Source organism: Vulpes lagopus, chromosome 12 (assembly GCF_018345385.1).
Source record: "Vulpes lagopus strain Blue_001 chromosome 12, ASM1834538v1, whole genome shotgun sequence".
Lineage (NCBI taxonomy): Eukaryota > Metazoa > Chordata > Mammalia > Carnivora > Canidae > Vulpes > Vulpes lagopus.
In genome coordinates this window covers 81,804-225,982 of record NC_054835.1, presented here as the reverse complement: position 1 = coordinate 225,982, position 144,179 = coordinate 81,804, and the positions used below count along the sequence as shown (strand labels likewise).

Genomic DNA, 144,179 nt, shown 5'->3' with positions numbered 1-144,179 from the left:
TTATAACGGGCAGGAAGCATACCTTCCTTTTGACCCAGAGAAAGGTCCTTATTCCAAGGCCATCCATTATACAAACATCCTTGGAAAAATAGTTTAGAACAAGGGGCAGTCAGGGGCTCTGCTTACAAGACTTGAAAGCCCCATGGAGAACAATCCTGTTTACCAGGATATTACCAGCAAAATCCTGGCAAACAGGTGTGGGGAAGAGGAGATGGCTATGATCTCTGTCCCCTGGAGTTAGAATCTAGATATCACTGCTGATCAGTGGAGATGAGTTCCATCCATGTCCCTCCCCTAGCCTCCCTCTCGCCACCCAGCCATGACAGTGCACCTGCTTGGTGGGGGGAGAGGGGATTGTATGACCACCTAGGTGCAGTTCTGCCAAATAAGATGGATGAGGATACATGCCCTCCCCCTTCCAGTTCATTCAGGAGGTGTTCGTCTGGTGCCTGCCATGGTGGGTCCAGACACCCAGAGGGGAGGCTACTTATCTAGTCCTTGCCCTCATGAAGCTTGCAGTCCAATGGTTTTGTAGAGGGGTCCCTGAGAAAAATGGCTGCTCCTTTCTCTAAGGAGAAGGCTCCAGTTGTGACGTCCCCACCAGATCTACCCGTTCTCCCCTATCTGCTCCATGTCTCTACACCCCTGCCTTCACTCCAACTATAGCAGCTTGGCAGTGCCTCCCTTCCACCTCTTTCCTCCTGCTCAGATTCCACTTGTCCTTGGAAAATTTCAGCTCAAACCCTGCCCCCTCCAAAAACTTTTCCCGGGACAGTGCTTCCTTTCTTCCTGCTCCCACTGTAGATTTCAGCCTCACTCTGAGCACCAACACCCACTGGCTTTATATCCCAAATCTGGGAATAGACCCGTCGGAGCCTGCACACCGGGGTCAGGTTTTCTGTGCTTCAGGTCAGGCGTGGACACTTTAAAGCTGAGCAATTGGGGATCCCTGGGTGGCTCAGCGGTTTGGCGCCTGCCTTTGGCCCAGGGCGCGATCCTGGAGTCCCGGGATCGAGTCCCACGTCAGGCTCCTGGCATGGAGCCTGCTTTTTCCTCCTCCTGTGTCTCTGCCTCTCTCTCTCTCTATGTCTATCATGAATGAATGAATGAATGAATGAATGAATGAATGAATGAATAAATAAATAAAGCTGAGCAATCTAGGAAAATTACTCTGACTCTCTGGGCTCTGGCTGTCTCATCTGTCAAGCAGGGTCTTAGAGAGAATTCAATGAGATAATCCAAGGGGAGGGCCTGGCACAGAGCAAATGCTCATTCTTTAAGTTACAGTGAGAATGATTATGACAGATCCCTTTCATATTCTCTTTCTGCTGATTCCCCACAATGGCCCTACTGGGCAAGTATCACAATCCCCAATTTACAGATACAGAACTGAGACTCAGAGATGCGAAGTGATTTGCACAAGCCCTGCTGGTATGCAAAAAAGCTCGGCCTCCAGCCCTGGCTGGCCTGACTGCAGAGCCTGTGTTCTTCCAATGACAGAAAATCTTATGGGGCATGGGAGCCAAGTGCCCTGGGAATGCTGGCTGTGCCTTCTGGAAGGCCAGGAACCATGAACCCCAAGAGGTACCGATTTTCCATCCCCAGCTTCTGTGTACAGAACTTGAGTTGTCTCCCTCAACATCTTTTCATGCTGCTCCTCATCTCTATCGTGGAGAGAAATGGGCTTATCCAAAGGCAGAGTGGGCTTGGTGGACATTTGAGCCTTGGTCATCTTGGTGATGGCTATTCACACACACCCCTCCCTCCCAACTCGAGACATTTGCTTAAAAAGTCATTTGAGCCTTCATGGAACTGGGTTCATTTCCTTCCCCTGTGGCTCTGCTGCCGGCTCTGTGGTCTTGCTCCAGAGCCCAGAACACTTGTTTGGGCTGCCCTGAGCTCCTGCTTGCTCAGGGACAGTCAGGTCTCTAAGGTTCCTGAGATGCCAGGAGATGCTGAGAGATTCAGTGTGCGGCAGGACTGGGCCAGGGAAAGTGGGCTTGGCTTGAGCCAGTGGACCCAACCTGCCCTTGATCCCCCAGAAGTCACCAGGGACCAGTGGCCCCCTCTTCTGCTAAGTTTTGGTAAGAAATAGGGACTCTGCCACTTCTAGCAGCAAATCCGATTCCATTTCTGTTCTTCAAGTTCAGTTAAAACTAGCTGCACCCCCTCTTACCCCAAACTGACAGGAAGTCTGATCACCCTCTTGGATATGCAGCCAGGAGTCTTGCCTGTGCTGCCAGTGTGTGGTAGAGGTCACTGCTACGTGGTGCTGCTTGGGTGATGGTCCTCCGCATCTGTAGGCCATGGCTGACTCACAGCAGGCCACCATGACCCTTCCAAAGAGAGGGTGCAGCTTCATCCCCCCATGCCAAGCTCAGCCACCAGTGCGCCTCTAAGCCTTGGTATCCACACCACACAAGGCCTGAGCGACAGTGAAAGGACCCTCAGGAGCCTTCCTCGAGGCAGGGTGCTAGCCATTTCACCCTCTAGACACATGAAGGGCATGTTCTGTCCCTTTCTCTTTTGTGGGGCCAAGGGACTTTTCAGGGACGCCAGGATCTTAGAAATGCTCCAAACCTGTCTACTCTCCTTAGTGGGAGGGTGATCAGACCTCCCAGGGGTAAGAACATCTTTCATTCCTTCCTGAGCCAAACAATCTGTGCTCCCCGTATCAGGCATCAGCTCATATCTGCTCAGTGAAGGAGACTTTCCCCATAGCATCGAGAAAACAAAACTCAGGTTAATAAGTTCTCTCTGTACTGGCTCCTCATGCTAATGATAAAATCCATAGCCCAAACCCCCAAAACAATCCCAAGAAGTGAACCCCAAGAATTATGGATCCATTTTAGGTATAGACACACTCGTTTAATGAACATTATCATAATCAGAATTGCTCTCACTTGTGGAATGCATACAAAACCTAAGATTAACTTAGGTAATCTACCTATCAGGTGGCATTACCCATCCTGGAGATCCATAGTTGGAATGTGTCCAACACCATCCACCCTGACTCTCCATACCTATTTCAGAGTCCACACCTATTTCAGAGTCCCGGAAAGTCTAAAGCCTTCTGCAAGTTTCTTGTTTTGTGTAGGTTAAATGTCTTTAACAATTAGACCCAGAATGTAATGACCTAACACAATAGAAGTTTATTTTTCCTTTGCTGATAAGATCTAGGAGGTTCCATGCTGCCATTGTCAACACAGGACTCCCAAGGCCCTCCCACAGGCAGGAAGGAGAGGCAGGGAGGGACTGGTGTGGGAGGTTTTCTGGGCCAGGCCTAGAAGTGGCACTCATCACTTGCACACACATTCCACTGGCTCCAGCTCCATAGTTTGGCCACTCCCAACTTTGGGGGAGGCTAGGGGAATACAGGGAGCTGTCAGCCCAAGAAGTGGCAGATGGATCCCCATGTAGAGCCAGTGGTCTCTGACAAACCCAGCTTTCTCAAATCCTTAGCTCTGTCTTCCTTATGTGTGGTCTCTGTTTCTCATTGCCTTCACTCAGGAAACTTAGCACTCTTTGATTTACACACACACACACACACTGTATAGGCACTTGTGGGACTGGCAGATGTTCCTGATGATTGGGGATGCAGAAGGGATGGGCTGGTGTTAGAATATCTGGGGAAGGGGTGCAGGGCTCTCCTTCAGTCCCCCAGCCTTGTGGGCTCTTCCACCTACCCTTTCCTTTCCCCTTCTTTTAAAAAAATTTTAGGGAGATCTGGGTGGTTCAGTGGTTGAGCATCTGCCTTTGGCTCAGGGCATGATCCTGGAGTCCCGGGATCGAGTCCCACATCAGGTTTCCTGCATGGAGCCTGCTTCTCCCACTGCCTCTGTCTCTGCCTCTCTCTCTGTGTTTCTCGTGAATAAATAAAATATTTTTAAAATTTATTTTTAAGTCTAGTATAATTTACATGTTATATTAGGTTATATAAGATTCAGGCATACAATACAGTGCTTTAACACTTTCACACATCATGCCATGCTGATCACAGTAAGTACCCTCTTTAATCCCCATCACCGATGTCACCCATCCACACACACACCCCACCGCCTCCCCTTTGTCAATAACCAGTTTGGTATCTATAGCTAATTGTTTTTTGGTTTGTCTCCTTTTCCCTTTGTGTCGCTTGTTTTGTTTCTTAAATTCCACATCTGAATGACATCATTTGGTCTTTGTCTTTCCCTGACTTATTTCACTCAGCATCATACTCTTTAAATCCACCCATGTTGTTGCAAATGGCAAGATTTCATTATTTTTTTATGGCTGAGTAGTGTGCCATTTTATATCTATATCTCCCTCATCTTCATCCATTTGTCTGTTGATGGACACTTGGGCTGCTTCCATATCTTGGCTACTATTGTAAATAGTGCTACAATAAACATAGGGGCATATGTGTCTTTTCGAATTAGTGTTTTTGTTTTCTTTGGGTAAATACCCAGTAGTAGAATGACTGGATCCTATGGTACTTCTGTTTTTAATTTTTGAAGAACCTCCATAGTGTTTTCTCCAGCTCCCACTCTATTTCTTCTTCTCCCTTTCAAGGCTTCCCTGCCCCAAATAGAGCCTTCCCATGTGTCATGCTGAAGAGGTGCCCACCTTACCACACCCAGCCTGGCAAGTCTCGCCAAGAAGCTAATCAAGTTGTTTTCCCTGAACAAAGATAGTTCCCAGCTGTTATAAGGTGCCAGCTGTTGGGACAACTTTCTTTGTTCATGTCCTTAATAACTCCAGGGGTAGGCATTGCTACTTCACTTTACAAAGAAGAAAATACTAAAGAGAAGGAAAAACCTGCTTAATTGAACAGCTGGTAATTCATAGAGTCTTGGCTCTAGAACACTAAGCTGTGGCCTGGGTGTGGCTGGAGAAGGGCACTGCTGTTTCTCAGGTGGTCTGCATAGTTCTAGGCTGTGCATTTCTTATTTGACCTAGAAGCTCTTCCCGTGGTGCAGATAAAGAAAATGAGCATCAGAGATGGAGAAGCAACTTGCCTGAAGTTAGCAGCGTGCCAGGCCACTGTCCCCTGCCCAGGTAGTCTCCACACTTTGGGGGCAGAAGCCTGGAAGTCTGAGTCTTAGCTCCAGCTCTGCTCCTGATAACTCTCTGACCTGGGATAAATCCCTTCCTGGGACTGAACTAACAGAGTTGGATTGAGCAGTTCCTTCCACGCTGAGGACTAGGAGGCTGAAATTCCATCTTCATTGAGCCTGCTGATGCTTCTTTAGCCCTATCTGGAAGGGCAGGAGGCTGGGAAGCACCCCCAACCCCTGCCCAGCTCCATGAATCTGTTTTGACTCCCTGTCCACAGACTCCCCCTTTTGCAGGAAAGGAGTTGTAGTTCCTGCTCCCCCTTACCCACATCTCCCCCAACCAAAGTCCCTGTGCAGACAGCAACCAGTGGAGCTACAATGGAACTGCAAAGCAATTCAAAATTGCTTTCCAAACAACCTGGAGGGCTGAGTTTCTGAAAGAGGAAGAATTGGATAACAAAGCTAATTCAAAAGCTCCCTCCTTATTCTGGTCTTGGGGGGTGGCTCAAATACAAGGCTTCAGAATGGCCCATCCCTGGGCTCCCAGTGCCTCTCCCACCTTTGAACAGCCAGAGTAGTCTCTCATAGGGTGACCAGCTCATCCTTGTTTGCCCAGTTTTCAATGGAAAACCGAGGATTGCAGGAACCTGCCTTGGTTCCAGGCAAACTGAAACCATTGGTAACCCTGCACTCACTGCACTTTTAATATTTTCTATCTCAATGTTGTTTGGTAATTAAGAATTTTGCCTCTAGGTCAGCCCCGGTGGTTAGCAATTTACCGCTCGCTGTCTTAACCCAGGGTGTGATCCTGGAGGCCCAGGATCGAGTCCCAAGTCAGGTTCCCTGCATGGAGCCTGCTTCTCCCTCTGCCTGTGTCTCTGCCTCTCTGTCTCTTTCTCTGTGTCTCTCATGAATAAATAAAATTAAAAAAAAAAAGAATTTTGCCTCTGGAGTCAGTTGAATCCTGCCTCTGCGCCTTAAATGTCTGTGTGACACCGAGCAGGTGATCTCTCCTCCTGGTCTCTGCTGTGACTGAGATATGCTTAGTATTATCTAGTCCCTTGGGTCACAGAGATGACCTAGATCCAGCCTCATGGGTGAGGGCAGCTCTCTGAAAGGGTTGTGTTAAGGTTCTAAAGGAGGTTGGTACTGACAGGCCAGGGGGCATAGGGAGGGCTGATTGAGGCTGCCCAGGGTTGTTGAGAGACACCTGTGGGATGAAGAGCCATTTGTTTGGAGCCTTGATAGGTGAGTAGGAGTTATGCAGGAGGAGAGTGGGGAAGAATATTCTACGTAAAGGAAACAGACTGGGGAAGTATGTGTCTGGTCAAATTTAGCTGAGCTGGAACTCAGCTGTTCGAGCTGAATGTCTTTTGGAATTTCCTCTGGGTTAGAGTTGGCCACAAGAGAAAATGTGCATGAGGTTTGGAAAGTGGAAGTGAACACAGTGTTTATGCTCAGGCCATTAGCAGAGGCACTTGCAGCTCATCCATATTGGCGTAGATGGGCTGACTCTTCGTGTATAGGGGTGTGTGTGTGTGTGTGTGTGTGTGGTGAAGGGGGAGGGAGAGAGGGAAGGATGTGGCAGCAGCTTTTACCTGCTCCAGCTCCTGCTGGATCTTCTGGTCTCTTCATCTTCTGGGCTAATTTTGTCAACAAAGTCTCCAGCTTCTCCTGTAGGTCAATTCCATATTGGAAACTAGAGCCTTGGATACAATGAGAGACCAGTGAGGGCTCTAGTTTGTTTTCCTGGGCTCCAGCTTGTCCTTACTCTCCCTGCCCTGCTGGCCTCAGACCTGGCACTGGATGCAGAGGCCACAGCTGTGTATGAACTGCTCATGTGGCTCTTATGCTCCTATGATTGCATTAAGTCCACTCCTTATAATACATTCCCATTCTCTATCACTCCTAGTGGTCTTGCTTCTCCAAATGAACTCCAGCTGATGCCCTGAGTCCTGTGTGAGTAGGGGTGTGTGATGGGAAATGAAGATAGAGAGGTGGGCTGGCCCTCCTCTGCCCAGACCTTAAAGCCATGAATGTCTGGCCAAGGGTTTACAATTTATCTTGCTATTAATGAGGAGCCATTGAAGAGTTTTGAGCAGGGAAGTGACATGGTCAGACCCCAGATGTTTTTTCCCTCTCCAACATTCTTGATTCCTATGGTTGTGTATTTATTATGAGCCAAGCCCCTGCCTGGATTCTGGGAGAGATAGCAGAGGGTCAAACATGGATCCCACCCTCCAGGGGCTCATAGGTACATATGAGTGAAGTGTCTCACATCAAGGAAGGACTCTGAGGCAGAGGAAATAAAATGGTCAGAACCACAAAAAGAGAGCTGGCAAAACACTGCATTTCCTCAGCTGGAATATGACTTTCTAAAACATTTCTTCTGTACTTCCCCTACCCAGGGCTGAGTAAGTATATAGCCCTAACTTCTCGAATTGACTACTTTTCAATCTCTCTTTATCAGGAGGAGATGGAAAACTCTTAGGGGCTTATACTAAACAAGCAGAAGTTTCAAGCACTGTCTTTTCTCCTCCTGTCTTCACATGCTCAAAAGTGTGGGCGCATCTGGTGATTAGCAGGAGCTAGGACAGGGGGACCACTGTCTCTGTGTCCCAGGAGTCCCAGCTGGTCAGAGCTGAGATTCTGACACCTTTGTACATGTGCTCTGTTAGGTGACGCTCTCCATCCTGCCTTGGGCTCTTTGTACCTACTGATTTACAAGAGGGCGAGGGAGCCTCCGTGGAAAGAGACCAGTGGCCACAATCAAGGCTCGGATGTAAACATGTGTGTGTGGAAGAGCAGGGGGCAGCAGGCAAGGCACTCAAGCCTTTCTTCCAGAAGGCAGGGGATTTAGTGCGGCATAGCTGACTCAGCCACAGGGTCAGAAAGGGGGATACAGGGATTAGTGGCTGTGGTTGGAACCTGCCCTCACCCTGGTAGTCCTCATGGGAACCACAGAAGCTGCCCCCCCGCCCCCCCACCCCGAATGCTAATACAGCCTTGCTGTGGGGTCTCTAGACTGTGTGCAGCCCAGAGAGGAGCGAGCCTTCTCTTCTGCAGTCACATGACAAGCAGTGGCAGTGCTCCAAGCGAGTGTGAGTGGTCATGCTACAGGCTGAACCTTGATGGCAGTGGAGCCTCAGAGAGGCAGAGAGATGACTGTGCCAGACGATGACTTCTGCTCAGTCAGCAGCAATGATGCCATCAGTATCTCTCACTTTCTAACTGTGAAAGCACTGACCATGGATGGCTGTGACAGGAAGTGGCAGCCAGGACTAACTCATGAGTAATTGTATCACACTCCTTGGGATTGGGACTGCTGCATAAGCAGGTCTCCAACTCAACAGCATTGAAGATTAACTGTTTAGCAGGACATGATCCATTTCCATAGTTGGCAAGGCCTGAGAACACTGGATTACACTAAAATAAGATTGGAGCTGGTGCCAGGTAGCAACTGGATGCATGGGGAACTGGGAATCCGGCCTTGTGTGAGTGAAGGGCATGAGATTTGGTAGATCCTGGGGAGAGAGCGGGGGTGTGGGTGGTGGGCAGTGCTGGAGGTAAGAGAAAACTAGTGCTGTCTTCTGCATGGTTGTCCTGGTGCAGAAAGTGCAGACAATCTACAGCGTCAGGGCAGCAGGAGAGAAGCAGGACCAATGGGAGAAAGCCATAGGGAGGCATGTTCTCCTTCAACCCGAGAAAGAATTTTCTAGAGCCAGCGGCCTTCAGGAGAGAGTGAGCACCTAGCTTCACAGGATTCTAGCAGAGGTGGGATGGCTGAAGGATCAGGATGCTGAGGACCATTGGACTCCAGGTTCTCAGTCTCATGAACCAATAAAATTACACTTTAATTACACTGTTCTAAAAAATTCTGGGTACCAACATAAGTTTCACACCAAACAAGGGAGAACATAGTTACAGCCTTCCCAAGAGAGAATTTATCAATCACATTCCAAGAATAAGAAATAAAAAACCCAGAAGAATAGACCACAATGTACATCTCCAATTTCTGTTCCCACAACAGGCTATGATGAAGCAGTGACTAGGAAGAATCACATCTGGAAGCAACACTGTGGATGAACCTTAGGAACAAAATATCAAGGGAAAGAAACAAATCACAGAGGGCTATACCACCACACTGTGTGTATTAAAGGTTCAAAATCAAGCACAACCAAAAATATATTGCTTAGGGACAAGCAAAATTGTGGCAAAACTATTTTTGAAAAATGAAGGGATTGGAAATACAGCTCTAGGTGGTGGTTACAGCTGCGGGGAGGCCAGGGGCAGGCTGTGGGAGCACCCAGGTGCCTCTGATAGCATCAGACACTTCTGGGGTCTGGTGCAGGTGGCTGAAGTGCAGGTGTTTGCCTTATGACTTCATAACATGACATATATTTTTGTCTGTATAAAATATGCAATACAAATTAAAAAACCACCAAAGGACATATACAGAATTATACCAAAAAATGCATCTATTTAAAAAAAAATTGGGCAGGGGGGATTTCACGGTTATATCATTGTTTTCTATCCAGAATCCTTTCTGTTTGGGGACCTCCATCGACGGTAAACACAGAAATGAAGCTCATATGGCCAATGTGTTCCAGAACTTCCACTTTTGTCTGTCCTTTGCACCATTCCCGTGTCACATGGGTGTTTGAATGCCATTCTGTCACTTACGCAAACACAGGAAGTTGAGGACCAGTAGCTGGGGGGTGGGGGCAGGCTTGGGGGAGGGGCCATCCGGGCTGGCTGGAAAAGCTGTGGAAAATGTGGAAAAATGTGGAGGCAATCTGGAATTTGGAAACCCTGGCAGTGGTAGGAGGGAAGCAGGCAGTGCGGCCCGTGGCCAGGGGAGGGCCGCTGTAAGAGGCCTTCTGGAAGATGGGAGGCCCCTGTGGTGCACCTATCAGACCAGAGTTATACTTTGGTTCCTCCAGCCGTGCCCTTCCTGCACAGTGAGGAGTCCTGGGTCTGGAGATTGCCTTGTTCTGTTCTTGGACCATACCCTGGAACCCGGGAGTTCCCTGCCTGGTGGTCCTGGGCCTGCCCCATGACAAGGGAGCCACACTGTCCTGTGGGGCCCCGGATGGTGGAGCACTCAGTTTCAGAGCGAGTGTGCCCTCCATGTGAGGGGCTATCTCTCACTCCCTTGCTTCTGACTCTGCAGGAAACCAATTGCCTTGTATGGCCTGCTCTGTGGAGAGGCCCATGAGGCAGAGGGACTCAGGAAGGCCTCAAGGAACAAGGGCGGGGGACGCTAAGACCCTTAGTCCACAGCTCCTGAGAAATGGAGTCTTGCCAACCCCTGCCTAAGTGACCTGGGAGATGGGTCCTCCCCCAGGGGAGGCTTCGGTGGAAAGCACCGGTTGCTGCCAACATTAGGAGACACCAGAGCCAGAGGCACCCCACCTAAGCCACGCCCAGCTTTCTGACCCCAGAAACTATGAGATAATTAGTGTTTGTTGTTTCAAGCCACTAAGCATTGGTATAATTCGTTAAGCGACAATAGATAAGGACTCACGTGGCTTTCTCTCTTACCTCACCAGCCCTGGCAGTCCATGATTCCTCTGTCTTCTGCTTTGCTTGCTCTCCAACCACCTCTCCCTCAATTTTCTAGGCTCTTCTGGGGCGGGGGCAGCATGTGTCCATCCCATGGGGTCTCTCAGGGCTTCTCTTTGTGCCACCCTCTGACTCTGGGGCTTCTCCCTTGGACGGAGGGGAACAGCCAAGCCCAGAGCTGGGTCCTGGAGGATGCCAGTTCTCAAACTTCTGCAGGTTTGCCCTTTAACTCTGGGGGCCCTTTGAGACCCCTCCTGTTCCTTCCCTCTGGGTGGCAGGATTGCCAGGAGGCACTGCGCACTCTCTGCAAACCACAGAAGAGTGTCTACAGCTTCTCCTCCCTAGAAAGGCGCCTCTGGTTCCCTGGTCTCCTGGGCCAGCTGCTTTCACCGTTGCCATGGAAAGAGAGGATTGTCAAGGGAAGCTCAGAGAAGCAGTCAAATCGTGGGAGAGGGAGTGAGACGGTGGCCAGGCCCCAGGCTCTGCTTTTGGCTGGCACACAACCTCATGTTCCTCATTTCCTTGTAAATGCTCCTCTGAGGCTGCCTCAGCCTTATTTTTCTGTCTTTCCTGTGCAGAAATTGTGGGGTCTCCCCCAGAGCAGATTTTCCCAAAGGACACTTGGAAAGAATGGAATGAAGCTATTGGGAGAACATGACCCTCACTGGAGAGTCAGACCTGGGTTCAGATCCCAAGTCTGCTTTTCTCTAGCCACCGCTATGTGGGGCAAGCCAATTAATCTGTATGAGCCTCACTTTTCTCATCTGTAAAATGGGTCAAAGCATCTACACTTTAGAATATTTTTTTAAAATGTTTACTGTGGTTAAAAGTTTTTAAAAAATGTTTACTGTGGTTAGAAAATTATATATATATATATATATATATAATATATATATATATAACAGAAAATTTACCACTACAACTATTCTTGTGTACCACTCAGTGATATTAGTATATTTACACTGTTGTGCAACCATCACAGCCATCCATCTCCAGAACACTTTTATCATCCCAAACCAAAACTCTGTACCCATTAAATAACTCCCCATTTCCCACTTCCATCATCCCCGATTACCACTCTGCTCCTTCCCGTCTCTTTGAATGTGACTACTCAGAGTTCCTTCTGCAAGTGGAATCAGATGGTATTTGTGCAATATGTCTAGCTTAGCTCATGAAACTGCTTCAGGGTGTTTGAGGAATAATTGGAAATATGCGTGTGACAGCTCCAGCTGGAGGTGAGCATGTACTGGGTGCCTAGACATGTTCATGGATAAGCAACTATCAGGACAGCACCATTTGTCTCCCGCGTTTCAAGGCAGAAGGAATAGGACAGAAGGGGAGGAGTCCACCTTCCATGTGGGGAATCTAAGCCCCGGGAAGGGAAGCAGCTTGCCCAGGTCATGTAAGGCCAGGATTCTAGATTGTCCTGTTTCAAGGCAGGCCGTGTGGTTTATGACGGAACCAGGAAGGTTCCCTTGTGCCTTCAGCGCTACTGCCAGATGTTCTGCCATTGGGACTTCATTATTCTGGGTCTTAATGGTTTTTGATTCTCAACTTGTTCACACATCTGTCTCTCCTCCTGCCCGTCAGCTCCTCAAAACCTGTGTCCCTCACTTCTTCATCACTATGTCTCTTGAACTTTCAGGGCAATGCTGTGATCCATACCTCCCGGCGTTAACTGGTGTACACGGTGCCATAATAAAAAGTGAGTGTTCGTGGGAAGTGCCTGTGTCCATCAGAGCCCCTAGAGCAGTACCTCCCCCAAACCAGAGGCCTCTTTCCCCAGCCTGCCTCTGCCAGAGCTGGAGAGTCACATTCCTACAGCCAAGGCTGGGTTGGACTGGGGAGGCTGACACGTCCTGCTATGTGTGCCACCATTGCCAGGCCCCCCGGGATGTGTTTATTTCCTACTGAGACTGTGACAATCACCAAACACTTGGTGGCTTATAAAAACAAGTGTGTTAATTATCTCCTCGTTCTGAGCTCAGAGGTCTGATACAGTCTCCTTGGCCTAAAATCAAGGTGTCACCAGGGCTGTGTTCCTTTCTGGAGGCTCTAGGGGAGCATCTGTTTCCTGGCTTTTTCTGGTTCCAGAGGCTGCTTGAATTGCCTTCGTCCTCAAAGCCACTGGGGAGTGACAGTCCTGGCATCACACCACTCCAACCTCTGCTCCTTCCTGGATTCTTCTGCCTCCATCTTTCACTGTTAAAGACTCTTGTCTTGGGCTCACCCAGATAATCCAGAATTTCACATTTTATTTTTCAGGTCAGCTGACCAACGACCTTAATTCCTCCCATGGCCTCAGCTCCCTTTGCCACTTAACATGACATACTCAGGTTTGGGGGGTTCAGTTGTGGATGTGTTAGGTGGCCAGTATTCTGCTGCCTTGTTGCAACAGGCCCCCTTGCAGATGTGGGTGGAATCACTTTCTGTGGCTCAAGCATCTGCATTTTACACCTGGGCAGAGGGGAGGCAGAAAGTGGGGAGTATGAGAAACTCATGGTAGGTGGAGCTGAGGTTGGGGGAATCTCTGGTCAGCGCTCCATAGAGCCTTCCAAAGGGCCTCGTTCCCCCATGGCCTCAGCAGCCCTGTCCCCTTCCTCCTGCTCAGAGAAACCAGAAACCTCAGACAAGGGTCAGGGTGGGCGGCCTCATTCATGGCCGGTGAATAAAAACCCAGGTCTGAAGTATAAGTGTGTGTTTGTATCAGGAAGGTGGAGAGGTAGACAAGGCACCCCAGAAGAGACCCCCGGGCTTCTCAGGTGGGTTCTCCTGACTCCTGGAAACTTTCTTTTCCCAGAGCCCTGTCCACTCTGGTCACCTGCAGGCTGTGGATGAGCCCCTGGTCATTGATGGAGCTTGTGGTGACAACAGATATTTCTAGGTGTGTCTCTCTGAGATCCTTAAATGCTTTCATCCTGAGTCATGGAGAGCATGCAGGGGGCTCTGCTGGAGCATGCAGAGGAATCCCAGTAGGAAAGTGATGTTGCAGTCATTTGGAGACGAGTCATTTCATTAGAAGAAGAGTTAGAAAGTGAGACTCTGAAGATCGGATGGGAAGGTGCCTGAAACCCTCAGCCTCCACTGCTCTCAGGAGAACAATGAGTGTGAGCCCCACACCGCTCCCCCCGCCCCCCCCACCAGCCGTGTCCGACCAGGTCTCCCCTTGCCTGTTTCTGCCTCATCAGCTTGCACTTGACACCACATGTGTGCCCTTCTCTCCTACCCACCTCGGGCCTTTGCAGCTGCTGTTCCCTCCTTCTTGAACGATTTGAATCGAATATACTTTGGGATCCCTGGGTGGCGCAGCGGTTTGGCGCCTGCCTTTGGCCCAGGGCGCGATCCTGGAGACCAGGGATCGAATCCCACATCAGGCTCCCGGTGCATGGAGCCTGCTTCTCCCTCTGCCTGTGTCTCTGCCTCTCTCTCTCTCTGTGACTATCATAAATAAATAAAATTTAAAAAAAAAAAAAAAAGCTAAAAAAAGAAAGGGGTGTGGCTAAGTCTGACTTGTTCACACTGAGGAGGTGGAGTCAGTCAGAAAACATACACGAATATACTTGCCAAGCTTATAGCACGAAGCTGGGCACCCAGCAGGGGCTCCAGTAGTGCCAGCCACTCCGCTGTCCAGAAAACAAACAGGACCAAGGCTTCAGAAAGGTCAAAATGCAGGGAGCCTGGGTGGCTCAGCGATTTAGCGCCTGCCTTCAACCCAGGGTGTGATCCCAGAGACCCGGGATTGAGTCCCATGTCAGGCTCCCTGCATGCTTCTCCCTCTGCCTGTATCTCTGCACCCCCCTTTCGAATAAATAAATAAATAAAATAAAACTTAAAAAAAAAAAGAAAGGTCAACATGTTGCCAACATGCAGATTGTCCTCCCACTGCACACAGGTGTGTGAACCTATATCCTAGGAATAGAGTCTGGCATAGAGTAAACATACAGTAAGTATCTTAAATGAATTGTGCCCACTCTGTGCCCACAGAGAGAAGAAAGTCATAGTTGACTCTATGATGGGCAAAAACATCGACATCCTTTAGAAATGATCTGTGGTCATGGCAGTGGATCAGTTTTGTCCAGGACCCCAGCACATGCAGTAAACAGCATGGGGAGAGAGCAGGTCCCACAGTCATCATTAAGAACAGAACTTGTGGGCAGCCCTGGTGGCACAGCGGTTTAATGCCGCCTGCAGCCCAGGGCCTGATCCTGGAGACCCTGGATCGAGTCCCACGTCGGGCTCCCTGCATGGAGCCTGCTTCTCCCTCTGCCTGTGTCTCTGCCTCTCTCTCTCTGTCTCTATGAATAAATAAATAAAATTTAAAAAAAAAAAGTGAAAAAAAAAAAAACAGAAGTTGTCCCTCCACCTTCTGTAAAAGAGACATGCCGGACCAGATCCCTGGCTACCACCAGTTGGTTGTTGCCTACAGTGACAATGGAGATAGCCCAAGAATGCCTATCCCCCCACCTCATATATCCCCAAGTTCCTCTTCCAGTTCCTGACATTCTACCCCTTGAGGCTCATTCCTCGGTGTCCTGATAATCAAAGCTCCCATATATTACCAAGTGCCTCACACACCTCCTCTCATTGGATCCTGCAGGGGTAGGATTCCTTGTTACACAAAAAAAGAGACTGATTTTCTGAAAAGGGCAGCATCTTGCCCGAAACCCCAGTTAGTAATAATCAAACCAAGAAGGGGGACCAGGTTTGTTAGAATTTGGGACTTTCTGGGATGCGTGGGTGGCTCGGCATTTGGGCGCATCTGCCTTTGACTCAGAGCATGATCCCATGGTCCTCAGATCGAGTCCCCCATTGGGGTCTCTGCATGGAGCCTGCTTCTCCTTCTGCCTGTGTCTGTACCTCTCTCTTTCTGTGTCTCTCATGAATAAATAAATAAAATCTTAAAAAAAAATAAAAAGAATTTGGGACTTTCTGTTTTTACTGGGACGGCCGTTGGTTACTCTGGCTTCCTCCTGGCTGTGACTTCCACTTCAAGGAATGGGGTGGCTCAGAGCTCTCCTGTGGGATCTCCAGCAAACCAGGTATGGGAGACTTGGGCATCACAGATGATAAGATAGAAGGCAGAGAAGTGACACTGCCTAATGGGGGACATACAGACCCAGGCACAGAGCTTCTTAGCAGGGACCTCCTGACATGGTTACAAAGCAGAAACATAAAACAGGCTCTCAACACATGTTTTCTTGACAGCTCCATAGATCTTAAAACCAGCACCTGCGGAGGAAGATTTTAATAGACTTCCTTATTTAAGAAGGTTTTTTGCTTGTTTTGAAGAAGAAGAAGAAGAAGAAGAAGAAGAAGAAGAAGAAGAAGAAGAAGAAGAAGAAGAAGAAGAAGAAGAAGAAGAAGAAGAAGAAGAAGAAGAAGAAAAGAAGAAAAGAAGAAGGAGAAGAAGAAGAAGTGCATGCTGACAATAAGTAGAGAAGTCACTTTGGAAGGGGTGGTGGGCGGGGTGGGGGAGCATTCCAGGAGCCTCCCAGTTTTCTGGAACAGGAGGTACAAAGGCCCAGGTTTGCAGTGTGCTTGACCTGAGGGACAGCACAGAGAGTGTGCCTGGAGCCCAGGAGGTAGAGGAGGGTGGCAGGAGGTATGGGCCCCCGAAGCTGGTTGTGCCCGGGTTGAGATCTGCTGGGTGAGGACAGGGTAGCTAGAGGCAGAAGGAACAGCAGGTTGGGCAGAAAGACTCCATTCCTGCCGGGTTTAGTGACTGAGAATTAAAGAAATTTCTTCATATAATTGTTGATAAAAGCACCCATTTATTTAGTGCCTTATTGTATTCAGAGTCCTTTTGCAAGAACACGTTATCTCATTTTTTACCTTTACGGATCCCTGGAAGATAGAGATAAGTATCCCATTTTAGATAATTGAGACTCAGAAAGGCTGAGAAATGTTTTTTATTTTTTCCCTCAAGGTTACACAGCTTGTAGAATGTAGGAAATGAACTTGAGCCCAGAGTCCTCCCAGGCTTGTTCAACTACAATTTAATTTTTAAAGCACCCAAAGATAGTGTTTGAACTTTTTTTTTTTTTTAAGATTTTATTTATTCATGAGAGACACACAGAGAGAGGCAGAGACACAGGCAGAGGGAGATGCAGGCTTCCTGTGGGGAGCCTGATGTGGGATTCAACCCAGGACGCTAGGATTAGGACCTGAGCCTAAGGCAGACACTCAACCTCTGAGCAACCCAGGCATCCGGCATTCGAACTCTTGAGAAGATCCAGTATATCAGCCTTTTTTTTTAGTTGTGGTTTTTAAAAATTTATTTACTTAGATTAAAGCATAGATAATATTGTCTCAAGGAACAACAGCCAAAAGTATGAGTTTACAGTGAAAGCTTCCACCCACACCTCTCCTCCACTCAAATGGATCATCTCTAGGACCTGTTTTGAAGGTTCAGCAAGACACGGTTTTATTTATTTATTTATTTATTTATTTATTTATTTATTTATTTATTTATTTTTCAATCCCCTAATTCAGTGGGGGGGGGGTGTATATTTTTTTATTGGAGTTCGATATCCCAACATACAGTGCTCATCCCATCAAGTGCCCTCCTCAGTGCCCTTTACCCAGTCACCCTCCCACGCACCTCCCCCCACTCCTCCCACCCACCTCCCCTTCCACTACCCCCTGTTCGTTTCCCAGAGTTAGGAGTCTCTCATGTTCTGTCACCGTCTCTGGTATTTCCCACTCATTTTCTCTCTTTTCCCCTTTAATCCTTTTCACTATATTTTATATTCCCCGAATGAATGAGACCATATAATGTTTGTCCTTCTCCGATTGACTTACTTCACTCAGCATAATACCCTCCAGGTCCATTCACGTTGAAGCAAATGGTGGGTACTTGTCATTTCTAATGGCTGAGGAATATTCCATTGTATACATAGACCACATCTTCTTTATCCATTCATCTTTCGATGGACACCGAGGCTCCTTCCACAGTTTGGCTATTGTGATCATTGCTGCTATAAACATTGGGGTGCAGGTGTCCTGCCGTTTCAATGCATCTGTATTTTTGGGGTAAATCTGCAGCAGTGCAATTGCTGGGTCATATGGTAGCTCTACTTTTAACTCTTTGAGGAACCTCCACACAGTTTTCCAGAGTGGCTGCACCAGTTCACATTCCCACCAACAGTGCAAGAGGGTTCCCCTTTCTCCACATCCTCTCCAACAGTTGTTTCCTGTCTTGTTAATTTTCACCATTCTCAGTGGTGTGAGGTGGGAACTCATTGTGGTTTTGATTTGTATTTCCCTGATGGCAAGTGATGCGGAGCATTTTCTCATGTGCGTGTTGGCCATGTCTATGTCTTCCTCTGTGAGATTTCTGTTCACGTCTTTTGCCCATTTCATGATTGGATTGTTTGTCTCTTTGCTGTTGAGTTTCCTAAGTTCTGTATAGATCTTGGATACTAGCCCTTTATCTGATATGGCTATCTTCTATCTTCTCCCATTCTGTAGGTTGTCTTTTAGTTGTGTTGACTGTTTCTTTTGCTATGCAGAAGATTTTTATCTTGAGTAAGTCCCAATACTTCATTTTTGCTTTTGTTTCTCTTGCCTTCATAGATGTATCTTGAAGAAGTTGCTGTGGCCAAGTTCAAAAAGGCTGTTGCCTGTGTTCTCCTCTAGGATTTTGATGGACTCTTGTCTCACATTTAGATCTTTCATCCATTTTGAGTTTATCTTTGTGTATGGTGCAAGAGAGTGGTCTAGTTTCATTCTTCTGCATGTGGATGTCCAATTTTCCCAGCACCATTTATTGAAGAGACTGTCCTTTTTCCAGTGGATAGTCTTTCCTACTTTGTTGACTGTTAGTTGACCATAGAGTTGAGGGTCTACTTCTGGATTCTCTATTCTGTTCCATTGATCTATGTGTCTGTTTTTGTGCCAGTACCACACTGTCTTGATGACCACAGCTTTGTAGTACAACTTGAAATCTGGCATTTGATGCCCCCGGCTCTGGTTTTCTTTTTCAATATTCCCCTGGCTTTTCGGGGTCTTTTCCAATTCCACACAAATCTTAAGATTATTTGTTCCAACTCTGAAGAAAGTCCATGGTATTTTGATAGGGATTGCAAAATACGCTTTTAAAACTAATGGCAGGCAGCTTTGGAAGTTTTGGGTCCCTAAATCAAGTTTTATTTCACCTGGTAGAATTGTTGGATCCTGAGAGGCCCATTTTTTTTTTTTTTAAGTGAACCCAAGAGCATTGAAATACTTGGCTTTCTCTCTGTTTCTGCCTTTTAAAATTAGATATATATGTCCGAGGCAGGATTTAATATCATAAGAAAACAAATGACTTCCAAATACAGAACCAGGTAAAAAGAGGATATATCCCTCTATGGAAATGGTGATTTTTTAGCAGCATCTCCTTGGTGCAATAAAGGACAGAGGGGTGGATGGGCCTCTAAGGAGCCAAGTGAGCCTTCTGTCTCCTGGAGCCTTCAATTCCTCCTGGTGTCGTTTTTGGAATGTTGGTGAGGTCCAGAGCCCGGGGCCAGGAGAGAATTCCTGAGAGGTCTTTGGTGCAAAAAGGTGATTTTATTAAAGCAAGGGGGCAGGATCCATGGGCAGGAAGATCTGCTGCCCTGGGGGTTTGTAAGGATGGCTGATTATATATCCTTGGGAGTTGGGGGATGTAAAGAAAAAAGGAAGTGTCCTAAAGGACTTTGTAAGAAGAGCCTCAGGACCCGGGAGGCCTGGCTATTGTCAGGTAAAGGTTGTTTTTCTTTCTAGTAAGGCATTGACGTTAAGACAGTTGGGAGCTTCCTCTTTCTATTACAAGCCCTTGTCCATTGGCTGAAGCTCAGGAAGAAACTTTGTTTACATTTCCTTATGCCTCTGTTTTCCACATCACCTGTAGGAGGGAAGGTGAGTTAGGGCTCCAGGAGATGGAGTTATGGGTCTTTGAAAGGCTATTGATAAGAATGCTTTTTCCTTGTTTATCACTAAGAATTGGTAACCTGGGGGAGACTTCTGCTTGCAGGGTTGGGATCTTTATCTATTAACCACTGTGTTTCCCTCCCCTTAGTTTTAAGGTAGCCATGGGTGCCTGGGGAATGTCACACAGATCCCACACAGGGGTCAGGTGGGTGGGAGGTTAGCTTGTGCTTTGTCCTCAGCCAGCCTTCTGCTCCCTCATCACTTCCATCTTATTTATCGTCAACCTGGAAGAAAGCAATTATCTAATGCTAGTTGCAAGTCAGAAAGCCTGCCCTTTCTTCCTTCCTGCCTGCCTTCCTCTCTTTCTTCCTTCTTTCCCTCTTTCCTTCCTGGCTCTCACTTTCTCCTTCCTTACTTCTTTCTCTATTTCCTTCCCTTGTTTTTTCTTTTTTTTTTAGAGATATTATTTATTTATTCATGAGAGATACAGAGAGAAAGGGAGAGACAACCCGAGATCACAGCCTGAGTTGAAGGCAGATGCTCAACCTCTGAGCCACCCAGGTACCCCTATTTTCTTCCCTTGTGACTTCATTCAGAGGTGATAAGGAAGGTGGGAGTAATCCTTTAAACATAAGCTCCATCATGCCACCCTCCCTTCCTGGGGATCCTCCAAAGGCCTCCTTCTATGGAAAGGACAAAGTGACTCCCCGGGCTTCCCCTCCAAAGCCTCTCGGCTAGGACTCCAGCTTGACCTCCGAGCCCCAGGTGCTGTTCCCCCAGTAGTGCCATCCTGCTTGGGGACCTGCTGGTCCTGTCTTCTGAGCCTGTGCACATGCCACTCTCCCTGCCACCTCCTCCTGGATGCTCCCTGCTCCACTCTACTTACTCCAAGATTTAGCAATTATATTTGCCTTCTGCTTCTCTGGACTCACATGATCACTTCCAGGAGCGGCTGTTAATCACCTTTCCTTCTGGACCTAGGACTTTCTCTACTCATCTAGGGCACAGGAGCGAATTGACGATAAAACCCAGCTCTGAAAATTCCCAGTTTGTGATTTTGAAGCAATCGCTCCCCCACCTGCATCTCATTTCCTCATCTATAAATTGAACAGCTGCACTGACTATCTCCAGGGTCTCTGGGGCCTTGTGTTTTGGTTCTGTGAAAGTTTCCCATTTCCTGGGTCTAGTATTTCTGTGGGAAGGTCTCCTCAAACTTTGGGGACTTTGGTCTTGACCCCCCAAACCTACCCTTACTGACATTTTGCTTTCATCTCCCTTATCCCCACCAAGGCCTCAAGGCAATTTTCCCTGTCAAGTACCTTCCTTTTTTTTTTTTTTTTTTAAAGATTTTATTTATTTGAGAGAGAGAGTGAGAGAGTAAGCGAGTACAGGCGTGGGCAGGGGGCAGAGGGAGAGGGAGAGGGAGAGGGAGAAGCAGGCTCCCCACTGATCAAGCCCAATGTGGGACTCGATCCCAAGACCCTGAGATCATGGCATGAGCCAAAGACAGATGCTTAACCTACTGAGCCATGCAGGTGCCCTTGCCAAGAACCTTCTGGATTTACATTCTAAACTCTGCCTGCCAGGGGTCACCCCCCTTCCATGTTTCTGATGGAGAGAATCTGAGGAAGGAGGCACCTTGTCAAGAGAGGAGGAGAATGAAAGGGTGAAGCCTAGCTCAGCATCTAGAATCTCATTACATCTTCTTCCGTATATGCACACCTTGTTCCATTCAGTCAACAGATTTCCTGCCAAGTGTCTCGTGTGCCAGGTAGGTGCTGGGGACCCCATGTGGAAGGATGCACGTGGCTGTTGACTTATGGGGCATGCTGCTCACAACAGGTTGGTTATTCCACACACTTGTGAGGAATGCTGTGAAGGGGACACACAGGGACTCTGACCCAGTGACATTTCCTGCAGGACTCGAGTTGGGTGTGAAGATGGAAGAGTATTTGTCTTTTCCTGTTTACTTGCGGGAGCTCCTTGTACTTTCTGCATACCAGTTGTCTCTTAGTTATCTAGATTATAAACGTCTCCCAAACTGTGGTTTGTCTATTCATCTGCTGTGGCATCTTTCCCATGTGATTTCCATTTTAATGTGGTCAAATTTACCCATATTTTTCTTTTTTTTTTTTAAAATATTTTATTTATTTATTCATGACACACACACACACACACACACACACAGAGGCAGAGACACAGGCAGAGGGACAAGCAGGCTCCATGCAGGGAGCCTGACGCGGGACTCAATCCCGGGTCTCCAGGATCATGCCCTGGGTTGAAGCCCCACCGGGGCTGCCCAATTATCCATATTTTTCTTGATGATCAGTGCTGTGCCTGCGTGTTTAAAAAATTCTTGCCTTTTTTGAGGTAATAATGATTGAAGTAAAATAATGATATTTTCCTGTGAACTTTTTTTTTTTTTTAAGATTTTATTTATTTATTTATTCATGAGAGACAGAGAGAGAGAGAGGCAGAGACGCAGGCAGAGGGAGAAGCAAGCTCCACGCAGGGAGCCCAATGTGGGACTCGATCCTGGGGCGTGATCCCAGAGCTCCGGGATTACGCCCTGAGCCAAAGGCAGGCGCTCAACCGCTAAGCTATCCAGGCATCCCTCCGGAGAAAGTTTTAAAGTTTCTCTTAAGGTTTACCCATCTGTACTGTAGTGTGTGTGTGCATGTGTGTGTGTGTTAGGAATCTAATTTTATTTTTTTGTATGGATGGCCGATTGTCCAGGAACACTTCTTTTGATTGTGGTAAAATTCATATAACATAAAATTCACATTTAAAATAGTTAAGTTGGGGATCCCAGGGTGGCTCAGCGGTTTAGCACCTGCTTTCTGCCCAGTACATGATCCCGGAGTTCCGGAATCGAGTCCCACGTCGGGCTCCCTGCATGGAGCCTGCTTCTCCCTCTGCCTGTGTCTCTGCCTCTCTCTCTCTGTGTCTCTCATGAATAAATAAATAAAATCTTAAAAAAAAAAAAAAAGTTAAGTTATGGGACACCTGGCTCAGTGGTTGTGAAGTGGTCCTGGGATCAAGTACTATATCAGGCTCCCACAGGGAGCCTGCTTCTCCCTCTGCCTATGTCTCTGCCTCTCTGTGTGTTTCTCATCAATCAATAAATAAAATCTTTAAAAATAGATAAATAGGGACGCCTGGGTGGCTCAGCGGTTAAGCATCTGCCTTTGGCTCAGGGCGTGATCTTGGAGTTACAGGATCGAGTCCCACACTGAGCTCTCTGCATGGAGCCTGCTTCTCCCTCTGCTTGTCTCTGCCTCTCTCCTTCTGTGTCTCTCATGAGTAAATAAATAAAACCTTAAAAAAAATAAAATGGTTATGTTTAAGTGCACAGCTTAGTGCCATTTAGCGCATTTACAGAGTCGTGCCACCATCCTGTCTAGTTCTGGAGTGTATTGGTCAGCCCAAAAGGAAACCATATACCCATTGAGCAGTCACTCCCACTTTGCCCCCATACCCGCCCATGGCAACCATTTACCTACTTTCTGGCTCCAGGAGCCTATTTTGGGTATTTCATATAAATTGCATGTAAATTTCATATAAATTGCATCATCCACTATGTGGCCTTTTGCATCCTGCTTCTTTCACTTAGCATTTCACAAAGTTCATTTTACAACATGAATCAGTATTTCACTCCTTTTTATGACAAATAATACTCCATTGTGTGGATGTGCCACATTTTGTCTATCCAATTGTTGCATATGTGGGTTGTTTTCACTTCTTTGTTATTACAAATAGTGATGCTGTGAACATTCCTGTACCGATTTTTGTCTGCGCTTGTTTTCACTTCTTTTGGGTCCAGCAACACCTTCTTTTCTTTCTTCATGGATTTGCAATATCATCCCTGTCAGACAACTGATTTCCCATACATTTGGGTCTCTCTCTAGGCTACTTATTTTGTTCCATTGGCCTAATAATCCATCCCTATACCAGTGCTCATTGTCAGAGTTTCATGGTATCTCTCGATATCTGGTTGAGCAAGTGCTTGACACCTCCCTCCCCGCACTGTTTAGCCAGAACTGTCTTGGTTAAATCTGGCCCTTGGCTCTCCCACATGAACTTTGAGAGTAGCTTGTCAAGTTCCACAAAAAACTCTGTCGAGCTTTGTTTTGGATGGAGAGGTTGGTTTGAAGAGCATAAGTTGCTACCTTTACAGAGGTGAAGCTTCCCAGCATACATTTGAGTCCCTATCTTCCCACTTCAGGACTTCAGCACATGACTGCGTGGGGCCCTCTCCCCAGCCTTTCACCCAGCAAAGTCCTCCTTCTTCCAGTCTCAGGGTCTGCTCTGTCTTTCTCCCTCAGAGCCCTGGTCATTTGTCCTGAAATCATTAAATAGGTGGGTCTCAGTTTAATGTCGGGGCTGCAGACTCCTCTAGGGCTATGAAGCTGACTTGCTTGTTTGCCTCGCTTGAAGAAGAGAGGCTGACACATAGTAGGGTTCCAGTAAATATTCATTACAAGAATGGAGGAGGTAAAGAGAAGAAGGTCTTTGGGTCCTGGAGTACCTTGGCCATACTGATGCAGGAAAGAAGTCAGAGTTCGAAGCTGATGGCCCAGAAAGAATTCTTGAGATGTCTTTGGTGAAAAAAAAAAAAAAAAAGGTTTTATTAAAGCAGGGAGACAGGACCAGAGGGGCAGAAAGAGCTGCACTGGGGTCATTAGGAGTGGCCCAGTATATACTTTCAGGTTGGGAAGGGGTCAGGGACAGTGTAATTCTCTAAGGAATTTTGAAAGCAAGGTTTCCAGGACCTTGAGAGGGCTAGCTATTATTGGGCAAAGGTCATTTATGAATGTCTAATAAAACCTTAGTCATGAGACCTTTCAGATGTATATCGGTGGGTCATACACTTGGGGGATGATTGCCAACACATATCTTGGGGGAGTAAGACAAAGGAAGTTTCCAAAGGAATTTTTATATGTTAAAGTAGATTTATAGGATGCTGGGAATCAGGCTAAGATTGCCTTTTGCCCTTAGCAAAGTAGTGACATTGAGGCAGCTGGGTTCCTAGAGGAATGTCACTCTGCCTGTTTTAAATACTTGTCAAGGGGCTCTAAGTAGTAAAGAAATTTCATAAAATTTCTCCTGCCTTTGTTCCTCACATCAATACCTAGGGAGACGGTGAACAAAGTTACTTCACTTGTCTATGCCTTGGCTTTCTTCTCTGGAAAACGGAGATGTGATTAGGGCATGCTGATTAAGTGGGCTCAGGTATGGGTGGAGTGTTTGGCGCAAAGCTTGGGAAATGGTCAGAGCTAGCTAAGTGCCTACCTGACACTCCCCTTCCTGTCCACGAATTCAGTCTCACACTCCTGTGATGTGATGCCTGGTTCCAAAGCCTTGTCGCCAACCATTACTCATTTTGGTTCTGCCTCCCCCTTGAACTAGTCATCTTATCCCATTTTGCATATAAGGCAAATGAATCTCAGAAGGGAAGAATGACTAATCTGAGGACTTAAACCTAGATCCCCTGACCCCAAGCCCAGTGAGAAGAATCTTCAAGGTGTTTTCCAGCTCAGATATTGTTAGAACTTAAGTTGTGAGAACTACATGGATCCGCTCAAAGCAGATCAAGAAAACTTCCAGACCCGCAGTTGGCTTAAGTTATATTTATCTTATCATTACTGACATAGGGATAAACCTAAATTAAGCATGAACTCAAGTTCCCAGGTCTATAAAACCGTAAATCCCACACAAATCTTCTAAGGAAACAAAAACAACCATGAAATCAGGAAAATCCAAATTAACAACAGTTAATGAACGGGACTGGTGATGTGTTGCTGACATCAGACGTCTGACATTGGGTTTAACAATAGCAGTAATGTTTTTACATTACTGACAGTTTCCGGTGTCACTGTCAGAGTTACTGTCATTGTTTTCTTTTTTTTTTTTCTTTTTTTTTTTTTAATTTTTTTTATTTATTTATGATAGGCACACAGTGAGAGAGAGAGAGGCAGAGACACAGGCAGAGGGAGAAGCAGGCTCCATGCACCGGGAGCCCGACATGGGATTCGATCCCGGGTCTCCAGGATCGCGCCCTGGGCCAAAGGCAGGCGCCAAACCGCTGCGCCACCCAGGGATCCCCCCTGTCATTGTTTTCTTAAAACAATAATAACAACACAACAGAACTCATTTATAATCCAGTTTTATGGGCCGAGCAACTTAAACAATGCATTCTCAAATGCAACACGAAAAATAGGAAATAATGCACTTAGTACATCGCTCATTGTATATTTACAATGGTACTCACTACTGATGAGGGACTACAGATGTGTTCACCAAAGACAATAATGGCCCAATTTATGACCTAGTAAAAGACCCATTGTGCTGCTGCCATGGAGCTCCTCATCCTGAGCTGCTGCGTGGGGTCAAGGATTCAATTCTCCCACCATTTTACTCCATTAGACCTGTTGTAATTTTTGGAATGTTTGTGTTCGTGAGGTCCAGAGCTGATGGCCAAAAAAGAAATCTTTTTGCATCTTTGGTGCAAAAAGGTGGTTTTATTAAAGCAAGGGGGACAGGACCCATGGACAGAAAGAGCTGCTGACCTAGGATTTGTGAGGAGCAACCAGTTACATACTGTACTTTGGGGTTGGGAGCAGTAGAGATAAAGGAAGTTCCACAAGGATTTTCGTATGCCAAAGAAGACTCACAGGATGCGGGAGGCCTTGCTATTGATGTAGGAAGAGTCAAGGGCAGATAGGGCTAGGCAAGGAAAGATAAGGAAAAGGCTCCAAAGTCAGCCTCCTACCCATCCCAAGAAAACAGAGACAAGAGTAAAAACAAAAACAAAAACAAAAAATAAACCTGGCTCCTTAGCTCCAAAATGTTAGGGAGTATCTCCCTTTAACGGCTACTAAGTAATCCCAGAAACTCACCAGACTACCGAGAAATATGTCACTAAATAGTCTGCTCAAACCAAGAGGGCACATGAATCTCAAGGCCATGGACTACCTGACTAGGTTTACAGAAATCACAGATGTAGAGAAATGTTATGGAAGAGATATTAACCGCAGAGAAGGTAATAGCTTGTTTGGGCTCAGGATATTTATAAGAACATCTTGTTTGTTATTATGATAGTTAGGAGTCCACCACGTTTGTTCTAAATATAGACATGATATTTACTAACATACCCTGATATTGCCAAGAAATTTACCAAGTTCCCTGGTCAGTTTCCTATAAAAGACGGAGGGTAAAAGCCCTCAGTGACAACGTTCTCCGGGGCCCTCTCTCACTTCTGGTAGCTTTCTCTGTATCTCAACTTAATAATCTATCATTTCACTTACTGTCTGTTGTTCCTGAGGCGAATCTTTGAGAAGAGAAGCAAGCTCTTCTGTATTACCTATCATCAAGCTAAAGTTGTTTATTCCCCTAGTAAGTAAGTCATTAAGACAGCTGGGAGCTTCCTGAAGGAAGGGGTATGCATACTCAGCCTGCTTCCAAGTGGGCTGCAGGTTATAAGGACATTAGATTTTATCTACATTTTCCTTCTGCCTTTGCTTCCCACATCAGACCCGTCAGGAAACCACTGTCCCAAGCTCGCAAGAGGGCACCGGGCCCGCTGGCAGCTTTTGTGCATCCTTCAAGTATTCAGTAAGGTCTCTAATGAAGTTGTACGTTCCACTCATGGTTTTTGCCCAAAGTGTAGTTTCAATGCATTAAAATACTTAAGTTGATTTCTGTCTCTCCAACTGAGGTTCGGTAGCAGGTGACTCTGGAAAAGTTTTGCATTTCCACGCGCAAATACCTGGCGGGGAGCCCCAGAGCGGGAGTAGGATGCTTGTTGTCCTGATCAGTGCAGGGCAACTAAGCAGAGGCAGCCGGATGTGCCTCTATCAACTTACCAGAAGTGAGTTGTCACACCCGGCGCAGAAAGCACAAGCTCTCAAATAGATGGGGGGGGGGGGGGGGGGGAGCAGGTAACTTTTGAACCATTCCAGTGGAGGATCCCGGGGACTGTGTGTGGGACGTGGGAGAACCCCGGGCTCCTGTCCGTGAACACGCCGGGGCGGGCCTGCCGGGGGCGCCCGGGGCCAGCCCGCTGTCCGGAGCTCAGCACCTCGGGGGCTGCAGCCGCAGCGACGAGGGCGCCCGCCGCCGTCTCCATCCGCGCTCTTCCTTCCCCAGGAAGCGAGCGGGGGCACGAGACCTCGCGGGCTCTAAGCCTCGCCAGCGCCCGGCAGCGCGCCCGGGCCCGCGGCCCCTCCCCGCGGGCAGCCCCCACCCCGCGCCGCAGCCGCAGCCGCGGCCGCCCCGCCCCCCAGCGAGCCGCTCTCCCCGGGGTATCCTGTTTTTGCTGGTCGCAGGCCTTTTTCTGCCTGAGTGAAAATGAAACAGACGCCCCGTCCGCCTCCCCGCGGCGCCCCCGCTGGCTCTCGCGCTCGCTCGCTCACACGCCACCGCCCTCGCGCGGCCGCCTCCCGCCGCTAGCGGCCCGCCCGGCTCCCGCAGCCGCACCCGCAGCCGCTGCCCAGCGCCCGCCCGCCCCCGGGGGCGCCGCCCGCGGCCCCACACCCGCCCGGCACGCCCCGCGGGGCTCGCAGGGCCGGAGGCGGCGCGGCGGCTGCAGGCGGCCCAGGGCGCGGCCGGGCCGGGGCGGGGCGGGGCGGGAGCGCGGGCAGCGCCGAGTGCGCCCGGGCTCTGCGGATCAGGTGGGTCCCGCGGGCGCCGCCGAGCCCCCGAGGGCTGGAGCCGGGCCGGGCCGGGGCTGCGGGCGCGGCGGGGGCGGCGAGGACGAGCCGCGGGCCCCCGCGCCGGCCCTGCCCTGTGTCCGCCCTGTGTCGCGTCCGCCCTGCGCCGGTCCTCGCTTTTGTTCTCGTCGCGGTTTCTGCGCCCCGGCCCCCGTCCGCACCCCGCTCGCGTCCCGTCCTGCCCCCGCCCCGCCCCGCCTCCAGACTCGCGGGCGGGTCGGCAGGCGGGGGTCTCCCCACGCGGTCCCGGCTGCGGGGGCGGAAGACAGGAGGCCCGGGGTCCGCGGTCCATCGGCGGGACCCCCCCCCCCAAGGAATCTCGAAAGGAGCGAGGGGTCTGTCGCCTCCCGTGGGGCAGGACAGAAGGACGGCTCTCGCCCAGGACCAGACGGTAAGAGGATGCCCCTGGGACGCGGGAGCCTGGAAAGGTGAAGAGGGGCTCGCGAGCCTGGAAGTAGCCGCCCAGAGGGGAGTGGTCGGATTGCGACGACCCAACCAAACATCGGCTTCGGGAAAGTCTCAAACATTTCTAACTTGGGCAGCAAAAGGGTCTGCCTGCTGCACTAGGGGAAGCAGGGAAGAGGCAGGGGCCCTCCAGCCTTACAAACCACCCCATTCTTGCGCGAGAGGGACATCATCCCTCCTTGGAAATGGCAGAAAAAGAGCTAAGCAGTACGATTGCACAAACTCTTGAAAGGCATCCAAAAACAGTAAAGTGGAAAAAATTGTCAGCGTTCACGGGTAGAAAGCAGGGCAAATGGAGATTTCCCAATCTTCTCGCTGGCGGGAGGGAAGGAGGAGGAGGAGGAAGGCGAGGAGGGTGTAAGCGCTCCTTCCTCCTCCCAAACAGCCCCCCCCCCCCCCCCCCAAGGAACGGAGCCCCGGGCTGCTGCTTTTGTGGCCTTGTTTTGTCGTTTGCACGCCTTCTGGCTCCTGCGAAGGCCTGAAGGCCTCGTAGTCTCCTTTATTTACCTGAAAATAGGTATGTCTCAGGAGTCAGGATATGCCCCCAGGGAGAGCTCCGGCCGCCTGCTTCTTAGCTGGGAGACACTTGCTTAGGGGAAGCCTCAGTTTCTACAACTATGAAATGTGGATGCTGCTCTGGGTAAGAAAATGCTAGTGAGGAGGGGCCAGTGTGTGTTTCGGGGTGGGGACATCGTTATTCTCTTGTACTTCTGTGCCTCTTTGGCTACGCGGAGCAAGCACTCTATCTTGTTCCAAGTCATTGCTGGGTGTACCTTACCTGCTCCAGCAGATGAGGGGCAGGTGAAAATCTGTTGTTGTTACAAGTGGCATGTACTGGACAACTATGACAATAAAGCAGTGCTGAAAAAAATCCCTAGGGCTTATCTCTTATCCAAGAGATTTCAAACTGTCCCGCTGGGAGTCTTGGGATCCTGGCTCAGGAGCCACCGTAGTGGAGGAGGAGAGCCTCCAGGGCAGGGCTCTGACCCTTCCCTTCCTTCTTTCAGACAGGAGTTTCCTCCTAGAAGTTTTTATCTCTTTGTTGGGAAACCCCATGAGCCGTTTTTAGTAACAGATTCCTCGGATCCAGTCTCATTTGGTCATCTTCAGTGGAGAAACTGAGTCAAGATGTACGCAAAGTGATTTGTGTAAGATCTGGTGGCCAAACCTTGGCAGGAAACCTGTGTCCTGAATAATAGGCCAGGAGACCTTTACCTGCCCATGGTGGCTCTGAGCATCTATTTCTCCAGCTGTTAGCACCAGCTCACGAGGACCCTAACTCCAAGGCCTCAGGTCTACCTTTTTACCCTTCTGGGAGAAGAAGCCAAGAATTACATCCTTGTAGATATTTTTAAAGGACTTTTGTGGGATCTTCACATGGGAGTTGGTTTTACAGGCTGAGATAAAAAAGAATTGCGTTCCCCAGGAGCTAGTCAGCCCCTATGAGCTCAGCCTGGCAGGGTGTGCAGGTCAGAGAGGCCAAGCAACTTGCTCCTGGGCACTCAGCATTTAATTCGCAGCTGGGATTGGAATGCAGCTCTGCCTGACTCTAAGGCTTGTGCTCTTTACATTATGTTATCCCTCATGATGAGGGAAAAATGGCTGATGGACAGATGTCATTCAGATGGGAGCTAGAGTGAGAAGAGAATGGCTGACAGCGGGGCAGCATTAAGTGGGAGACTGGGCATTCATGGGCGTGTGTGGATGTTCATATCATAAATGTAATTGTATTTGAAATGAGTGTATTTTCTGCCCTGTATTTTTTCTATTTCATTGTTTTTGGTTTTTTTTTTTTTTTTGTAGATACTTGAAAGTTTTATTTTTCTAATTCTTAAAGTTTAATCTACATACAATAGCATCCACAGATCTTAAATGTTCGGTTCAAACATGTCTTGACAGTTGTTTATGGTTATGTAACCACTACCCAAAATGAGATGTAAATATTTGCATCAACCTAGAAAGTTCCCATGTCCAACTAATTTTCCTTCTGTCCCTCTATGCAACCATTTTTCTGATTTTATTACCGTTGATTAATTTTGCCTGCTCTTGGGCTTCACATAAATGGAACCGTACCATATATCTCTGGTTTATTTCACTTGACAAAGCAGTTTTCACGTTCACCTGTGTTGCTGTGTATGAGTATATGTTCCTTTTTATGCTGAGTAGTATTCATTCTATTGTATGGGTATACCACAGTTTGCTTATTCATTCTTTCGTTGATGAACGTTTTGGGTTATTTCTAATTTGAGCTCTTAATTCTTATAGAATTCTTTTGTGGACATTTGTTTTCTTTTCATTTTAAATTCAATCTGCCAACATATAGTATAACACCTAGTGCTCATCTCATCAAGTTATGCTTGTTTTCAAGTAGAAGTGAAACCCTTGGGTCACAGGATATATACCATTTTACCTTCCCATAGTAACGTGTGAGGCGTGTGATTATTCTGCACCCTACACAATATTTGGTGTTGTCAGTCGTTTTGAATTTAGGTTTTAGTGGCTGGGTGATGGCATCTCATACCTTCTACTTTATAATGGAATTTTAAGGATTGTTGGAGAAGAGAGCATAAACAGGAGGCAGAATATGAAACAAGATGGTAGTTTGGAGGTCAATAGTTGGAATTGTGACCTTAGGAATAGGAGTTTCTGGGCTCCAGAGAGCTTTCTGCATATCACCTGAGATTTAAGAGTTAGTACTTAGACTCTACAAATTAGGCGAGTTTGTTTCTGCTTAGGGCTTTATTTGTTTTTTCAAAAGATTTTATTTATTTATTCATAAGAGAGAGAGAGAGAGAGAGGCAGAGACACAGGCAGAGGGAGAAGCAGGCTCCATGCAGGGAGCCTGATGCAGGACTCGATCCTGGATCACTCCCTGAGCCGAAGGCAGACAGTCAACCGCTGAGCCACCCAGGCAACCCCATGCTTATGGGTTTAAACGCTACCTCCAGGACTGTTGTCTTTGTCTCCAGTTCACATCTCCATTTGGGGTCTTCGATTCACATATTTAACTGCCCACCAGGCATGTCTTCTTGGGCGTCTCAAGGACACTACAGACTTGACAAGGCTGGAACACAACTTATGATCTCATATTGGCTTTCTGTCATGGGTCACTGGATGAATGATGGCACCACTAACTAAGAATATATAAAGAAGGACATTTAGGTCAAGGGTAGGGATAATGTATTTGGTTCCATGCTAAATGGTGTGGAGTGGTCTGGGAAGATAAGGAGAGGAAGTTGCACTGAACCGTTAGGAGATAATTGACATCTGTTGGGAGTAGTTTTGGCAGAATGGAGGGCAGGCAAGCTAGATTGCTGAGACATGAGAGAGAAGGAAGTGGAGGTGGCGAGTACAGAGGCAGCTTTTTCAAGAATTATGTTTGAAAAGACCAGAGGGAGATTGCACTACTGTTGTAGAAAGATGGTGAAGGGAAGGATTTTAGGATGGAAAAGACAAGAGAGATGGAGGCTCAGGGGAAGGACTCAGTCCAAGAGAAGGAGGGAAGGATGGGTGATAGAGCAAGGTGCTAGAGGAACAGGAAGAAATTGGGAGGTTGGCTTTGAAAGGAGGATGGATGCCTCCATTCCTGAGACTGGATGTGAGTGGATGAAAGTGAGAAAGCTTGTCAACAACAGAATTCTCTGTTGACCCTAAATGTGTACAATCCTCATGATCATCACCATCTGCTCCCTTCTCATCTCGTGTAGTGTGTATCAGTTAGCTTTTTCTGCAGCTCTGCTGCATAATAAACCACCCCCAAATCTCAATTTATGACCACAAAAGTGTATTGTTCATCTAAAATGATGACTGTAGAGCAGTTGGTTATGTGGTTTTGTGGTTGAGCTCCAGGTGCCAGCCAGCCAGATCTGCTCCATGTGTCTTCTCACTGCAGGATGAAGACTGAAGGAGCTCCATCTAGCTGATATATATTATTTTCATGGTTGGAGCTGGAGGAAGAAAGGAATGATGTGATACCTTGTAAAGCCTCCACTCTGAACTGGCATGCTATCACTTCTACCTACATTCTGTTGGTCAAAGTCAGTGATGTGACCAAACCCAAAGTCAGTGGGACAGATGAATGGATATATAAGCACATTTTGTTTTATTGTTTTTTTTTTTAAGATTTTTATTCACTTGAGAGAAAGAGAGAGCACATAAGTTGGAGGAGGGGAAGAGGGACAAGCAGACTCCCTGCTGAGCAAGGAGCCCAATGTGGGGCTCTATCCCAAGACCCTGACTTGGGGCTCTGTCCCCAGACTGAGATTGTGCCTTGAACTGAAGTCAGACATTTTTTATTTATTTATTTTTTATTTATACTTTTTAAACTTTATTCATGAGAGACACAGAGAGAAAGAAGCAGAGAGTCACAGGCAGAGACACAGGCAGAGGGAGATGCAGGCTCCATGCAAGGAGCCCCACGCAGGACCTGATCCCGGGACTCCAGGATCATGCCCTGGGCACAAGGCAAGCGCTAAACCGCTGAGACCCAGGGATCCCATGAAGTCAGACATTCAACCAACTGAGCCACCCAGGCCTCCCCCCACTTTTTAAAATTTATTTATTATTTTATTTTATTTTTTTAAGATTTATTTATTTATTTGTGATAGACATAGAGAGAGAGAGAGAGAGAGAGAGAGGGAGGCAGAGACACAGGAGGAGGGAGAAGCAGGCTCCATGCTGGGACCCTGACGCGGGACTCGATCCTGGGACTCCAGGATCGCATCCTGGGCCAAAGGCAGAGGCGCTAAACCACTGAGCCACCCAGGGATCCCCTATTTATTTATTTTAGAGAAAGAGAGTGAGAGAAAGCATGTGATCGAAGGTGGGGGGACAGAAGGAGAGGGAAATAGAGAATCTAAGCAGACTCCCTACTGAGCATGGAGCCTGATGCAGGGCTTAATCCCACCATCATAACCTGAACTGAAATTAAGAGTCGGATGCTTAATGGATTGAGCCACCCAAGCGCCCCAACAGGCACATTTCATTTTATTGTGCTTTGCAGATGAATTGTGTTTTTTTTTACAAATTGAAGGTTTGTGGCAACCCTAGATCCAAAAAGTCTATCTGTGCTTTTTTTTTTTTTTTTTTTTTTTTTTTTTAAGAGAGGGGCACAGAAAGTAGTAGCACAGGGGTGGGAGGGACAGTAGGAAAGAGAATCCCAAGCAGTCTCCATGCCCAGCTGAGAGCCCAAGGCTGGGCTCAATATCATGACCCTGAGATCATGACCTGGGCCAGTCTCAAGGGCTGTACGTCTAACCAACTGAACCACCCAGGTGCCCCAACTGGCACCATTTTTGCAACAGCATTTGCTCAGTTTGTGTCTCTGTAGCACATTTTGGTAATTCTTGCAACATTTTCATTATTTCAACAAACTCTTCTGTCATTACTTTATTAGAATTGCTGCAATCTCATGATAGAACTTTTAACGGGTGAGGAGGTATTTCTTATGGATGAGCAAAGAAAGTGGTTTCTTGAGATGGAGTCTAGTCCTGATGAAGAGGCTGTGAAGATTGTTGAAATGACAACAGAGGATTTAGAATAATCATATTAACTCTGCTGATAAAGCCAGTGGCACGGTTTGAGAGAGAAATAAAAAACCACTATTTTATTTTATTTATTTTATTTTATTTTTGAGGATTATTTATTTATTTATACATGAGAGACACACAGAGAGAGGTAAAGATATAGGCAGAGGGAGAAGCAGGCTCCCCATGGGGAGCCTGATGCAGGACTTGATCCCAAGACCCTGGGAACATGGCCTGAGCCAAAGGCAGATGCTCAACCACTGAGCCACCCAGGTGTCCCTGACTCCAATTTTAAAAGAAGTTCTAATGTGGGTAACATGCTATCAAATAGCATCTCATGCTGTAGAGAAATCATTGATGAAAGGAAGATTCAGTTGATGCAGCAAAGTTTACTGTTGTCTCATTTTAAGAAATTGCCAGAGCCACCCCAACCTGCAGCAACCAGTTATCCTGATCACTAGCCATCAACATCAAGGCAAGACCCTCCTCCACCAGCAAAAAAATTCCAGCTTGCTGAAAGCTCAGATACTGGGTAGCATTTTTTTTTTTTTTTTTAGCAATAAAGATTTTTTTTTTTTAGCAATAAAGAATTTTTAAATTAAGGCATATGCATTGTTTTCTTAGATATAATGCACTTAATAGACTACAGCATGGCGTAAACATAACTTTTATATGCATGAAAAAAAAACCAAAATTCATTTGATTTGCTTGGTTGTAATATTTGCTTTATTGCAGTAGTCGGGAACTGAACCTGCACCACCTCGAGAGTATGTCTGTAGCTGCTTTTTAGCAGGGAGTAATAGTTAAGAACAATAATCCAATTGATCACATGTATTCGTTAATAACTCCCTGATACAAGTCTGCATTGATTTTTATCTCTCCAAACTAATCCCCATTGCACAGGCTGCTCTGGTACAGTTGCCCTCTTTTCAGGCATGGTGATGCACTTTCAAGTTGCTGTGTCTTTGTACACATGGTCCTTCTATCTGAGAGCCTCCCTCTGAACCAGATCTATGGCCCAGTGCAGGCAACCCTGCCTCTTTGTCATCCTTGTACTTTGGTGCCATGGTTCTTGCTTAGTTGAGGTGCAGCCCTCTCCACCCAGACCCCTGCTGCTATGACCTCTCTGTTCTCTGCTCCAGGACATCTTGTTACTGCAACCTACGCCTCACCAGCCACTGATTGGGGATTTGATCTTTCCCAGGCTCCCCTCTGGCTCAGGGTAAGGCACGTGTTTCTTTACATGACATTTTCTTTACATGACATGACGAGCTGCTCTCTGAACAATTCTTTATTCTCGTCACTCTATCCCTTAGGATTTCTGCTCCAGCCTCTGGGAACTACTGCTAATTCCTGAAACCCTCCCCTGGTTTTATGGCTCTGGGCTTTTCCCCATGGTGCCCGCTCTGCTTGGAACACCCTTTTTACTTCCTCCCCAAATCCACCTGCAGACTCCTCCTTCATGACCCAGCTTAATCATCATCCTCTCTGTGAAACCAGTCGCCCCCTGCATCCCAGGAGTTAGGTGCTACCCCCAGCAACCCCAGGGAACCTCGATGGTGCACTGCAGTCGCCGGAGGGCACGATGCACACCCCAATGGCTCTCTTTGCTGATCCACGCCCGTAGTTAGGTAGAGGCCGACTGCATTAGTTTGCATCCCTAATGACTGTCAGTCCTGGAGCAAGGCACCTCACCTCTTGGTCTGGGCTGAGAGGTCTGCTCCCAGGAGCTTTTACCTTCACTCCTCAGACAGGGTGGGCAGGTAGCTTAGTTTGGAAAGCCAAAGCAATGTAGATTTGGTATGTGTACTGAAGGCAGAGAGGTCATCATTTAGTATACTTAACCCAGAATTACTTTTAAAAATCTTCTCTTTTGAAAAAGAGGAAGTAAAAATATGCCATTTAAAACTCCAGCCAGAAAGCTGTTCTGCTCAACTTGTCCAAACCCAGTGTGAAGGCCACAGACCTCAGCTGCATGCGGTCAGACCCAGCTGAGGGAGATGCCAGGATATGGGAAAGGCTGGACCAGCGTTCACAAGTGGGCTGGGTGGTCGCCTGTGCTTCCTGTGGCTTCTCTCTCAAGCCACATGTGCTCGGCAGGTGTCAATGGCAGGAGAAGGCATGGTGCTGCTGCTTGCACCAGGTTCCAACTCGGAGAGTGAGTGATCTGAGGGGGAGGAGGAGAGTCCAGGGAGAGCGTATCTGGGAAGTGAGGGGCAGAGCGAGGTTTCCGGGAGGACGTTGTCAGGAGGGCTGAATGGTGCTGAGAGGTTGGGTGGAATGAGCCCTGGAAGCGATCAGTTGGCTATGGGTTGACAGCAAAACCCCAGGGAAAACAGAAAAATAATTATAGAATTATTATTATTAGAGTTCTCTACACTAGTTGACAGTTGGAAGAGTGAGGTCATATTTCCATCTTGCTTGAGCAACACAAATGCCCTGTGAGGTTAGCAAGTTAAGAATTATGCCCCCATTTTATATAGGGAGAAACTGAGGGATGGGGTTTTAATGTTTTGGCTAAAGCCTTTCAAGAACGAATAGCAAAATAGAGGATTATTCTGAATAGAGGTATAGAATATTCAGAATAGAGGTAGCCTCTACCTAACTACGGGCGTGGATCAGCAAAGAGAGCCATTGGGGTGTGCAGCGTGCCCTCCGGCTTCTGCAGTGAAAGGCCAGGCCTGACTCCCAACAGTGTGGCTTGGAGACCCTGGTGGTGTGCAGGCAGGGGAAGCAAAGGTGGCTCTGAGGGTTCAGGGGTGCTTGGTATAGATGCACATCCAGGCCGGGGCAGGGCTGCTACATGGTGCTGCTCAGACAGAAATCAACCAGATGGAGTGCAAGATAACCTCTGGAAGAAGCCAGGAAAGAGAGGCCAGATCTTGTGATTAGTTCTTAATGAAAGTTTTTTTTTAATTTTTATTTTTATTTATGATAGGCACACAGAGAGAGAGAGAGAGGCAGAGACACAGGCAGAGGGAGAAGCAGGCTCCATGCACCGGGAGCCCGATGTGGGATTCGATCCCGGGTCTCCAGGATCGCACCCTGGGCCAAAGGCAGGCGCCAAACCACTGTGCCACCCAAGGATCCCCTTAATGAAAGTTTTTAATTCTATCCCAGGCTGTGTGCTCTTGTCTTTAGGAACCTTGCTTTAAATGCTCACTTAGAACAGGACACTGGAAAGCGTCTGGGCTGAAAGTGAGCTGATCTGGCCACTCCATGTACTGGGGCTGCCAGCGCCTCAGTTTCCCTGTCAGCAAAATAGCCTGAAGCCGTGATCTAGCAAACTTATCTCTGAGCAACTCTTGCTGTTAAACAGTAAGTCCAAACCCCCAGGAAATAAACATTCAGACTAAAAACCAAAAGGGAGAAGCAGCTATCGTGGCCAGAGGGAGCCCAGTGTTTTTGGCTCCTACTTGCCAGATTGGACACCAGGGATTGTGGTTCTAGGAGATACACCTGTTCCAGAGATCCCAGAGCTTTGAAATTAGCTGGTCATTCAACATTCACTGAGCCACCATGAATTCATGCACTCATTTATCAACACGTCCAGAATCCATTGGGCAGCTGCTATGTGCTCTTCTAGATACCTGGGAGGTAGCAGAGAAGGGAGACACAATCCCTGCTCACCCAGAGGCTGGGGTTTGGTTTAGGAGACAGTCGTTAAAAAACTGACTGCATAGCAGGAGCCATGATGGAGAAGAGCAGGGTGGGTGTCACAGGGGCCTGAATCTGTCAGGGGAGGTGGTCAGGGAGGGCTTTCTTGAGGAAGTGATCTGTAAGCTGAGCCCCACAAGAGTTAGAGGGTGAAGAGGGAAGAGTGTTTCTGGTGAGGGAAGAGATTGTAAGAACCAAACATCCTGCTATCCCGTTGGCTGTTCAGAACCCAGACAGCCTTAGTGGCTAGGAGAGCAGAGAAGGGAGCAAGCCTGGGACAGTGGGCCAGCTGCCCAGAAGGATGGTGTATGGTTGGGGTTGGTAGCATCTGTGTGCAGAACAGCAGCTGCTTTCCTATCTCCTCCCTCAGGGAACCATGAGTCTGCAAGTGGCCCTCCAGCTGTCCCCAAGAGGAACTTGCTCAGCATCTATGGGGAAGGCAGAGACACTTCTCAAAATCAGGGGCAGGGCTCTTGCTTGGTTCAGTTGGCTAAATCTGTGGATATGTCTACAGTGGTCTTTCGTATAACAAAATTCGGTTTTCAGATGTTAACCAGAGCTGTGCAAAGGAAGGGAAAATTAAAATTCCTATGTGCAAATTTAATTGAGTGCTCAGGAATCGATTCCTGAGCATGCAAGTGCTCAGTAAATGTTTGGGGCTGATAACTCTTGAGTGGCACCTGAGAATGTGTCCCTGTCAGAGATCGTCGGTGTAAGCCACAGACGGAGGTTCTAGCTCACAGAGGCAGAAAAGGCGTGCATTGGAAGGATTTCTTTTGTTGCTTCACAGTATGCCTGGGGTGGCTGGAAAACCAAGCTGGCCAGAAGCAGTAGGGTCTTGCCCCGGAGCTGGCTCTAGCCTCTGCTGCCTCTAGAACTGCTGGAACCTGTCATGGGCATCTGAACTCTTGTGCCACTTCTCTAGGATGTAAACCCACTAATTGGCCAGGCCTAGATGACTCTGCTGCATTCTGGGTGCACGTGGGCAGACAGGAGAGTGTCTGGCCCATCTGTTCTGGTGGCCAGAGGGGATTCCTTTTTTTTTTTTTTTTTTCCAGAGGGGATTCCTGACACAAAACTGAGAAGCCAGAGTCCACCAGTGTTTGGGCACCCTTAGTGCCACAAGATCCTGCCACCCTAAGGAGAGTCCCAGGGCTGTAGGTGCGGGACAGAGAAGGATCCTGGAGAGCTAGCTCTCAAAGAGGCAGCCTGGCCTTGGGCAACTTTTGAACCTCTGGGCCTCAAGATTCTCGGGTGTAAAATGGACAGGTGCACAGTTCAGAAACAGACGTGCCCAGTGGCATGGTGTTATTACATGGGAGCGCCCCTCGTCATTATTATCAGTAGAAGTAACAGTAATTTCACTCAGCTGTTATCAGAACAGTTTTGTCTGCAAAGGAATGAAACCCGTGTGAAAATCTAAAAGTTAGAGGTGACCACACACATTTCTACAGATTCCCTGCAGGGGCTCCTTTAAATTTTTACGTCCCCAGGATACTTACCATAGGACTTCATTGACCAAAATTAAATAAACAAATTAATGAGCGAGTCACCATCTCACAGATCCTCGATAATAAATGCTGTTAAGGAGAGCAGTTGTTTTGCAGGGACAAACAGATCGTTTTAGAGATCCCAGTCTGGCTTCCTCACTGTGGAAGCCCTAAAAAAGGAAGAGAAAGTTCAGGCCATGTGACTGGAGGCGCCCCCCCCCCCGCCCGCCCCCCATCCCCAGGAGAGTTGGGGCCACACCACCACGCCCTCTGGCCGGAAGAACACAGACTCCCTCAGACACAGAACGCCCAGGTTAGACCTTGACTCGGAAGCACGCTGGTAAATGTTTCATGACTAGCAACTCAATAATTGAAAGACCCTCCTCTTTTCCTGTGATGTTCAGAGCAGTGATAGGAACAGGGCTGACCCCACTCCTGGCATCTTGTGCTGCATCTCATTGATCTGCTTTCCAGGAGGTCATCCTCTCCAGGGCCAGCCAACGAGGGCCCCGGCTACTGAATCTGGGTGCAGCCACAGGCCTTCTCCGGTGCTCAGCAGCCTGGGGCAGTAGCCAGACCCCGCATCCGTCTGCTTTGGGGAAGTATCCTAGGATTTTCCGCCGTCTGTGCTACAGTTTTCTTTTCCTGCTGTGCTTGGCTGCACCTGAGCTTCCGATTTCCTTTCTCTGAGGGATGGGGCTGGATGTGGCTGGCAGGGCCAGTAGGGCTGTCTGGTGAGACAGGGGAGTGATCCAGAAACCAGAGTGATAATAAAAGAACAGCTCACACTCAATGGGCATTTACTCACTTCAGATGCTGGCTACGAGCTCTGCGGGAGCCCTGGCTTTTCGCCATATAGAAACCCCAGTTTTGCAATTGAGGAAACTGAGTCACCACCCAGAATGAACAGATTAACGGTGTTGAGGTGCTCCTGTAACTGTACCTCTGATGCCTGACTGAGAGTGGTAAAAGGTTTAGAAAGGTTTAGAAATTTCCCAGGGACCACATGGTAAAGGAGAGATCTGGGAACCAGACACAGAAGTTGTGAGCTGGTGGAAATCTAATAGATGCCCTGTTAGATCTCTCCCCATGTTGTCTGGATGAGAACCTGAGGGTGGGGTGGTTGTGGGTGGGGATGGGAGGATACTTTCTGAAGATCAGAGCCCTGAGAATAACTCAAGTTTTTTTTTTTTTTTTTTTAAGATTTTAGTTATTTATTCAGGAGACACACACACACACACACACACACACACACACAGAGAGAGAGACAGAGACAGGAGACAGAGACAGGAGAAGCAGGCTCCATGCAAAGAGCCTGATGTGGGACTCGATCCCAGGACTCCGGGATCACACCCTGAGCCAAAGGCAGACGCTCAGCTGCTGAGCCACCCAGGTGTCCCGAAGAACTCAGTTTTTGAATCAACATGCTGTCTGCCAGCTGGCAAACGAGGAGTCTTCCATCTTGTGGTGAGGCGTGTATGCCCACATGTCCAAATAGTGGTTAGTACCCCAAAGGAGAGGCATAGGGTGCTTACAAGGGAGGGTAAGAATATAACGAAGAAGACTTCCTCTGGGGAGTGACATCATCATCAGAGCCTACAGGACAAGGAGGAGGGCATATGGGTGTGAGGGGGTGGGGGAAAGGCTTCCCAGGCAGAGGCAAGAGCATGTGCAAAGGGCTTGAGGCAGGAAGTGGCTCATTTTACAGATGAGGCTGCCAAAGCCCAGAGATGGAAACTTACCTAATTTAGTGCCTCAAAGAATTTCCTGTCCCCTCCCTGCCTTTTCTTTAAAAAATTTTTGGGATCCCTGGGTGGCTCAGCGGTTCAGCGTTCAGCGTCTGCCTTCGGCCCAGGGCGTGATCCTGGAGACCTGGAATCGAGTCTCACGTCAGGCTCCCTGCATAGAGCCTGCTTCTCCCTCTGCATGTGTGTCTGTGCCTCTGTGTGTGTGTGTGTGTGTGTGTGTGTGTGTGTGTGTGTGTGTGAGATGAATAAATAAATAAAAATCTTAAAAAAAAAAAACCCACAAAACTTTTTTTAAGGAAAGATGCAAGAGGGAAACAACTAATTGAACAAAGGAGTTAGTGGCAGAGCTGAAATTATCAGGATCCTTTGTCCCTCACCCCTTTATGCCAAGGGAATTTTAGAAAACCATGTATCTGGCTATTCCCTACCTGTGTGACCTTGAATAAGACAGAACCTCTTTAAGGCTCTGTTTCTTCATCTGTGAAATGGAGCCCACCTTCTTGCTCTGAGGATTTCACACGGATCCCTGTGAAAGAGCTTTGTGCCGGCCAATGTAGGACTTAGATCTGGGGTCCATGAGGCTACTGGGCTCCTTTCCCCTGCCTTCCAAGGCCGCCCCTGAGCTGCATGTCTGAAGGATCCTCTTTCCACCACACTGTTGTATGTAATCCGGAAACCTACCACTTAGATTAACTACATTAACTACCTTTGGTACCACCACTCTCCAAGCCACCACCAGGACACACATGAATCTTGAACAGGGAACTTCCGAGATAAAAAGGAAGAAGCTTGTGAGTACTTACTATGCGCCCAACATCTCAGTGACACTGTACACTTTACATTTAGCCCCCACAGTAACGCAGAGGGCCCAGGAACCAGGAAAGGTGGACACAGTTGGCTTAGGATAGAGGGCATCTGGCAGGTAGACACATCAGCTGCCCTTCCAACCAATATCCTTTAAATATCAACAGTTATTTGGTGTGAGGGGTGTTGGAGGAAATGGATTTGCACTGAACACAAATGGCAGGCCTTTTCTGGATTCGTATTTCTTTCTGCCTGAGAAAGTATTTCCAGAAGCAGGAGGGAAAGAAATTTACAGGCAAAGACACTTTCCCAGCTGTCTGTGTGTTAATGTCCTGAAGAAAACACGGGCTGTCCCCCACTTTCCTGTAGTGTTCTTTTGTCTTCAGTTTGCATTTGAGCTTTCCCAAGCCAGCCAGCTTCTTGGGAAGCTCTTTAGGGGATTCTGTTTTGGCCCTGTTTTTATTTGAAATTTATTTAAATATAGGTGAGAACAACTAGTCTTAAAGAAGGGAAGCACTCTGCCTGTCCTTTATTTTGACTCAGTGGCTTGCTGTATACTAGAGTTGGCATCCTTGGACTTGGCTCCTTTCATTAATTAAATACATAAAGTATTGCTTCCATTTACATAAAAGGCAACAATGCATTTTTGGGAAGTATCCGAGAACTGCCAGATTTATTTAATTAAATAGTTTTTTGTCCATTTTTGAAAGTAATTTATTCTCATTGTAGGATATTTGCAAATGTGGAGAAGTGGAAAGAATAAAGTGATGGCTCTGCCACAACCGTGTCACATGATTCACCACCACTACCACATGAATCTAGTTCTGGCCAGTATTTTTTTTTTATTGTTGTGAAATATACATAACAAAATATACCATTATAACACTTTTTGGGTGTACTATTCAGTAGCATTAAATACATTTACATCATTGTGCAACCATCACTTCCACCCATCCCTGGAGCATTTCCATCCTCCCAAATGGAAACTCAATACCTGTCAGGCAGTAACTGCCCGTTCCCTCTGTGCCCCAGTTCCTGACAACCACCACTTTACTTTCTGTCTCCAAGAATTCAGCTACTCTAGGCACCTCATCTTTTTTTTTTTTTTGTATGTTTTTTTTATTGGAGTTTGATTTGCCAACATATAGTATAACACCCAGTGCTTATCTCGTCAAGTGCCCCCTTCGTAGGCACCTCATCTAAGTAGCATTGTCCAGTCTTTGTCCTTCAGTGTCTGGCTTATCTCACTGGGCATAATGTTTTTAAGATTTTTAAAAAAGATTTTATTTATTTATTCATGAGAGACTCACAGAAAGAGAGGCAGAGACATAGGCAGAGAGAGAAGCAGGCTCCATGCAGGGAGCCTGATGTGGGACTCGATCCCGGGACTCCAGGATCATGGCGTGACCCAAAGGCAGACACTCAACCGCTGAGCCACCCAGGCATCCCAAGTGTTTTAAAGATTTATCTCTGTTGAAGCAGGTGTCACAACCGCCTTCATTTTCAAGGTTGAATAATATATCATTGTGTGTATATACCACACTTAATGTCTATCCATTCGTTCATCAATGGACACTTGAGCTGTTCCCACTTTGCTGGCTATTGTAAATAATGCTGCTTAGACATTGGTGCACAAATACCTCTTCAAGTCCCTGTTTACAGTTATTTTGGATATACACCCAGAAGTGGTATTGCTGGATCATACGACAATTTGATGTTTGATTTTTTGAGGACCCACCATACCTGTCCAGTAGTTTTGATGTATTAGATCCAGAGTTGAGATTGTAGTCTGTGCGCAGTGTGGTATCTGGCTTTCTCATTTAATTTCCTAGTTTATTAACTATTCTTCAAAAACACTGTTTTTTTTTTTTTAAGGTCGTGTATTACTCCATTTAATTACTGTCCACATTTTCCCCTTCCACTCATTGATTACTGCTCTGCAGCAAAATATTTTAAATTATGATGGTAAAATAAATAAGTCTGGTGAGCAGGCTCATGCTGTGTCCATACTTGTTTGAGGAATACTCAACAAAAGTAGGTTGTTAATTTCTATTTGGGGATTCTTGGATGATCATGCAATTCAGTGTTTTTTGTTTTTTAAAGATTTATTTATTTATTCATTCAGAGAGAGAGAGATAGGCAGAGAGAGAAGCAGGCTCCATGCAGGGAGCCCGACATGGGACTCGATCCCTGGTCTCCAGGATCGCGCCCAGGGCTGCAGGCGGCGCCAAACCGCTGCGCCACCGGGGCTGCCCAATTCAGTGATTTTGAAAGTACTTATAGCCAAGAAACCTTTACTACAAACAAAGTAGCACATGGAAGCCTAGTATATTATAGCAGATAGATAAAAAGAAGATGATCAAAGGGAGTGTGGATGGGGGCTTAGAGTCCTGCTCTCAAGGTCTCCTCATCTCTGCTCTGTGGTTCCTGAGGGACTTCGGGAGATTCTAAGATTTTCTAGAACACAGTTTGGAAATCACCAGGGTGACCCAGTGCCTTTTTTTTTTTAAAGATTTTACTTATTTGTCAGAGAGAGCAGCAGCAGGTGGAGGGAGAAGCAGACTCCTTGCTGAGCTGGATATGGGACTCGATCTCAGGACCCGGGGATCATGGCCTGAGCCGAAGGCAGATGCTTAACTATCTGAGCCACCTGGGCATCCACCAGTGTGTTTATTTTAAAGAAGAGAAGACATTTTGAGAGAGGAAGGGACTTGTCTGAGGTTAAGTTCGTTTTTTGTACTCATTCATTAACTTTTTTTTCCCAACACATAGCACTTACTGCCTGCATGTTGGAATCACTTAGGGAGCTTGTTAAAAATACAGGTTCCAGGGGCTCTTCTGGACTCCAAAGCAGTAGATGTGGGGAGAGACCAGGACTGGATTCCTTGCTCCACAGTCCACACTGGGTTCAGTGGGGTGCCCCCATTCTATCCCTCTGCATTTGCAAATGCTTGTCCTTCAACTCGAGAGCACTCTTCCCCACCCACTCACCGTTTGAAGCCAGGTTCAAATGTAGCCCCTTCCTCTTTGAAACCTGGCCACACAGCCCTCTGCAGGATGGCGTCCTCCTTCCTCTGTGGCCCCAGAACAGAACACAGTGCTTCCATCTCCACTTGCACTGACTGCTTTCTTCTGTAGGGAAGGCCTACAGAGGAAAGGCTTGGCTCCCCTACTAGAATATAAGCTCCTTAGGGAGCCTGTATAATTTCTCCATTCCCTATAGCCCTAGGTGTGTGTGTGTGTGTGGGTGATTCTTGATTGACCCATTGAATCTGGTACACACCCCATATTTGGAGGATAAAAAATTAGCCAGCAACTTATGGAAGGTCATATAGCCCACGGGAGTGGTGCCAAGAGTGGCACTGGGTGTCCTGAGGTTCAGCCCTCAGCACTGGCCAGCTGCCAAGGCGGGACAGCTATCTGGTCTGGGCTGGGAGCACTGGCCCCAGCTGCCTTAACCCTAAGTCTGGTAATTTTCTAAAATTATCTGAAACCTGGAGAGCTCTACCTCGTTGATGATTCAGTGTGTCTGTTTAGATGCCTGAAATTTACTTTTTAAAAGTTCAGCATATATAGGATAGGCTGTCGTGTTAGTGCTACTTATTTAGACTGAGCCAGTGCACAGATGCTAAGAAAGCAAGTCTAGTGGGGGATGGCCAGTTAGTCTGCCCTCAAGGATCCTTAGCTGGGGCTGGGGATCCGCCCACATTATATCCAGAGGCAGCTGCTACAAACCCTCCTGTTATTCCAATTTGTGATCCACAACTCAGATGCTTTCCTAATGAGCACACTGGACACACTGGACTTTAAAAATTATTTAATTGGGGAAACAAGTGACTTGTTTTTTATGAGGAATGTTATATGTGGGCTCATACTGCTGAAATCAAAGTATTTATGATACTTATGTATTTATGATGTACGGATGGGTTAAAGTAGCTAGTATTCATTCCCAGCCCTCGCATGAAGATGGTATAGGGTCCCTTACCCTGCTTACCCTCTGCCAGCCAGAAGGTTCTGTGGGATTGAAGGGGGACAGAATCAGACCTCTGGAATCTTGGCACCTGCCTCCACTGTGAACTCCTTTGGCACCCGGAAGGGCCCATAGATCCTTCTGAGAGTGTTTTAAAATATAAAAAATAGGGGCACCTGGATGGCTCAGTGGTTGAGCATCTGCCTTCGACTCAGGTTGTGAATCTGGGGTCCTGGGATCTAGTCCCACATTGGACTCCCTGCAGGGAGCCTGCTTCTGCCTCTGCCTATGTCTCTGCGTCTCTCTGTCTTTTTCATGAATAAGTAAAATATTACAAAAATATATAAAATATGAAATAAATGAGATTATAGAAAAAATGACTCAAATTGAACTATAGTTATTAAAATAGTAATATCAGGGGTTGCATTTCAGCTCACCCAAATGGAAATGTTTCCGCATCTGCAAAATGGGGGTGATTACAGAACGAGTTTCACAGAGTTTAGTGAGAATTGATTAATGAGTGTAAAGTGCTTAGAACACAGCCTGGCATGCTGTGCATTCATAAAAAGTAACATTTGCTGCTACTACTCCTATTATTAATTTTTATATAAAATACTGATGCCTGCTCTTCAGGAATTCACTATCTGCTTTGGGAGACTGTACATATGAGATAATAATTAAAAGGAGAAGTTAAGGTGTAGAAGAAAAGTCTGATAAAGGGCCAAGGGTTGCTCAGAGGGAGTGACATGGCTTCTGGCTGAAAGAGTACCAGGTAGCGGCTAAGCTTTTGGGCTGGCCAGGCTCCGATAGTTCTGGCTCTGACCCTTAACTGTCGGAGCTGGGCAAGAGATATCCTGTCTCTGAGTCCCTATTTCCTTCTCTGTAAAGTGGGGTAACAGCAGAATCTCCTGTTCTGGGTGCTGTGAGCTCCACCTACCTCCTCGCTTCATCTGGCCAATTGGTTAAATCACATGACCTTTATGGCTTGAAGCAAAACCCCCTTCTCATCTTTCTGGCCCACCGTCTGGCCCGTCAGTCCCGAGGTTCAGTGAATCTGACCCATTTCCATCTCTGTCACTGTCTCTGGGCTGATGAATGGGACTGTGTGGCTGGCCCAGTTTAACCCCAGGAAGCTTCCCGTGTTGTTAGGCCACCCTGCGTTTTTATCCTGGTCAGTGTTTCTCCACCCCTTGTCCCTGGCATCTCCTGCTAACCTGGGGGCTCTCAGACTGCACTCTCCCTTGCTCTTATCAGGTGATCTCGCTTCTTACTTCATAGGAAAGAACGTCTGTAGACAACCACACACTCAACTTCCTTCTCGTTCTTTTGAGATGTAGCTGAATGTTCACCCATCTTTGGGACTTAAGGAGAAAATTTCTCCAGGACATCAGAGATATGTTCTTGCCTCCATTCTACTTACCTCTGTTCATGCAAGACTCTTGGTGATGAGAAGGGTGATGGTGGACGGGGAAGAGGGAAGACGAATCCCTAGAGAATCTCCTACTCTGTGTGAGGTGGGCAGTGTATCAAGATGGAGTAGGTTACCTTGCAACAACAAACAGCCCCTAGATGCTAGGGTCCAAACCCATAAAGATTTATTTTCTATTCTAATTAATATGCACATCCTGGTTCAACTGCTGGCTGTGCCCCTCACTCAAGGAGCCAGGCTGCTAGAACTTACCTTCTGGAATGTACTCCAGGGCACTGAGAAAAGAGAGTCCCAGGGGGTCTTCCCCTAGCAGTTGAGTAGCTCACTCTTGTTTTGGACAGACTAGTCTAGTCACTAGTCCTCCACCACCAAGGGGACCAGGAGATGAAATCCTACAGTGAGAATGGGGAGAGCTAGAACTAGTTGATGGAATATATCTCCATGGGATATATTTTCTGCTGTGCTAGCTAAGGTGAGCAGCCTGGGTCATGCAGATAGAGCAGCCTGTGGGCTTTCCTTTGTGAATGCTAGGAAGCCACACCCAGAGAAAAAACCCCAAAGTCACTTCTCAGTCCCAGGCGCTAAGCAGAACAGAGAAACACATACCTTGGCACCTCGGGGGTGAACAGAAGCAGAAGCTTGGTGAAGAACGTGGCTATGAAGAGGGCAGGTGAAACCTCCCAAGAGCTAGAGGCCCTAAGCTTGTGGCCAAGGCAAAGACAACAGGGTTGAATTGGGGCTTTCATGTTAGGTTTTTCTTAACAGACTCATGTGATGTGTCCTTAGTGGAGCTTGTGTTAAGTGTTTTTGCTCCATTTCTGATGTTTTTTTTTTTTTATTATTCTATTTATTCATGGAAGACAGAGACACACAGAGAGAGACAGAGAGAGAGGCAGAGACATGGGAGAGGGAGATACAGGCTCCCTATAAGGAGCCCATGCAGGACTCGATCCTGGGACCCAGGATCACGTCCTGAGCCAAAGGCAGACACTCAACCACTGAGCCACCCAGGCATCCCAGCTCATTTCTGAGCTGTTTTATGTTTATGCTTGAGTGAGGATGTTTTTTCTGAGTTGGATACCTCTCTTAGCTTCAGCCCATCCATGCTCACCGTTTCCCAGTGACACTTCTGTGCCCACGTCAGAAAGCTTGCCATGGCATCCCCAAATCATTCAAGAACAGTGTCAGGGGAAGGAAAAGACAGTGATGTGGCCATCCCTGACAGAGGCTTCTGGAATTTTCTTGGCCATAAATAAGGAAACTTGGGAAGAGGACCGTTGGCTGCAGCCTCCAGCCCCTCCCTGAGCTCTTTGACTTCCTTGTGCTGTGGTTAAGAGGCATCCTGTCTTGGAGAGTTGCCAGACACCTGGGCAGCAGCCGTGGTCTCCTCATATTATTGTCAGGTGGCCCTGGATCAGTCGTTTTCATTCCTTAGGGCCTTAGTGTTCTCATGTACAAAATGAAGTAGCTCAGAAGATGGGGGGCATGCTTGAGAGTAGAGTGAGTTTGGGTAGTAAGGATATATTCCTACAGCCACATGGGCAAGTGGCATGTGAGATTGCTGTCGGATTCCTCCAGAAATCCGGGGAGCTCAGAGTAAGGGAGTGACTGAATGTTGGGGGGGTCCTTTGTTTTTTCTGTCTCATGACATTCACGTCAGTCACAGGATGCATTTGGTGACATGATAGTTGGGATTCTGGACTCAGCTTCTCATCAGAGTTACATGAGAGAGAGAGGCTAGCCATCTTGGCTAATCCTTATAGATCTAGTGGGCTGAGCAGTGCCTGGCACCAATATTGGTGCCAATATTGACACTAAGTCAGTACATATTTAAGTGAATACATAATTCCCTTTAACATTGAGTGAATCAGTGACTTTCAGACTTCCTATGGGGCAGAAACAGGCTGGAGAAATTCTTGGCTCAATCCAAACACAGCTTCTCGTCCAAATTGAGTCACCCTGTGCAAGTCACCAGATTCCTCTGCTGGTGGACAGAGTAGCACTCACCCTGCCTCACAGGCTAGGGAGGCTCCAGCAGATGGAAGATATGAAAATGCCTCATCCAAAGGAAGGACTGGTTGTTTTTAGGACCCTGGAACATGGTGGACTCATGGAGAACACAGAACGGGTGATCCCAGAGCCTGTGAGATGGAGAGTTCTAGAATAATCATGACTAGGAATTATGTAGCTGACATTGGGTACTTTTTCCAACATCAGGCCCTGTGCCAAGCATCTCCTCCACCATGGTTGAAGAGAAAGGCGTTGTTACTCTCATTTTACAGAGTAGAAAAACCAAGTCTCAGAAAGCTCATGTGATTTGCTCAAGGTCACACATTTAGTCAATGCCTGCCTCACTCCAATGCTTGCTTTAACCTCTGTGCCATGCTGCCTCCTGCCACTATGATGAGGTTGGAAACTGTGCTTGTCTCTTAGACATCAGTGAAGATAATGCCAGTTCCTTTTTCCTAAGTACTTGTAAGGGACTGGAAGCATTACAGATACTATTGTTCATCCTTTTAATAGCTCAAGGAGTAAGGAAGTATTATCTTTACAGATAGGTTAACTGAGGCTCATAGAGTGTGGAGTGCCTTCTCTAGGGTCAAAACAGCAAGTAAGTGGATAGGACTGGGATATGAATCCAGGCCTGCCTCATTCCAAGAACAGGAGAAGAAAAAGCCATCTGCTTTTTCTTGCTATCTCAATTAAGAGTTGTTTTGCTTTTTTTAGCTTATGGCTAGGATTCCTAGAACCTTGTCTGTAGAGATTAGTTTTTGAAAGTCTCAAGTCAATTTATTACAGGAGACCTAGGAAAACCTAGTTGGGGTGGGGGTGGAGTGGGGAGAGAAACAAGATTTGTTTCTTCAGGATTTTGCAGTAAATTCTTAGTTTTTGAATACCTCCTAGCCTGCAAAGAGGAAGCAGCCGAGGCACCAAGCAGGACAGGTGGAGGGCAGGGGTGGAGCAGATACCCATCTGGAGGAGTTGGGCTTGTACCACCTCTGAGCAGCTCTAGGCAAGACTCTGCACCCTGGAGAGGGGGATCCTAAGGGACCAGCAGGTGGTGGCACAAGCCTTGGATTCTAACTGGAAGGGATCTTGAAGAGGACTTCACTGAACTCTATTTTGTTGAACCTTTTTTACATAGAGTGACCCTAGGATTTATCCTCCAGACTGGCACACCTTTGAAAGTGAAAGGGGGCACAGGAACATTAACCTATTAACTGCCTCACAACAGATGTAAACCAGAACTGCCCTAGGTCAAGCAGTTAGTATGTCCACCTGAGTTTACAGACCTTTCTCACCAACACCAGGCAAAGGCTTGTAGAAAGGCAAAGCACAAGTAACAATAATAGGAGGATGGTATGAAAGAAACAAAGGAACAGGAGACTGATCCTGTAGTTAGAAGTGCTGACTTCTGCCAAGGGACCCTTGCTCAGGCCAGCCTGGGTAGCCTGATAGCTATAGCTGACCTCTCTAAACAGCATTTGGCGTTTCGAGGGGCACGTGTCCCTCTCACCAGACTTGGACTTGAAAAGTGCAGGCTGTGGGTCTGATTCTTTGCATTCCCTCTGTCCCCACCCCATCCTGATGCAGTCCCAGGTCCTGAGGAAATGCCCTCCAAATATGTATTGCTGGAATAAATGCTGGTGGGCACAGCCTTCCTGAAGTGTGGCAGGGAAGATGGGGTTTTGCTTTAAGGGGAAGGAGTAGGGGGCCTTGTCTCTGAGGAACTGTCAGGTTGGGTGGGGAAGGCATGTCTACGTGGCCAGGTAGAGCTTATCGGCTGTGTGATCTTGTCTATGTTACTGACTCTCTGAGCATCGGTTCCCTGTCTGGGAAATGAAGAGTATTTTCATTGATTTGTAGTAAGGTTCCAATTAAATTGTGTATGCAAATGAATGATAGCCTTTATTGTTATTAATGATGTTCTAGGAAGCAGAAGTCAGTTCTATACTGAAAAGATGTGCCTTAAACAATCAGGAAAGTCTAGAGATGGGGCTCCTGGGTGGCTCAGTTGGTTAAGCATCTGCCTTTGGCTAGATCATGAACCCAGGGTCCTGGGATTGAGCCCTGCATCTGGCTCCCTGCTCAGCAGGGATCCCACTTCTCCCTCTCCCCCTGCCCTTTCCCCTGCTCATGCTCTCTCTCAAATAAGTAAAATCTTTAAAAAAAGGAGAAAGTTCTAGAGATGAAACAGTTCTCCATCTCTAGAACCCTTCAAGCAGAGGCTGTCTGGCATGGATGCTGTAAATGGGGAACACCTTTGGAAGGGAGGCTGGCTATCGAGATGCTGGGAGAGTTGACAGGTTGCCAGTGGCATGAAAGCCAAGGGACTTGAACTTCTGCAAATGAGAGTGACTTGTTTACTGCTCTCGTGTCATCTGGCAGACGTTGGCCAGCCAAAGGAACACACAAGGGTGACAAGACTGGGCCTGGCAGTGGGCCCTGCGAGAGACAGGCTCTGCCTCTGAGAGGAAGAACAGCCTGGAAACCTTCCTTTCTCTCCACATGTAATGTTCTCTTGCTGGTTCCAGGGCTTCCCACTGTGACTGCATAGAACTTGCCTCTCAGTGGTTCTGATCTCAGCCAGATAAAGCCTTGGGTGAGGCATACCTGTTGGCTCTGATCCCCTGCCCAGCATGCTCTTCCTCCGTCCAAAGGCTGGGACCTCCCCTTCTGTCTCTGGTCTTGGGACCCTCATTGTGGCCTAGGGTCTGAAAGCACCAGCTGCTCTTCTACAGGGGTCTGCAGTCAGAGTCTGTGGCTGGGCTTGAGGGGTACCGTTGACCCCTCAAGCTGGGATGCAGTGCAGAGTAGGAGATGCTAGATCAAGCTTTTCATCTGCCAAGAGGTGGGGGGTTGGAGGGACAAGGTGGGTAGTGTGGAAAACAACCCCACACATGCAGGGATTTGCCTGAAGTCAGATGCAGAGCCAGGAACAGAACCTCTGTCTGCTGCCACACCTCCATGCCTGGCACTCCTTGGGATTATCAAGATACCAGCAACCTTGCCCAGAAACATGTTTGTGGCCTTCTCTTCTCTTCCAGAGGCCAGAGGGCACAGAGGTGGTCAGAGGAGAGCATGGCCCCCAACTGGGACTCCAAATGGCCTCACTGGATTCAGCAAGCAGCCCTCACATTGCTGTATTGGCACTGGATCTTTTCCGGCTTTCACTATTCCTTTTGTTCCTGGCTCCCTGCTTCCTCTTAGAGGTGCCCCACTGGTTTCAGGGCGGTGCCTGTTAGGGATGCCCTGCTTTGACTTCTGTGCTTCCTCTGCTTCAGCACCCAGCAGACCTGCCTGCTCTTGCCTGCATGCTGGCAACTCCTAAATGGGACTCCTCCCGGCCTCACTCTCTCTAGGATGCCGCTGCTGAGCTGGCTCTAGCAGGTTCTTTAAACTCAATGCATCTAGGACAGAGCTCACCAGCTCCCCCCACTCCTGGCCCTTACATTGATTCTTTAGTATCAGCAATACTATTTCACTCCCCTCCTTCACCCAGAAACCTGTGCACCAGCCCAGAGGAGAGCTTGCAAGCATTGGTGAGCGTCTGCTTCGCTGGACTCCTTGTGCACTCATCCTGAGCCCACACTGCACACCCCAGGGTTCACACCTAGAGCAGCATGGACTACACTCATCTTTGCCTTGTTCACTTCGTCCCACTGCTCACTTCTACTGTTGTTCTTAACTTTGCCATCCGTGTTTTAAATAGTTAACATTTATTGAATGTGTAGTTGCCACACATTGTTCTAGACATGTGTTGTAACCTATGAAGATGCACAGAGCATCAGTAGATGTAATAAGCATGTTCACTTTAGTACAAAATGTACAAAACAGGTAGGGTACAAAACAACTCTATGTGGGATCCCTGGGTGGCGCAGCGGTTTGGCGCCTGCCTTTGGCCCAGGGCGCGATCCTGGAGACCCGGGATCGAATCCCACATCAGGCTCCCGGTGCATGGAGCCTGCTTCTCCCTCCGCTTGTGTCTCTGCCTCTCTCTCTCTCTGTGACTATCATAAATAAATAAAAAATTAAAAAAAAAAAAAAACAACTCTATGTGCCCCTAGAGTTGACATTCTGGTAGAAGAAGAAAGATATTTCAAAGATAAATAAGGGGTCGCCTGGGTGGCTCAGTTGGTTAAGCATCTGCCTTTGGTTAAGCATCTGCCTTTAGCTCAGGTCATAATCCCAGGCTCCCTGCTCAGTGGGGAGTCTGCTTCTCCCTCTCCCTCTGCAGCAGTGCCTGCTTGTGCTCCCTCTCTCTCTGTCAAATAAACAAATTCTTTAAAAAAAAAAAGGGGGGGGCAGCCCCGGTGGCCCAGTGGTTTAGCACCGCCTTCGGCCTAGGGTGTGATCCTGGACACCCAGGATCGAGTCCCACGTCGGGTTCCCTTCGTGGAGCCTGCTTCTCCCTCTGCCTGTGTCTCTGCCAATCTCTCTCTCTCTCTGTCATGAATAAATAAATAAAAAATCTTAAAAAAAAAAAGATAAATAAGGAACCTACAAAAAGAAAGTCATTTTAAATCTGAGAATTTCTCCCCAGTGAGGTGACACTTAAGCAAAGTTGAAGGAGAATGTACTTCATGTAACCCAATTCATTCTATCATTCTCAAGCAACAATGTCTTTTGTGACTGCCCTCAACACATTTAGGATGAAACAAATATTGACAACCTGCAAACATTTTGTCTGTAGGGTTCTTTGTCAAGAACACTTAATCCTCACACCTCTGCAGAAGTAATCAGGGTGGGATATTGACCTGCATTTTTCCCAGCCAGAAGTGGTCTTGGGTACCAAGGCAGGGCTTCCCACACCTGGGCTGCAGGCACCTTGGCCATGACTCTGAGGCCCTGCAATCCTTTGCCCTGAGGTGTGGCTTGTGGACAGCTGCTGAATACTGGCTGCCAGCTCATAGATCCATGGACTGCCAGGATTGGAAGGGCCCTAGTGACCACGAATGATGAGATTAGGCAGCCTGGCCAGGCCAGGTGTCAAGCTCTTACCTGTGAGTCTACCTCCTTCCTTCGATCAGCACAGCTACATGACCCGAGGCTCATTTGCTAGGTTCTCTGCCTCTCAACTAAGGAATGACCACAGGTATGTGCTCCTTTGCTTTGAGAGTCTAAGCATGACAGTGCTGTCAGGGATAGAGGAAAATCATGTCAGATCCTTAGGTGAATTGCCTGCTTTCCAGGTTTGCATACTCTGTCCCGCTGTGGTTAACCAGGCTGGAGCCAGGAGCCTGTCACTCAACTGGCCTGTAGATGGTCCCCTGGAAGCAGCTAGGGAAGAAAGAGGAGCAGCATTAGACTCACCAGCCGGCGACCTTGAGCAAATAAATCACTGAGGCTCCCAGAGCCTCCCTCTGTTCTGACCACTTTGTAGGTGATCCCGAGGATCACCAAGAGAGGCTGTTTTGTAAATTGTAACGTGGGAGACCCCTGTGACCTGTGAGAGGTGCTTGCTTGCGAAAAGGACCAGTTTATCTTAGTGTCCAGCCTCTGTTATCTTTCCATTTCACATTGACCATCGCTCCAGACATCTGGATCATTTAATGCAACAGATCATCCCTGGACCCCTAGTGATGTGCTCGGTGGTGCTTGGTATTGGGATGGGGAATCCAAAAGAAGGAAAAAGTAGGGCCCGCCCACAATCCTCTGGCCCTTGAGCCAGGGGCTGGAGAAGATAGAATGCCCAAGAGGAGGCAGCTTTCAGAAGAAAGTTTTCTGTTCACTTTTGTTCTTAACAGTCACATGGAAAAGACACATTCGTGATGAATTTTCACAAAGTGGACGTGCCTTGCAACCACTCCCCGGCCTAAGAAGCAACATGACCAACCTCCCAGGAACTCCTTTGGGCCCCTTCCGAGTCTCAGCCACTCCCATCCTGAGTTCTAGCACCACAGATTGGTTCTGCCTGTTTCTGATTTTTAAATAAATGAACTCATCCAGGGCTTCTTCCTCTCTACATTACATACATGACACTCATGCTGTTGTTAGCTGCTGCAGCTGGCTCATTCTCATCGTCATGTATGGCGTCCCACTCTAGGACAGGACTGATCTGCTCTGATGATGGGCTTTGGGGTTGTTTCCAGTTTTTGCTGTGTTACAAATGTTCCAGTCCGTGTCTCTTGGTGAGCTTACAGACATTTTTCTTTTGCGTCCAGATCTAGAGCATGGTGACTGGGTTGCAAGCACACCTTTTGTTCAGCTTTCCTAGATTTAAGCAAGTTGTTGGGACTTCCAGACCCTAACACCATGGCCAACCAGCTCATGTGCCCAGGGGAAGGGGTGTGCAATTTTGTTAAGAACAGCTGTAAGATTAGGCATCCCTTGTCGGGGCCCCTGGACTTTGATCCCCTCTCCTAAGTCTGGGGTTTCCAGACTGTCCACCCAGGAGGCATGTGGAGCCCCTCCGGAGGGCTGAGATGGGGTGGGGGTGGGGGGTTGCTTTGAGCTGCACTTCCCTGCTTCAGCCAAAGCACTCTGTGTGCTCTGTTTTGCGTAGTGGGGTTCTGAGAAGGACTTCCTGTGTTTTTTTTTCTCATTAAGAGTTTTAGCTGTTCGACATTTGAAAATCCACTGCTCTAAGGTCCTTTCCAGCTGGACAATTCTATCTTTAGGAGCAGGAGGTGGGTGTGGGAAGGGTTAAGCATTATTCAGCCAAAGAGCAGGGTTGGGCCTTGGTGACCTTTTAAAGTTCTTATAGCTCGGGGTTTCCATGCGAGAGATCTGGTAACATTCTATAAAAGTACCCTTCAAACAAAACAACTTCTGAAGTTCAAAAGATGTGGAGGGGAGGCTTCACCTTAAGGAATATCTAGATAGCATTTTGACAAGGGTCTTGAGGACTCTCTCCCCTTCTCCCACCCACCCTGCATTTTTTTTTTTTTTTTTAATTGACTCCTCCATTGGCTGTTCCTTCTAGTAGTCACTTGGGGATGTCTGGGCCCAGAACAGTTCCCATTTTTGCCAAGGAGTGGGTGACGTGGGCAGCCAGTGTGTCCCTCTCAAGGGTGGTGGCCTCCCCTCCCCCAACACCAGGCCTAGTTTGGGCCTGTAGTTTCGTTTGGTGAGGGAGGCCTGGCTGCTTGTGGGCCCAAAGAGAAACATCTCTGCCTTGGCATGTAGCTCTGAGTCAACAGGCCTGATAAACAGCCCATTTCCCAGGGCCAGCGAGGAACAAAGCCCCTGGCTGCTGTGGGATCTCTCTGCCCCCTTCTTCCTGAAACAGCTGTTTATTCTTTTGACAGGAGTTGGAGGGCAGCACCTTCCCTTCCTCCAGCCCAGCCTCCTTCAGTAGAGCGGAGCTCAATAGAACTGTGTTGTTTTGCCTTTTACTCTGCGGGGAGAGAAGCAGATGATGAGGTATGTGAAATGTTGAAATGATTTACTTGGGCTTGGTCGGGGTCACTGGGGGAGCTGTGTGGGAGCAGGAGCAGGCTCTGGCATGGACCCACCTGGGGGATGAAGCGGGCTTTCCCTTAACCTCTTGCTGGTGCCCCCAGTAGTTCTGGAGGGAGACAAAGTCCTGGTCTCCCTGCTTTAGAAGCAGGAGCTGGTGGGGTGTTGGCTCAGGGACTTCACTGTAAGTTCTGCTTTATTTTGCTCCTGTTCTTGGCAGAACCTCATGGGGGCCATGGCTGGCCGTCAGGGGCTGCGGCTGGGGTTTTCTCTCTAGGATTCCAGGTGACAACACAGAGGCAGGAGGGTGCGGGGCTGGCCTCGCGGGTGGACCTAGAGAGCCCTCCCAGGGCAGTGCAGACACTTCATTTACCGTATGTCTCTTGGGAAAACGCTGGCATGGTGACTCCTGGGCCAGGCGGCAAGGAAGAGCTGGCTGGATCCAGGCTTCAGATTTCCTGAAGGGGATTCAGGAAGAGGCACCATAAGAGGTACTTCAGAGGACAGGTTGTTCCGTCTGTGATGGCTGGAGCAACAGTTAGTCGTGTGCTTAGTTTGAGACCTGACTGGTTTCCTCTGCCTGTTTACTCTGACCCTCATAATGGAAAACATCCCTGGAAAGAGGCTTCTATGCACTTTTCCCCCCCACAGGTTGTCCCATGTTTCTTCCAGTAGGGAGCGTTTCCCTGTAACGCCCTTCATTTCAGTGGGGGATATTGGATAAAGTGCCCCCCAACCCTCCCCAGCCCCATCCTCTTCGAAGAGCTTGATCTGGTGGGCAGAGGGTCTGATTTTCAAACTCACCCTCTGTGGGAGCCCAGTGACCTCAGCCTGTGCTAAATCTGGTTCCTCAGCTAAATGGCTACTACTCAAAAACAAACAAACAAACAAACAAACAAAAATGGCTACTACTCTGGGGTCATCTGGGTGGTTCAGCCATTGTGCGTCTGCCCTCAGCTGGACATGATCCTGGGGTCCTGGGATCAAGTCCCAAAGGGCCTCCCTGCAGAGAGCCCGCTTCTCCCTCTGCCTGCATCTCTGCCTCTGCTTCTCTCTCTGAGTATCTCATGAATAAATAAATAAAATCTTAAAAAAAAAAAATAAAAAGCTGCTACTTTGACCACAATGAGGGACGAATGAGGTGGAGTCGGCGAGGAGGGTCCCATGGCACACAGAAGGCCCCTGGAAATGGCAACATGGTGGCCAATGCTCACCAGCTGGTCCAAGGAGAAGCTGGCCCTTCAGTGAGTCTGGCCTGTGGGTGACCAGCTCTGGGGCAGTTGTGACCTAAGTGATGGTCATGTGATAATCAAGAGAGACAAAATGAGAGGATGTGTCAGAGACCCAGGTGGTTAGTCCATGGATATGCTTTCATGCTTATTGAGAAGAGAGTGGTTAAAAGGGTGGACATTCCCTGGACCTGAACCCCATCTGCACCACTTTTGCTGTGTGGCCATTGTCAAATTACTTAGCCTTTCTGAGCCCCCATTTTCCTGTCTTTTAAAATGGGGATGATGCTAGAGAGACTTCACAAGGTAATTGTGAGATGTAGCTGAAAGGCTACTGGTGAAACATTTGGTCCAGAGCCTGGCCTAGTTGAATTGGGGAGCATCCAAGTGTTGGGAGGGCCTGGAGCTTATTCCATTTTCAGGGCCCTCTTCAAGAAAAAGAATGCAGAGTTGTGAATCCAATATTAGCATAGAAGTGAAGATTGGGATATGAGAAGAGAGAACATAGCAAGTAATACACACCAACATAACTTCAGTGGGACTAAATCCAGGACCTAACATCCAAATAAAATGATGTGAAAATAATATCACGATGATTAGGATGATTTGGCTACTTAATGCATCTGCCGTCCTCAGGCCGCAGAGTGTCGGACTGCCTCTTTATCTGATGATGGTTCTGTAGTATCATTTTTGATTGAGACAAAGAATGAATCCGTTTGGCCCCTGGCACAGTTAACCAACATTTCTTTTTGTTACTAAGAGTTTAGAAATGTTTCTTCCAGTTTCCCAACTTAATATTGTTGGTTTTCCATCTGTAGATCTTTTGGGTGTTTCTCCCTCCGAGGACCCAGCTCTTGGACCCTGGGGGGGTGGTGAGGGGTGTGGCACGAGATGGCTGTGAAGCCTGGATCGCCATGACCCCTGGGCAGGACAGAGAGCAGCATCTGAGTCGCGTCCTTGCCCCTTGGGACCCAAATGGGAGGCTCCTGGGTGCTGAACATGGTCTACCTGGGGCAGGTTGTTACTGGGACCCAGGTGAGCTTGCAGGGAGTGGGGTGAATTTATTGGCCCCACCAGCAGCCCCAGGACAGCCCTCAAGACTGGAATGATTCCCCAGATGGGAGCAGCACTCCTTGCTTCTAGCAAACGTAAGGGCCTTCCTGATCTACCTCCCACCCCAACGGAAGATCAGGCCAAGGTTTGCAAGGGGGCAGGATGCCTAGGCTTCATTAGCTTCTGGGTAAGAGAGCCTCTGCTCAGTGCACGCTGGTTTGTGCCCCCACCATTCTGTTGTCACTTCAAATAATCCACCTGGGTGGTGGCAGCAGGAGCTCCCTGTGTCTACATGAGCCACCCGCATACGATGAGATTTCTGTTTGATTTCTCTTCCATGTCCTGGGTCAATCAGGAAAGATTCTCCTGGAAGGTGAAGTATCAGAACTTGTTTCACAGACAGGGAGACTGAGGCCAGAGAAACTCGTGACTCCGGTTTACCAAGCTGGCTTTGTGTGGGAGCTGGGGGCCACCTGTAGGTCTGCCTCAGGTGTGAACCTCACTTCCTCTCCTGCCCACCATGAGCACCAGGCACTGGGGGCGAATGCACTGAGTAGTTGTGTCCCGAGCTGGGGGGCAGTGGGAAGAGGAGCTCTCATGACGGTCACTGATCAGGGTCGGGGTGGGTTTCACTCCATCTCTTCTGTGTGATGCAACCCTGGAGGACCCAGACCGCTCTCTCAGATAAAGTCACAGCTATATTTGAGAGCCATGAATTTCAGAACCTCTCCCATGAAGAAGCATCATCATCCCGATGGCTGCCATCTGTGGAGCACTTACTGACCACAGGGTACAATGTGCTTCCTATACATGGTCTCCTTTGGTTCTTTCCAGAGAACCCACGAGGACGGTGCTGAAAGCTCTATTTTATATATTTAAATCGAGGCTCAGAGTACTTGCCTGAGGCAGGTGTCCAGGGCCGCTGATTTCAGGATCTTAGTGCTGGCCTAGGTTACACCTGGAATGCCACGTCTAAACATTACAGTGGAGGATGTGGAGGACTGAACAGAGTTTTGCCCAAGGTCATGAACACCCAGTTGGTTCCTGTACCCTCCCCTCCCCTGCCGTTCCCCTCCCCTGCTTTGTTTGCCTTTGTGACACTTGTCACTACCTGACCTTATCCTTTTGAGCGTCTTGACTTGAGTGCAATAGTACAGAAGCAGCTAAGGCTGGTGGGGAGGATGGGGCCGGGTTCCCGGGGCTGAGGGAGGAATCAGAGGCAGAGAGGAGGATTCTTCAGGTTTGGTTTTCTCTACCCAATTCCTGTTCTTCTGAGATAATGGCTTTTCCAGGGCTTCTGAGTGCTCTGTTATTCAGCTGAGACATTCACCTTTTCCCCCTGACACACGGAAAAAACATGGTCAGACCAGAATTCCTTTCAGAGGGGGAATTCAGTTTGAAAGGAATACTTTGACTTAGCCCAGGTGGGGTGGAACTCCGAGATTCTCTGAATGGGGTTTGTGTGTGTTCTGTGTGGGACAGGATAGCGGTGGGTAGGGAAAAATTTATGGGCCACGGGGAGAAATCTATCTGACACTTCATGTGGGAACCGTTAAGAGGGCCACGCTCTACCAGGAGCCCAGGGGCTGCCCCATGTATGGGGTTGGATGAATTCAGGGAACAATACAAGTGTGACAAGAGACAAGAGGGCCTGGAAGATAGTGGGCGGAGGGGATTTGGTGGAACTGGGTGGGCTTGGCTGAATCTTCTGAAGGTGGTGTCCAGGTGACCTGGAGTCCCACTCTCCCACGTGGCTGTCAGTTTTCAGCAGATCCCAGTTCTGCACTCTACCCCTGAAATGGAGGAATTTAGAAGCAATCCCACATTTCCTGCTTGGTGGGTAAGAGAACCAACCACCAATTTTCAGAATTATACTGTTTTGAAAACTCTGAGACAGAAACAGAAGAGAAGACTTTTAGACCGTGTTGACTGCCAAATGTCTCATTTAGGTCCAGAGAGAAAAATTAAAGTGTTTTAAAAGATCTGTTGGCCACCCTGCCAACCCTTCCTTCCCTGGGGATTTAGATCCAGATTCCAGGAAGCATGGATACGCCCATTTCAAGTGCCTTACTGGACACTTGTCCAGTAGGACAATATTGGCTCACTTGTGCAGCCTCCAGTTGTCAATTCTTCAGCAAGAGTCATGGCTGTTGGGAGCAAAAAGTAAGTGAGTTTAAGTGATCTGTGAAATCCAGAAAGCAGTGGGCTTCCAGAGTTGCCTCTGATGGGAGTTCCTGGAATTTTTTTTTTTTTTAAGATTTTATTTATTTATTCATTAGAGACATACACACACACACACACACACACACACACACACACACAGAGAGAGAGAGAGAGAGAGAGAGGCAGAGACACAGGCAGAGGGAGAAGTAGGCTCCATGCAGGGAGACCAACGTGGGACTTGATCCCGGGTCTCCAGGATTACACCCTGGGCCGAAGGCAGGCGCCAAATGGCCTAGCCACCCAGGGATCCCCTGAGTTCCTGGAATTCAAAAACTATAAACCTATTTGGAAAGGGGATTGGGAGGTGTGTCTGATTTGGGCTCTGCCTGGTGTGTCAGTGTTCTCCACCCCGAGAATTTGGTTGTTTAACATTTTGTGTTTTTTCTACTGGTAAACAATTGGCATTGGAGCCTCAGCAGGTGGGGCTGGTAAAGCCCTGGATGCTTATGGCAGTATTTTCACCTCCTCTGCACACACACAGGGTGTTGTATCAGGGTCTTGGGTTTGGGCTTGATCACGGAAGTTCCACTTGCATCTTCTGGGGAGCCTTTTTTTTTTTTGAAGATTTTACTTACTTCTTTGAGAGAGTGAGGGGTGGGGAGGGTGGAGAGCATGAACAGGGTGAGGGGCTGGAGAGCTTGATGCAGGACTCGATCCAGTGGATTCTGGGATCGTGATTTGAGCCAAAAGGAAGATGCTTAACCTACTGAGCCACCCAGGTGTCCCCTGAGGAGCTCTTAATCAGGCTTTGACACAGAACAGACGGATAAACCTTTAGAGTCCCTGATTTGCATTCATTGCACTTCATTGTTTAACAACACATTCTTAGTTCTTTCCTTCAAATGTGTCTTGGGCTCTTGCTAACTACCCGGCACAGAGCTATCTCATTGGAGCCTCCCAACAGCCCATGTTATGGACACTGGTGATAAGAACTAGCATTTTTTGGAGGAACATTTATACAGCACCAGGCATAATGTGAAGCATTTTGTGGACCTCGTCTCCTATAATTATTTTCATCCCCATTTTAAAGATGAGGAAACCAATTCAATTAGAGATCCACAGTCCTTTTTCTGAAACCCCAGGGCCAGGTGTGTTGGAATTCAGAGTTTTTTGGGCGTGGATAATATATCCTGTATTGCGCAACGCCCCAGTGCAGCGGTGCCATGTAATAAAATACATCAGTGTTTCTGCAAAGAAACATTTAAATAGCCTCCTTAAGTGGGATAAAGATTATAAAATAGCTTGTCAATTAAAGCCTTGATGCCAATGGAACTATAAAAAGACTATTGGTTCTCAGAGGTTTTTGGAGCTATGCATGAGGACCTGAGGATCTGTGCTGAGTTTAGGGTTCCCAGCTCTGTGCATCAGAGCTGGTGCTCACATCCACACTTCTCTGGGAGTGAAGAGGTCTCAGTATTATGAGAGGTGGCCACAGTCCCAATCTAGATATGTTTGCTCCCAAATGTAGGACTTTTCTCTGGTACTTCTCATCCAGGATCCCAGAATCGTGACCTGAGCCAAAGGCAGACACTCAACCACTGAGCCATCCAGGCATCCCTGGTACTTCTCATCCTTTTGCATCCTGTCTTTATCCCTTGGGAAGCTTTGGTCACCCCCTCATTGAGAGGCCTTCCCTGACCACCCGAATTAAAGTAGTTCTTAACCTATTATTTCCCACCCAGCACCTTGTTCCTCTTCAACCACAAATTCATGCAGCAATCAAAGCATATTTAGGGTACCTACTGTGTACCGATGGATTGACTGATTGATTGCCTGTGGGTGTGGTGGGGAAAAGCTAGAAGTCAGCCTAGACTTTAAGGGACTAGGGTTGTCTTCCCTACTGAGGAGGGGGCATGTGGTCAGTATATTAAAGGCAGCAGAGCTCGGGAAGGGATGTCTTCCCACAATCTTGAGTCAGGAGGCATCTGGAGCCCATAAGAACTATTTGTAGCTACTCCCTCACCCACCCAAGTCCACAACAGGTCCCATGGTCGGTCAATACACTACTCCTCTGAGCCCCAAAGTGGCCTCTAGCATCCTTCCCCAATTGGGGGAACTGTCAATTCATTAAGTTAGCCAAATTTGCCACTGCACGCCTGCTCAGTTGAAGGTAGAACACGTTCCATAGCTCTGGTTAAATATTACGAACTTTTCCCCTTCGAGGGTGGAAGCCTTGCTTTAATACCGTATCTCACTTTGCATTTATTTAATCTGTTTTTCCCATTCTCCTTTTTTGTTTCCCCAGGAGAAAATAATGAATGTCAAAGGAAAAGTGATTCTGTCAATGCTGGTTGTCTCAACTGTAATTGTTGTGTTTTGGGAATATATCAACAGGTAAGTGGGGAACGCTGTATCCACCTTTGACTCGAAATCTCTTACTATCAGCCAAGTCACTAGGTTGAAGTTAAAACTGAGATTAACGGAATCAATGAAGAAGAGATTCCACCTTTCCTGTATGTATCCCTGAGCCTTAGACTATTTAAAACCATTAGATCTCCAAGTACCTTCTGGCTAAGTTATCTTCCTTCCTGCTATGTCCTCATGTCATGATTTTTGTACCTTTGCCGATCTGGGTGAGTTTTATTTAGAAACCGTGAGACCATATTAAACCCAAAACGTGACTTAACATGATTTGTGTGATGAGCTGTGAAAATTACCTTAAGAAATTTCAGACAGGAATTCCATGAGAAATCCACCCTGAATTTTGCAATTCTCAGATATTTTCAGGGTTTAAAGGAACAACTCAAAGTTACTGACTTTTGCTGTAAAATACACTCTGAGTTGCTGGTGATTCATCTGTGCCTGGCTGCAATGCTTGGGTGTTTGTTTTGTTTTAACTCTGGAAAGCAAAATGAATTAAACATTTCTGGGTTTTCAAATTCATCAGTGGATTCACTCCAACTATATATGCTTCTGTGCTTTTGAAAAATGCAGCATCTCAGAGATTCCAGCCGGAGAGACTCCTGACAGAAAGAAGTCTCTGCAAACAGCTACAAAAATGCAGTATCCCTTTGACTTAAGAGGCACTGGTACAGCTCCGCCTTGATCTAGAAAGTCCATGATGCAACTCTGGGCAGGGAGAGCTGTCTTGGCACCAGTACTGTTTTCATGGCAGAATGCTTTATTTAGTAGCTCCTAAGTTAAAGATGATCACCTGGATTAACATTTGAATTCTTCCAATTCTTAAATTCTAAGGGTTTTTTTTTTTTTTAAATTTATGATAGTCACAGAGAGAGAGAGAGAGAGAGGCAGAGACATAGGCAGAGAGAGAAGCAGGCTCCATGCACCGGGAGCCCGACGTGGGACTCGATCCCGGGTCTCCAGGATCACGCCCTGGGCCAAAGGCAGGCGCTAAACCGCTGCACCACCCAGGGATCCCAAATTCTAAGATTTGATGAGCCAGCAGGACCATCTTGGCTCCTAGAAAAGGTCCTGTACTTTTAAGTACATCAGTAGGAGGAGGACACCCCAGAATATGGGAGCTATTATTCCCAGGAATGCAGCTTAGATCTAACTGCTTCTGGAGGGTTATTCTGTTTTCTTTTCTTTTTTTTTAAATTAATTATTTATTTAATTCATGAGAGACACACAGAGAGAGAGAGGTAGAGACACAGGCAGAGGGAGAAGCAGGCTCCGTGCAGGGAGCCCGATGTGGGACTCGATCCCAAGACTCCAGGATCACACTCTGGGCCAAAGTCAGGCGCTAAACCACTGAGCCACCCAGGCATCCCGGTTATTGTTTTCATCCTGAACAACTTGTTTTAACAAAATCAAGACAAGCTAGAGAGTGATCAGGTTCAAGGGGTCTACAAACCAGAGCTTTTGAATTGAAGAAACTAGGGGTACTTAGTCTTAAGAGAAGAGGATTCAGAGTTGGGTGTAGGGAGTCTGGGATTACTTGGGTACTCAAGGGCAGACGAAAGTCTGGAGCTAGGCTGTCTGGAACTGGTCCTGTGCCACCAGTTACCTTCACTGTGACCTCGGGCAAGTTTTTCAGTGATTCTGTTCCTCAGTTTCCCGGTCTTTAAAAATGAGTGATAATAGTACCTGTTTCATAGGTACGTTGTGGGGAGGATTAAATAAGTTATTTTATTTTATTATTTATTTATTTATTTATTTATTTATTTTATTATTTTTTTAAATTTTTATTTATTTATGATAGTCACAGAGAGAGAGAGAGGCAGAGACATAGGCAGAGGGAGAAGCAGGCTCCAAGCACCGGGAGCCCGACGTGGGATTCGATCCGGGGTCTCCAGGATCGCGCCCTGGGCCAAAGGCAGCTGCCAAACTGCTGCGCCACCCAGGGATCCCTTTATTTATTTATTTATTTATTTATTTATTTATTTATTTATTTTTTATTTTACTTTTTTAAAAAAATATTTATTCATGAGAGACACAAGAGGCAGAGACATAGGCAGAGGGAGAATCAGGCTCCCTGTGGGGAGTCCGATGTGGTACTTGATCCCAGGACCTCAGGATCACGACCTGAGCTGAAGGCAGACACTCAAGGACTGAACCACCCAGGTGCCCCAATAAGTTACTTTATATAAAATATTTAGGGCAATGCCTAGAACTTAATAAGCACTCAGTAGATGCTAACTGCTGTCGTCATCATCATCATCATCTGCTCGAGGACAGAGTAGGATAGGGGCTTTTGACAAATGGAAAGAAGGATCTAGCAGTTGGAAGACTCCCAGCAGAAGAACAGGCACTCCTTGGGGTCCCTGCCCTGATTTGAGATGCTTGTGCAGATAACATGCAAGCTCTGAATGGTTGATTGTTTAAGCTTGGTGATTTGAATCCTAGCCTGAGCTGTACGTTCATATTTTGGGTGGTTCGCAAAATTAAAATATGGGAGCCAAAGTCCCAAATGTGCATTTTGGCACTGAGTTCCCATAAAAGAGGGTTATTTTGCAGTGCTGGGCACTCTGAACAGTAACTGGAGCAGGTTCTGGCTTTCTCTGGTTTCGCACCAAGACTGGGCACATCATTCTTCAAGGTGAGGAATGTATTGAATGTCTGCAAGAGGCGTAAGAGGCAGCAGATCCTTTGCCACCTCGTGAATTGCCCTGTGGTAGCTTGAGGTGAGCTGAGGGCACTAACCTGAGACAGGTGGACAGCCCTGAGTGAGAAGGGATTTTAAGATAACTAAAGGGAACACATCAATCAACTGGTTAGGGATACAGTGTGAGCCAAGTAGATCTCCTATCCTCAAGGGGTTATCATCTAGATGGAGCAGGAAGACATGCATATAAATAACCAGTGCCAGAAGTAGAGGAAGAATATCTAGATAGAGAAAAGGAACCATCAGAGTTAAGGAGGCTGAGATTGTATTTGGCTTGGAGGGGGATCTATTTTTTTGTTTGTTTACAACTGTTTATTGAGCACCTACTACGTGCCAGGCACTATACTAGAACTGTATCAAGAAAGGTGCAGAAGAGATGGCATTTGAGCTGTGTCTTGAAGGATGATTATGTGTGAAATGTCATATACTATAGGGTGGATGTCATTGTGCTGTTGAGATGTTGAAGGATTCTGAAAGAGGAGGGTGAGGAGAGGAAGGAAAGGTTAGAGAGAGAGAGAGGTGACAAAGTAGCAAAGCTGAATTTAGAAACTGGTGCCCCGAGTGCCAGGTGGCCACCTGAAGGATGGCCTCCTCATTCCCCTCCCCCTTATGCCTTTTGTAATCAGATTCTCCAGGCTCAAATCCTGGCTCTACTCCTTGTTAGCAGTATGACCTTGGGAAGTCACCGAATGATTCTGTGCCTCAGTTTCTACCTCTGTAGGATGAAGAAGAGGAGAACCTACTTCATGGATTGTCATGAGTTAATATATGTCAGTTGCTTAGAATAGTGCCTGACCAAGTATTCGCTATTATGAATATTCATAATATTATGCCTTTTTTCCTTTAAGTAGCCCTTCTTAGAGTTTGAGGTCATGTAGCTGTGTGATTATGGGCATAGATTCTGCCTTCCCTGCTAGACTGAGTGTACGACAAGGACATATAGCCATAGGACCTCTGTCTGTCTTAGCAAACACTGTGCTTCTGGCACTCGGTATGTAATCGTGCTCAGCAAGTGCCAACTGAATGAGTACAGATGGCTCACTGAAGGAGTCATATATTCATTGGCCCAGCCTTCTAGGTGCCTACAGGCCATCTCACTGTCTTCATTAGCTTAAGAAAGATGCCCCTGAGGGGGCATCTGGGTGGCTCAGTGGTTGAGCATCTGCCTTCAGCTCAGGGCATGATCCCCTGGGGATCATGCCCTGGGATCCAGTCCCACATCAGTTTCCCCACAGGGAGCCTGCTTCTCCCTCTGCCTATGTCTCTGTCTCTCTCTGTGGCTCACGTGAATAAATAAATAAAATCTGAAAAAAAAAAAAAAAAAGAAAAGCCCTCTGAGACTGCTATAGAAGGTTCTACAGCCATTGCTTTGTTTTCTATGGAAGATAACTCGTTGGTGCAGGGTCACTGGGATGTTCCTGATTAGGCGGCAGGAAGGAACCTGTCTATGCAGTTCTATCCCTGGTGAAGCCACCCGTAGACAATGGACAGCAGTTGTCTTTTTTTTTTTTTTAAATTAAGGTTTGAGATTCTCCAGTGACCTCTTTCCCACCTCTTGTTTTGAATAATCCTGAAGTGACTAATAAAATTTCTAGTTCCTTGATACCATGGGCTTTATCTCAAAAGGGAAGTAGAAACCTAGGAGTAGTCAGGACGCCTGGGTGGCTCAGTGGTTAAGCATCTGCCTTCGGCTCATTGCGTGATCCTGAAGTGCCAGGATCGAGTCCCACATTGGGCTCCCTGCATGGAGCTTGCTTTTCCCTCTGCCTCTCTCTCTCTGTGTCTCTCATGAATAAATAAAATCTTTTTTAAAAAAAAAAAAAAAAAAGAAAGAGTAGTCAAAACACAGGTTCTCAGCTCAGCCCAGGGCTTCAATGATAATGGTTGCAAAATAACTTTCCTCAGGAATTACAAGTAACATACGTTTTATTTCTCATTTGCTTCCAGCCCAGAAGGATCTTTCTTGTGGATATATCACTCAAAGTAAGTGCTTTGAATTCTGGAGGTCTATGGGATTCTTCCGTGTCCACTCTGGCACCCCCTACAGTCTATTTTTAGCATGGTAGCGGGTGGTGGAGCCCTGGTCAAGGAGGGGCGGGGAACAGTACTTTCCCAGGGAGGCGCCTGGACTACCCACCTCCCATTCCCTTGACTGGCCTTTATAGAACTATGACTTATATTTTGCCCTCACTTCTCATCAAGGGTTTCTTTAAGTGGTATCATTTGGAGAACATTCTGTCCTACTGATGAAAAGAATCAGGATAAATAATCTGTTATGTTGCACAGTATATGTTATATAAAGACACTTGCAAGAAATTCCTTTGAGACAAAGGATCAGGAAAAAAGTCAGGGTCTCCCGATGAACTAATATTTTATTATTATTATTATTATCAAAGGCAGTGAAAACTATGTAAGCCTTCATTTTTTCTATCTTTGACTTGGTTGCCAGGAAGCTCAAAGCAAAATCTTGGGCTTAAAAGCTTGTACTTTCCTCAGCCTTCATTTCTGATGTAATTTATTCCCTGGTGTTAAATCCTAGCTTGGCCAAGTTCTCAGCTATAAAATGAACGTAAAGGTAAAACCTTTATTCTTGTGAGTAGCTGGGATGACTAAGATCATATGAAAACATCTACCCGAGTGACTGAAGAAATATTTCTCTTTCTCTTCCCTTTTGTTTATTTAAGTCTTATGTGGTCTCCCTGGGTATGGTAACCACCTAAATCATCAACCATCTGAAACACCTCCTGAAAGTAGATGGGCTTTAAAACACATTTCTTCACATTATGCCTGTTCATGCCTCACCACCTTATTTGTCCAGCCAGAGGACAGTGCACCCCCTGGTTTTCCCCTCTTTTCCCTCCTCCAGAAAGCCCCCACTTTGGAGAGACTCTCACAATGAGAGAGTATGGAAATTTCCACGTGTGGGTGGCAAGGGTGGCTTCTGATGAGTTTCCTGAGTTTCTGGTTCAGAGACCCCCAGATTTCCTGAGGCTGTCCCTGCTGACCTATATACAACGTGAACTCTGAACTCTAGTTTAGCAAAGGAGATCATTCTTGTAAATATACACTGGTTGTTGTTTTTTAATTAAAAGTACAGCTTGTTAACAGTAATTTTCAGCTTTTATAAAGCTCTTTGATGTATGCTATTTCATTTACTTTTCAAAGCCACCTTCATGGTAGTTTATTATCATTCTGGTTGTCACCGTCCTTATTATGTATCTGACTTTTCAGAGGAGAAAACCAAGATTCAGAGAGGGAAAAGGTCCCATCATGGTCATACTACCAGTAAGTGGCATATCCATGACTCAGGCTTACGTATCAGCACTCCCCACCTTGTCATTCCTCTTCTCTCCTCTCTCCCTGCCAGGGCCCCCTGGATGAGTTGAGTGCCGCGGGAATGCCTAAGGGAGGAGAGGTCAGGGCAAGGGTAGGTCCATCTTCCCTCATTTTGCTAGAGCAGCTTCACTTTTTTTTTTTAAGTTTTTTTTTTTAAGATTTTATTTATTTATTCATGAGAGACACACACATAGAGAGAGAGAGAGGCAAAGACACAGGCAGAGGGAGAAGCAGGGTTCCTGTAGGGAGTCCGATGTGGGACTCGATCCTGGGACTCTGGGATCATGCCCTGAGCCAAAGGCAGACGCTCACCAGTTGAGCCACCCAGGCGTCCCTTTAAGTTTTATTTTAATTCCAACTGGTTAACATACAGTGTTATATTAGTCTCAGGTGTGTGATATAGTAATTCAACATCTGTACGTGACCCAGTATAGAGTAGTTTCACTTCTGTCTGTTTTATGAACTGGCATTTTTTGTTTAAAGAAATGTAAGTGATTTTCTGCCATAAAAAGAGTTTAGAGGGCATCCCGGGTGGCTCAGCGGTTTAGCGCTGCCTTCAGCCCAGGGCCTGATCCTGGAGTCCCGGGATCGGGTCCCACATCTGGCTCCCTGCATGGAGCCTGCTTCTCCCTCTGCCTTTGTCTCTATCTCTCTCTCTGTCTCTCTTTCTCATGAATAAATAAATAAAATCTTTAAAAATAAAAGGGTTTAGAAACGCTTCCTCTCTCTCCTCCTCCCCCAGTTTAGGACTGTCTCATTTTCCAAATATGTCATCTTTTTCATTTCTTAGAAACCCAGAGGTTGGTGAAAGCAGAATTCAGAAGGGCTGGTGGTTTCCGAACTGGTTTAACAATGGGTAAGGCAATGGGATGACCCTCTACATTTGTTCATCTACCCAGCGCTTATAGACAGTCCAAATAAAATGATTTAATGGTCATGACCTTCTTGGTCACTCGTGACTTCCTACTGAAGTCATATTAAGAATCTTATTTCATGGTTGGGACTAGGATATTTAAGTTTGGGGATTTTGTTTGGTGTCACTTTTCCATTTTACTTGAGGGTAAGTGGGGCTTGGGCTGAAGTTTGGGCTGTGGGAAAGATGATCACAGCTAACATGTTCATAGAAGGACCATTCCAGCAAGTTCCCGTGCTCCCTGAAATAACCTGAGGGTTCTGGGTCACTAAATTGCTAACTGTGCTGACTTGGAAGGAAAATAAGAAAGTGAGTCCTAAAAAAAAAAAAAAAAAAAAAAAAGAAAGTGAGTCCTAAGCCTTTTCACCAAAAGTATGTGTTTATGAATAAATGTATCATATCATGAAACTTTCTCCAGACATTCCCTCACTGCACACATTCTTGACCTGGGAAAGAACATGTGTTCACGAGATATTCACCAGCTGTCCCGGTGCCATAGATCAATCGGCCTCTCTGCCTCACACAGCTTACTTTCTTTCCTTTTGTATGTAGGACCCACATTTACCAAGAAGAGGAAGACATAGATGATGAAAATGAACAAGGAGAAGAAAATAACGCAGAGCTTCAGCTATCAGACTGGTTTAACCCACAGTAAGAAAAAGTGTCCCCCCAGCTGCCCTTGGTGGTGGTGGGGCTGTGTAGGCAACAGTGCCATTGAGAACATTCCTGATTGGGGATATAGAGTCTTAGCATATATCAGACTTTCACCGTAGACTAGATGAGAAACTGAGAGTTTGAATATTTTGATTCATATGCTTAAGCAACAAGTGATTCTGACTGGTTGTTGAGAGGCAGCAGGCAAATCACAAAATACTGGAGCTGGAATGGGTCTCACTGGTCATGAGGTGTCATGGAAAGTGGCAGCATCTAGAGCTAGAGCAAGAAAATTCTCTGAGATTCAGCTAACTCCTCTGAAAATTGGCAGTGATGATGAAAAATCTCATGAGGCCACACATGCATTCATAAAGTGATAGTACAACAAACGGTTATCGAATACCTATGTATGACATGCCCACTGGTATTTTTCATACTACCAGTCACTGTCCATTAATGTGTTCAGAAACTAGCTTAATGGGGGAAAGTGAGCTTTCTTTTTTTTTTTAAATCGGAATCAAAAAGAAGATCAGGGGGCATCACATGAAGTAGAAGGAAGATTAAGTACTGTGTAGTTGAATTATTGTTTCTGTATATATATATGCATGTATTTGGTTGTGATGTAAAATGCATTTCTCACTGAGTCATGCTCAAAAATACTGTGCTAGTTGTTGTGTTAGGCACAGGAGATAGAGGAAATCAACCAATTTGGTCATATTCAAGAAGTTCCTAGTTTTATAGGGGCAGGAGATGTGCAAATAGTATTCATCAAAATTGGGAAGAAGGTGTGGTCAATCTGACTTAAAAGAATGTGGGTTGGGGTAGTTAGAAGGCAGGAGCTGTCCAAGATGACCGTGAGGCCTGAGAGACTGGTAGGTGGTGGTGTCGTTGACCAGGATAGGACTGGAGGAAGATAGCCAGGTCTAGGGGTGGGAGTAGGTGAAAGGCTGTACTAGGGATGTTTGTGGGTTTGGGTACTTGTCGGGCATCAGGACTGAGATTCACAGAGTGCCTGTCTTAGTTTGTTCAGACTGCTATAAGCAAGTTTATTTCTCACAGTTCGGGAGGCTGGGAAGTCCAAGATTGAAACACCAGCAGCTTTGGCAATTGGTGAGAGCCCTCTTCCTGGGCCATAGACCGCCATCTTCTCTGTCCTCTCATGATGGCGGAAGGGGCGAGGGAGCTTTCTGGGAGCTCTTTCATAAGGGCACAAGCCCATTCACGAGGCCTCCACCCTCATAAACTAAGTACTTCCCAAAGACCCTACCTCCAAAGATCAGCACACTGGGGATTAGAATTCTGAGGGGCACAGACATTCAGTCTGTAGCAGGGACCACGAGCTCAGTGGAAGATGCGTGGTAGAGATGTGGGGCGAGGAGCCGTTAGAGTACAGATGGCAATGGGACCTGTAGGCCTGGAGGGGGCCATCCAGGCAGAGGACTAAAACCACATCCTATCTGATATCAGCATTTAAAGGGCTGGTGAATGATGAGAAGTCTGAAAGGGGGAGGAAGAGCTGTAGAGGAGTATCAGGAGAGAATAGCAAGTGCTCCAGTAGGAGGGGTATGAGTTCTGGAAAGACTAAATATTTTCTGGCAAGCTCTCTTTTCGTTTTGGGATAAGGGATCACACTAGTGTGGAAAGATGGGAATTTGGGCCTCCATGTGTGTCATTTCATGAGCTGGGCAACAGGGTAGCCATCCATGAGTTTGCCTTACTGGGAATGCAAGAATATGGAAGCTTTGTTACAAAAGAATATTGCTGCTTTGGTAAGCCCCTTAAATGTGTGTGTTGGGGAGAGGGGAGACCTCCACTAGGCTAGGTGGGCTAGATGACCCAGAGATAGTCACCAAGTTTCCTTCTAAGGAGGGTGGTGCATGTTTACTGTGGCATTTATGTTCGCTGAGCGGGACTTTGAAAGCAGGGTGAGGGCTGAGTTACTGTAGACAAAGGAGAGAGACAGATCTTGGCCACCAGCTGTTACTCTCTCTGCTCTCCCCATGCATGGCTCAGCTTCTCCTCCAAACAAATGGCGAACAGATAGGTAAAGAATATCAGTTTGAAGAGACACCAAATTTAAGCCTTCCCAGGGCATCAAAGTATATTTCCTGCATAAATAAATGATGAGATGAACAACTGCCTGAAACAAATACATACATTTACATAAGTGTATCCTTTCCTGGAAACGACCTACAACATATTACAACATACTGTGTGCACATTTCCAAGTCTAGATCTCTTAGCTTCTGTGACAGTATATCCTCTGGATTTCCCTCCTACTTGTCTGTTCTTCCTTCTCCGTTCTTTATAAGCTCTTCTCCTGCTTGCCCAGCCATCATATATTAGAGTTTCTGAAGGTTCTCATCCATTTCCATGGCCTTAGACACCATGGTGTGAGAGAGATACCCACCTTCCCACCTTCAGCCCGAAGATCTCCTAAGCCCTGACTTGGGTCTGACTACCTGCTTGACATCTCTCTGCACACGTCTCCCATGACCCAAATGGATTTCCACATTCAATCCTACCTACACTTCTTTTGACTTCCAACCTTAAGCCAGAGTCTGGGATACCTCTCAGATCCGTCCTTTCCTTCACCCACCCCACAGTCTCACTGATGTATTCTGCTAATCCTTCCTCCAGAATTCTTCCTGCATTGTGTCCTTCTCTATACCCCACAGCCCGTACTCTTGTCCCTGTAGCCATCAGGTCTTTGCTGGATCATGCTCCGGGGTACTGATGCTTAGAGGGTGTTCAGTAAATAACACAGTGTGTGCACTTCACATCTCTTTGACCTATGTGATGATTCATAGTTTGTCATATTAATACTTAAAATATTCGATTTGAATACTTCCTCTACCCAACACTTGGGGATCACAGGGAACCCATTAATAATATGTGAAATTAAAAAGCTACCAATAGCCTAGGTAGGTGTGTGTCTGGAGCCCATTTTACCTTGTAGGAAGCCTCACAAACTGACACATGGGTGCTGTGCTTGGAAGAAAGGCATTTTGGTAGCTCTGAGTCTGTCCTGGCACATTTCCCTCTTTATAGAGCCCCATCTCTATGATTTTGGACATCTCTGGCAATTGACAGTAGTAAAGACTAGCTCTTAAACATGGGTGGTCTGCCCTGTCTCACTTCTTTCAAGGAGGAGTGGTGTTTGCTGATTAAGACTCTGATGTACAAGTTCATCCCGGAAGCTGATCTGATTCTCATCTGTCCTCCTCCCCCACCTCCCACTGCCTGCGTTTTCAAGCTGTCATCTGGCTTCTTGGTCAGGGTCAATAAGATATTGGAATTGTGCATGAAATTTAATAATGAACAGCTGGGAAATAGAACATTTTAATTTTTAAGTGAATGTTAATTTTTAAAATCTTTTTTTTTTCCCCCTGCTTGGAGGAATCTTCCCAGCCAAGCAACCAAACTGGTCACTGCTTTTCTGACTGTCTTTCTAGAAGATGTGGACTGAGTAGGGGTATGGTTGTATAGCAGCTGACCACCTGTGGGGAGTGTGAGATTCTTAAGTGGGACCGAGTCTTCTTTTCTGATCTCTGTGCTCAGCAATGGGTCTGGTGTGCAGTGTAGGGACTTAGGAAATGTGCAGTGAGGGACTATGTGCACTGGTCTGGCCCTTCCTATAAATCAAGTGCCTGAAGACGCAGATCCCTTCTGCTCTTCTCTTAATCCTCCTTTCTTTGTGAAATGAGGATGAGGGTAGCACCCACTTTGTAAGGTGGATTTTAGGATTAAATGAGAGAGCGAAAGTCAAGTACACTTAGTCCCTATGCACCATAAGTATGAAATAAACACACCTGCTACCTGCCTTCCCCCCACTTCCTGTTTTTTAAAAAATACTTTATTTATTTATTTAAAGTGTGAGGAGAGCTAGTGTGTGTGTGGGGGGAGGGTCAGAGAGAGGGAGAATCTCAAGCAGACTCCCTGCTTGAGCTGGAGCTCAGTGTGGGGCTTAATCTCATGACCTGAGCCAAAATCAAGAATTGGACACTTAACTGACTGAGCCACCCAGGTACTTCTCTCTCTCTCTCTCTCTCTCTCTCTTTTAAAAATAATGTCACCTACTTACAACATGTCCAGCTGGTAAACAGTTGCAAGATTTAGTTAGCAGTCTGGGTCAGACCTTCTAAAAGATCCTTGCTGAGCTAAAACTAGGATAGCAATGAATGAGGCAGCAACACAGGACAGAGTTTAAGTTCAGAAACGTGGGCTGTAGATGTGTAAGCTGAGCCTATGAGTGTGTGTGTGAGTGTGTGTGTGTGTGTGTGTGTGTGTGTGTGTGTGGTGGTTTGTGGTTTGAAATCCTGTCATTCAACAGAGCAGGGGGTTTTATGTGACTAAAATCATCACATAAGCTTCTAAAAACATAACAAAACAAAAGCTCATTATTATTCTGCACTGACAAAAATGTTAGGGTAGCAAAGGTGAGTGGAAATGATGATAAATATGGATTGTAACCCCGGCTTCATCAGCAGAGCTAGTCAATGTCCATATAAGAAGCAATACAGACAGGACGCCTGGGTGGCTCAGAGGTTTAGCATCTGCCTTTGGCTCAGGGCAGGATTCCTGGATTCCCGGGATTGAGTCCCACATCGGGCTCCTTGCATGGAGCCTGCTTCTCCTCCCTCTGCCTGTGTCTCTGCCTTTCTCTCTATGTCTCTCATGAATAAATAAAAAATTAAAAATCTTAAAAAAAAAAAAAAGGGAGCAATACAGAGTGGTAGCTCAGAGCATGGACTCCAGAGTCAGACCATCTGGGTCTGAGAACCAGCTTGGCCCCTTGCTAGCTGTGTGACCATGGGCAACTTATTTAACCTCTCTGTGCTGCTCATTGACAAAATAATAATCAAAAGAGCACCTCTGAAGGATGATGCCTTTAGCACAGTGCCTGGTCTCACAGGAAGTGCTCAGCATATGTTAGTTACTAGCAGCACAGCAGCAGCAGCAGCAGCCAACTGTGTGGCCCTGGACAAGTTAGCAAGTCTTTCTCAGCATTGATTTTCTTAACTGTGCAAGAGACTTAATATGTGGCAGGGCTGTTGCCAAGAATAAATGAGGAAGTGTATGTGAAGGTGCCTGGCAACTGGTGCTTTCATGATTGAAGGAAAGAAACCAAGAGCAGCTCTTCTCTCTGTGTGGTGTGAGGGCAGAGCTGAGACTCTAGACAAGATGGGGAGGGACAGGGGAGCAGCCTCAAAGTGTCTTCCCCCCAAATCTCTGGGGGAAATTCTGCTCTGCAGGGGAAAGGGGGAGGTCAGAAGCAGGGCACAAGTTGGAGCGAGAGGGACTGACATCTCAAGAATTAGAGTGAAGAGCCTAGTGACAGATGGACAGAAAGATGAGAGTCAAGTTAGGTTCTTTTATACTTTGGGGTTGGGGCTGAAGCTGAAGCTGGGGCTGAGGCTGGGGCTGGGGCTGAGGCTGGGGCCGAGGCTGGGGCCGGGGCCAGGGCTGGGGTGAGGTGAGGTGGGAGTTGACCCAGCCTTGCCCAGCCTCACTATGAAAATCCAGCTTTGCTGATGGGATACAGGCAGTTTTGTGAAAACCCACCCTCCACTGATGTATAGGACCAAGGGAAGTTCTCATTGGCTCCATCTATAGCAAACAGATCTCCCCAGCAGCCTTGCCAGGGCCATGTGCATGCAGCCGGCAGGGCCCCAGTGGGGATGCCTAGCCCTTTGTTTTGCCTTCATCATTGGCCTTCTCCCCTCAGTGGATGAAGGACAAGCAGATGCCTAGTGGGGACAGGCCCATTTGTGCTGGGGTTGAATCTAATGAGTGTTTCAGTCTCTGCTTCCCAGCAGGGGAAGTGAAGCCACTTCCTGAGCAAATGGGGGTCAGAGCTGAGTTCGTGTCACCCTCCTCCTATTGGGCCCCAGCTGCTATGCAGCCTGCCTTTCCAAATCTACCCTCAGCTGTTGGTCAGTTTGCTGTCATTCTTGTGTTGCTTCCTGTGTTTGTCTTGGCTTTGCCAAGTCCCTTTCGAGCATTCTAAGTGCAGAAAACATGCCTCCCCTTTGCCTCTTTGCACTCCTAGCAAAGAGGTAACGTGGTCTGAGGAGGGTCTGTGCCAGAGCCCCAAGTTCTAGCCCTGGCTGTCGAGGGGCTCTATGGAGTTCCTGCTTTTCTGGGTGACTCTGTCTCCTTGTTTGTTTGTTTGTTTGTTTTAATAATAAATTTATTTTTTATTGGTGTTCAATTTGCCAACATACAGAATAACACCCAGTGTTCATCCGTCAAGTGCCCTCCTCAGTGCCCGCCACCCAGTCACCCCCACCCCCCGCCCTCCTCCCCTTCCACCACCTCTAGTTCGTTTCCCAGAGTTAGGAGTCTTCCATGTTTTGTCTCCCTTTTTGATATTTCCTACCCATTTCTTCTTCTCCCTTCCCCTGTGTCCTTGTTTGTAAAATGAATGATAACACCAGAACCCTCTTAAATCTGGGGCCCTTTTTGGCCTATAACCAAGTTTTTTACCTAGAAATCCCTTTCTGGTAAAAGGCACATTATTATTATTATTTTTTAAAGATTTTATTTATTTATTCATAGAGACACACAGAGAGAGAGCAAGAGAGAGGCAGAGACACAGGCAGAGGGAGAAGCAGGCTCCATGCAGAGAGCCTGAGGTGGGACTCGACCCAGGGTCTCCAGGATCACGCCGCTGCGCCACCGGGGCTGCCCTATAAGACACATTAAAATAGCTTTCTCAAAAAAAAAAAAAAAAAAAAAAGCTTTCTCTCTTTTGGCTCCAGTGTCACTCTCTCATCCTCCCAAATCAAGGATTAGGGCCTCTTTAGGCTCAGATGACACCCACAGGGATAAAACTCAAAGATGCCACTGGCTGTTTAGGAAGAGGCCGAGAGGTAGGGGGAGGGATCCAGAAGGAAGAAGAGAACTAGGAAAGCAGCAAAAGGGGATAGGGTATGAAGATGTGCAGGTAAGAACACCCTCAGGGCCCCAAAGTCAGCCCTCCAAGGCACCTGGCCAGAGCCTCCTGTTCCTCACCCAGAAGATGCTGCCCCTGCAAATGTCATACGACCCCACTGACTCCCTGGGGCTAAGTCAGGATTCAAGGACTGTCTCAGCAGATCACAGCTGATCCCAGTTTTCCCTTGGACAATCTCTGCCCCACCTTAGGAAAGCTGTCCTGACTCATGGGGCCTTATGTCTTGTCACCAGGAAACGTCCAGAGGTTGTGACAGTGACCAGATGGAAGGCACCGGTTGTGTGGGAAGGCACTTACAACAGCACCATCCTAGAAAATTATTATGCCAAACAGAAAATTACCATAGGTTTGACAGTTTTTGCTGTTGGAAGGTAAGTGTTCCTAATAAAATTGACCTCAGCTTTTTCTTGTTTCATCATAAGAATGTTTGTGAGGGGCCCCTGGGATTATGGAGCTGTGCCTGCCTTGTTTGAATTACTAGATAGGAGAATGTTATCATGGGACGTTTTCCATCTCTGTTCTACTGAGGCCCCAAAAGGGCTGGAAACAAAACAACAAATAGTAGGTGAGTCGGACTCCTTCTCACCTCAAGGTAAAGGTCCCCAGTTACAAGTAAAAATGTCCGCTACATCCACAGAGCCTAGGGTCTCTAGCACACCCACAACTACCTCCTCCCTGACCTCTATGGCTTTCTCTGGAAATTCCAAAAATAGCAGTTGTTGGCCCAAATGTGCACCAACCATCCTCCTTCACTCTCAGACCCAGGACCAAGGACAGAAAGATTTACAGTCTAGAGTGATCCAGGTGTGGTGGTTCTCCATGTCTTCATGGGTTCCTCATATCTTCCTTGACCCCCAGAGATTCAGCTAGCCAGAACTTCCTCTTCCAGAGATTGGGTAGGCAGTCATTTTTACTTGAAATTAGTAGCTGGATATTAGTTTTAAAATGTAACCCATTTTGCTCTTTTGGAGAGTTTTGGGTTTTTTGGGTATTTTTCCAAGACAAAAGCAAAAGTTCGATCTTCCTAGTCCCTCTCTTCCCCCAGCCATGGGCCTTTCCTTCTGTTTCTTTCCTGAAAACCACATGGAAAGTTGATCCCGTGGCCTGTATGAAGAGTGTTGAAGGCCCAGGTTGATCTGAGCTTCAGCTCTACCTGCTATAGGGCCTAAAGGAGAGCTCCACGAAGATCTGATGGTTCTCCTAAGATCTCCAACCCAGAGCCTAGAAGCCATCCTTGTCACCATACTAATCAGGTATGGTGACCTAATTAGTCATCTGGGTGGCATCTCTAATAGATTAAGTGTGACTCTGGAGTGTTGACATTTTCCTCAGGAGACTCTGTACTGTTCTGAGTCAGGAGCCAATACTCAGCTAACCTAATCCCATGGCACGAATGTTACAGAGTGATTCGATCTTGGTGTTCCCTAAAAGAACAGAATACTGCCTATGGCTTCACACTGTCTTCACTGTCTAGCTACAACTCTGCAGAACCAAACTGTAAATCACATATCCTGGGGAAAGCCCTATGCTCTCCACCCTGAGGCTTGAGAGGACTGTTTGTGCACTCAGCAGCAATAAATCCTTGTTAAGAATGGGTTTGGACTTTTAGTTAGGAGGTGTGATGTTTGGTTGCCTTTCAAATAACAATGCAGGAAGTCAACAACAGTATTTTAATCTCTAAACAATGCTAAACCTCCAGCAGCTCCCTCCCTTGCCCTAGGATTGTCTCCCAAGCTTCACAGCACAGTAGATTTTTCTTAAAGTTTTAGACCACCCAAGAATTTCCTGACAACCAGCTACAGAGCCATGTTGAAGTCCCTGTTTATATTGCTCAGATATCTTCTTTCCATTTAAATAATCAGTACTGTAAATTCTTGGGCTTCTAGTGGCCAGCATTAAAAGCATACTTTATTTTGGTGGTAAAGAAAGGAAATCCAAGCAGTAACCAAAAAGCGAAACAAAGTACCAATTATTATGGCTCACAAAACTTCTTGATTGGCTGTAGCTGTTATCAGCAAATTAAATTCAATTCACATTCTCTGAGCAACCATGAGTCTGGGGTCTGCATAAGTTCTGTTAAGCCATCTGACTACTACTTTCTCCTCTCTATGATCTCCATGGTTTCACAAGGGCATATGGCTTGGGTACAGAAGACACCAATATAATGTGTTTGGAATGAAGATATACGTAGCTAAAATATCACCACCCACCCATTAGAATTGCCCAAATCCAAAACACTGGCAATACCAAATGCTGGTGAGGATGTGGAACACCAGGGACTCTCATTCATTACTGGTAGGAATGCAAAATGGCACAACCATTTTGGAAGACAGTTTGGCAGATTTTCACAAAGCTAAACATAATCTCACCATGCAATCCAGCAACTTTCTTCCTTGGTATTGAGCCAGAGGAGGTGAAAACTTACGTCTACATAAAAATCTGTACACAGATGTTTATAGCAGCTTTATTGATAACTGCCAAAACTTGGAAGCAAACAAGATGTCCTTTAGTAGGTAAATGGATAAACTGTAATTGGATAATCCTTACATTGTAACAACTGAAATATTATCAGTGTTAAAAAGAAATGGGTTATCAAGCCATGGAAAGACATGGAGGAACCTTAAACACGTTAAGTTAGTGAAAGAAACCAATCTAAAAAGACTGCATACTGTATGATTCCAACTACATAACATTCTGGAAAAGGGAAAACTATGGAGACAGTGAAAAGATCAATGGTTGTCAGGAGTGGGGTGGGTTTGGGAGGGAGGGTTGGATGAACCGGCAGAAGACAGGATTTTTAGGGCAGTGAAAATACTCCGTATAATATTATAATACATAGCAATAGGTACATGTCACTATACATTTGTCCAAATCAATAGGATGTACAACACCAAGAGTGAGTCTACTGTAAACTGTGGGGTAATAATGATAGTCCAGTGTAGGTTCATGGATAGCAATGGATAGCATGGATAGCATGTGTCACCCTAATGCTGGATATTGATACTGGGGGAAAGCTGTGGGAGGGTAGGGGAGCAGGGGGGTACATGGGAACGAACTCTGTGCTTTCAGGTCAATTTCGCTGTGAACCTAAACATGCTCTAAAAAATAAAATCTGTTTTGAAAAACAAGGAAAAATAGTTAAACTGAGGTTAAATCAGAGGCTGTTTGCTTTGGTGTTTGGACGAGTCTTACGGTGATGGCATCTGAAAAATGGATTGGTGTGTAGGGTAATCAGTGGGATGCTTAGAGGATGAGTAAGTAATAGAGAAGGATATCCATATCCTATCACCCATTCTCTGGGTCCCAGGAGAGTGGTGATGGTTAGGCTTAATATGTCCCCAAAGGACCCAAAGGTCATGTCCCTCTTGCATCTAATAGGACAGTAGCAACATTGGGTATAGTTTGAGGGAGAACTAGTGCCCCCTGATGTTGGTCAGAGGGTACATACTTCCAATTATAAAATGAATAAGTTCTGGGGATCTAATGTATATCACGGTGATTATAGTTAAAAATACTGTATTATATACTTGAAAGTTGTTAAGAGAATAAATAATTTTTTAAAAAGATTTTATTCATTCATGAGAGACACACAGACAGAGAAGCAAAGACACAGGCAGAGGGAGAAGCAGGCTCCATGCAGGGAGCCTGATGTGGGACTCAATCCCGCGTCTCCAGGATCATGCCCTGGGCCGAAGGCAGGCGCTAAACTGCTGAGCCACCCGGGGAGCCCCTGGAGAATAGATCTCAAATGTTCTCATCACAGAAAAGAAATGGTAGTTATGTGGCATCGTGGAAATATTAGCTAATGCTATAGTGGTAACCACTTTGTAATATAAAAGGGATTAACACTCTATACAAATTACACGTAAATGATGCTGTATGTCAATTATATCTCCGTGAAGCTAGCACCCACTCTGCCTGTCCAGATTCTGAACCAACTGATAAATAAGACAAAGGGCTAAATAAGGTAGATGATGCGATTATGTTTATTATAGTTAAAGCTGGTCCTGGGGAATGTGGCTTCTATCTGCAGACCCTAGACATCCTGGTATTGAACTGCGGAATTAGAAAGATTAGGTATCCAGGCTTCCAGATGTGGAGTAAGGCCTGTACCCCTAGGCTTACTTCAGGGCCCCAAGCAGTTGAGAGCACAGGCTCCCTCCAGCTGGCTGGTGGCCATTTCCAAGAGTGAGAGTAGTTGGGGTAGGGCTGCAAATGCCCTGTCGCTCTTCCAAAATCAGCAGGTAAGTCACTCCTCCTCTCCAGAGTGGAGCGAATGAATGGTGGAAAGCAGCCAGGAATGTTACCCTATACAATGTGGGAAACATATGTCTGGGATGGGAAAAATCATTCCTCCCCTAAACTGTCAAACACAGACAAGATGATTAAATAGCACGTAGACTCCTGCACAAATTCCATTGGTGACATTTGTCCCCTTCTTCTTTGTTTCAGATACATTGAGCATTACTTGGAGGAGTTCTTAATATCTGCTAATAGGTATTTCATGGTTGGGCACAAAGTCATATTTTACATCATGGTAGATGATGTCTCCAGGATGCCCTTGGTAGAGCTGGGTCCTCTGCGTTCCTTCAAAGTGTTTGAGATCGAGCCTGAGAAGAGGTGGCAGGACATTAGCATGATGCGCATGAAGACCATCGGGGATCACATTGTGGCCCATATCCAGCACGAGGTGGACTTCCTCTTCTGCATGGATGTGGACCAGGTCTTCCAAGATAGCTTTGGAGTAGAGACCCTGGGTCAGTCAGTAGCTCAGCTACAGGCCTGGTGGTACAAGGCAGATCCTGACGAGTTCACCTACGAGAGGCGAAAGGAGTCTGCAGCATACATTCCATTTGGCCAGGGGGATTTTTATTACCACGCAGCCATTTTTGGAGGAACACCCATTCAGGTCTTAAACATCACCCAGGAGTGCTTCAAGGGAATCCTCCAGGATAAGAAAAATGACATAGAAGCTGAGTGGCATGATGAAAGCCACTTAAACAAGTATTTCCTTCTCAACAAACCCACTAAAATTTTATCCCCAGAATATTGCTGGGATTATCACATAGGCCTGCCTTCAGATATTAAGACTGTCAAGATATCTTGGCAGACAAAAGAGTATAATTTGGTTAGAAATAATATCTGAGTTTAAACTGTGCCAGTAGGTTTCTGAATCTGAGAGACCTGGCTAGTATTATTCTGGCTACTTCCTCAGAAGAGTAACACTTAACTTTTAAACAATACTAACAAAACACCAACACAGCAAGTACTTGCTCTTCTTCCTTATAACTTTGCAGTATGGGAGAATGAACCTATGGTAATCAGATGTAAATTCCCAGTGATTTCTTATCTACTCTGGGTTTGGGGGAAATACTATCAACTGAACAACAACAACGACAACAACAAAATTGACACAGGCAAAGAAAAAGCCAGAAACCCTCTCTACGTGCCAGATAATGTATTGGAGAAAAGGGTGCTAAGGAAGTGTTTGGCAACAAGATATAATTATGGTAGGGGTGGGGGTCATCCCCATGACTTCAGTGTCTGCTGAATCTAAAGCAACATCGAGTTGCTTGGCGGCAGCAGAACTCTGAATAAGAATACAATCCACCTGGGCAATTCTCAGATGGTTTCAGTAGCAGTCTGCTTTAGGCCATTTGCTGTCCATGTTTTCCCATCTGGAAAGTGCTGTTTGGCTTCTGTGCAGAAGATTGGTGGAGATTCTCAATGGTTATCATGGTGATGAAGGTTTGGAGTCCATTGGGTGCTCGGCATGGAGTGAAAACAAAGACTCAAAGTGAGTTTTCCACGAAATGGCAGAGAGTGGAAAAAGAGGAGACTGATCTCTATGGGCCACCTCTGAGGGGCACACGGCATGGGGCTGGTGCTTAAACACAGCATGTATCCAGGCACCGAGCGGGACGCAGCGCGGGTCATCTCCAGCCTCCTCAGACCCACAACGACCAGAGCGGAGGGGTCTTTGCATGGAAGGTGCTTCCTGCTTTTGCCTAAGTCACATTCACTCTGCCAGATCCTGCAACTTGTGCCTTCAGTTCCTTAGCTAGAAGTGGATGGTGCCAGAGAAGGCAAAGCCCTGCAGTGGAGAAGAGGCTTGCATTTCCCAAACTTGGGGTGCAGGACAGTAAGCCGTCAACATGTCCTGTTGCCACCTACTCTAGCTCTCAGGGCCATTCAGCCCATCCTGCCCCCAAGTGGAGCACTGACATCAAGGAGTAGATTGATTTTGAAAAACTCTGCCATTAAGGAACCTCCTTTTCTGCTGCCCTGTCTGCACTACTGAAGCCTGAGAACGAGACATTGAATAAAATGGCTAATTGATTGATTTTGTATCTCAAGCAGAGAGGATGGCATTGGGAGGCCCAGTCCTCATAACTGAACAGCTTAACATATAGTTCCCTTCTCTAAGAGAAGCTATGAAATCCTACATATTACTTAAAGTTAAGCGATTCAATGTCAGGGAAGTTGGGAGGCAACATCTACATATGCAGGTATATTTATAATTTGCTTGTTTTCCAGTTTTGATAATTTTTTTTCCGTTTTTAAGTGATTTATTTGAAGAGCCACTGCACAGGCGCCATGTTCAGCACAGTGGACTTATGTGATAAAATGAAGCCCATGTTTTTTCTACCATTTCACTGTGCCTCCTACTCTTCAATCCTTGCCAAAAAAATCTCACAACTAGCAAAACCAAACCAAACCAACAAAAATCCTGAAGAAGTGGAGTTTGTAAAAGAAAGTGAAGACCACACATCAGTTAGGACACTCTCTTTCCAGGACTCAATTTCTGGGATCTATTCTGGAGTAGACAATTGAGCATTTAAGTCCTAAACCAAAGAAATGATCTATCTTAAAAGATTTAGGGGACAGGGTTGATGTTTAACTTTAGAGAGAATATTGATTTCTTTTTGCTTAAATTTAAATCCCAAATGAACAAACTCAAGATATCATTCATAGTTATTCCTAAACATTAAAAAATAATAAAATTCTGATTCCAATTGAATAAATTATTTTCTCAGTAGATTCTGGTCTGGTCATGGATTGTGCATTTCCTCCCAAAGATGTTCAGAATAATCAATTACAAAATTTTACATTTTTGGCCCCAAAAAGGCCTGATGTCCTTCTAAAAACGTGTTCACTATTACGAAGATAGAACATGGTTGAGAGTCCCAAACTTTTAAAACAACAAATACTTACGGAGTACTTTCAAAAGTGGTGCATTGAAGTAATTAAGTGCCAGTGAAAGAACCAGAAAGAAAAAGCTTGTCTCTGGAGCCCAGAGTGCAGTGTCAGGACAGAGACAAAATGCCAGAACTGCATCTGGGGGTTATTATTCCTGACCTCTGGGCATTATATGTGGCAGAGGGAACCCCGGGAAAAGGCTGAATTTCCAGCCAAGTCAGGGTGGGTGGATTTGTAACAAATATAAACATGAAAAGTGACTAGGTGAATGAATGTGGAGCATCACACTAAGCCTTGCTGGGACTAAAGTCACACTGCCGGGAGGTCAGCCCAGTACTGGCAGATGGGAACGTCCAAGCTCCTGGGCCCTAACCCTAACCCTAGATTGTGTTCTGTCTGACCCCAGTCCCAACCTTGGCTCCAAATTCCAAGGCATTGAGGACACGTGAGTGACACCAGAAAGCTCCCCCATGCACCCAGATGAAATTCTGTGATTTGGAATTCCAGCAGTTGATTCCAGCCTGAAAAATCAGAAGAGCCTCCTAAGCCCAGTTGGCATGTTCCACGGCCCCGTGCACATCCATTCCCGAGTCTGAGCCTCCCACTGAGCATTGCCTTCAACTCAGGCCTCCTGGAAAGTCTCTACCCTATGGGCATATAGGACCCTCCGAGCTCCTGGGTCCTAATCCTAACCCTAATTTGGTTTTGCCCTGACCATGCCCCAAAGCCTGGCTCTGAACTGTGAAGGATGGGGGACTAGTGAGTGACACCATAACAGTCAGCCAACCCCCCAGGTGGAAAAATTGCCATTCAAATGAGGGGCAGAGAAGGAAAACCTGAGATGGATTATGGGCTCCCTGAGCCCAGGCCCATGTTCAATGCATGCCTGCACATTAGCTGCAAACCTGAGCCTTATGCTGAGCTTTGTACTCAACTCAGCCCTCTGGGGAAGTCTCCACTGTGGCGGCAGACAGGGCCTTCCAGGGACTTAACTCTAACCCTAGTTTGGGTTCTGATCCAAACCAACCCCAGGGCCTGGCTCTAAATCTCCATGGGTTGAGGACGTGAGTGATACCAGAAAGCTCGGACACCCACACAGGTTATATCATGCTATTTGGGAAAGCGGCACAGAGAGAGCGCTTGAAAAATCTGAAGGGCCCAATGAGACCAGTCTCAAATCCAGTGCCCCCTGCGTCAGTCATGCACCTGAGCCTCGCGCTAAGCCTTGCCCTGAAGTCATCCTGCCAGGAGATCTAGACAATGCCAGCAGATTGGAGCGTCCAAGCTCCTGGGCCCTAACCCTAACCCAACCCAGGCCCCCAAGCCTCGCTCCAAATTCCAAGGCATTTGAGGACATGTAAGTGACACCAGAAAGCTCGTCTATGCACCCAGATGAAATTGTGTGATTTAGAATTCCAGCAGTTGATTCCAGCCTGAAAAATCAGAAGGGCTTCCTAGGGGAAGCCTTAACTCTAACCCTAGTTTGGGTTCTGATCCGAACCAACCCCGGAGCCTGGCTCTAAATCCAGAGGGATTGAGGACACATGAGTGGAACCAGAAAGCTCCGCTACCACCCAGATTGATATGGTGCCATTCGGGAAAGAGGCACAGAGATAGAGCTCAAACAATCTGAAAGTCCCGATTAGACCAGCCCCAAGTTCAGCAACCCTGGCACCTGAGCCTTGCACCTGAGCCTCTGGCTAAGCCTTTCTCTCAATTCAGCCTTGCCAGGAGGTCAGCCTGATGCCGCCAGATTGGGACATCTGAGCTCCTGACCCTAACCCTAAACCTAATTTGGGTTCTGTCCTGATGCAGTCAACGAGCCTGGCTCTGAATTGCAAAGCATTGAGGACCTGTGAGTGACACCAGAAAGCTCACCCATGCACCCAGATGAAATTGTATGATATGGAATTCCAGTAGTTGATTCCAGCCTGAAAAATCAGAAGGGCCTCCTAAGCCCAGTCAACAGGTTCCATGGCCTCCTGCCCATCAACAGTTGTTGGGTAGGTGCAATGAAAATGGGACATACTTAAGTCTGTGAACCAAGTGTTCCATGAATGCAGCCTTCAACTAACATCTCACATAAGGAAGTTAGATCCTATCTCCAAAGTAGGTGTGGAGGTGCAATGGAAATGCGATATACTTAACTCTGAGGAAAATGCATTCCTTAAAAGTAACTTTCAACTAGCCTCTCACACAAGAGATTTAAAACCTTTCTCAACAGTAGTTGCAGAAGAGAAATGGAAATGTGATATACTTACCTCTGAGAACCCAACTTTCCCTGAATGAGGTTTTCAAGTAGCCTCTCACGTAAGGGAGTTAGAACCTATCTCAAAAGTAGGTGCAGAGGCCCACTGGAAATGCCACATACCAAATTCTGGGGAAGAGAAACCATTCTCTGAATGCAGATTTCAACTAGCCTTCACAGAAGGTAGAATCTATCACAAAAGTGGGTGCTGAAGTGCAATGGAAATGCGTTTCCTTTAATTCTGAGAAACAAGGGTTCCTTGAGTGCAGCATTCAACTAAACTTTCACTTAAAGGAGTCAGAACTTTTCACAAAAGTAATTGTGAGGGCACAGTAAAACATGTGCTGTGTTTATCTTAGTAGCAACTGCTCCTTAAATGCCGCTTTCAACTAGCCTCTTACATAAGGGAGTTAGAACCGCTCGCAATAGTGGTTGTGAATGTGCGATGGAAATGTGCCATAGGTACTCCTTGAAATGTTTTTTGAATGTAGATTTCAACTAGTCTCTCACCTAACAGAGTTAGAAACAATTGCTACAATAGGTGGGACTCAACATGAAATGGGCTGTCTTGAACTCTGATAATCAAGCATGCCTTGAACGTAGCTTTCACCTAGTCTCACAGAAGGGAGTTAGAACCTATCTCAGGAGTAGTTGTGCAGGACAGTAAAAATGTGTTTTTTATATCTCTGGGAAATAGCTCTTGCTTGAACACACTTTTGGCTAGTCTCTCACATAAGGGGGTTAGAACTTAACATAAGTGTGGAAGTGGGCTCTCCTTAACTCGGAGAAACAAGCATTCCTGGAATGCAGTTATCAGCTAATCTGTCACATATGAAGGCTAAAAACTCTCTCAACAGTGGGTGTGGAAGCACAATGGAAATGGGCTGTCCTTAACCCTGAGAAACAAATTTCCTTGAAGGCAGCTTTCAGCTAGCCTCTCACATATGAGTTAGAACCTAGCTCAACATGAGGTGTGGAGGCACAATGGAAATGCACTGTACTTAACTATGAGAAACAAATGTTCCTAAATTGCAGCTTTCAAAAGCCCTCTCATATAAGGGAGTTAGAACCTATTTCAAATGTTGGTGTGGAAGTGCAAGGTAATTGGGTTGTACTTGATTCTGAAAAACAAGTGCTCCGTGAATGCCTCATTCAAACGCTCTCTCATACAAGGCAGTTAGAATCTATCTCAAAAGTAGGTGTGGAGGTGCATGGAAATGGGTCGTATTTAATTGTGAGAAACAAGCGGTCCTTGAATGCAACTATTTTTTTCTTTTGCATTCAACCTTCAAGTAGCTTCTCACATAAGGGAGTTAGAACCTATCAACAGTGGTTGTCGAAGCCCAATGGAAATGGGCTGTCCTTGGGATGCCTGGATGGCTCAGCAGGATCAAGTCCCACATTGGGCTCCCTAAATGGAGCCTGCTTCTCCCTCTGCTTGTGTCTCTGCCTCTCTCTCTGTGTCGCTCATGAATAAATAAAATCTAAAAAAATATATATATATTGGCTGTCCTTAACAGAGGAAAATGTGTGCCTTGACTATAGCTTTCAACTACCTCTCACATAAGGGAATTAGATCCTATCTCAACAGTAGTTGTGGGGGACAAAGGAAATGCGATGTCCTTAACATCTGTGAAACAAGCTTTCCTCTTTTGGAGCTTTCAACTAGCGTCTCATATAAGGTAGTTATATTTGATCTCAACACTAGCTGTGAAGGCCTAGTGGAAATGCGATGTACTTAACACTGAGGAACAAGTGTTCCTTGAATGCAGTTATCATGGAACCTCTCACATAAGGGAGTTAGAATCTATCTCAACAGTAGTTGTGGAGGTGCAATGGAAATGCTGTATACTGAACTCTGAGAAAAAGATGTTTCTTGGATGGACCTTTAACCAGCTAATCATGTAAGGCAGTTAGAACCTAACTCAAGAGTAGGTGTGGAGGCGCAATAGAAATGTGATCTACTTAACTACGAGAACCAAAAGTCCATGAATGCAGCTTTCCAGTAGCTTCTCAAAAAGGGAGTTAGATTCCAGGTCAACAGTAGTTGTGGGGGTGAAATGGAACTGCCATCAACTTAACTTTATGACACAAAGATTTCTTGAACTCAGCTTTCAACTGGCCTCTCCTAAAAGGGACTTAGAACCTATCTCAACAATAGTTATGCAAAACAGTAAAAATGCATTGAATATCTCTCTGGGAAATAACTCTTGCTAGAATGCAGCTTTCAGCTAGCCTCTCACATAAGGGGGTTAGAACCTATCTCAACAGTAAGTGTGAAGGAGCACTGGAAATGGGCTGTCCTTAACTCTGAGAAACAAGCATCTCATGTATGCACAGGCCTGCAGAGCGTCCCCTGGAAGCAGCTAGGGAAGAAAGAGCAGCATTAGACTCACCAGCCGGCGACCTTGAGCAAATAAATCACTGAGGCTCCCAGAGCCTCCCTCTGTTCTGACCACTTTGTAGGTGATCCCGAGGATCACCAAGAGAGGCTGTTTTGTAAATTGTAACGTGGGAGACCCCTGTGACCTGTGAGAGGTGCTTGCTTGCGAAAAGGACCAGTTTATCTTAGTGTCCAGCCTCTGTTATCTTTCCATTTCACATTGACCATCGCTCCAGACATCTGGATCATTTAATGCAACAGATCATCCCTGGACCCCTAGTGATGTGCTCGGTGGTGCTTGGTATTGGGATGGGGAATCCAAAAGAAGGAAAAAGTAGGGCCCGCCCACAATCCTCTGGCCCTTGAGCCAGGGGCTGGAGAAGATAGAATGCCCAAGAGGAGGCAGCTTTCAGAAGAAAGTTTTCTGTTCACTTTTGTTCTTAACAGTCACATGGAAAAGACACATTCGTGATGAATTTTCACAAAGTGGACGTGCCTTGCAACCACTCCCCGGCCTAAGAAGCAACATGACCAACCTCCCAGGAACTCCTTTGGGCCCCTTCCGAGTCTCAGCCACTCCCATCCTGAGTTCTAGCACCACAGATTGGTTCTGCCTGTTTCTGATTTTTAAATAAATGAACTCATCCAGGGCTTCTTCCTCTCTACATTACATACATGACACTCATGCTGTTGTTAGCTGCTGCAGCTGGCTCATTCTCATCGTCATGTATGGCGTCCCACTCTAGGACAGGACTGATCTGCTCTGATGATGGGCTTTGGGGTTGTTTCCAGTTTTTGCTGTGTTACAAATGTTCCAGTCCGTGTCTCTTGGTGAGCTTACAGACATTTTTCTTTTGCGTCCAGATCTAGAGCATGGTGACTGGGTTGCAAGCACACCTTTTGTTCAGCTTTCCTAGATTTAAGCAAGTTGTTGGGACTTCCAGACCCTAACACCATGGCCAACCAGCTCATGTGCCCAGGGGAAGGGGTGTGCAATTTTGTTAAGAACAGCTGTAAGATTAGGCATCCCTTGTCGGGGCCCCTGGACTTTGATCCCCTCTCCTAAGTCTGGGGTTTCCAGACTGTCCACCCAGGAGGCATGTGGAGCCCCTCCGGAGGGCTGAGATGGGGTGGGGGTGGGGGGTTGCTTTGAGCTGCACTTCCCTGCTTCAGCCAAAGCACTCTGTGTGCTCTGTTTTGCGTAGTGGGGTTCTGAGAAGGACTTCCTGTGTTTTTTTTTCTCATTAAGAGTTTTAGCTGTTCGACATTTGAAAATCCACTGCTCTAAGGTCCTTTCCAGCTGGACAATTCTATCTTTAGGAGCAGGAGGTGGGTGTGGGAAGGGTTAAGCATTATTCAGCCAAAGAGCAGGGTTGGGCCTTGGTGACCTTTTAAAGTTCTTATAGCTCGGGGTTTCCATGCGAGAGATCTGGTAACATTCTATAAAAGTACCCTTCAAACAAAACAACTTCTGAAGTTCAAAAGATGTGGAGGGGAGGCTTCACCTTAAGGAATATCTAGATAGCATTTTGACAAGGGTCTTGAGGACTCTCTCCCCTTCTCCCACCCACCCTGCATTTTTTTTTTTTTTTTTAATTGACTCCTCCATTGGCTGTTCCTTCTAGTAGTCACTTGGGGATGTCTGGGCCCAGAACAGTTCCCATTTTTGCCAAGGAGTGGGTGACGTGGGCAGCCAGTGTGTCCCTCTCAAGGGTGGTGGCCTCCCCTCCCCCAACACCAGGCCTAGTTTGGGCCTGTAGTTTCGTTTGGTGAGGGAGGCCTGGCTGCTTGTGGGCCCAAAGAGAAACATCTCTGCCTTGGCATGTAGCTCTGAGTCAACAGGCCTGATAAACAGCCCATTTCCCAGGGCCAGCGAGGAACAAAGCCCCTGGCTGCTGTGGGATCTCTCTGCCCCCTTCTTCCTGAAGCAGCTGTTTATTCTTTTGACAGGAGTTGGAGGGCAGCACCTTCCCTTCCTCCAGCCCAGCCTCCTTCAGTAGAGCGGAGCTCAATAGAACTGTGTTGTTTTGCCTTTTACTCTGCGGGGAGAGAAGCAGATGATGAGGTATGTGAAATGTTGAAATGATTTACTTGGACTTGGTCGGGGTCACTGGGGGAGCTGTGTGGGAGCAGGAGCAGGCTCCGGCGTGGACCCACCTGGGGGAGGAAGCAGGCTTTCCCTTAACCTCTTGCTGGTGCCCCCAGTAGTTCTGGAGGGAGACAAAGTCCTGGTCTCCCTGCTCTAGAAGCAGGAGCTGGTGGGGTGTTGGCTCAGGGACTTCACTGTAAGTTCTGCTTTATTTTGCTCCTGTTCTTGGCAGAACCTCATGGGGGCCATGGCTGGCCGTCAGGGGCTGCGGCTGGGGTTTTCTCTCTAGGATTCCAGGTGACAGCACAGAGGCAGGAGGGTGCGGGGCTGGCCTCGCGGGTGGACCTAGAGAGCCCTCCCAGGGCAGTGCAGACACTTCATTTACCGTATGTCTCTTGGGAAAACGCTGGCATGGTGACTCCTGGGCCAGGCGGCAAGGAAGAGCTGGCTGGATCCAGGCTTCAGATTTCCTGAAGGGGATTCAGGAAGAGGCACCATAAGAGGTACTTCAGAGGACAGGTTGTTCCGTCTGTGATGGCTGGAGCAACAGTTAGTCGTGTGCTTAGTCTGAGACCTGACTGGTTTCCTCTGCCTGTTTACTCTGACCCTCATAATGGAAAACATCCCTGGAAAGAGGCTTCTATGCACTTTTCCCCCCGCACAGATTGTCCCACGCTTCTTCCAGTAGGGAGCGTTTCCCTGTAACGCCCTTCATTTCAGTGGGGGATTTTGGATAAAGTGCCCACCCCTTGGATAATGGCTCCCCACTTTGGCTTCAGCTTAAACCGAGTCTGTCACCAGGGTGAGTTAGCACACCCTCTCCACAATGGTTGTGGAGGTGAAATGACCCTGCAACCTCCTGAATGCAGAGGAACCTGCCATCCTTGAGTGAAACTTTCAGCTAGCCCCTTCCAGGTGGGAGGTAGGCACTAGCACCATTTTAGGCCGGAGTTCCAATGGAACTCACTGACCTGAACCTTGGGCCCAAGGGTCCTGTGATAGCAGCTTTCCACTGGCCTCTCCAGGAAGGGCTTGAGAAGCAGCTCCTCAGGAAGTTTGGAGGGGCCCTGCAAGGCACTGTCCACCTCCCAAGGGACCTAGGCCTTCCTGGAATGTCTCTCTGACAAGCTTCTCACATCAGGGAGTTTAAAGCATCTGTCTCAGCAGTGGTGGCAGTGCAAAGGGCAAGCAGTGTACTTATATATGAAGACAAAGATTTCCCTGAGGGAAGATCTCCATTAGGCCTCTGACATAGGTGAGGTAGACCCTACATCCACAGCAGCTGTGGAGGCGCAGTGGAAATGACTTGGCATTAATTGTGAGACTCACTCATTCCTGGACAGCTAGTGTCTCTATCAAGGGAGTTCAAATCTATATCTATGGCAGGTTTGGAGGTGTGGTAAATATGGGCTGGCGGGCTTCTGTGATGCCACAGATCCTTGAATGGAGGTTTCCACTAGCCTCTTGAGAAAGAAGGTAGAGACCCCTTCTCCAAGGGTTGCTTATGGGCAGTGGAAAGCTGGTCTACTTCACTTTGAAAACCAAGCCTTCCCAGATGTGCTTTCAACAAGCACTCATTCCTGAAGGACATTAGAAGCTAACGCCACAAGTTATTGCGTGGGCACAGTGGAAAGGCCAGGTATTTAATATTTAACACTGTGAAAGAATCTTCTGGCCTGCAGCTTGCAAGTAGCCTACCACCAGAGTGTGTTAGAATCTCTCTCAAAGGCTGGTGTGGAGGTGCAATGACAAGGCGATACAGTGTACTCTGTGACACAGGTGTTCTATGACAGAAATTTCAGCTAGCTTCTGTCTTGTGGGGGGTAGGCCATTGCTCAAGAATCAGCAGGAGGCCCAATGGATGTCACTGTTCAGAACCATGGGCACAATCAGGGAAATACAAATCAAAACCACAATGAGATACCACCTCACACCAGTGAGAATGGTGAGAATGAGAATGAGGATGAGGAGAGAATGGGGAAAATTAAGGCAGGAAACAACAAATGTTGGAGAGGATGTGGAGAAAGGGGGACCCTCTTTCACTGTTGGTGGGAATGTGAACTGGTGCAGCCACTCTGGAAAACTGTGTGGAGGTTCCTCAAAGAGTTAAAAATAGACCTGCCCTACGACCCAGAAATTGCACCGTTAGGGATTTACCCCAAAGATTCAGATGCAATGAAACGCCGGGACACCTGCACCCCGATGTTTCTAGCAGCAATGGCCACAATAGCCAAACTGTGGAAGGAGCCTCGGTGTCCATCGAAAGATGAATGGATTAAGAAGTTGTGGTTTATGTATACAATGGAATATTACTCAGCCATTAGAAACGACAAATACCCACCATTTGCTTCGACGTGGATGGACCTGGAGGGTGTTATGCTGAGTGCAGTAAGTCAATCGGAGAAGGACAAACAGTGTATGTTCTCATTCATTTGGGGAATATAAATAATAGTGAAAGGGAATATAAGGGAAGGGAGAAGAAATGTGTGGGAAATATCAGAAAGGGAGACAGAACATTAAGACTCCTAACTGTGGGAAACGAACTAGGGGTGGTGGAAGGGGAGGAGGGCGGGGGGTGGGGGTGAATGGGTGACGGGCACTGACGGGGACACTTGACGGGATGAGCACTGGGTGTTATTCTGTATGTTGGTAAATTGAACACCAATAAAAAATTAATTTATTAAAAAAAAAAAGAACCATGGGCACAAGCGTCCCTCGAGGACAGTTTTCCAGTGGTCAATTAAGGGCTTTAAAACCCAGCTGACAGTATATTTGAGGGAGACTTAAAATGTGCTACAAAGCTTGTTGGTGACAAGCCATCCTAGAATGAAACTTCCCACTAGCTTTCCACATCAGGGAGCTGAAACCCAATGTGCCCAGCCAGGTTGGAGGGGCAAGAGAAAGCAGTTTTTAGCTCTGATGACAAACCTTTCCCTAAGGGAAGCTCTGCACAAGGCCTGTCACATAGGCGATTTAGACCTTATGAAGATTTCACAGCAGCTGTGGAGGTGCAATGAAATGAGCTGGCCTTAATTCTGAGACACAGGCCTTCCTCACCAGATATTCTCTCCATCCAGGAGTTTAGGTCTATCTCCCCAGTAGGTTTGGAGATGCGATTAAAATGGACTGGAATACCTCTAGAATGCCATAGATCCTTTTTTCTCTTCATATTTTTTTTTGAAGTATGATTTGCCAACATGTTGTGTAACACCCAGTGCTCATCCCGTCAAGTGCCCCCCCACAGTGCCCATCACCCAGTCACCCCATCCCCCCTGCTCACCTCCCCTTCCATTATCCCTTGTTCATTTCCCAGAGTTAGGAATCTCTCATGTTCTGTCACCCTCTCTGATATTTCCCCTAATTTTCTCTCCTTTACCCTTTAATCCCTTTCACTAGTTTTTATATTCCTTTTTTTTAAATAATAAATTTATTTTTTATTGGTGTTCAATTTACCAACATACAGAATAACACCCAGTGCTCATCCCGTCAAGTGCCCCCCTCAGTGCCCGTCACCCATTCACCCCCACCCCCTGCCCTCCTCCCCTTCCACCACCCCTAGTTCGGCTCCCAGAGTTAGGAGTCTCTCATGTTCTGTCTCCCTTTCTGATATTTCCTACCCATTTCTCTCCCTTCCCTTCTATTCCCTTTCACTATTATTTATATTCCCCAAATGAATGAGACCATATAATGTCTGTCCTTCTCCGATTGACTTACTTCACTCAGCATAATACCCTCCAGTTCCATCCACATTGAAGCAAATGGTGGGTATTTGTCATTTCTAATGACTGAGTAATATTCCATTGTATACATAGACCACATCTTCTTTATCCATCATCTTTCTATGGGCACCAAGGCTCCTTCCAGTTTGGCTATTGTGGACATTGCTGCTATAAACATTGGGGTGCAGGTGTTCCAGCATTTCACTGCATCTGTAAATCCCCAGTAGTGCAATTTCTGGGTCGTAGGGCAGGTCTATTTTTAACTCTTTGAGGAACCTCCACACAGTTTTCCAGAGTGGCTGCACCATTTCACATTCCCACCAACAGTGTAAGAGTGTTCCCCTTTCTCCGCATCCTCTCCAACATTTGTGGTTTCCTGCCTTGTTAATTTTCCCCATTCTCACTGGTGTGAGGTGGCATCTCATTGTGGTTTTGATTTGTATTTCCCTGATGGCAAGTGATGCCGAGCATTTTCTCATATGGGTGCTGGCCAAGTCTATGTCTTCCTCTGTGAGATTTCTCTTCATGTCTTTTGCCCATTTCATGATTGGATTGTTTGTTTCTTTGGTGTTGAGTTTAATAAGTTCTTTATAGATCTTGTTTGTTTCTTTGGTGTTGAATTTAATAAGTTCTTTATAGATCTTTATCTGATACGTCATTTGCAAATATCTTCTCCCATTCTGTAGGTTGTCTTTTAGTTGTGTTGACTGTATCCTTTGCTGTGCAAAAGCTTCTTATCTTGATGAAGTCCCAATAGTTCATTTTTGCTTTTGTTTCTTTTGCCTTCTTGGATGTATCTTGCAAGAAGTTACTGTGGCCGAGTTCAAAAAGGGAGTTGCCTGTGTTCTCCTCTAGGATTTTGATGGATCCCTGTCTCACATTTAGATCTTTCATCCATTTTGAGTTTATCTTTGGGTATGGTGCAAGAGAGTGGTCTAGTTTCATTCTTCTGCATGTGGATGTCCAATTTTCCCAGCACCATTTATTGAAGAGACTGTCTTTCTTCCAGTGTTGTTCTTTCCTCCTTTGTCGAATATTAGTTGACCATAAAGTTGAGGGTCCACTTCTGGATTCTCTATTCTGTTCCATTGATCTATGTGTCTGTTTTTGTACCAGCCCACACTGTCTTAATGACCACAGCTTTGTAGTACAACCTGAAATCTGGCATCGTGATGCCCCCAGCTATGGTTTTCTTTTTTAAAATTCCCCTGGCTATTCGGGGTCTTTTCTGATTCCACACAAATCTTAAAATAATTTGTTCCAAGTCTCTGAAGAAAGTCCATGGTATTTTGATAGGGATTGCATTAAACGTTTAAATTGCCCTGGGTAACATTGACATTTTCACAATACTAATTCTGCCAATCCATGAGCATGGAATATTTTTCCATCTCTTTGTGTCTTCCTCAATTTCTTTCAAAAGTGTTCTGTAGTTTTTAGGGTATAGATCCTTTACCTCTTTGGTTAGGTTTATTCCTAGGTATCTTATGCTTTTGGGTGCAATTCTAAATGGGATTGACTCCTTAATTTCTCTTTCTTCAGTCCCATTGTTAGTGTATAGAAATGCCACTGACTTCTGGGCATTGATTTTGTATCCTGCCACATTGCCAAATTGCTGTATGAGTTCTAGCAATCTCAGGATGGAGTCTTTTGGGTTTTCTATGTAGAGTATCATGGGGAGACAGCTTTCAACTAGCTTCTCAGGTATAGAAGTTAGTATGTAGCTCCAAACTAAGGGAGGAATTCCTTGGAAGTCATTGGATTGAGCTTGGAGATACTTGCGTCTCACAAAACTTCTGTGTCTCTTCGAACAAAATCCGGTGGAAGCGAAGCATACAGGCAGTCAGCATGTGGGAGGTACAGGCCATAAGCTCAACTCTCACGAGTGTATATGCCTTGGAGGCAGTTGTCCGCAAGGCGCTCGTTTATGGGAGTTAGAACCTAGCTCCACTCTATTTGAAAACGGGGTTTGGAAATCGTTGTATTGGGAGCGGGGCAAGATGGTGGAAGACTAGGGTCCCCACCAAATTACCTAGATAACCTTCCAATCATCCTGAAAATCTACGAATTCGGCCTGAGATTTAAAGAGAGACCAGCTGGAATGCTGCAGTGAGAAGAGTTCGGGCTTCTATCAGGGTAGGAAGACGGGGGAAAAAGAAATAAAGGCACAAAAGGCCTCCAAGGGGGAGGGGCCCCGCGAGGAGCTGGGCTGAGGCCGGGGTGAGTGTCCCCAGGACTGGAGAGCCCCGTCCCGGAGGAGCAGGAGCTGCACCAACCTTCCCGGGCGGAAAGGGGCTCGCAGGGAGTTAGAGCAGGACCCAGGAGGGCGGGGATGCCCTCGGGCTCCGGGGGCCACTAACAGACACCTGCGCCCCGGGAGAGTGCCGAGCTCCCTAAGGGCTGCAGCGCGCACGGCGGGACCCGGAGCAGCTCGGAGGGGCTCGGGCGGCGGCTCCGCGGAGGGGGCTGCGGCGGGAGCGAATCCAACAGCGCAGGCCCCGGAGCACAGGGCGCCGGGACACAGCCCAGGATCCGGCCTCCCCCGGGACAGGCAGAGGCCGGGAGGGCCCAGGACAGCAAGGACGCTCCTGCCCCAGCTGAGCAGATCAGCGGCCCCGCCCAGGAGCCTCCAGGCCCTGCAGACGGAGAGCCCCGGAGCTACTGCGGGAGCTGACTCCAGGGCTGCAGAGCTGGCCCCGCCACTGGGGTTGTTCCTCCTGGGGCCTCACGGGGTAAACAGCCCCCACTGAGCCTCACAGTGGCCTCACTGGGTAAGCTGCTTAAACATCACTCACTGAGCCCTGCACCAGGCAGGGGGCTGAGCAGCTCCTCCAAGTGCTAACACCTGAAAATCAGCACAACAGAACCCTCCCCCAAAGACCAGTTAGAGGGACAGGGGAAAAACAAATTATTGACCAAGCAGCACTGGAAAGTTCCAGGGGAAGTCAAGGGATTTACAGTACACAGAATCAGAGGATACTCCCACTTGGTGGTTTTTTTTGTTGTTGTTGTTGTTGCTGTTGTTTTTTTTGTTTTTGTTTTTGTTTGTTTGTTTTGCTTTTTGATTTCTGTTTGCTTTCCCCCTTTTTTCTTTTTCTTCCCTTTTTCTTTTTTCTTTTTACTCCCTTTTTCTTTTTTCTTCCTTTTTCTTTTTTCTTTTTTCTTCCTTTTTCTTTTTTCTTTTTTTCTTTCTCTTCTCTGTTTTTCTCCCTTCCCCAATACAACTTGTTTTTGGCCACTCTGCACTGAGCAAAATGACTAGAAGGAAAACCTCACCTCAAAAGAAAGAATCAGAAACAGTCCTCTCTCCCACAGAGTTACAAAATCTGGATTACAATTCAATGTCAGAAAGCCAATTCAGAAGCACTATTATACAGCTACTGGTGGCTCTAGAAAAAAGCATAAAGGACTCAAGAGACTTCATGATGGCAGAATTTAGATCTAATCAGGCAGAAATTAAAAATCAATAGAATGAGACACAATCCAAACTAGAAGTCCTAACGACGAGGGTTAACGAGGTGGAAGAACGAGTGAGTGACATAGAAGACAAGTTGATGGCAAAGAGGGAAACTGAGGAAAAAAGAGACAATTAAAAGACCATGAGGATAGATTAAGGGAAATAAACGACAGCCTGAGGAAGAAAAACCTACATTTAATTGGGGTTCCCGAGGGTGCCGAAAGGGACAGAGGTCTAGAATATATATTTGAACAAATCATAGCTGAAAACTTTCCTAATCTGGGAAGGGAAACAGGCATTCAGATCCAGGAAAAAGAGAGATCCCCCCCTAAAATCAATAAAAACCATACAACACCTCGACATTTAATAGTTAAGTTTGCAAATTCCAAAGATAAAGAGAAGATCCTTAAAGCAGCAAGAGACAAGAAATCCCTGACTCTTATGGGGAGGAGTATCAGGGTAACAGCAGACCTCTCCACAGAGACCTGGCAGGCCAGGAAGGGCTGGCAGGATATATTCAGGGTCCTAAATGAGAAGAACATGCAACCAAGAATACTTTATCCAGCAAGGCTCTCATTCACAATGGAAGGAGAGAGAAAGAGCTTCTAAGACAGGCAGGAACTGAAAGAATATGTGACCTCCAAACCAGCTCTGCAAGAAAATTTAAGAGGGACTCTCAAAATTCCCCTTTAAGAAGAATTCCAATGGAAGGATCCACAAAAACAGGGACTGAATATATAACTAGCTGCGTTCTTATTGGAGGCAGATTTCTGCTAGCCACTGATTTAAGGGAGTTAGAACCTAGCTCCACTCTAATTGAAGTCAGTGTATGGAGATCACTCTATTGAACTCGGATAAACATGACTACGGGCCTGCCACTTCCACATGCTATTCACCCAACTTCTGCCAGCATTGAACCTAATGATGTTAGGAGTTAAGTCCAAGGCAGTCAGGATGCGGGTGGGTCCTGCCCTGAGCTCAGCACTCACAAGCAAGCATGCCTGGAAGCCGGCTTTCAACTAGCTGCGTTCTAATTGTAGTGAGAACGCAGCAGCATTCATAGTGAGTTGTTTCCATGAATACCACTCTACTGCCCATGGAGACCCAACCTTCGAGCCTGCTGTTTGCCACTTGCGTCCCCTGGAGAAGCAGGAGCTTCACAAATCTTCCCGGACGGAAAGGCGCTGGCACGGAGTTAGAGCAGAATCCCAGTTAGAGCAGAATCCCAGGAGCAGCTGCCACGAGCTTCTGAGAAACATCTCTCCTGAGGACGTTCGAATCTCCTTCTGCAGGCAGTGTGGAACTGTGAGGGACTTTGTGTGAGCTCAACTCTCAGAAGCAAGTTGCCCTTGGACACAGCTTTCAACTAGCTTCTCATGTATGGAAGTGAGGATGTAGCACCAATGTAAGGGAGGAATTTCTCAGAAATCACTCGATTAAGCTTCGGGACACTGGTCTTCTGGGCCTGCACCTTCCACTTACCTCTCATACCAATTCTGTCACGCATCGAACCGAGCCCTGTGAGAAGTGAAGTGTACAGGCAGTGAGAATGTGGGAGGTACAGGTCATAAGGTCAACTCTCAGAAGTGTGTATGCCTTGGAGGCAGATGTCTGCTAACCACGCATTTATGGGCGTTAGAAATTAGCTACACTCTAATTGAAGAAGGCCGTTGGAAATCGCTGTATTCAACTCAGATACACGTGAGTACAGGCCTGACGCGTCCACATGCTTTTCTCACAACCTCTCCCAGCACCTAACATAAGGATGTTAGCAGCTACATCTACAGGCAGTCAGGATGCGGAGGGTCCTGCCCTGAGCTCAGCTCTCAAAAGGAAGCATGCCTCGAAGCCAGCTTTCTACTAGTTGCATTCCGATGGCCGTGAGAACGTAGCAGCATTGTAAGTCAGGAGGTTCCATGAATACCTCTCTACTGCACCTGGAGACACAACCTTTGAAGCCTGCAGCTTGCCCCTTGCATCCCTTGAGCTTCTGACAGACATGTCTAGTGAAGATGTTCGATACTCATTCTGCAGACATTGTGGAACTGTGAGGGTCTGGGTGTGAGGTCAACTCTCAGAAGCAAGTTTCCGTTGGACAAAGCGTTCAATTAGCTTCTCATGTATGGAACTTAGTATGTAGCACCAATCTAAGAGAGCAGATTCTCACATATCTCTGGATTGGGCTTGGAGACACTAGTCTTGTGGGCCGGCACCTTCCACTTACCTCTCACAACACTTCTGTCACACATCAAACCTAGGCCTGTTAGGAGCGACGTGTACCTGCAGTCAGCATGTGGGAGGTTCAGGGCATAAGTTCAACTCTGAGAAGTGTGTATGCTTTGCAGGCAGATGTCTGCTAGACACTTATTGATGGGAGCTAGAAACGAGCTACACTCTAATTGAACAAGGACATTGGCAATTGCTGTATTGAACACGTGAGTACCGGCCTGTCGCTTCCACATGCTTTTCATACAACCTCTTCCAGGACCTAACAAAAGGATGTTAACACCTATGTCTAAGGGCTCAGGATGTGGGAGGGTCCTGCCCTGACCTCAGTCTCACAAGGAAGCATGCCTAGAAGCCAGCTTTCAACTAGCTGCATTCTTATAACAGTGAGAACATAGCAGTATTCTAAGTCAGGAGGTTCTAAGAATACTGCTTTACACCTGGAGATACCTTCCAAGCCTGCATTTTCCACTTGCGTCTCACAAGCTTCTGACAAACGTCTCTGGTGAAGATGTTTGAAACTCATTCTGCAGGCAGTGTGGAACTGTGAGGGACTGGGTGTGAGGTCAACTCTCAGAAGTAAGTTGCCTTTGGACACTGCGTTCAGCTAGCTTCTCACGTATGGAACTTGGTCTGTAGCACCAGTCTAAGACAGGAATTACTAGGAAATCGCTGGATTGAGCTTGGAGACTCTAGTCTTGTGGGCCGGCACCTTCCCCTTACCTATCACAACACTTCTGTCAGGCATCGAGCCTAGGCCTGTTAGGAGCGAAGTGCACCTGCAGGCAGGATGTGGGAGGTACAGGCCATAAGCTCAACTCTCAGAAGTGTGTATGCCTTGGAGGCAGATGTCTGCTAACCACGCATTTATGGGCGTTAGAAATTAGCTACACTCTAATTGAAGAAGGCCGTTGGAAATCGCTGTATTCAACTCAGATACACGTGAGTACAGGCCTGACGCTTCCACATGCTCTTCTCACAACCTCTCCCAGCACCTAACATAAGGATGTTAGCAGCTACGTCTACAGGCAGTCAGGATGCGGAGGGTCCTGCCCTGAGCTCAGCTCTCACAAGGAGGCATCCCTAGAAGCCAGCTTTCAACTAGCTGCGTTCTTATGACTGTGGTGTCCTTCTAACCTAACCTATACTTGGTCACTCCATTCCCCAACTGGGCCTCAGCTGGACCTGGTGCCTCTGGTACTTAGCTTGGCCTCACCTGGACCGGGTGACTGTGTTCCCACCTGGGCATCAACTGGTCTTATGACTTTGTCCCTACCTGGGCCTCACCCAGACCAGGTGACTCTGTTCCACCTGGGCCTCACCTGGACCTGGTGAATCTGGTCCCCTCCTGGGTATCACCTGGACATGGTGACTCTGGTCCTCACATGCATCTCACCTGGACCTGGTGACTCTTGTACCCACCTGGGCATCATCAGGATATGGTTACTCTGTTTCCCAAGTGAGACTCTGGAACATTTAACTTTGGTCCTCACCTGGGCCTCACCTGGACCTGGTGACTCTGGTTCCCACATGAACCTCACCTGGACCCGGTGTCTCTGCTGTTTTTCTAGCCTCACCTGTACCTGGTGACTCCAGTCCCCCTACCCCCCCGGGCCTCACCTGGATTTGGAGACTCTGGTCCTCAGCTTGGTTTTATCTCGACCTGGTGACTGTGGTCCCCACCTTGGCCTCACCTGGACCTGCTGACTCTGGTTCCTACCTGGGCCTCTCCTGTGCCTGGTGATCTGGTTTTCACATGGACCACACCTAGACCTGGTGACCGTGCTGTCCTTCTAGACTCACCTTTCACTGGTAACTCTGGTCTCCATCTGGGCCTCACCTGGACCTGGTGAATCTGGTCCCCACTTGGTCCTCAAGTGGACCTGGTGACTCTGGTTCCAAGGTGGGCATCATTGGGACATGGTTATTCTGTTCCCCACATGGGACTCACCTCGACCTGGTAACTCTGGTCCTTACCTGGACCTCACCTGGACCTGGTGATTCTGGTCTGCTCCTGAGACTCACCTGGATCTCGTGACTGTGGTCTCCACCTGGGCCTCACTTGGACCTGGTGACTCTGATCCCCATCTGGGCCTCACCTGGCCCTGTTGACTCTGGTCCTCAACTGGGCATAATTGGGACCCGGTTACTGTGTTCCACAACTGGGCCTCACCTGAACCAGGTGACTCTGGTCCCCCTCTGGGTCACACCCTGACCTGGTGACTGTGAACTCCACTTTGGCCTGATTTGGACCTGCTGACTCTGGTTGCCACCTGTGCCTCACCTCGAACTGTTGACTCTGGTTCTTTCAAAGGCCTCCCCTGTACCTGGTGATTCTGGTCCCCACCTGGGCCTCACCTGGACGTGGTGACTATTGTCACCACCTGGGACTCACCTGGACCTGGTTACTGTGTTCCACACCTGGGCCTCACGTAGACCTGGTGACCATGGTCCCCAGCCAGCCTCACACGGACCTGTTGCTTCTGGTCCCCATCTGGGCCTCACGTGTACCTGGTAACTCTGGTCATCACCTGGGCCTCATCTGGACCTGGTGACTCTGGTCCTCAGTTTGGCCTCACCTGGACCTGGTGATTCTCGTCCCCACTTTGACCTAACTCAGACCTGGTGAATCTCGTCCCCACCTAGGCCTCACCCAGACCTGGTGACTCTTGTCCCCAGCTATGCCTCAGCTCAACCTGATGAATCTGGTCCTCACATGGGCCTCACATGGACCTGGGACTCAGCTGGATATAGTGGCTCTGGTTCCCACATGGGGCTCACCTGATACTGGTGACTGTGGTCTCCTTCTATGCCTCACCGGGACCTGGTGATTTTGATCCCCATCTGGGCCTTGCATGGCCCTAGTGATTCTGGTCCTCACCTAGGCATCATTGGGACCTGGATACTCTATTCCACACCTGGGCCTCACTTTGACTGGGGACCTCTGGTCCCACTCTGGGCCTCACCCTTAACTGGTTACTCTGGTCCCCCCTGGGTGTCACCTCGCCCTGGACCCTGGTCCCCCTCTGGGCCTCACCCTTACCTGGTGACTCTGGTCCCCACCTGGGCTTCACTTGGACCTGGTGAATCTGGTCCTTACCTGGTCCTCACCAGGACCTGGTGACTCTGGTCATCACCTGGGTCTCACCTGGACTTGGTGAATCTTGTTGCCACCTGGGCCTCACCTGGACCTCGTGACTGTGGTCCCCATATGGACCTCACCTGGATCTGGTGGCTCTGGTTCCCATATGGGGCTCTCCTGGACCTGGTTCCTGTGGTCTCCTTCTTGGCCTCACCTGGAACTCGTGACTCTGATCCATATTTGGGCCTCACCTGGACCTGGTGACTCTGGTCTCCCTCTGGACCTCACCCTGACCTGGTAACTGTGGTCCCACCTGGGCCTCACCTGGACCAGGTGACTGGTTCCCACATGGACCTCACCTGGACCTGGTGAATCTGGTCCTCACATGGGCATCATGGGACTCAGTTCCACATCGGGGCCTCACCTGGACCTAGTGACTCTAGTCCCCCTCTGGGCCTCACCCTGATGTGGTGACTCTGGTCCCCACCTGGATGTCACCTGGCCCGGGTGACTCTGGTCCCCCTCTGGGCCTCACCTGAATCTGGGGACTCTGGTCCTCAACTGGGCCTCAACTGGACCTGGTGAATCTACTCCTCACTTGGGCCTCGTCTGGACCTTGTGACTCTGGTCCCACCTGGGCATCATTGGGACATGGTTACTCTGTTCCCCACCTGGGACTCACCAGAACCTGATAACTTTGATCCACACTTTGGCCTCACCTGGCCCTGATGACTCTGGGCCCCACCTGGGTCTCACCTGGACCTGGTGACTCTGGTCCTCACTTTGGCCTCTTCTGTACCTGGTGACTGTGGCCCCACCTGGGCCTCACCTGGAATTGGTGACTCTGATCCTCAGCATGGCCTCACCTGACCTGGTGACTGTGGTTACCACCGGGACCTCATCTGGACCTCATGTCTGTGGTCCCCACCTGGGCCTCACCTGGACCTGGTGTCTCTGGTACCCACCTGGGTAGCATCAGGACATGGTTACACTGTTCCCTAACTGGGGCCCACCTGGACCTGTTAACTCTGGTCTTCACCTGGGCCACACCTGGACATGGTTACACTGGTTCCCACCTGGGTCTCACCTGGACCTGGTGAATCTGGTCCCCACCTGGGCCTCACTTGGACCTGGTGAGTGTGCTTGCCACCTGTGCCTCACCTGGACCTGGTGATTCTGGTCCCCACCGGAGCCTCACCCATACCTGGTGACTTAGGTCCCCACGTGGGCCTCACTTGGACCTGGTGAATCTGGTACTTACCTGGTCCTCACCCGGACCTGGTGACTCTGGTCACCATCTGTGCCTTACCTGGCCCCAGTGACTCTGGTGCCCACCTGGGCCTCACCTGGACCTGGTGTCTCTGGTACCTATCTAGGCATCATCAGGACAGGGTTTCTCCGTTCCCCACCAGGGACACACCTGGATCTGTTAACTTTGGTCCTCACCTGGTCTCACCTGTACCTGGTGACTCCGGTCCCTACCTGGGCCTCACCTGGAACTGGTGACTCTGGTCCTCTGCTTGGCCTTACTTGGACCTGGTGACTGTGATCCCCACCTGTGCCTCACCTGGATCTGGTGACTGTGTTCCCCACCTAGGCCTCACCCGGACCTGGTGAATCTGTGTCCCACCTAGGCTCACCTGGACCTGGTGACTCTGGTCCCGTCCTGAGCCTCATCTGGATCTGGTTTCTGTGGTCCCGAAATGGGCCTCACCTGGATCTGGTGGCTCTAGTTCCCACATCAGGTTCACCTGGACATGGTGACTGTGGTCTCCTTCTTGGCCTCACCTGAACCTGGTGACTCTGATCACCATCTGGGCCACACCTTGACTTGGTCGCTTTGGTCCTCACCTGGGTGTCATTGGGACCTGGTTAATCTGTTCCACACCTGGGCTTCACCTGGACCAGGAGATTCTGGTCCCCTCCTGGGCCTCACCTGGACCGGGTGACTCTGGTTTGCACATGGACCTCACCTAGAGCTGGTACCTGTGGTGTCCTTCTGGCCTCACCTGGACATGGTGACTCTGGTCCCCATCTGGGCCTCACCTGGCCCTGGTGACACTGGTCCTCAGCTTGGCCTCACCTGGACCTGCTGAGTGTGGTTGCCACCTGGGTCTCACCCAGACCTGGTGACTCTGGTCCCCACCAGGGCCTCCCCCGGATCTGGTGAATCTGGTCCTTACCTGTTCCTTACCCAGACCTGGTGACTCTGGTCACCACCTGGGCCTCACCTGGTCTTGGTGAATCTGGTCCCCACCTGGGCTTCACCTGGACCTGGTGACTGTGGTCCCCACCTGGGCCTCAAATGGACCTGGTGGCTCTGGTTCCCACATGGGGCTCACGTGGACCTGCGTCCTGTGGTCTCCTTCTAGGCCTCACCTGGACCTGGTGACTCTGATCCTCATCTGGGCCTCACCTGTACCTGGTGACTCTGGTCCCCTCTTGTGCCTCAGCTGGGCCTGTTGACTCTGGTCCTCAGTTTTGCCTCACCTGGACCTGGAGACTGTGTCCCCACCTGGGCCTCACCCAGACCTTGTGACTTTGGTCCCCACCTGGGCCTTACCTGGAGTTGGTGAATCTGGTCCCCACCTGGGATTCACCTGGACCTGGTGAATCTGGTTGCCACCTGGGCCTCACCTGGACCTGGTGCCTCTGGGCTCCACCTGGGCCTCAAACTGGACCTGGTCTTTTTGGTCCCCACCTGAGCCTCATCTGGTCCTGGTGGCTCTGGGTCTCACATGGGGCTCACCTGTACCTCTGACTGTGGTCCTCACGTGGTCCTCACCCAGACCTGGTGACTGGTATGTGAGGAGTCTGCTTCAGATTCCCCCTCTCCCTCCACCCCTCCCCACTGCACCCTCTCTCAAGTAAATCTTCTGAAAATTCACATCAAGACATGTGAGCATCTTTATCCCCTCTTCAGAGGTGCCTTCATATGTGTAATGACCATTTTTAATGCCTTTCATGGACCCACCGTGAGTCCCATCAGAAACCCCTTTTGTTTGATATTATTGAAGTACAGTCAACACACAATGTTACAGTAGTTTCAGGGCTACAACTTAGTGATTTGACAATTCTGTGCATACTCAGATCTCCCCATGAGAAGTGTCATCACCATCTGTCCCCATACAAAGTTGTCACAATAGTACTGACTCTATTGCCTAGGCTGTACTTTCTAAATATCTGTGACTTATTTATTTGAGAACCAGATGCTTATAGCTCTTAATATGCTTCATCTATTTTGCCCGTCTCCCACCTGCGTCCCCTCTGGCTACCAGTCACCACGATCCATCACATTAACAAGAGAAAGGACATGGGGCAGCCTGGGGGGCTCAGAGGTTTAGCGTCTGCCTTTGGCTCAGGGCGCGATTCTGGATTCCTAGGATCGAATCCCACATCGGGCTCCCTACATGGAGCCTGCTTCTCCCTCTGCCTATGTCTCTGCCTCTCTCTCTCACTGTGTGCCTATCATAAATAAATAAATAAAAAATAAAGTTGTTTAAAAAAACCAAAAACAAGAGAAAGGACAAAGGCATATGATCCTCTCAAGAGTTGCAGAAAAAGGGCATCCCTGGGTGACTCAGTGGTTTGGCGCCTGCCTTCAGCCCAGGGCGTGATCCTGGAGTCCCGGGATCGAGTCCCACATGGGGCTCCCTGCGTGGAGCTTGCTTCTCCCTCTGCCTGTGTCTCTGCCTGTCTCTGTCTTCTCTGTATCTCTCATGAATAAATAAATGAAATCTTAAAAAAAAAGAGTTGCAGAAAAAGCATTTGACAAAATACAACATAAAAAGCATAGCGGGTTTTTAAATTTATTTTTTTTTTTGGCATAGTGGGTTTTGAGAAAACATATATTAACAGAATAAAGGCCGTGTAGGAAGGCCCGCAGCTGACATCATCCTCAAGGGTGAAAACTTGAAATCGTCTCCCCTAAGAGCAGGAACAAGCCAAGGAAGTCCCCTCTCAGCACTGGAAGTCCTACCATAGTCAACAGACAGGAAACAGAAAAGGTTCCACACCTGTAAGGGGGACGTCAAACTGTCCTTATTGCTGCAGATGTGGCATTAGAAACAGGAAACCCGAGAGACTCCACCAAAAACTGTTAGAACTAATGAGTGAATTCAGTAAAGTTGTGGGACACACAATGAACAGAGCTCAGTAGCCTTGCTGTGTCCTGACAATGAGCACTCAGAAAGGAAATTAAGGACGTGACTCCCTTATCAGGAGCATCCAAAAGAACAAAATAATTAGACTGAACCAAGAGAGTGCAAGACTTTTACACTGAAAATTACAAGACTTTGGGAGGACATCCTGGGCTCGTGGGGTCGGAGCCTTCATCTTGTTAAAATGTCCACAGTTCCAGAAGCCACCCGCAGTTCCAATGTCATTCCTATCAAAATCATGGTGGCCGATTTTAGAAATAGAAAAAGTACTCGTAACATTCATCCACCCCCACAAATGACCCTGGACAGCAAATCAGTATAGGAGAAGTGGGACAGAGCAGGACGCAGCACTCTCCTATTTCAAACAATGTCACAGAGACACAGGATAAAGCAGTGTGCTTCTCGGGCCCCCGGCTGGCTCCCTTGGTTAAGCATCCGACTCCTGACCTCACCCCTGGTCATGATCTCGGGGTCATGAGTTCTAGCCCTGTGCTGGGCTGTGGACGAGGCGTGGAGCCTACTTAAACAAACCAAACCCACAGGGGTGTGGTTCTGGCATAAGCTGAAGGAGCAGAATAGAGAGCCTGGAAGAAAATACACTCTGATGCAGTCAACTGATTTTTTAAACTGAATTTAATTTAAACCCAATTTATTAACAGTATAGTGTATTATACTTTCAGAGGTAGAATTCAGGGATCTACCAGTTGGAGATAAGACCAGGGCTCATGACATCATGTGCCCTCCTTCATGCCGGTCTACCAGTTACCCTGTCCCTCCACTCCCCTCCCCTCCAGCGACCCTCAGTTTGTTTCCTGTGATTGAGTCTCTTTTTCCTCCATCTCTGTTTTCATCTTATTTGTTTTCCTTCCCTTCACAGATGTCCATCTGCTTTGCTTTAATTTCACCTATGAATGACACTATAAGTAATTTTCTTTCCTGACTGACTTATTTCACTTAACACGATCCCTCTAGTTCTATCCATGTCATTGCAAATGGCAAGATTTCCTTCTCTTTGATAGCTGAGCACCATTCCTATCATCTATCTGTCTATCATCTATGACCATCATCTATCTTCCATCCTCTTTATTCATTATCTGCCCGAGGGCACCGAGGCTCCTCCCACAGTGGCTACTGTGGACCCGGCTGCTGTGGACATTGGGGTGCAGGTGTCCCGAGTCTCACTGCATCTGTATCTTCGGAGTGAGCTCCAGGCCATGCACCTGCAGGTCCCAGGGCGGCTCTATTTGTAACTTCCTGAGGAGCCTCCACACTGTTTCCAGGGCAGCTGCACCAGCCCGCTGTCCCGCCCACAGTGGAACAGGGTTGAGTGAGTCTTGGTGGACGTGGTAAAAGTCAGGTCCACATTTCATTTCGCGTCCTGTGGGCCCCAATTCCTTGTCCTTAAGTATTTCTCGGGAAGCGGGTGTTGGGCTCCGTTTCAGTGAGACGGTTCCGAAACTCACAGGCCTCAGGGGGAGCCTGGAAAGAGGCAGGTGAGGCCTGGGGCTCTGGGATGCTGCCTCCTGCACGGCCTCCTGCAGTGCCTGAGCGTCCCGCAGGGGGCGCCCGAACTCCAGCCCCGCCCAGGGGGCCCGCATGCGCAGTAGGGCTCGTCCACCTGCACTAACAGGAGCCCGCCTGTGCTGGGGAGGCCTGAGGAGGACGTGGGGCCGCGTCCACGCTGATGAGCCGCAGCCTCCTCAGGACCCGCGGGGATGCTTCAGGAAGATGTGGCGCCGTGTCCACTCTGGCAGGAGCTCCGGGGCCCCTCAGGACATAAGTTGAGGCTTGTGGACGCTTGGGGCCGCGTCCACGCTGACAGGAGCCCTTGGGCCGCCTCAGGACCCGCGGTGAGGCTTCAGGAAGATGTGGGCCCGCATCCACGCTGAGGAGCCCTGGGCCGCCTCAGGACCCGCGGGGAGGCTTCAGGAAGATGTGGCGCCGCGTCCACTCTGGCAGGAGCTCCCGGGCCCCTCAGGACCCGAGTTGAGGCTTCTGGACGCTGGGGGCCGCGGCCACGCTGACAGGAGCCCCGGCCTCCTCAGAACCCGCGGTGACGCTTCGGGAGGACGTGGGACCACGTCCACACAACAGGACGCTGACCTCCTCCGGACCCCCGGTGTAGACTTCGGGAAATATGGGGATGTGTCCATGCGGACAGAAGACCTCAACCTTGTCAGGGCTGTGGTGAGGCCTAAGAAAGATGTGGGGCCTCATCCACACTGACAGGAGTCTCCGGCCTTCTCAGCACCCACTGTGCAGGTTTGGGAAGATTTGGGGCCACGTCCATGCTGACAGGAGCCCCCAGCCTCCTCAGGTCTTATGGTGAGGCTTGAGGACAATGTGGGGCCACGTCAACACTGACAGGACCCCCGTCCTCCTCAGGACCTGCACTTGGCTTCGGGACATACGGGGCTGCGTCTATGCTGACAGGAGCCCACAGCCTCCTCAGGTCTTATGGTGAGGCTTGAGGACAATGTGGGGCCACGTCAACACTGACAGGACCCCCGTCCTCCTCAGGACCTGCACTTGGCTTCAGGACATATGGGGCTGCGTCTATGTCTCCACATCTGGAGAGATGTGGCTCTGAGAAAATGTCTACTAAGAAACATTGTCACAGTTTCAGTGTTCCCTCCCCATGACTTGTGAGGCCCAATTACTTCCAAACTCCTTTTTCCTCCTTCTTGTTGTGGATGGCAATGCTGCTCTGTGACTGACCTACACAATCAATGACTCAGTAAGTATCACAACAGTTCAACTCTGTGGAGAGAACCCAAGGGTCTGCTGGGGAAGTATGAGGGAGAACTGGCCTTGCTTGTTTTGCTTTCAGAAATCAGCATTAAGGCTCCTGATAGGAAGTTCAAAGGACTGCAGGTAGTACTCTGGGGACATAGATCGAAACCCGGTGGGGACGGAGCCTTCTCGGTGCCTGCCATATAGAAGGCCGAATAGACGTCTTTTTGGAATGAATGGGTGTTGAATAAATAGGAGAATCTGTGTATGCTGGGTCTGTTTCAGGTCACTGATTCATACTTAGGGAGAGACATTAATCTAGGGAATGGTTCTCCGAACAATTCCTGGGAAAATGTATCCTAAGTTATTTTTTTAAAAGATTTATTTATTTATTCATTCAGAGAGAGCAAGAGAGAGGCAGAGACACAGGCAGAGGGAGTAGCAGGCTCCATGCAGGAAGCCTGATGTGGGATTCAATCCCGGGTCTCCGGTATCACACCCCGGGCTGCAGGCGGCGCTAAACCGCTGTGCCACCAGGGCTACCCCCTTTTTTTTTTTTTTTAATTTATTTAGTATCCTAAGTTATTTGAAAAGGAGTAGTAAGATAGATAAGGAGTTCAGAATTGAGAAAAATATTAAAATCGTTTGAGGAAAATAAAGGTGTTGATCACGGAAGTGGGTTTCTTGCAATTTACTCACTTATAGCTTGTATATTCTGAACAGAAAAAAAGAAAGGGAAGGAACCCCATGTGCTTGAGGTCATCAATTTCATATGTAAAAAGGAAATAATACCGCCTGTCCTGCAACACTGTTGTGAGGACTAGAAGTGATGGCTGTTGATGTAAAGAGTTGCTAGGTCCAGTCACCATAAAATGTAAAAACAACACATTTTATTAATATAGCTACCAATATAGCTGCAATATACTTTTTATTTTATTTATTTATTTATTATTTATTTATTTATTCATTTGGGAGAGAGAGAGGCAGAGACACAGACAGAGGGAGAAGCAGGCTCCATGCGGGGAGCCTGACGTGGGACTCGATCCTGCATCTCCAGCATCACACACTGGGCTGAAGGCAGCGCTAAATCGCTGAGCCACCGGGGCTGCCCTGCAATATACTTTTAAAAAATATATTTTAATTATTTATGAGAGAGAGAGAGAGAGAGGCAGAGACACAGGTAGAGGGAGAGGCAGGTCTATGCAGGGAGCCCGAAGTGGGACTCCATCCTGGGTCTCCAGGATCACGCCCTGGGAAGAAGGCAGTGCTAAACGGCTGAGCCACCCAGGCTGCCCTTTTTCAAGTCTTCTTAAAGTTTTTTTAAATTTTTTATTTACTTATGATAGTCACAGAGAGAGAGAGAGAGGCAGAGACACAGGCAGAGGGAGAAGCAGGCTCCATGCACCGGGAGCCCGACATGGGACTCCATCTCGGGTCTCCAGGATCACGCCCTGGGCCAAAGACAGGCACCAAACTGCTGCGCCACCCAGGGATCCCGTCAAGTTTTCTTAAAACACACAATTCGACTTCTTTCTAGGAAAGTTTTATGTGAGTTGGTGTACCTATCAATTAAAAGCTGTAGGGTATGGATCCCAGGCTGCCCCTAAGGTGCATGTTCAGAGCCCTTCCAACTCCTCCAAGTGCAGCCTGGAAACCACCGAGCTGGTCTGAGGCCACATCCACAGCTGTGGGAACCAAGTGCCAGAGGCAGTCACGATTTACTGGATCAGATACCCAGTTCTCTCCTGAAGCATCTGAGTCAGGGAATTGGTTTTTCTCAGGGCAGGGTGAAAAAACCTTACACGATCAGGATTTCTCTGATCCCAAGAAAAATGCTTAGTGTTTTTTTTGTTGGTTTCTTTTATCTCATGTTGCTTGGCTGTTTCTCTTGTCACATTGCCCTACTTCCTTTGGGAATTAGTTTTGGAAAGAAATCACTCACATAATGAAAATGATCTAGAAACTCAGGTTAACAAAATTTTCTAGCCAGTGTGGATATGTGTGATTCACAGTTGCTTTAAGCTGACAGAAGTTTGTTTGCACAAATAATAACAACTTTTAATAAATGGACTTTACTGTTCACTGCAAAAAATATTCCTGTCAGAGGGGCAAGATGGCTGAAGAGTAGGGTCCCCAAGACACCTGTCCCCACCAAATGACCTAGCTCACTTTCAAATCATCCTGAAAACCTATGAATTCGGCCTGCGATTTAAAGAGAGAACAGCTAGAGTTTGCATTTCTATCAATGTGGTTCCCACTTGGGCCTCACTTGGACCTGGTGACTGTGGTTCCCACCTGGGCCTCACCCAGACCTGGTGACTCTAGTCCCCAACTGGGCCTCACCTGGGCCTAGTGACTCTGGTCCCCATCTGGGCCTCATGTGGACCTGGCGACTGTAGTCTCCACCTTGGCTTCACCTGGACCTGGTGACTGTGGTCTCCACCTTGACCTCACCTGGACCTGGTGACTCTGGTCCCCACCTGGGCCTCACCTGGACATGGTAGCTGTGGACTTCATCTGGACCTGCTGACTGTGGTCTCCACCTGGGCCTCACCGTACCTGGTGACTGGGCTCCTCAGCTACCAATGACTAGGATCCAGGATGGACCCTTAGTTGCTACTGACACAGGGACCATCCCCAGGGTCTCACTTGTTCCTGGTGACTATGGTCCTTGTCTGGGCTGACCTGGCTCATCCTTGGCTCTGATCCTCTCCTGGGCCTCCCCTGCTCTTACAGGTATGGTCCCCCCTGTCGTGGGTGTGTAGTGTCTATGGTCCCTTCTGGGCCTCACCTGATAGTACTGGGCCACGATATTGGCCCTTTGCAAGGCCAGCAGGGTCTCCGGGTCCTCCTGCATCGTGCTGCAATCCAAACACATCCAAGAATGACGGTGCATGAGAACCTTCCGAGGACACATGCGTCAGGGTGCTCCCCATGGGCAGGTCCCCCGCCATCTGACCAGAGCCGGAGACAACCTCATAGCCCTGAGGGGCACAGGCTGGGCTGGAACATCACACACAGGCCCTCACTGCTTGTCTGTCGCTCGCCCACCTACAGTCCACCTTCGCAGCCACTGTCCCAGGACACGCCGTCATGCTGGGATCACAGAGCGCTCTCACCCCGGTATCAGGAGCACACGGGCGGGGGACCCAGGAGGCTCTGGGGAACTGCCGATCTGATGCTCGGGGTGATGTCTCCCAGCCTGGGGGAGATCGAAGGTTTCTCTTAGATTCCACAAGCACAACGACCAAGGGGAGAAAGCAATGGACTGGACTTCATCAAAATTAAAACCTGGTGCCAGCAAGAGTGCGACCAAACTCCCCACCCTGAGGGCAACTATGCGTGAATAGCCTGAGGGGGGTGTGGGGGGAGCACGAGGGACTCCGCTTTCCAGTGCGTGAAGAGCAAGCCTGCTCACCGGCCAGGGGGACCCAGCAGGCCCTGACCGTCCTTCTCTGACCACAGGGTGGGGCGGGGGGGGGTGTCACCCCTGTCGGGGTCCATGTGTCTAGGATGGGCTAGAAAGGTCATGTATTGGGTCTCCCTGCACAGCACAGGGCTTACAGGGGAGCAGGGGTCCTGGGGGAGCTGCCGAACTCCAACTGCAGCCTCCTTCCATGGACAGGGCCTTAGGGGGCCGCCCTCACCCTGTGGGGCTGTGGAAGGGCTGCAGGAGCTGCTCACAGTCATCGCATTGGGGTCGCGGTGTTTTGGACCCCAGCCCGGGAGACCAGCGCCCCCACACGGACCCACAGGCCCCAGAGTGGCCCGCGGGGAGAAGGCATCAGCGGCCACTCACCTGTGACCTGTCGCTGTGTGAGCGCCTCCTCTTTGTGCACCGGGGTACTGGGGAGAGTGGGAGAGTTGGGGAACTGGGGAGAGTGGGAGTTCTGGGGTACTGGGGAGAGTGGGAGTTCTGGGGTACTGGGGAGAGCAGGAGAGTCAGGTCGCTGTGAGCCAGATCCAGAGCACGAGTGCTTCCAAAGGTCTGCGGACACACAGTGAGTGCCAGGCAGCAGTGGAACCCGGGGGCGGCACAGTTCCGCCCACAGTGGGGTCCCGCATCATGACTGTGGGCAGGCGGGGTCCAATCAGCACTTATCCCTTCACCCTGAAGGCTGAGGGTCCCGGGGGAGGGTCCTGTCCCCACGCCGGGTGGGAAGGGGATGCAGGCACCCTCCCACATCCTCAGTTCCCATCCTTGGGCCCTGCAGGCCTTCCGCCCTTCTAGGCAGACTGGGGGTTACAGATGTCCCCCCGACCCCCAGAATTCACAGCATGGGGTTGCACTTAAGAACATTTGAGGGGCTCCTGGGTGGTTCAGTTGGTTCCACGTCGACTCTTTAGTCTGGTTCAGGTCAGGATCTTGAGGTTGTGGTGTGGAGCCTCACGTGGGGCTTGGGCTCCGGTGGGTGAGGAGTCCGTACCAGGTTCCCCCTCTTCCTCCGCCCCTCCCCACTGCACCCTCTCTCAAGTAAATCTTCTACAAATTAACATGAAGACATGTGAGCATCTTTATCCCTTCTGCAGAGGTGCCTTCATGTGTGTAACAACCGTGTAAATGCCTTTCATGGACCCACCGGGAGTCCTACCAGAAACCCCTTTTCCTTGATATTTATTGAAGTACAGTCGACACACAATGTGACAGTAGTTTCAGGGCTACAACTAGTGACTTGACAATTCTGTGCCTTACTCAGCTCCCCCCACGAGAAGTGGTGTCACCGTCTGTCTCCGTACAAAGTTGTCACAACAGTACTGACTCTATTCCCTAGCCTGTACTTTCTAAATTTCTGTGACTTATTTATTTGAGAACCAGATGCTTATAGCTGTTACTATTGTTCATCTATGTTGCCCATGTCCTACCCACGGCCCCTCTGTCCATCAGTCAGCAGGATCCATCACATTAACCAGAGAAAGGACATGGGGCAGCCCAGTGGTTCAGCAGTTTAGCACCTGCCTTCGGCCCAGGGCATGATCCTGGAGTCCCGGGATCGAGTCCCATGTCCGGTTCCCTACATGGAGCCGCCTTCTCCCTCTGCCTGTGTCTCTGCCTCTCTCTCTCTCTGCCTCTCTCTCTCTCTGTCTCTCAAGGATATGTAAATAAAATCTTTTTAAAAAAGAAAAACAAGAGAAAGGACAAAAAGCATACGATCCTCTCAAGAGTTGCAGAAAAAGGATTTGACAAAATACAACATCAAAAGCATAGTGGGTTTTGAGGAAATGTCTATCAACAGAATAAAGGCCGCTAGGAAGGCCCGCAGCTGACGTCATCCTCAAGGGTAAAAACCTGAAATCATCTCCCCTGAGAAGGAACAAGCCAAGGAGGTACCCTCTCAGCTCTGGAAGTCCTAATGTAGTCAACATTAGTCAGGAAACAGCAAAGGTTCCAAACCTGGAAGGGGGACGTCACACTGTCACTATTTGCTGAAGACGAGGTACTAGAAACAGGAAACCCGAGAGCCTCCACTGAAACCTGTTAGAACTAAGGAGTGAGTTCAGTAAAGTCATGGGACACAAACTGACCCTACAGAGCTCAGTAGCCTTGCTGTGTCCCGACAATGAGCACTCAGGAAGGAAATGAAGGACGTGACTCCCTTCTCAGGAGCATCCAGAGAATAAATAATGAGACTGAACCAAAGGAGCACAAGACTTGTGCTCTGAGCCATACAAGGCTCTGGGAGGCCGTCCTGGGCTCGTGGGGTGGGAGCCTCATCTTGTGAAAATGTCCGCAGTTCCTGAAGCCTCCCTCAGTTTCAATGTCATTCCTATCAAAACCATGGTGGCAGATCTTAGAAATAGGAAAAAAAAAACCCATAACTGGGATCCCTGGGTGGCGCAGAGGTTTAGCGCCTGCTTTAGGCCCAGGGCGCGATCTTGGAGAGCCGGGATCGAGTCCCACGTCAGGCTTCCGGTGCATGGAGCCTGCTTCTCCCTCTGCCTGTGTCTCTACCTCTCTCTCTCTCTCTCACTGTGTGCCTATCATAAATAAATAAAAAAAAATAATAAAAAATTTAAAAAACCCCATAACTTCCGTCCGCCCTCAAAAATGACCCCGGACAGCAAATCAGTATTGGAGAAGCAAGACAGAGTGGGACGCAGCACTTTCCTATTTCAAACGACGTCACAGAGACACAGGATAAAGCAGTGTGGTTCTCGGGCCCCGGCTGGCTCCATTGGTTAAGCATCCGACTCCTGACCTCACCTCCGGTCCTGATCTCGGGGTCGTGAGTTCTAGCCCTGGGCTGGGCCATGGACGAGGCGTGGCGCCTACTTAAACAAACCAGACCCGGGGGGGTGGTCCCGGCATAAGCTGAAGGAGCAGAACAGAGAGTCCAGAAGGAAATGTACTCTGATGCAACTGATTTTTTTTTTTAAACATTTTTTTTTAATTTTTTATTTATTTATGATAGTCACAGAGAGAGAGAGAGGCAGAGACACAGGCGGAGGGAGAAGCAGGCTCCATGCACCGGGAGCCTGATGTGGGATTCGATCCCGGGTCTCCAGGATCGCGCCCTGGGCCAAAGGCAGGCGCCAAACCGCTGCGCCACCCAGGGATCCCGCAACTGATTTTTTTAACTTAATTTAATTTAAACCCAATTAATTAACGTATAGTGTATTATACTTTCAGAGGAAGAATTCAGGGATTCACCAGTTGGAGATAGTGGCAGTGCTCGTGATATCACATGCCGGTCCTTCATGTCCTCCTTCATGCCGGTCCCCTGTTATCCCCTCCCCCATCCCCTCCCCTCCAGCGACACTCAGTTTGTTTCCTATGATTAAGAGTCTGTATTTCCAGCATCTCTTTTCATCTTGTTTTTCCTTCCCTTCACAGATGTTCATCTGCTTTGATTCTTTAATTCCACCTATGAAGGACACCACACGGTCATTCTCTTTCCCAACTGACTTATTTCACTTAACATGATCCCCCTAGTTCTATCCGCATCATTGCAAATGGCAAGATTTCCTTCTCTTTGATAGCTGAGCACCATTCCTCTCTCTATGACCATCATCTATCTTCCATCCTCTTTATCCATCATCTGCCCGAGGGCGCCAAGGCTCCTCCCACAGTGTGGCTACTGTGGACCCGGCTGCTGTGGACATCGGAGCGCAGGTGTCCTGAGTCTCACTGCATCTGTATCTTCGGAGTGAGCTCCAGGCCGTGGACCTGCTGGTCCCAGGGCGGCTCTATTTGTAACTTCCTGAGGAGCCTCCACAAGGTTTCCAGGGCAGCTGCACCAGCAGGTCTCAATTCTATTCGAGTATTTTCGATTTGATTCAATTCGATCGAGTATTTTCGATTCGATTCGAGCATTTTTGATTCGATTTGAGTATTTTCGATTCATTTTGAGTATTCTCGATTCGATTTGATTCAATTATTTTCGATTAGTTTTGATTTGATTAGATTATTTTCGATTCGACTTGATCATTTTCGATTTGATTCGAGCCTTTTCGATTCGATTCGAGTATTTTCGATTCGACCTGATTATTTTCGATTCAATTCGATTATTTTCAATTCGATTCGAGTTTTTTCAAATCGATTCGAGTATTTTGGATTATTTTCGTTTCGATTTGATTTGGTTCGTTTATTTTCAATTTGATTTGAGTATTTGTGATTCGATTTGAGAATTTTCTATTTGATTCGATTATTCTCCATTCGATTCTAGTATTGTCGATTCGATTTGAGTATTTTCGATTTGATTTGATTATTTTTGATTCGATTCAAGTATTTTCGATTCGATTCGACTATTTTCGATTTGATTCGAGTCGATTCGATTTTTTTCGATACGATATGAGTATTTTCGATCGATTCGAGCATTTACGATTTGACTCGATTATTATCGATTCGATTTGAGTATTTTTGATTCGATTTGGGTATTTTTGATTCGATTCAATTCGAATATTTTCTATTCGATTCCATTCGATTTGATTATTTACTATTCGATTGGAGTATTTTCGATTCGATTCGATTATTTTCAAATCTATTCCATTTGATTAGATTATTTTCGATTCCATTCCATTCGATTGGATTGTTAATGATTGGATTCGATTATTTTTGTTTCGATTCGAGCATTTTCGAATCGATTCGAGTATTCTCAATTCGATTCGAGTACTGTCGGTCCGATTTGAGTATTTTCGATTTGATTCGAGTTTTTTTGATTCGATTCCAGTATTTTCGATTCGATTCGAGCATTTTCGATTCGATTCGATTATTCTCGATTCGATTCGTGTATTTTCAATTCTATTCGAGTATTTTCGATTCGATTCTATTCGATTCGAATATTTTCAATTGGATTCCATTCGATTCGATTATTTACGATTCGATTCTAGTATTTTCGATTCGATTCGATTATTTTCTAATCGATTCCATTTGATTCGTTTATTTTCGATTTGATTCCATTCAATTCGATAATTAACAATTTGATTCGATTCGATTCGAGTATTTTCGATTCGATTAGATTATTTTCATTTCGATTCGATTCGATTTGAGTATTTTCGATTCGATTCGAGTATTTTCTATTCGATTGGAGAATTTTCGATGCGACTCGATCATTTTTGATTCGATTCGAGTATTTTCGATTCGACTTGAGTATTTTCGATTCGATTCGATTATTTTCAATTCGATTCGTGTATTTTCGATTTGATTCGAGGTTTTCGATTCGATTGGAGTATTTTCGATTATTTTTGTTTTGATTGAATTCGATTTGATTCGATTATTTTTTATTCGATTCGAGTATTTTTGATTTGATTCGAGTATTTTCGATTCGATTCGAGTATTTTCAATTCGATTAGAGTATTTTCGATTCGATTTGAGTATTTTCAATTCGATTCGAGTATTTTCGATTCGATTCGAGTTTTTTCGATTCAATTCAAGTATTTTTGATTCGATTCGAGCATTTTCGATTCGAATCGATTATTCTCGATTCGACTCGAGTATTGTTGATTCGATTCGAGTATGTTCGATTCGATTTGATTAGAGTATGTTCGATTCGATTTGATTAGAGTATTTTCGATTCGATTCGATTCGAGTATTTTCGAATCATTCGATTATTTTCGATTCGAATCGAGTTTTTTCGATTCGATTCGTGTTTTTTTGATTGGATTATAATATTTTCGATTTGATTCGAGTATTTTCATTCAATTCGAGTATTTTCGATTCATTTGAGTATTTACGATTCGAATCGAGTATTTTCGATTCGATTCGTTTTTCTTCAAATCGATTTGAATATTTTCGATGCGATTCGAGTATTTTTGATTCAATTCTATTCGAGTATTTTCGATTTGATTCAATTCGATCATGTATTTTCTATTTGATTCGAGCATTTTCCATTCTATTTGAGTATTTTCGATTCGTTTCAAGTATTCTCAATTTGATTCGATTATTTTTTATTTGTTTTGATTTGATTCGATTATTTTCGATTCGACTCGATCATTTTCGATTTGATTTGAGCATTTTCGATCGATTTGAGTATTTTCGATTCGATTCTAGTTTTTTTGATTCGATTCGAGGATTTTGGATTCGATTCGAGTATTTTGGAATGGATTCGAATATTTTCGATTCGATTTGAGGATTTTCAATTCCATTCGAGTATTTTCGATTCGATTTGAGTATTTTCCATTCCATTCGAGTATTTTAGATTCGATTCGAGTATTTCCAATTCAAGGCAATTCGATTCAAGTATTTTTGATTCGATGCGATATTTTCAATTCAATTGAGTATTTTGGAATGGATTCGAGTATTTTCGATTCGATTCGAGTATTTTCGATTGTATTTGAATATTTTCAATTCGATTTGAGGATTTTCTATTCGATTCGAGTGTTTTCGATTCGATTTGAGTATTTTCGATTCGATTCGAGTATTGTCGATTAGATTCGATTATTCTCGATTCGATTCGAGTATGGTTGATTCGATTCGAGTATTTTCGAATCAATTCGATTCGAGTATTTTCAATTCAAATAGAGTTTTTTCAATTTGATTCGAGTATTTTCGATTTAATTCGATTCTATTTTAGTTTTTTGGATTGATTCATGTATTTTCTATTCAATTCGAGTATTTGCGATTCGATTTGGTGTTCCCAATACAATTCGATTCGATTCGATTCGAGTATTTTCGATTCGATTCGATTCTATTTGAGTATTTTCGAACAATTCGAGTATTTTCTAATAGTTACGATTATTTTCAATTCGAGTCGATTCATTTGAGTATTTTCGATTCAATTCGATTCGAGTATTTTCAAATCGATTCGATTCGACGATTTTCAATTTGATTTGATTCGATTCAAGTATTTAGATTCGATTCGAGTATTTTCAATTCAGTTCCATTTGATTTGACTATTTTCTATTTAATTCGAGTATTTTCGATTCGATTTGAGTATTTTCAATTAATTCTATTTGATTCGAATATTTTCAATACGATTCGAGTATTTTCGATTCGATTTGAGTATTTTGGAATATATTCGAGTGTTTTGACTTCGATTTGAGGATTTTCGATTCCATTCGAGTGTTTTCGATTCGATTTGAGTGTTTTCAATTCGATTCGAGTATTTTCTATTCGATTGGAGTATATTCGATTCGATTCAAGTGTTCTCAATTCGATTCGATTCGATTCGAGTATTTTCAATTCGATTCGAGTATTTTCGATTCGATTCGATTCGATTTGAATATTTTCGATCAATTCGAGTATTTTCGATTCGATTCGATTCGACCATTTTCGATTCGATTTGAGTATTTTTGATTCGATTCGAGTATTTCAATTCAATTCGAATCCATTCGAGTATTTTTGATTCGATTCGAGTATTTTTGATTCGATTTGATTGTTTTGGAATGGATTTGAGTATTTTTGATTCGATTTGAGGTTTTTCGATTCCATTCGAGTATTTTCGATTTTTTTCGAGTGTTTTCTATTGGATTTGAGTTTTTTCGATTCGATTCATGAATTTTCAATTCAATTCGAGTGTTCTCAATTCGATTCAATTTTATTCGAGTATTTTCAATTCGATTCGAGTATTTTAGTTTCGATTCGATTCTATTTGAGTATTTTCGATCGTTTCAAGTATTTTCGAATAGTTTTGATTATTTTCAATTTGATTCGATTAGATTTGAGTATTTTCTATTCAATTTGATTCGAGTATTTTCAATTCGATTCAATTCGACTATTATAAATTTGATTTGATTTGATTCAATTATTTTTTATTAGATTCGATTATTTTGGATTCGATTTTAGTATTTTTGATTCAAGTATTTCGATTAGATTAGAATATTTTCAATTCAATTCGATTCGATTATTTTTGATTCGATTCGAGTATTTTCGATCGATTTGAGTATTTTTAATTCAATTCTATTCGATTTGAGGATTTTCGATTCCATTCGAGTGTTTTTGATTCGATTCGAGTATTTTCGATTCGATTCAATTCGATTCGAGTATTTTCGATTCGATTCGTGTGTTTTCAATTCGATTCAATTCGATTGGAGTATTTTCGATTCGATTCCAGTATTGTAGATTCGATTCGAGTATTTTGGAATATATTCAAGTATTTCTATTTGATTTCAGGATTTTCCATTCCATTCGAGTATTTTCGATTCGATTCGAGTATTTTCGATTCGATTCGAGTATTTTCGATTCGATTCGAGTATTTTGGAATGGATTCAAATATTTTCGATTCGATTTAAATTTTTTCGATTCCATTCGAGTATTTTCGTTTCGATTCTAGTATTTTCTTTTGGATTTGAGTATATTCGATTCGAATCGAGTTTTTTCGAATCGATCGATTATTTTCGATTTGATTCGAGTATTTTCAATTCGATTCGTGTATTTTCAATTCGATTCGATTCGATTCGAGTATTTTTTATTCGATTCAAGTATTTTAGATTCGATTCTTGTATTTTTAATTCAATTCGAATCGATTCGAGTATTTTCGATTCGATTCCATTATTTTAGATTCGATTTGAGTATTTTGGAATATATTCGAGTATTTTCGATTCGATTTGAGGATTTTCGATTCGATTCGAATGTTATCAATTCGATTCGATTCGATTCGAGTATTTTGTATATAATCGAGTATTTTCCATTCGATTCGATTCCATTTGAGTATTTTCGATCGCTTTGAGTATTTTCCATTCGATTCTTGTATTTTCGATTCAATTCGAGAATTTTGGATTTGATTCGAGTATTTTGGAATGGATTCGAGTATTTTCGATTAGATTTGAGGATTTTCAATTCGATTCGAGTATTTTCGATTCGATTTGAGGATTTTCCATTCCATTCGAATATTTTAGATTCGATTCGATTATTTCCAATTCAATGCGATTCGATTCGATTATTTTTGATTCGATGCGAGTATTTTTGATTCGATTCGAGTATTTTCGATTGTATTTGCGTATTTTGGATTCGAATCAAGTTTTGTCGATTCGTTTCGAGTATTTTCAATTCGTTTAGTGTATTTTCAATTCGATTAAATATCTTCAATTCGATTCTATTGAATTTGGGTATTTTCTTTCAATTCTTGTATTTTCGATTCAATTCGAGTATTTTCAATTCGATCGATTCTATTCGAGAATTTTCTATTCGATTCGAGTATTTTCGATTTGATTCGAGTATTTTCAGTTCAATAAGATTCGATTCGAGTATCTATTCGATTTGAGTATTTTCTATTCGAATTGTGGTTTTTCGATTCGATTCGAGTATTTTGGATTCGATTCGAGTATTTTGGATTCGATTCGATTTGCTTCAATTCGATTCGATTCGCTTCAATTCGATTCGAGTATTTTCTATTCAATTCGATTATTTTCGATTCGATTCGATTCTATTTGAGTATTTTCGATCGATTCGAGTACTTTCTTTTCGATTCGACTATTTTCGATTCGATTCTACTGTCCTCAATTCGATTCGATTCGATTCAAGTATTTTCTATTCGATTCAAGTATTTTCTATTCGATTCAAGTATTTTCTATTCGATTCGATTCTATTCGAGTATTTTCGATTCGATTTGAGGATTTTCGATTCCATTCGAGTATTATAGATCCGATTCGAGTATTTCCAATTCAATTCGATTTGATTCGAGTATTTTCGATTCGATTGGAGTATTTGCGATTCGATCGAGTATTTTGGAATGGTTTCGGGTATTTTTGATTGTATTTGAGTATTTTCGATTCGAATCAAGTTTTTTCGATTCGATTTGAGCATTTTTTTTGGATTCGAATATTTTGGAATGTATTCGAGTATTTCGATTCGATTTGAGGATTTTCTATTCCATTCGAGTATTTTTGATTCGATTCGAGTGTTTTTGATTCGATTCCAGTATTTTCGATTTGATTCGATTGTTTTGGAATGGGTTCAAGTATTTTCGATTCGATATGAGGATTATCCATTCCATTTGAGTATTTTCGATTTGTTTCAAGAGTTTTCTATTGGATTTGATTATTTTCAATTCGAATCGAGTTTTTTCAATTGTATTCGTTTATTTTAATTCAATTCGAGTGTTCTCAATTTGATTCAATTCGATTCGAGTACTTTCAATTCGATTCGAGTATTTTCGATTCATTTCGATTCTATTTGAGTATTTTTGATCGTTTCGAGTATTTTCGAATAGTTTCAATTATTTTCAATTCGAATCGATTCGATTTGAGTATTTTCGATTCAATTCGATGCGAGTATTTTCAATTCGATTCGATTCGAGTATTTACAATTTGATTTCATTTGATTCAATTATTTTCGATTCGATTCGATTAATTGGAGTCGATTCGAGAATTTTCGATTGGATTCGAGTATTTCGATTGGATTCGAGCATTTTCAATTCAATTCAATTCGTGCGACTATTTTCGATTCCATTCGAGTATTTTCGATTCGATTCGAGTTTTTTCGATTCAATTCGAGTATTTTTGATTCGATTAGTGTATTTTCAATTTGATATGATTTGATTCGAGTATTTTCGATCTGATTTGAGTATTTTCAATTCGATTTGTGTATTTTCAATTTGATTCGATTTGCGTATTTTCTATTCGATTCGAGTTTTTACGATTCGATTCGTGTATTTTGAATTCTATTTGATTCGATTTGAATATTTTCGATTCGATTCTAGTATTTTCTATTGGATTTGAGAATATTTGATTCGAATTGAGTTTTTTCAAAACGATTCGAGTATTTCCCAATCGATTCGAGAATTTTCGATTAGATTCGTGTATTTTCAATTTGATTCGATTCGATTTGAGTATTTTCGATTCGATTCCAGTATTTTAGATTCGATTCGAGTATTTTCGATTCGATTTGTGGATTTTCAATTCAATTCGAGTATTTTCGATTCGATTCTAGTATTTTCAGTTGGATTTGAGTGTTTTCGATCCAATTGGAGTATTTTCGATTCATTTCGAGTATTGTCAATTAGATTCGATTATTCTCGATTCGATTGGAGTATGGTTGATTCGATTCGAGTATTTTCGATTCAATTCGATTCGAGTATTTCCAATTCAAATCGAGTTTTTTTGGTTCAATTCAAGTATTTTCAATTCGATTCGATTCTATTTGAGTTTTTTAGATCGATTCGAGTATCTTCTATTCGATTTGAGTATTTTCGATTCGATTCGGTGTTCTCAATTAGATTCGATTCGATTTGAGTATTTTCTATTCGATTCGAGTATTTTTGATTCCATTCTATTCTATTTTAGTATTTTCGATCGATTCGAGTATTTTCGAATAGTTATGATTATTTTCAATTCGATTTGATTCGTTTGAGTATTTTCGATTTAATTCAATTTAAGTATTTTCAAATCGATTCGATTCGACGATTTTCAATTTGATTTGATTTGATTCAAGTATGTCGATTCGATTCGAGTATTTTCAATTCAATTCTATTTGATTCGAGTGTTTTCAATTCTTTTATTTTTAATTAATGTTTATTGGTGTTCAATTTACCAATATACAGAAAAACACCCAGTGCTCATCCCGTCAAGTGTCCGCCTCAGTCCCCGTCACACATTCCCCTCCATCACCCGCCCTCCTCCCTTTCCACCACCCCTAGTTCGTTTCCCAGAGTTAGGAGTCTTTATGTTCTGTCTCCCTTCCTGATATTTCCCAACATTTCTTTTCCCTTCCTTTATATTCCCTTTCACTATTATTTATATTCCCCAAATGAATGAGAACATACACTGTTTGTCCTTCTCCGATTGACTTATTTCACTCAGCATAATACCCTCCAGTTCCATCCACGTTGAAGCAAATGGTGGGTATTTGTCGTTTCTAATTGCTGAGTAATATTCCATTGTACATAAACCACATCTTCTTTATCCATTCTTTTTTTTTAAATATATTTTTTTAATTTTTATTCATTTATGATAGTCACACACACACAGAGAGAGAGAGAGAGAGGCAGAGACACAGGCAGAGGGAGAAGCAGGCTCCATGCACCGGGAGCCCGACGCGGGATTCGATCCCGGGTCTCCAGGATCACGCCCTGGGCCAAAGACATTGCCAAACCGCTGCGCCACCCAGGGATCCCTTCTTTATCCATTCATCTTTCAATAGACACCGAGGCTCCTTCCACAGTTTGGCTATTGTGGACATTGCTGCTAGAAACATTGGGGTGCAGGTGTCCCGACGTTTCATTGTATCTGAATCTGTGGGGTCAATCCCCAACAGTGCAATTGCTGGGTCGTAGGGCAGGTCTATTTTTAACTCTTTGAGGAACCTCCACACAGTTTTCCAGAGTGGCTGCACCAGTTCACATTCCCACCAACAGTGTAAGAGGGTTCCCTTTTCTACGCATCCTCTCCAACATTTGTTGTTTCCTGCCTTGTTAAATTTCCCCATTCTCACTGGTGTGAGGTGGTATCTCATTGTGGTTTTGATTTGTATTTCCCTGATGGCAAGGGATGCAGAGCATTTTCTCATGTGCATGTTGGCCATGTCCATGTCTTCCTCTGTGAGATTTCTCTTCATGTCTTTTGCCTATTTCATGATTGGATTGTTTGTTTCTTTGGTGTTGAGTTTAATAAGTTCTTTATAGATTTTCGAAACTAGCCCTTTATCTCATATGTCATTTGCAAATATCTTTTCTCATTCTGTAGGTTGTCTTTTAGTTTTGTTGACTATATCCTTTGCTGTGCAAAAACTTCTTATCTTGATGAAGTCCCAATAGTTCATTTTTGCTTTTGTTTCTTTTGCCTTTGTGGATGTATCTTGCAAGAAGTTACTGTGGCCAAGTTCAAAAAGGGTGTTGCCTGTGTTCTCTTCTATGATTTTGATGGACTCTTGTCTCACATTTAGATCTCTCATCCATTTTGAGTTTATCTTTGTGTATGGTGAAAGAGAGTGGTCCAGTTTCATTCTTCTGCATGTGGATGTCCAATTTTCCAAACACCATTTATTGAAGAGACTGTCTTTCTTCCAATGGATAGTCTTTCCTCCTTTATCAAATATTAGACGACCATACATTTCAGGGTCCACTTCTGGGTTCTCTATTCTGTTCCATTGATCTATGTGTCTGTTTTGTGCCAGTACCACACTGTCTTGATGACCACAGCTTTGTAGTACAAACTGAAATCTGGCATTGTGATGCCCCCAGCTATGGTTTTCTTTTTTAAAATTCCCCTGGCTATTCGGGTTCTTTTCTGATTCCACACAAATCTTAAAATAATTTGTTCTAACTCTCTGAAGAAAGTCCATGGTATTTTGATAGGGATTGCATTAAACGTGGAAATTGCCCTGGGTAACATTGACATTTTTACAATATTAATTCTGCCAATCTATGAGCATGGAATATTTTTCCATCTCTTTGTGTCTTCCTCAATTTCTTTCAGAAGTGTTCTATAGTTCTTAGGGTATAGATCTTTTACCTCTTTGGTTAGGTTTATTCCTAGGTATTTTACGCTTTTGGGTGCAATTGTAAATGGGATTGACTCCTTAAATTCTCTTTCTTCAGTCTCATTGTTCGTGTATAGAAATGCCATTGATTTTTGGGGATTGATTTTGTATCCTGCCACACTACCAAATTGCTGTATGAGTTCTAGCAATCTTGGGGTGGAGGCTTTTGGGTTTTCTATGTAGAGTATCATGTCATTGGCGAGGAGGGAGAGTTTGACTTCTTCTTTGCCAATTTGAATGCCTTTAATGTCTTTTTGTTGTCTGATTGCTGAGGCGAGGACTTCCAGAACTATGTTGAACAGCAGTGGTGAGAGTGGACATCCCTGTCTTGTTCCTGATCTTAGGGGAAAGGCTCCCAGTGCTTCCCCATTGATAATGATATTTGCTGTGGGTTTTTCGTAAATGGCTTTTAAGATGTCGAGGAAAGTTCCCTCTATCCCAACACCCTGAAGGGTTTTGATCAGGAATGGATGCTGTATTTTGTCAAATGCTTTCTCTGCATCTAATGAGAGTATCATGTGGTTCTTGGTTTTTCTCTTGCTGATATGATGAATCACATTGATGGTTTTACGAGTGTTGAACCAGCCTTGTGTCCTGGGGATAAATCCTACTTGGTCATGGTGAATAATTTTCTTAATGTGTTGTTGGATCCTATTGGCTAGTATCTTGTTGAGAATTTTTGCATCCATGTTCATCAGGGATATTGGTCTGTAATTCTCCTTTTTGGTGGGATCTTTGTCTGGTTTTGGAATTAAGGTGATGCTGGCCTCATAGAACGAATTTGGAAGTACTCCATCTCTTTCTATCTTTCCAAACAGCTTTAGTAGAATAGGTATGATTTCTTCTTTAAACGTTTGATAGAATTCCCCTGGGAAGCCATCTGGCCCTGGACTCTTGTGTCTTGGGAGGTTTTTGATGACTGCTTCAATTTCCTCCCTGGTTATTGGCCTATTCAGGTTTGCTATTTCTTCCTGCTCTAGTTGTGGTTGTTTGTGGCTTTCCAGGAATGCGTCCATTTCTTCTAGATTGCCTATTTTATTGGCGTACAGCTGTTCATAATATGTTTTTAAAATCGTTTGTATTTCCTTGGTGTTGGTAGTGATCTCTCCTTTCTCATTCATGATTTTATTAATTTGAGTCTTCTCTCTCTTCTTTTTAATAAGGTTGGCTAATGGTTTATCTATCTTATTAATTCTTTCAAAGAACCAACTCCTGGTTCTGTTGATCTGTTCCACAGTTCTTTTGGTCTCGATTTCATTTAGTTCTGCTCGAATTTTAATTAACTGTCTTCTTCTGCTGGGGGTGGGGTCCATTTGTTGCTTTTTCTCTAGTTCCTTTATGTGTAAGGTGAGTTTTTGAATTTGAGTCTTTCCAGTTTTTGAATGGATGCTTGTATTGCGATGTATTTCACCCTCAGGACTGCTTTTGCTGCATCCCAAAGATTCTGAACGGTTGTATCTTCATTCTCATTAGTTTCCATGAATCTTTTTCATTCTTCCTTAATTTCCTGGTTGACCTTTTCATCTTTTAGCAGGATGGTCCTTAACCTCCATGTGTTTGTGGTCCTTCCAAACTTCTTGTTGTGATTAAGTTCTAATTTCAAGGCATTATGATCTGAGAATATACAGGGGACTATCCCGATCTTTCGGTATCGGTTCAGACCCGATTTGTGACCCAGTATGTAGTCTATTCTGGAGAAAGTTCCATGTGCACTTGACAAGAATGTGTATTCAGTTGAGTTTGGATGTAAAGTTCAGTAGATATCTGTGAAATCCATCTGGTCCAGTGTATCATTTAAAGCTCTCGTGTCTTTGGATATGTTGTGCTTAGAAGACCTATCTAGTATAGAAAGAGCTAGATTGAAGTCACCAAGTATAAGTGTATTATTATCAAAGTATTTCTTCAGTTTGGTTATTAATTAGTTTAAATATTTGGCAGCTCCCACATTCGAGGCATATTTATTGAGGATTGTTAAGTCCTCTTGTTGGATAGATCTTTTGAGTATGAGATAGTTTCCCTCTTCATCTCTCACTATAGTCTTCGGGGTAAATTTTAATTTATCTGATATAAGAATGGCTACCCCTGCTTTCTTTTGAGGATCATTTGAATGGTAAATGGTTCTCCAACCTTTTATTTTTCAGGTTGTAGGTGTCCTTCTGTCTAAAATGAGTCTCTTGTAGACAGCAAATAGATGGGTCCTGCTTTTTTATCCAGTCTGAAACCCTGTGCCTTTTGATGGGGTCATTAAGCCCGTTCACGTTCAGAGTTACTATTGACAGATATGAGTGTAGTGTCATCATATCTATTCAGTCCTTGTTTTTGTGAATTGTTCCACTGAACTTCTTTTTAAAGGGGAATTTTAAGAGTTACCCTTAAAATTTCTTGCAGAGCTGGTTTGGAGGTTACATATTCTTTCAGTTCCTGCCTGTCTTTGAAGCTCTATATCTCTCCTTCCATTTTGAATGAGAGCCTTGCTGGATAAAGTATTCTTGGTTGCATGTTCTTCTCATTTAGGACCCTGAATATATCCTGCCAGCCCTTTCTGGCCTGCCAGGTCTCTGTGGAGAGGTCTGCTGTTACCCTAATATTCCTCTCCATAAAAGTCAGGGACTTTTTTTCTCTTGCTGCTTTAAGGATCTTCTCCTCATCTTTGGAATTTGCAAGCTTCACTATTAAATGTTGAGGTGTTGAACGGTTTGTTGATTTTAGGGGGGGATCTCTCTATTTCCTGGATTTGAATGCCTGTTTCCCTTCCCAGATTCGGAAAGTTTTCAGCTAGGATTTGTTCAAATACATATTCTGGCCCTCTGTCCCTTTCGGCGCCCTCGGGAATCCCAATTAAACGTAGGTTTTTCTTCCTCAGGCTGTCATTTATTTCCCTTAATCTATCCTCATGGTCTTTTAATTGCCTGTCTCTTTTTTCCTCAGTTTCCCTCTTTGCCATCAACTTGTCTTCTATGTCACTCACTAGTTCTTCCACCTCGTTAAGCCTCGTCTTTAGGACTTCTAGCTTGGATTGCATCTCATTTAATTGATTTTTAATTTCTGCATGATTGGATCTAAATTCTGCAGTCATGAAGTCTCTTGAGTCCTTTATGGTTTTTTCTAGAGCCACCAGTAGCTGTAAAATAGTGCTTCTGAATTGGCTTTCTGACATTGAATTGTAATCCAGATTTTGTAACTCTGTGGGAGAGAGGGCTGTTTCTGATTCTTTTTTTTGAGGTGAGGTTTTCCTTCTAGTCATTTTGCTCAGTGCAGAGTGGCCAAAAACAAGTTGTATTGGGAAAAGGAGACAAAGAGAGAGAAGGAAAGAAAAGAGAAAAAGAAAAAAGAGAACGAAGAAATAAAAGGGGAAAAGGAGAAGAAAAAGAGAAAGAAAAAGAGAAAGAAAAAGAGAAAGAAAAAGAAAGAAAGGAGAAAAAAAGGGCGGTGGGGTGGGGGAAGCAATCAGAAATCAAGAAGAAAGAAAGAAAAAGAAGCACAAAACAAAACAAAAACAAAAAAAAAACAAAAACAAAAAAACACGGGGGAGTATCTTCCAATTCTGTATACTTTAAGTCCCTTGACTTCCTTTGGAACTGGTCCGTCTAGCTGGTCTTTTGGGGGAGGGGCCTGTTGTGCTGATTTTCAGGTGTTAGCACTTGGGGGAGCTGCTCTGCCCCTGCCTGGTGCAGGGCTCAGTGGGGGTTGTTCACCCCGTGAGGCCCCGGGAGGAAGCCACAGTTGCGGGTCGGCAGCTCTGGAGCCCTGGATTCAGCCCCCACAGTAACTCCGGGGCTCTCCGTCTGGAGGGCCTGGGGGCTCCCTGGCGGGCTGCTGATCTGCTCAGCTCCAGGCAGGAGCATCCTTGCTGTCCTGGGCCCTCCCGGCATCTGCCTGTCCCGGGGGGTGGCTGGATCCTGGGCTGTGTCCTGGCGCCCTGTGCTCCGGGGCCTGTGCTGTTGGATTCGTGCTCCCCCCGCAGCCCCCTCCGCGGAGCCGCCGCCCGAGCCCCTCTGAGCTGCTCCGGGTCCCACCAAGCGCTGGAGCCCTTAGGGAGCTCGGTGCATCTCTCCGGGGCGCAGTTCCTCTGTTACTGTCCCCGGGAGCCCGAGGGCATCCCCGACTTTCTGGGGATCCTGCTCCAATTCCGCGGGAGGCCTTTCTGCCTGGGAAGGTTGGTGCAGCACCTGCTCCTCCAGGACGGGGCTCTCCTGCCCTGGGGACACTCGCCCCAGCCTCAGCCTGGCTCCTCGCGGGGCCCCTCCCCCTTGGAGGCCTTTTGTTTCTTTATTTCTTTTTTCCAGTCTTCCTACCTTGATAGAAGCGTGAAGGCTTCTCACTGTAGCGTTCCAGCTGGTCTCTCTTTAAATCTCAGGCCGAATTCATAGATTTTCAGGATGATTTGAAGGTTTTCTAGGTAATTTGTTGGGGACAGGTGATTTGGAGACCCTACACTTCCGCCATCTTGCCCCTCCTGTATCGAGTATTTTCTTTTTTTTTTTTTCTGTATCGAGTATTTTCAATTCAATTCGAGTATTTTAGATTCGATTTGATTATTTTGGAATATATTCGTGTATTTTCTATTCGATTCGAGTATTTTCGATTCCATTCGAGTATTTTCGATTCAATTTGATTATTTTCGATTCCATTCGAGTATTTTCGATTCCATTCGAGTATTTTCAATTCAATTAGATTCGAATCGAGTATTTACTATTCGATTCGAGTATTTTCGATTCCATTAGAGTATTTTCGATTCGATTCGAGTATTTTCGATTTGATTCGAGTAGCAATTCGATCGAGTATTTTGGAATGGATTTGAGTATTTTCGATTCGATTCGAGTATTTTCGAATGTATTTGAGTATTTTCGATTCGAATCAAGTTTTTTCGATTCGATTTGAGTATTTTCGATTCGATTCGAGTATTTTGGAATGGATTCGAGTATTTTCAATTCGAATCGAGTTTTTTCGATTCCATTCGAGTATTCTTGATTCGATTCTAGTATTTTCTATTGGATATGTGTATATTCGATTCGAATCGCGTTTTTTCGAATCGATTTGAGGATTTTCGATTCGATTCTAGTATTTTCTATTCATTTCCAGTATTTCCGATTCGATTCGAGCATTTTCAATTCGATTCGAATCGATTCGAGTATTTTCGATTCGATTCCAGTATTTTAGATTCGATTCGAGTATTTTGGAATGGATTCGATTATTTTCGATTCGATTTGAGGATTTTCGATTCGATTCGAGTATTTTCAATTCGATTCGACTATTTTCAATTGGATTTGAGTATTTTCGATTCGATTAGAGTATTTTCGAATCAATTAAGGTATTATCGATTAGATTCGATTATTCTCGATTCAATTTGAGTATGGTTGATTCGATTCGAGTATTTTCAAATCAAATCGAGTTTTTTCGATTTGATTCGAGTATTTTCGATTCGATTCCAGTATTGTAGATTCGATTCAATTATTTTGGAATATATTCGAGTATTATCGATTCGATTTGAGGATCTTCCATTCCATTAGAGTATTTTCGATTCGATTCGATTCGATTCGAGTATTTTCTATTGGATTCTAGTATTTTCTATTCGATTTGAGTATTTTGGAATATATTCAAGTATTTCCGATTCTATTTGAGGATTTTTGATACAATTTGAGTATTTTCGATACTATTAGAGTATTTTCGATTCGATTCGAGTATTTTCTATTCAATTAGATTCGATTCGAGTATTTTCTATTGGATTCGAGTATTTTCTATTCGATTCGAGTATTTTGGAATATATTCGAGTATTTTCGATTCTTTTTGAGGATTTTCGATTCCATTCGAGTATTTTCGATTCGATTTGAGTATTTGCGATTCGATTCGAGTATTTTCGATTCGAGTATTTTGCAATTGATTCGTCTATTTTCAATTCGATTTAAGGATTTTCGATTCAATTCAAGTATTTTCGATTCGAATCAAGTTTTTCGATTCGATTTAGTATTTTCGATTCGATTCGAAGTATTTTGGAATGATTCGAGTATTTTCAATTCGAATCGAGTTTTCGATTCATTCGAGTATTCTGATTCGATTCAGTATTTTCATTTGATTGTGTATATTCGATTGATGTTTGTTTTTTCGATATCGATTGAGGATTTTCGATTCGATTCGAGTATTTTCTGATTCATTCCAGTATTTTCGATTCGATTCGAGATTTTCAATTCGATTCGATTCGATTCGAGTATTTTCGATTGATTCAGTATTTTGATTCGATTCGAGTATTTTCGATTCGATTCGATTATTTTCGATTCGATTTGAGATTTCGATTCATTCGAGTATTTCATTCGATGATTTTCATGATTGAGTATTTTCGATTCGATTAAGTATTTGAATCAATTAGGATTATCGATAGATTCGATTTTTCGATTTTGAGTATTGATTCGATCGATTTTTCAATCAAATCGAGTTTTTTCAATTCGAGTATTTTCTATTCGATACCAGTATTGTAGATTCGATTCGAGTATGTTGGAATATATTCGGGTATTTTCAATTCGATTTTAAGATTTTCCATTCCATTAGAGTATTTTCGATTCGATTCGATTCATTTCGAGTATTTTCTATTGGATTCTAGTATTTTCTATTCGATTTGAGTATTTTGGAATATATTCGAGTATTTTTGATTCTATTCGATGATTTTTTATTCCATTCGAATATTTTCGATAGTATTCGAGTATTTTCGATTCGATTCGAGTATTTTCGATTTGATTCGATTATTTTCTATTGGATTTGAATATATTCGATTCAAATTGAGTTTTTTCCAATCGAATCGAGTATTTTCAATTCAATTCGAGTATTTTCGATTCAATTTGATTCGATTCGAGTATTTTCTATTGGATTCGAGTATTTTCTATTCGATTCGAGTATTTAGAATATATTCGAGTATTTTCGATTCTATTTGAGGATTTTCGATTCCATTCGAGTATTTTCGATTCAATTAGAGTATTTTCGATTCGATTCGAGTATTTTCGATTCAATTCGAGTATTTAGGAATGGATTCGACTATTTTCGATTGATTTTCGATTCGATTCGAGTATGTTCGATTCGACTCGAGTATTTTCAATTCGATTCGAGTATTTTCAATACAATTAGATTCGATTCGAGTATTTTCGGTTCGATTCGAGTATTTTCAATTCAATTATATTCGATTCGAGTATTTTCAATTCGAACAAGTATTTTCGATTCGATTCGTGTATTTTCAATTCGATTTGATTTGATTCAAGTATTTTCTATTCGATTCGAGTATTTTCGATTCGATTCCAGTATTTTGGATTCAATTCGAGTATTTTGGAAAATATTCGAGTATTTTCGTTTCGATTTGAGGATTTTCGATTCCATTCGAATATTTTCAACTTTATCCGAGTATTTTCAATTCGATTCGAGTATTTTCGATTCGATTCAAGTGTTCTCAATTCGATTCGATTTGATTCGACTATTTTCAATTCGATTCGAGTATTTTCTATTTGATTCGATTCTATTTGAGTATTTTCGATCATTTCGAGTATTTTCTTTTTGATTCGATTGGATTCGACCATTTTTGATTCGATTCGTGTATTTTTGATTCGATTCGAGTATTTTCAATTCAATTCTATTGGATTCGAGTATTTTTGATTCGATTCGAGTATTTTCGATTCGATTTGATTGTTATGGAATGGATTCGAATATTTTCGATTCGATTTGAGTATTTTCGATTCCATTCGAGTATTTTCGATTTGTTTTGAGTGTTTTCTATTGGATATGAGTATTTTCAATTTGAATCGTGTTCTTTTGATTCAATTCGTGTATTTTCAATTCAATTCGATTGTTCTCAATTCGATTCAATTCAATTCGAGTATTTTCAATTCAATTAGAGGATTTTCGATTCGTTTCGATTCTATTTGAGTATTTTCGATCGTTTCAAGTATTTTCGAATTGTTTCGAGTATTTTCAGTTCGATTCGATTCGACTATTTTCAATTTGATTTGTTTTGATTCAATTATTTTCGTTTCGATTCGATTATTTTGGATTCAATTCGAGTATCTTCGATTCAATTTGAGTATTTCGATTCGATTCGAGTATTTTCAATTCAATTCGATTCGATTCGACTATTTTCGATTAGATTCGTGTATTTTCAATTCGATTTGAGTATTTTCAATTCACTTCTTTTCGATTTGATGCTTTTTGATTCCATTCGAGTATTTTCGATTTGATCCAAGTATTTTCGATTGGATTTGATTATTTTCGTTTCGAATCGAGTTTTTTCGATTCGATTCGAGTATTTTCGATTCGATTCAAATATTTTCTATTCGATTCGAGTATTTTCGATTCGATTTGAGTATTTTTAATTCGATTCGATTCAATTCGAGTATTTTCGATTCGATTCCAGTATTGTAGATTCGATTCGAGTATTTTGGAATATATTCGAGTATTTTCGATTCGATTTGAGGATTTTCCATTCCATTAGAGTATTTTCGATTTGATTCGAGTATTTTCAATTCGATTATTTTCGATTCGAGTATTTTCTATTGGATTCTATTATTTTCTATTCAATTCGAGTATTTTGGCATATATTCGAGTATTTTCGATTCTATTTGAGGATTTTCGATTCCATTCAAATATTTTCGATTCGATTTGCATATTTTCAATTCGATTCTAGTATTTTCTATTGGATTTGAGTATATTCGATTCAAATTGAGTTTTTTCCAATCGATTTGAGTATTTTCGATTCGATTCGTGTATTTTCAATTCGATTCGATTCGATTCGAGTATTTTCTATTTGATTCGAGTATTTTCGATTCGATTCTTGTATTTTCAATTCGATTCGATTCGATTCGAGTATTTTTTATTCGATTCCAGTATTTTAGATTTGATTCGAGTATTTTGGAATATATTCGAGGTTTTTCGATTCGATTTAAGGATTTTCGATTCCATTCGAGGATTTTCGATTCCTTCGAGTATTTTCGTTTCGATTCGAGTGTTCTCAATTCGATTAGAATTGATTCTAGTATTTTCTATTCAATTCGAGTATTTTCAATTCGATTCTATTCTATTTGAGTTTTTTCGATCTATTCGAGTATTTTCGAATAGTTACGATTATTTTCAATTCGATTCGATTTGATTTGAGTATTTTCGATTCAATTCGATTCGAGTATTTTCAAATCGATTTGATTCGACGATTTTCAATTTGATTTGATGTGATTCAAGTATTTCGATTCGATTCGAGTATTTTCAATTCAATTAGATTCGATTCGACTATTTTCGATTCGATTTGAGTATTTTCGATTCAATTCGGTATTTTCAATTCGATTTGAGTGTTTTGGAATATATTCGAGTATTTTTTATTCTATTTTAGAATTTTCGATTCCATTCGAGTATTTTCGATTCAATTCGAGTATGTTTGATTCCATTTGAGTATTTTCGATTCGATTAGTGTATTTTCAATTCAATTACATTCGATTTAGTATTTTCTATTCGATTCAAATATTTTCAATTCGATTCGTGTATTTGGGAATATATTCGAATATTTTCGATTCCATTTGAGTATTTTTGATTCGATTCGAGTATTTTCAATTCTATTCGAGTATTTTCGATTCGATTATAGTATTTTGGAATGGATTCGAGTATTTTCGATTCGATTTGAGGATTTTCATTTCCATTAGAGTATTTTCGATTCAATTTGAGGATTTTCATTTGGATTTGAGTATTTTCGATTCAAATCGAGTTTTTTCGATTCGATTCAAGTATTTTCGATTCAATTCGAGTATTTTCCATTCGATTCCTGTATTTTGAATTCGATTCGACTCGATTCGAGTATTTTCTATAATCTATATATATCAAATCGAATTGAACGTGGTCGAATCGAATGGAAAATACTCGAATCGAATCGAATAAAAAATAATCAAAATAAAAATAATGGAAAATACTTGAATCGAATAGAAAATACTCAAAGGAATTGAAAATACTCGAATCGAATCGAAAATGCTCGAATCGAGTCGAAAAAAATCGAATCAAATGTTATCGAATCCAAAATAATCGAATTGAATTGAAAATATTCGATCTTATCGAAAATACTTTCGTCGAATCGAAAGTACACCCATCAAATCAATCTCAAATCGAATCGAAAATGAATAAATCGAAAATACATGAATCTAATTGAAAATACTCAAATCAAATTGAAAATAATTGAGTCGAATGGAATAGAATTGAAAATGATCGAATCAAATCGAAAATACTTTCGTCGAATCGAAAGTAGTCCAATGGAACCGAAAATAATCGAATCCAATCGAAAATAATTCAATCGAATCGAAAATACTCGAGTCGAATTGAAAATAAATCATATTGAAAATACTTGAATCGAATTGAACCGAAATGAAAATATTCGAATCAAATCGAATATATTCAAATCAAAACAAAGATACTTGAATCAAATCGAATCGAATTTAACATACTCGAATTGAATGGATAAAACTCGAATTGAAACAATAATACTCGAATCGAATCGATTAGATTTGAAAATATTCGAATCGAATAGAAAGTACTTGAATCAAATAGAAAATAATCTAATCGATTCAAATCAAATGAATATAATAGAATCAAATCAAATAAAAATATTGGAATCAATCAAATTGAATCAAAACGAAAATAATCGCAAACTCGAATCGAATCGAAAATACTCGAATTGAATCGAAATACTCGAATCTAATCAAATCGAATTGAAAATACTCGAATCGAATCGGAAATACTCGAATCGAATGAAAAATAATCGAATCGAATCAAAACAAATTGAAAATAATCGATTCGAATCGAATCGAAACTAATCGAATCAAATCGTAAATAACTGAATCAAGTAAAAAATACTCGAATCGAATTGAAAATGGTCGAATCGAATAGAAAATACTCAAATCGAATAAAAAATAATCTAATCGAATCAAATCAAATGAATATAATGGAATCGAATCAAATATAAAATACTCGAATCAATCAAATTGAATCGAAACAAAAAAAATCGAAAACTCGAATCGAATTGAAAATACTCGAATCGAAGAGAAAATACTCGAATCGCATCGAAAATAGTCGAATGGAATCGAAAATAATCGAATCGAATCAAATCAAACTGAAAATATTCGAATCGAATCGAATTGAAAATACTCGAATCAAATTGAATCAAAAATACTCTATAATTGAATCGAATTGAATTGAAAATAATCGAAACTATTCGAAAATACTCGAATCGATTGAAAATACTCAAATAGAATCGAATTGAATTGAAAATACTCGATTCGAATTGAAAATACTCGAATCGATGCCAAAATAATTGAATAGAATCGAAAATACTTGAATCGCATCGAAAACTCTCGATTCGAATAGAAAATAATCGAATCGAATGGAATTGACAATACTCGAATCGAATTGAAAAAACTCGAAAATCCTCGAATAGAATCGAAAATAGTCAAATGAATCAAAAATACTCGAATCCAAAAGAAAATACTCGAATCAAATTGAAAATAATCGAATTGAATGGAATCGAATAAAAATTAATCGAATCTTATGGAAAACACAGTCATCGAATCGAAAGTACTCCATTTGAATCAAAAATATACGAATGGAATCGAATAGAATCGATTCGAATCGAAAATATTTGAATCGAATAGAAAATAATTGAATCAAATCAAATCAAATTGAAAATACACGAATAGTATCGAAAATACTCGAATGGAATCGAAAATCCTCAAATCGAATGGAAAATACTCGAATCCATTCCAAAATACTCGAATCGAATCGAAAGTACTCAAATGGAATATAAAATACGCAAATCCAATCGAATCGAATTAAAATACACGAATCGAATCGAAAATACTCGAATTGAATCGTAAATACTCGAGTGTAATCGAAAAAACTCTATTGAAATTGAAAATACTCAAATCCAATCGAAAATACTCATATCAAGTCGAAAGTACTCGAATGGAATTGAAAAAAATCGATTCAAATCGAAAATACTCGAATCGAATCGAAAGAACTCGATTCGAATAGAAAATACTCAAATCCAATCGAAAATATTCAAATCGAATCGACAATACTCTAATGGAAACGAAAATCCTCAAATCGAATGGAAAATACTTGAATCCATTCAAAAATACTCGAATCGAATCGAAAATACTCGAATCGAATTGAAAATACTCGAATCGAATTGAAAATACTCGAAAAAATGGGATATATTCGAAGCGAATAGAAAATAATCGAATCGAATCAAATCAAACTGAAAATAGTCGAATCGAATCTAATCGAAAATATTCAAATGGAATAGAAAATCCTCAAATCGAATCGAAAATTCTGAATTCGACTCGAATTGAATTAAAATACTCGAATCGAATCGAAAAAATCGAATCGAATCGAAAATACTCGAATCGACTCGAATTGAAATGAAAATACTCGAATCGAATCGAAAATACTTGAATCGAATCGAAAATATTCGAAACAAATTGAATCGAATTGAAAATACTTGAATCGAATTGAAAATACTCGAATCGAATTGAAAATACTTGAATCGAATTGAAAATAATCGAATCGATTCAAATCGAATTGAAAATACATGAATTGAATTGAAAATACACGATTCGAATAGAAAATAATCGAATCGAATCGAAATAATCGAATCGAATGAAATCAAATTGAAAATCATCGAATCGAATCGATTTGAAAATACTCAAATCGAATTGAAATCCTCAAATCGAATCGAATATACTTGAATCCATTCCAAAATTTTCGAATCGAATCGAATCAAATTCAAAATACTCGAATCGAATAAAAAATACTTGAAACGAATCAGAGACACTCGAAATAAAAGGAAAATAATCGAATCAAATCGAAAGTAATCGAATCAAATCAAATTAAATTGAAAATAATCGAATAAAATCTAATTGAAAATACTCGAATCAAAAGGAATCGAAAATACTCAGATCGAATCGAATCGAATTGAAAAAAATGGAAACTATTCGAAAATACTCAAATCGATCGAAAATACTCAAATAGAATAGAATCAAATCGAAAATACTCGAATCGAATTGAAAATACTCAAATCGCATCGAATTGAATCGACAATACTCGAATCGAATCGAAAAAACTCGAATCGAATCGAATCAATCGAAAAAATCGAAAATCCTCAAATCGAATCGAAAATAGTGAAATGAATCGAAAATAATCGAATCCAAATGAAAATACTCGAATCGAAATGCAAATAATCTAATCAAATGTAATTGATCAAAATTAATCGAATCTTATCGAAAATACATTCATCGAATTGAAAGTACTCCATTCGAATCGAAAATATTCGAATGGAATCAAAAAGAATCGATTCAAATCGAAAATATTCAAATCGAATAGAAAATAATTGAATCGAATCGAATCAAATTGAAAATACACGAAAAGTAGCGAAAATACTCGAATGAAATCGTAAATACTCGAATCGAATCGAAAGAACTCAATTCGAATCGAAAATACTCAACTCCAATAGAAAATATTCAAATCGAATTGACAAGACTCTAATGGAATCGAAAATCCTCAAATCGAATGGAAAATACTTGAATCCATTCAAATATACTTGAATCGATTTGAAAATACTCGAAGCGAATTGAAAATACTCCAATCGAATCGAAAATACTCGAAAAAATGGGATATATTTGAAGCGAATAGAAGATAATCGAATTGAATCAAATCAAACTGAAATTAGTCAAATCGAATCGAATCGAAAATACTCAAATGGAATAGAAAATCCTCAAATCGAATCGAAAATTCTGAATTCGACTCGAATTGAAATAAAATACTCTAATCGAATTGAAAAAAATCGAATCGAATTGAAAATACTCGAATCGACTCGAATTGAAATGAAAATACTCGAATCGAATTGAAAATACTTGAATCGAATCGAAAATAGTCGAATCGAATCGAATTGAACATACTTGAATTGAATTGAAAATACTCGAATCGAATTGAAAATACTCAAATCGAATTGAAAATAATCGAATCGAATCGAATCGAATTGAAAATACACGAAATGAATTGAAAATACACGAATCAAATCGAAATAATCGAATCGAATGAAATCAAATTGAAAATCATCGAATCGAATCGATTTGAAAATACTCGAATCAAATGGAATCGAAAATACTCGAATCGAATCGAAAATCCTCATATCGAATCGAATATACTCGAATCCATTCCAAAATATTCAAATCGAATCGAATGAAATCCAAAATACTCGAATCAAATCGAAATTACTTGAAACGAATTGGAAATACTCGAAACAAAATGAAAATAATCAAATCAAATAGAAAATAATCGAATCGAATCAAATCAAATTGAAAATAGTCGAATAAAATCTAATTGAAAAAACTCAAATCAAATGGAATCGAAAATACTCAAATCAAATCGAATCGAATCGAATTGAAAATAATTGAAACTATTCGAAAACACTCGAATCGATCGAAAATACTCAAATAGAATCGAATCGAATCGAAAATACTCGAATCGAATAGAAAATTCTCGAATCAAATCGAATCGAATCAAAAATACTCGAATCGAATAGAAAATACTCGAGTCGAATTGAATCGAATTGAGAAAACTCAAATCAAATCGAAAATACTCAAATTGAATAGAAAATCCTCGAATCAAATTTAATCGAATTGAATTAAAAATACTCGAATAGAAAGCAAAATACTTGAATCGAATCGAAAATACGCAAATCGAATCGAAAATACTTGAATCGAATCGAATCGAATTGAAACCCTCAAACCGAATGGAAAATACTTGAATCGAATAGAAAATACTCGAATCGAATCGAATCGTATTGAAAATACACGAATCAAATGTAAAATACTCGAATCGAATAGAAAATGCACGAATCGATCCAAAAATCTCAAATAGAATCGAATCGAATCGAAAATACTCGAATCGAATCGAAAAAACTCGATTCGCATTGAAAATACTCGAATCAAATTTAAATGAAAAAACTCAAATTGAATCTACCATACTCGAATCGAATCGAGAATAATCGAAAATAATCGACAATACTCGAATCGAATCGAAAATACTCGAATTGAATCGAAAATACTCAAATCCAATCAATAATACTCGAATCGAATAGAAAATACCTGAATGCAAACGAAAATCCTCAAATCGAATCGAAATTACTCGAATATATTCCAAAATACTCGAATCGAATCTAAAATACTGGAATCGAATTGAAAATACTCGAATCGAATCGAATTGAAAATACAAGAATCGAATCGAAAATATCGAATCGAATCGAATCGAATTGAAAATACACGAATCGAAAATACTCGAATGGAATCGAAAATACTAGAAATGATTGGAAAAAACTCGATTCGAATCGAATATACTCAAATCGAATAGAAAATACTTTAATCGAATCGAAAATACTCGAATGGAATCGAGAATCCTCAAATCGAAACGAAAATACTCGAATATATTCCAAAATACTCGAATCAAATCCAAAATAATTGAATCGAATCGAAAATACTCGAATCGAATTGAAAATACTTCAATCCAATAGAAAATACTCGAATGGAATTGAAAATCCTCAAATCGAAACAAGAATACTCAAATATATTCCAAAATACTTGAAACGAATCTAAAATACTGGACTCGAATCAAAAATACTCGAATCAAATCGAATCGAAAAGAAAATACACGAATCGAATCGAAAATAATCGAATCGATTAGAAAATACACGAATCGTATCGAGTCGAATTGAAAATACACAAATCGAATCGAAAATACTCAAATCGAATGGAAAATCTTCGAGTCTATTCGAAAAAACTCGATTCGAATCGAAAATACTCAAATCCAATAGAACATACTAGAAACGAATCGCAAATAATCGAATGGAATCG

At 45.2% G+C, this 144,179-nt stretch overlaps 1 protein-coding gene and 1 long non-coding RNA gene across 5 annotated transcripts in view; one reads left to right on the top strand and one right to left on the bottom strand.

Moving 5' to 3' along the window:
* The window catches only part of LOC121474104, a 19,936-nt gene extending 9,011 nt beyond the window's left edge, over positions 1-10,925 (bottom strand). Inside the window, exons 1-2 of the long non-coding RNA XR_005983270.1 lie at positions 10,581-10,925; positions 6,635-6,742 (exon numbers count right to left, since the gene is read on the bottom strand). This is a non-coding gene — a long non-coding RNA (uncharacterized LOC121474104). The remainder of the gene's footprint in view (positions 1-6,634; positions 6,743-10,580) is intronic.
* A 17,196-nt stretch (positions 10,926-28,121) lies between these two features.
* Positions 28,122-85,164, top strand: GGTA1 (glycoprotein alpha-galactosyltransferase 1 (inactive)). 4 transcript variants are annotated; one of them, XM_041725020.1, is made up of 9 exons: positions 28,122-28,595; positions 56,544-56,658; positions 63,445-63,533; positions 68,212-68,247; positions 69,496-69,549; positions 70,391-70,456; positions 71,066-71,164; positions 78,359-78,496; positions 82,578-85,164. In XM_041725020.1, the coding sequence occupies exons 3-9, from the start codon at positions 63,454-63,456 to the stop codon at positions 83,269-83,271; spliced, it is 1,167 nt and encodes a 388-aa protein (XP_041580954.1). In that variant the 5' UTR covers positions 28,122-28,595; positions 56,544-56,658; positions 63,445-63,453; the 3' UTR covers positions 83,272-85,164. The 4 variants fall into 4 exon arrangements, with proteins under 4 accessions (XP_041580954.1, XP_041580955.1, XP_041580957.1 ...); XM_041725022.1 differs by lacking the exon at positions 28,122-28,595 and adding an exon at positions 29,113-29,309; XM_041725021.1 differs by lacking the exon at positions 69,496-69,549 and having other exon boundaries at positions 28,124-28,595.
* The last annotated feature ends 59,015 nt before the right edge of the window (positions 85,165-144,179 follow it).

Bases quoted from the DNA above. Each gene is read 5' to 3' on its own strand.
- GGTA1 (XM_041725022.1), top strand. From the start codon at position 29,287: ATGAAATGTGGATGCTGCTCTGG. The intron at 63,534-68,211 runs GTAAGTGGGGAA...ATTTGCTTCCAG, and splicing joins TTTTGGGAATATATCAACAG to CCCAGAAGGATCTTTCTTGT. The intron at 69,550-70,390 runs GTAAGTGGCATA...TTCATTTCTTAG, and splicing joins CCATCATGGTCATACTACCA to AAACCCAGAGGTTGGTGAAA.